This window comes from Lycorma delicatula, chromosome 1 (genome assembly GCF_047948215.1).
Source record: "Lycorma delicatula isolate Av1 chromosome 1, ASM4794821v1, whole genome shotgun sequence".
Classification (NCBI taxonomy): domain Eukaryota; kingdom Metazoa; phylum Arthropoda; class Insecta; order Hemiptera; family Fulgoridae; genus Lycorma; species Lycorma delicatula.
In genome coordinates, this window is record NC_134455.1 from 67,284,461 (window position 1) to 67,419,222 (window position 134,762).

Here is a 134,762-nt window from a genome sequence, read left to right on the forward strand (position 1 = left end):
TAACCAGTCTGTTCAAATTTCTTTTAACCCTGACTGAGTGCCACCACACTGGTACTGCATATAACATCATGGATGTCACTGTGGACGCTATCGCCCTTCGCTTAGTGGGTCTTGGAGCTCTCTGCGAAGACATTATTATATTCAAATTCTTAGTCATCTGTTCACCTTTGGCACATATGTCTATTATATGCTGGGTGAACCGGCAATTCCTCTCATAAGTCACACCCAGGTATTTAATCTTTTCGACCTCTGTTATTTGTTGGTTTCCAATTTGGATGGCCGGACGGTCTAAAATCCTCTTCCCTGTGAACATAATATATTTACATTTTTCTATTGCCAGCTGGAGTCTCCTTTCTTTCAACCAATTATCTATCGTCCGTAACGTGTTGTTAGCACTCTCTTGTACATCGACAGTTGTTTTACCCTTGATGAGTATCGCCACGTCATCGGCATAGGCAATTACTTGTACCCCATCCTGATAGTCTAGTCTTAATATCCCATCAAAGGCCAGTATTCAGAGTAAGGGTCCCAGTACAGACCCCTGTGGCACACCGCCATAAATATTGAAACGTAGGCACTCACTCTGCGTCTCCACCAAGCATTCTCTATTTGAGAGGAATTCCCCTATCTGCCTTCTTAAATAAGGACTGATACCTTTTTCCACTAATGCCCTATTTATTGATTCCCACTTAATAGAACCGAATGCATATTTTACATCTAAAGCTATGAATAGGGGAATACGCCTCGTTCTCCATGTGCCTCTCCTAGTATCCTTAGCCCAGTCGATCACCTTTGTCGCCGCCTGTATCGTCGAACGACCCTTCATGAATCCAAACTGATTTCCACTAATGTCTATTCCTTCCTCAAGTTCCTTAAAGATTCGGCCAGCGAGCATCTTCTCCACTACCTTCGCCATGGTATTTAAAAGACTCAATGGTCTGTATAAAGGTTCTCCATTCTCATTTGTGCCTTTTGGGATAAACACCACCCTAGATTCCTGGAAATGTCTTGTTTTCTAATCCATGGCTGGCAACATCAAGCATTTCATAAGGAATTCTCTTTATCAGCCCTTTAAGGAGTGCCGCTGGAATTCCGTCTGGACCCGGGCTCTTCCTATTACCCAGTTGTGCTACAGCCAAGTGCAGTTCAGAGAACGTGAAGCGTCTGGGTTCGCAATCTATAACATTTCCTGCAGTTTCTACTCTACCGGGGAAAAGCTCATTAAATTGTTGTTCTACCTGCTCATTATTTAATACGGACAGACGCCTTCCAAATCGCTTAGTAATTATTTTGTATGCCTGTCCCCAGGGGTCTCCGTCTAACTCCTCGCAGATTCTGTGCCATTGTTTTTTCTTAGACATACGAATAGCTTTGTTTAAGGCCCGTCTGGTCTTTTTATAAGCCAGAGATGCCTCCTCGTACTCCTGTCCGCCTCGCATTCTGAGTCTCTGCTTCCTTCTTCTGCGCGATTGTAGGAGCCCTCTCAGTGTTTCAATCCCCATATTCCACCAATACACTGAGTGTCTATTGGCTCTTCTGTGAGCTACTCTGCCCATTTCTTGTCTTATAACGTTAGTCAGGGCAACTGGTGTCAGATTCTCTATGTTGATAATCCTTTCGGCCGTTCTATCGATTATGATCTCGATCTGTTCCTTTGTAAAACTACTATAGGGCATTTTCTCTCTAGTCACATAGTCTGAGCCTTTTATGGTAATCATAGTGGCATGATGGTCACTCGCCACATCATGTGGTAACACTCGCCAGTCCCAGTGTTCCCTACTCCATCTATCATCTATGATTGTTAAGTCCAAGACTGACAAGTGTCCTCTCGCCTCATTTGTAGGGGTGCCATCATTTACACAATGACAGCTAATTGCCCTCATCATATCCGTAAGGATCTCATCTCTGTGATTGGTGTATGCGCTCCCTGCTGCAATCGCTTTACTATTGAAAGCACCTAGAATAATGACTTTCTTCCTAGCGTTATTTACTACACCTTGTATTATGTCTAGTCTTCTAGTAAATTCATGTATGTCACAGTTTGGAGATCCATAGGCACCAATCGCTAGTGTTGAATCCGACTCCACCGCCAACATGCCTCCAGATCTGGACGTCAATCTCCATGCTATCCTGCCACTAACATCCATAATTGCCACGTCACCATTTGTATCCACCATCCAGCCTGATCTAGCAACAAGGTACTTGTTCGGCTCCGTGATTATCGTAAATCAGCCCTCTGCTCTATGACCAGTTCACTAACCAAATCATGAGACATGGTGCTTCTGTTTGCGTTAACCATTATCACCCTAAGCATTTAAATGTTTTGAGCACCCCCAGCCTCCGGTGCGGTGTTCTTGGCTCCCACAATCCCGGCAGCTACTATGCTCCCGGCATTCAGCAATCTTGTGGTCTCTGCCTCCACAATTGAAGCAGAGATCCATTCTGTCAGGGCCCTTGCACTCATGTTTACGATGTTCAGTATTCCAGCATCTGAAGCACTTTTCCTCTGATTCCCTAATATATGCCCGACAATTTACCCAGCCAATCCTCAACCTTTGTTCCACCAGCTTACAGGCAGCCCTATACGAGGTGATAACTGTAACATTTTGGGTCTCGGCGTACCCTTTTCTAATTGACGATATCTTGATGTCCTCATCAGTACCTACTCTTGCAGTAATTGCAGCAAAAATTTCTGTCTCAGTGGTGTCATATTCTACATCCCTGATGTGAACTATTGTGCGCCTTCCCGCTCTTGTACGCAGGTCAACATGCAGATCTGCCGCCTTATCTCGTAGGTTACTTGTAAACTCAGCAGCTTTCTGCGCTCCCTGAATTCTCACGTGGAGTTCTTCATTCCTGCCCTTACGTAAGGAGATGACCTCTTTTGCATCTTCGCTACTTACTGCAGACTTCATCGTTTTAAGTAAATCAGAATAGGATTTTCCAGCTGCTTTGATAACCACAGTACGACTGTCAACTGCCGGTGGTGTCGACTTTTTAATATGGGCTTGTCCAGACTTGCCTTGTATAGCTTTACCTTCAACTGAGATCGTAAGCACTTTAACCGCTACTTCCTCGTCTCTCCGCAAATAAGATATTAATTTCTTCATATAGTTTCCAATATTATTATTGGGGACGACAAAAACTAAATTACCAGCCTGAGGAATAATCTTTCTTAAAGCCCTCAATATAGCTCCCACTGCGCTCTTCTCAGTAGCATTACCATCGTAGTAGATTTTGTATTTACTTTTCTTAATGTCGTCACAGTCTCCAAGAATTGATTGTACATCTTTACGAATGCCGCCTACTTTGTATTTGGTACTAATACCTTCTTTTTCACCCCCTTGACTTGATTTACTTAAATCACTAACAGTACAAGAGTCCACCACCTCAGAAGGCAACTCGTTAATCGAACTAATTTTGTTCCGCAAACTATTTGGCCACCTTTTGGGCAGTAGATCTATTATTTGCTCATCTGTCAGCTCCTTAGTAAGAATTTGCTCCATCTCATATTCCATAACTATAGGGTCCGTCTGAGTAGCCTGCGTAACAACTGATAAAGGGGACGAGACTTGCGTCAAAGCATTAAGCCCATCATATATGCCTTTGAGCTCCTGCTCATGTGTACGTATGTATTTTGAGAGACCCGGTCCCATATGCTGTCTCAACGCCACCATAGTTAATCCCAATTGGTAAACCAGATTGCTAAGGCTCTCCGGCGGTCCTTCTTCTTCTTCTGAGGACCCATGTCGGGGTCTCTTTTTACATTTACCCTCCGTTTTCTTAGTAATGGTAACCTTTTGTGAGCTAGAAGATCCCTGCGATGATCCCTCTAAGGGGAGTGATCCTCTTCGTCTCATATTAGCGCTGTTGGTCTATGGGGACGATCCCGAGTCCAACGAGTACCCACTCGGGGATGGGAGCCCCAAAAGAAATTTGGGGGGTTGGTAAAATGTATCAACCCAAAAATAGGGTCCAAAATTTTTGGGGGGGTTGGGGGGGTCAGTGGGTAGGAAACTTTTTGGGATGGATTTATAACTTGGGATGAGGGATGTAGGACGAGTGGTTCAGAAATTATTAAGGAACAAAGAATTTCCTAATAAAAACTAGTCTAAGGACTTAGAAAAATTTCACTCATATAACTACTAATACACGAAAAAATTTCCTAATTCCTTGTTTACAGTTAATTTCAGACTGGTATTAGCCTGTCGAATAACTTAGAATAATTTGCTATTATAAGCTCTATTATAACCTCACAAAACTGTTAAAAAGTTATTGTACAATAAGTTTACTCACTTTTTATACACACTAGTAGTCTTTTCGTTATTGATAAAAGTCACCAACACTTTAACACACTATAATATCTAATATTTAGCGAGTAAAAAACACAAAAATATTGATCTCACTAATGAGAACAAAAAACTATAAAAAACTTGATAAATCTGTAACCAAATGACTCAAAAATGATAGTCCGTATTCCTTGTCCAATCCATTTAAAGTTCCAGTCCACCAAATCAATGTAAAAACCAAAAAACCAATGGAAAACAACAAAAAACGCGGAGCTCTAGAAAGACACGTCTACACACCGTGCAGTCCACAACTCGACTACGTACACACCGCCTACACACACACACACACACACGTACTCACCCTCACTCATACATACATACACCCACCCCCACACACTCACTCACACATACGTACACCCCCTCACATACATACGCACACAATACATACAACCCACACACATTCATCCTGAAGTGACTCGTACGTGTCTGTTCCTACTGTGCCTGGAGTAGCTGTTATGACTCGGTTCCTCTCTGTCCTGGAGTACTCGGGTGGGTCGATTCTCTCTGTAATTGCGCTGGCTCTCTTCATGGCTTCAGGGGCTGATTCGTATCCGCTGAAAAAGCCTTCTGAAAATAAACTACATTAAAAAATGAAAGCTAAAGTTCCGTAACTTTTATTACATATTAAACTATTAATAATATAAGAATGAAAATATAATAAGTTATAATTTATATTATACAATTAAAAACCATTTACTTTTAATTTTATATTAAATTAAATAACACATTATATGTAATAAATACTGATAACTACCAAATAGTCATGACTGCTTAATCAATTTAATTTTTTGAGTTTATAATATTTTTTGTCTGACGATAGTTTAAGGAAGGACTGAAAGATCTAGAGAGAAATGTAATTTGCTGATAAGATGGATTTTCACTTTTTTAGTAATTTATTAAACATATCAGCGGTAATCATGTTTGAGAAATTGATAAAATAAGTAGCCTGATTCAATTAAATTTAAAAAAACCTTTTATTTCAATGTGAAGTATCTATTTTTAGTTTTGCTGAAATATCAATAAAAAAAGTTACATAAAATATAATTTGAATTTTATTTTAATTTATAGCCTGAGAAAATAAAATTGTTATACAATGACAGGAAAATATTGGATATGAAAATGAAAAAAAAACACAATATAAATCGAATTACTGCTAGCAAAATATTTCCCTCTGTGAAATGAGGTCATATGATGATGATTTTACGGCGTTATAAATGGGTTAAAAATTGGTAATTTCTTATGTTTAATAAACTGAAAAATTGAATAAAACAGATCCCAGAACTTAATCTGTCGTAGTTTTTATGATATCCGAAGTAAAACATAAAAACTGGTAACGAATAACACTTTTTTAGTTTTTGTACAATAAATTTTATAAATGAAATTCATAAATTTTATTATCAAAACTTGTAGAAAGTTTAATTGTGAGAAAGCTGATGAACAAAACGTTTTTCCTAATATTTACGTTGCAACGTAAATATTAGAAAAAAAGTTTAAAGTCGGTTCTTGTATTCGTGTTCTGTATTTTATTCTAGTGCTAACCATTCTTACTATTTTAGTTTTCATCTTTTTGTTATCCGAAAAGGGGCGCCGTCTACACTTCTCTCAGACTTCATTAAATTTTATTTATGTTTATTTTCATTTTATTATTTTTTATCTCTCTCTATGAATCATGAGATCTTGCCGTTGGTGAGGGAGCCGTTGGTGAGTGCTCAGTGATACAGAGTAACTGGACCGAAGGTGCAACCATATCGGAGAGGTTATCTGTTGAGAGTCAGACTAAGGAATGATTCCTGAAAGAGGGCAGCAGCTCTTTCAGTAGTTGTTAAGGACGTAGTTCAGGATGACTTAAACGGCCATATCAACATCACTCAGTCCTCTGAGTGCTGCGCAGCTGAAAGCAATGGAAAACTACAGCTGCTTTTTTCCCAAGAAAATGAAGGTCTCTGCATTTTCATATAACAATGCTGGAGGGGCCTTCCTTCGTAAAATATTTCGGAGGTAAATTAGTCCCCAGTTCGGATCTCCGGATGGGGACTACTAAGGAAGGGGTCACCAGAAAATTAAAAAGTAACATTCTACGAGTCGGAGCGTGGAATGTTAGAATTCTAAAAAAGGTTGGTAGGTTAGAAAATTTAAAGAGGGAAATGGGTAGGATAAATTTAGATGCAGTAGGAATTAACGAGTTTTGGTGGGAAGAGGAAAACGACTTTTGGTCAGGTGATTTTAGAATAATTAATTCAGGTTTAAATAAGGGCAGGCAGGAGTAGGTTTCGTAATGAACAAGAAGATAGGGAAGAGAGTAGAGTATTTCAAAATGCATAGCGATAAAATCATTGTAATAAGGATAAAATCGAAACTTAAACTGACAACCATTGTTAAGTCTATACGCTTACAAGCGCCCATGATGATGATGATGGTATGTATACGAAAAAATTGACGAAGCAGTTAAACACATAAAAGGATATGAAAATTTAATAATAATTGCAGATTGAAATGCAAGCATTGGAAAAGGCAAGGAAGGAAATATAGTGGGTGAATACGGACTGGGCAAAAGGAATGAAAGAGGGGACTGACTTATAATAGAAGAATCTACACATGGAAAAAGCCAGGTGATACTGCAAGGTATCAGATAGATACCTTGGTATCAGATAGATCATGATTAAGCAAAGATTTAGAAATCAACTCGTCGACAACAAAACTTACCCTGGAGCAGATATTGACAGCGACCATAATTTAGTGAAAATGAAATGTAGATTGGGGTTTAAAACCTGAAGAAAAGGAGATACAGAAGATTTTTGAGGAGGACATCGCAAGAGGTCTGAGTAAAAAAGATAAAGTAGAAAATGTAGAAGAGTGAGAGAATGTTAAAAAGGAAATTCTTGAATCAGCAGAAGCGAGCTTAGGCGGAACAAAGAGACCTGGTAGAAAACCTTTGATTTCAGACGATATATTGCAGCTGATGGATGAACGTAGAAAATATAAGAATGCTAGTGATGTAGAAAGTAAAAGGAACTATAGACAATTAAGAAATACTATAAATAGGAAGTGCAAACTAGCGAAAGAATAGTGGATTTAAGAAAAGTGTTCAGAAGTGGAAAGAGAAAATGAACATTGGTAAAATAGACGGAGCATACAGGAAAGTTAAGGAAAATTTCGGGGTACGTAAATTAAAATCTAATGTGTTAAACAAACATGGTACACCGATTTATAATACGAAAGGCGGTAGATAGGTGGGTGGAATATATTGAAGAGTTATACGGAGGAAATGAATTAGAAAATGGTGTTAGAGGAAGAAGAGGAAGTCGAAGAGGATGAAAGGAACAAAACAATTGAGATCTAAATTTAAGAGATCATTAAAAGATTTGAATGGCAGAAAGGCTCCTGGATTAGACGGAATACCTGTACAATTACTGCGCAGTGCAGGTGAGGAAGCGAATGATAGATTATACAAACTGGTGTGTAATGTTTATGAAAAAGGAGAAGTTCCATCAGATTTCAAAAAGAGTGTTATAGCCATGATACCAAAGAGAGCAGGAGCAAATAAATGTGAAGAATACAGAACAATTAGCTTAATTAGCCATGCATCAAAAATCTTAACTAAAATTCTGTACAGAAGAGTTGAGAGGAGAGTGGAAGAAATGTTAGAAGAAGAACAATTTGGTTTCAGAAAAAGTATAGTGATAAGGGAAGCAATTTTAGGCCTCAGATTAATATTAGAAGGAAGATTAAAGAAAAACAAACCAACATACTTGGCATTTATAGACCTAGAAAAGGCATTCGATAACGTAGACTGGAATAAAATGTTCAGCATTTTAAAAAACAATTGGGATTCAAATATAAAGATGGAAGAACAATTGCTAACATTTACAGAAACCAAGCAGCAACAGTAATAATTGAAGAACATAAGAAAGAAGCCGTAATAAGAAAGGGAGTCCGACAAGGATGTTCCCAATCCCCGTTACTTTTTAAGCTTTACATAGAACTAGCAGTTAATTATGTTAAAGAACAATTTAGATCCGTAGTAACAGTACAAGGTGAAAAGATAAAGATTCTACTATTTGCTGATGATATTGTAATTCTAGCTGAGAGTAAAAAGGATCTAGAAGAAACAACGAACAGCGTGGATGAAGTCCTACGCAAGAACTACTACGAAAATAAACTACTATGAAAATAAACAAGAACAAAACGAAAGTAATGAAATGTAGTAGAAATAATGAAGATGAACCACTAAATGTAAAATTAGGAAGAGAAAAGATTATGGAGGTAGAAGAATTTTGTTATTTGGCAAGTAGAATTACTAAAGATGGACGAAGTAGGAGCGATATAAAATGCCGAATAGCACAGGCAAAACGAGCTTTCAGTCAGAAATATAATTTGTTTACATCAAAATTAATTTTAATGTCAGGAAAAGATTTTTGAAAGTCATTGTTCTTAAGAATGGAAAAATAAATTTATACTAATTAATTTTAACTGCACAACATTTACAATATCTAAGCAACATTTAAATATGTTATATATTCATGTAATGTGTCGTCTTATTTATTATTATAAACTGTGTTAGTTTTTTTAACCTTACTTTTTAGGTTTCCATTCTTATTTATTTTTAAATGTATCTTCAAGATTTATTCTTTACCAAATGTACTGATTTCCATTATCGTTTTTTAGAGGAAGTTCTTTTAGTTATCTCCAAAATTTCCTCTTATAGTTAAACACAATTTAAGCAGCAGTTTTAATTTGATAAAAGATTAAATTATCTACAAAGATGATTTTAAGATTTTTCTATTTTAGATGTCATTGTTGTAGTTATAACGAGTAATGTCCCTTTTAATATTTAAAGCATTGTAGAGATGGAATTGCTGGACTAGCGGGAAGACACATAGAATGTCAGTACAAAGATAGGTTATTTGCTAGCACGCATGTACGTGAGCGCGCTGTATTAATAATAACAGTGTCTGTTTCTGCGTATTAACTAGAGTGCAACAAAGCTTCTTGCTCTTTACGACTTCCTTTCACGCTGCATTATTGTATTCTATTGTACATATTCATTACTATATTCTATTGTATCAAGCAACAAGAAAATTATATACATTCCCGCGTTTCAGTGGTACTTAACTCAGTACTTCTGTAGTAAGTCGTTTCTCTATACCCTATCTTTTAATTAAGTCTTTTCATGTTCCAAATAAAAATAAAATTTATAAATTTTAAGTAAAATGAACAATAATCGACTCGGAATTACGAGTCCAACTGTTACGAGTAACAGTTGGACTTTTTTAATCTTTGGTTGAATTTTGAGGCTTTGAATTTGACAACAAATTAAGCTTTAGTCAGTGTAGTGCCAGTTAATTTGATGCCAATCTCTGAAGAAAAAAATTTACGAAAAAGTTTTCTCTTTTTCAGTTGGTTTTAATAATTATCTTTTATGACCCCATAGGATCACTTTAGTCAATCCATTATCCAAGTCTCTTCGATGGGACTTGTTTGGTCTTTTTTTGGTCTTGTTTGGGACATGTTTGGTCTTGCGGTCTTCCCAGTACTTTTTCATACATTCTGATCTTTGTGCCCATTCTAGTTTGAAAATGTTCGTGTTGTGAGTTTTTCCTTGTGAGTGTGAAGCGAATGTTTTTTCTTCTTAATTTTTCTGTGGTGTCTTCTGGTGCAAGGTCAATATCCTTCAAATCCTTTCTTATTTCTCTGAACCATCTGCATCTTGTCTTGGTGTTTTTTGAGTTGAAATTGTACTGTACTAGTTGTTTCAGAAGTTCCTTTTAAATGAATTAGAAATGTTTCACGACACGTCCAAAGAATCCTAGTCTCATTTTACGCATGGTATCAGTGATGGGTTCTAACACTTCGTATATGAGTTTGTTGGGCACAATCTGTTACTGTTCTTCTTTCTGGTACTTTTTATTGATGTTGTTTCTTCCAATTCTTCTTTTGACTCTAACTGTCTTTGATTGTTCGTTCAGGTGGAAGAGTGTTTCTGGTGCATAAGTAGCTTCTGGTTTTATAACTGTGTGTAGTCTTTTATTTTTGTGTTTACTGATAGGCATTTTTTTTATTCTAAGTGTACAAAGTTAATTTTTGATAGTTTATTTCTTCTTATTTAGATAGAGGTTTTTCGTTTAGGTTTGTTATTATTTCTCCGAGGTATTTAAATTGGGTTATTATTTGATTTTATTACCGTTTATGTTTACTTCTTTCAATCGAGTTGATTTTGGGGACGTTATTTCTGTCTTTTCCCAATGATATTTTGAGGCCAATTTTATTTGCACTGTTTTGAAGTTTTAATATCTGTGATTCAGCTTCGTCAATGTCGTTTGCTACCAGTACCAAGTCGTCCGCAAAACCAAGACTGTCTGTTTTGGGCTTTCGGCTTATTTTTACTTTTGAGGGCATTTTTTGAGCCATTCCCTCATTAATATTTCAAGAGCACAGCTGAATAATAGCGGTGAGAGCCCATCGTCTGGGCGCAGTCCTGTTTTCATTTCAGATGGTTCTGAGAGCTCGCCTCTGAATTTTACCTTCGACTTAGTGGTTGTGAGGGTCAGTTTGATTATCTTTATTAATTTGAAATTAGTCCGAGGCGTCTTAGAATTTTATGTAGTGATTCTCTACTGAAAATGTAATGAGAAGCTTGTTTCTTTTCCTGCTGTAATCTATTATTTTCTTGAGATTCATGATCTGGTCTGGACAGCTCTCCCAGGGTCTAAAACCTCACTCCTAGTTCTTCTCGAATTGTGAATTGATCCTGTTGAGGATGATTCTTGAAATAATTTTGTACTTTGTATCTAGGAGTGAGATTTTTCTGTAATTGTTAGGGTCTGTTTTGTCCCCTTTTTTTGTGTAGCGGATGGATGAGGGCTGTCTTCCAGTGTTCTAAGAGTTCTAGTTTGATCCAGATATTTACAAGCTGTTTATGAAGGGCAATTTTTCCAGATTTCTACAAACCTCTGATCTCCCGTTTTTTTGTAATTCTTCATCTCACCCAATGCTTGGTAGACTTCTTTTCTTGTCGGAGGGTTGATGTTTTCTGGTGGTGTTATTTTTGTGGTGTTGGTGTTGTAGTTTAGGGGTTCTGTTGGTTTTTCGCAATATAGGAGTTTGTTTAAATATTTAGCTAGGATTTCCGCGTTGTCTTTATTGTTATGGGCCAGTTTACCGTTTTCATTATTTATTACTAGGGGTTGGGGGTTCGTTTTTTTTTTTGGAGCTGATTTTTAAGGTTTTGTATTAGTTTGTTGACTGTGTTTTACTGAATTCTTCTTCTGTTGACTACAGTGTCTTTTTATTCTTCTTAGGGTTCGGATGGTTTCTTTCCTTTGTTTTACTAGATTTTGGAAGGATTTTTCTGATTTTTGGGATTGGTGAAATAGCCACGCTTGATGTCTTTTCCCTACTGTTTCGTCACATTCACTGTTCCAGCATTGATATTTTTTTACTGGATTTTATTGGGACTAATTCTACGATTTGTTTAAGGTTGTTGACTAGATCTTCGAGTTTATCCGTGATTGTTATGTTTTAGGTTGCTTTATGGTAAGTTTAATTTTTGATTTGTTGGGTAGGGTCCATTTTTCGTTTAGTTTTAGGGGCTTGTTTTTGTCGCTTTCTTTGCGAAGTAAATTTAACTTTAATTTTGACTACATAAATATCTGTGCCTAACTTTTACGTTTCGGAGTTCTGTCAGTTGGTTTTATTAATATTATTCAAAATGATTTTATTAATTGTTTAATATACGAGTAACACATATTATTTATAAATTTTTGATATGAAAAAGAACTTGTTACATAAGGTAATCAAGTAATAAAATAAGATAAAGGGAAAAATACACTAAGTATACGGCATAAAGAATATGCTTCTTTCTTTGCTAAATAGTTGTTGAAATAAATTTCTGAAGTTTAAACTCTCATGAACTGTTTACAAAAAAAAAAATCTGAAATCAATGCTTAAATTGTCAAACAATTATCATCCGAACATACAGAGAAATTTTTCATAATAAATATAAATTTAAAATAAATAAATAATTGTAAAAATAAGTTTCAAAAAATTAAAAGGGTAATGTAAAAAGTTAATAAATAAAGCTTATTTAAAAAATTAACTATTGTAAGGAGATAAAGTTTATTGGAAAGATTTGTTTATTGAAGGGTTTAATTAAGGAACATTTCACTTTATTTGTAGAAATCAATCTAGCAAAAATCAATAAATGTAGCAAAAACTACTGTAGATAATTAATGAAAATTTATACACATGAGCTTACGATGCAAGTGGGCAGTAAGAAAGGAGTTTCTGAAATTTCAAGTTTAAAGGATTAAAATGGAGTAACAGTGAAATGTTCTATTTACTTCTTTTTTTTTCAGTAACAAATGTAAATATCAATTGATTTTTTGTGCGTGTAATTTTCATTTGTACTACTAAAAACCAATTTCTAGGTTTTTCTAAATTCCCAATTTAAAGGATTAAGATGGGGTAACATTAAACTTTACTACTTTTTGAACTATTTTCTGGTTTTTTTTTTATTTTTCGGTTATAAATGAAAAAATCAACTCGAGTTTTTTATGTGAATATCTAAAAACCAATTTCGAGATTTCCTCGAGAAAAAATGACTTTTTTGTAACAGATCACATAAAAATCATTAATAATTTTTCTAATTAATACATAAAATTATACCATAAACGGCTTGCGCGTTAAATTCTTTTTTAAAAAGAGTAATTAGAAAGATTAAAATCTATATTACAATTCCCTGCAATTCAAATACCTAAGTATTATAAGCATATAATAATATTTATTATTAACCTCCCCGTCAGGGATGTTTAGGCAGTCAGGACTATGCCCCCTGAACCCTTTAGTGTTCATTATACTCATGTTTGTGAAAATAATAATGATAAATAAGAATTAAAGACTTTTCGAGAAAAAATGTAAAAATATTTCGAACAATGATTGCAAGTTTTCCCCATTTTCGACTACATTAAACGAGATATTCACTCGAATTGTACTAGAAAATACTCTTCAGATAAATATGCCAAAACCACTTTCCGATTTTTTCAATTTTATTTTTTTAAGGGTTTAAAAAACGTAAGATTTTTTGTTTACATTTTTGTCGTTTTATACTAGCGCTATTGAATCCATTTTTATGAGATTTGGTAACATTGTGATGGTAATTTGTGTTTGTAACTGATAATGAATTTCGCGAGCGAAGCCCGCGCGGGGAAATCTAAAAACCATTTATTGGGTCCTATACTCACCAGACTATTGCTCTTAAGAAATTACAATACACTGATAGTTTTTATAAATTGAACAGACTTTAATTCTTATTTATCATTATTATTTTCACAAACATAAGTATAATGAACACTGGAGGGTTCAGGGGGCAGAGTCCTGACTGCCTAAACATCCACGACGGCGAGGTATATAATAATATGTATTATATATAATAACATGTATTATATATAATAATATATAAATATTATTATATGCTCATAATACTTAGGTATTTGAATTGCAGGTAATTGTAATACAGATTTCAATCTTTCTAATTACTCTTTTTAAAAAAGAATTTATCGCGCGAGCCGTTTTTGGTATACTTTTATGTATTAATTTAAAAAATTACTAATGATTTTTATGTGATCTGTTACAAAAAAAGTCATTTATGGATGTTTTTAACTCTTCATTTGGTATTATATTTTAATTAAAAGAATTTGTTCAATACTTATTTATTTTTTTAATTAAACTTTGCTTCTTTAGGTTGTTAGCAATTTTTGCATTTATTAGCAAAGTAATAAAGAGTAAAGCAACACCATTCAGGAAAAGTTATCTGATCTATTAAGTCAGCGATTAAATAAAAGGCTATAACACAGAATTCTAGATTCTTGAAATTATTCATCTTTGCAAATGTTATCCATTTACAATGATTTGAATTCCGTGAAAAAAAAAAATGAAATCAATTAATGAGTTTACTGGTTTTAATGATAATCATCAGAAAATCTATTTTTTGATCTTGGCTTGGATAATAAATGAAACTGTTCCGATATCATATCAATTAAAATTATCTACTTTGAAGCCATTCTGGATTACATCGTCTCTTCTTCGTTATATTTTTAGCGTTCTTCGACAATTGCTGATAAAATATAATTTCTAAAACTTCATTTTAATTGTCTCTATTTCATTTTCATATATTAATTTCTACAGTACTTTATTTCCATAATGCTACACTGTGTAACCGGAAAAAACTCTTCCAGGCTTTGTAAATTCTATTTGAGCGACTTTAAAATTTTTCTTTCATCTTGGTGACATAACCAAGATGAAAGAAAAAATTTTTAAAAAGCATAAAATGTTTTTAAAAAATTGAATTCAAAATAATTTTTTTTTTGTAAATTTCGTTAGGTGTATCCTGACAAATTTTTAAAATTTAAATTAACATCATCGACAATCGTCATTAAGAAACCTAGAAATTTCTTAATTTCGTATTTTTATTTGTCTTGTGACTTAATACTCCTTACTGCGCTATATATGATGTTAATCTCAAAGTTTTTTATTTGAATTAGTAACAATGAAATTATCATTAATATCTTGACTAAGAGAGAATTAACAAAACTTCTTAAAATCGGTGTAAGTTTTTTTAATAAGTTTTCTGAAGTTGGCATTTGTGTCATCAATTATGACTTGTCTAACCTGTCCAGTGCTACTAAAATATAGTTAAAATTGCACTGGAGAGGTAGGTACCGTTGAATAGTAGTTATCTAAGGGTAAGCAACAATTCCTAAAAGTAATGGGTGTGGCAATGGAATGTGATGTGATGGTGTTGAATGAGCTTTGAGCTTGAATGAGCTTTGAGCTTTGTTGAATGAGTTGGGAGCCAACTCTAGAGTGCTGGGGGAAATGAGCAGTTTACTCATACCACGTTACTTGACTGAACCTACCGGTCATGATTTGCGCTCAATATTATACGGTAAATAATATAGACAACTGATTTTTCAATGTTGGAACGCGTATTCGCAGCGAATGCGTTGAATTAAAATCAGTAACCAAAGTGCAATGAAAATTTATGCGTGAATTTAAAACGAGTAGACAGGGAAGAAATTTTTCACGACATGCTACTTTAAAGTAGGTTTAAATGTGAAACAACACGGGAAAAGTTTATATCAATCTGTTGTAAATCACGACAGCAGAGAGTTAGAGCAGCTACTATTAAAAGTTCAAATCGTTCTTTTAGGTATCAGTCTGTTCTTTAAACATATCAGAGAGAAGTGTTTGATATACGCGTATATTACTCTGTTCCTTAAGTTTCACCCGGATAAAATAAAATTTGTTAATAGACTTATCGGTACCGAGAAAGAAGAAAGATTAGAACTTTTACTTGGATTAACTGATATTCTGTATACGAATCCTGATTTAAAAAAAATATATATATACTAATGGTGTGTGTATATATATGGGTCACATTTTTATCTTAGTTGTAATGTTAAACAAAATAACCTTATTGGAGTGACGGAAATTCATTGCAAGTTTCCACACAATCTCGGCAAAGTTTTTGCATAACGTGATTTATCGCATTTGGAATTATCAGTCCATACTTGAAGCAAATGCTCGTACAGTAACCGTAATTTTCGAGATACCGAGAAGTGATTTCAACGATAGAGGTGCCTTGAGATTCACGGTTAAATTTAGTTCTAACAGGAACCAAATACACTGAGGTACAGGATGGTACCACAATGGATATTGCTCTAGTGACAACAATGAACGTTATGAGAGGTATTTCTCAGACACTTCATTTCACAATTCAGAAATATAATAAAGCGATCAATTTACCATCTGGAATGACCAATTAACCGTGAATTAAAATTTGGTACGTGAGCTTGTAACAATATGAGTGTGCATTTTTGAGCGCTGTAAAACCAGTCGTTTGCAATCAAAAAGGGAGGTGCACAACTAGATGCTATAACAGTCCTAAATCCAAAATTTATTCAATTTTATAGTCACTGACTATAAAATCCATTTTAATTGCAAATTTTATACACTGACCAATTTCCAACTTTAAGACCGGCAAACTAACTTTTAACCATCATCGACTTACGTGGTCCTGCGGTTACCAATTCAAATTCTTGACCCTCGAGATACAATGGACAGAAGCCTTTCCAGCTACATCTGCAGTGGTAGCTGTTACCTACATTCCTGTTGACATCACACCAGTCTCCGGCAGAATTTAAGAACCTACCTGTAACTTCTGAAGTGCGTAAAGTGAAGTATTTAAATAGGGAAACCTCTATTGGTTTCCGCTGACCGTTTGTTACAAACAGTGCACAAATAACTAACGTTAACAGTGAACAATTTATGCTTGTGGGGGTAGAATACGGCCTGGGTAATTAATGTCAAGGTGAAATTCTACTTATAATTTTTCATCTGATAATCCTATGTTGCCCACAGAATTACATTTACATAATCTGTGCGATGAAGTTCGTAATTGACATGGACGAACCGCTATGAGTAGTATCATTAATTATTCAGATATTTCTTGTTTATTTGGTAATCAAATACCATTGTAGCAATATTATGTACAACATTATTATAATTAATCAGGTCAGGATATATTACCTGAAATAATGAAGGATTTACAGGTATTCCCATTGACCAATAACGTGGCACCACCGCCTATAGTTTATGAACGTAGACCGCAAGTGTATGCTGAAACCTTTGAAATCGAATCTAGCGCTGAAATCTAACACTAAACTTGGATTCATTATTAAAAAATTTTGTTTTTCTAAAATTCAATTCCAGACCAGCGTTAAAACAACTATAAAACTGAATTCTGTACGGCCCTCCCACGCTGGAAAGATGGAAGTGCCGAATGAATATTATATATAATAGGGCTGATTTATGTCCCAAGGGTTGTATGCGTATAGTGATAGTACCACCTACTATGCACTTTGGTATTTTACCTAATAATAGTCACATTAATGACATGCAAGATACTCATATTCAGTCATCGGTTTGAATTTGGAAACTCGATACTGAAGTAGATGTTGAATATAGTTTTGATTTGTTGTATAACAATAATACTTACAGTACACCACAGTCGTCAGTGCCTTGGAGATAAACCATTCATTAAAACTTCATGTGACATCACAAACGCTTTTGGTTATAAGGCTAAATTTGATGGTAATAATTTATTTACTGAAGATATGAAAATTACTAGTTGACTAGAAAGACAGGGTACAAGTTCAATCGTTTCTAGTATAATCTATGACTATACGGACAAACAAAATGTTATACATAAACTGATATATTTATTAACTAATTCATTTCATTTATCAACTAAAGTGAAAGGTCAAATAAATATATTACACGAGTCTGATAATGTAAACTTCGATACTATTTTAAAGTCAACGAACAAAGTAAATGATATGACGTCTAATTTACGAGTAGCTTTTTATCTTTCAACTGCACACAAACTGTACATAGATTAGAAAATTTTTAATTTGTAAAGTAATACAGGCATGTGCATTAAAATAATATTTGTTTTTTGTTCAATATGTTATATTAGATTACAGTCTCTTCATCCTTAAGTGTCGAATATTTGACGAAAAAATTAATCACATCGTCTAATTGTGCTTTTATTTTTCAGAGTGTTTGTTGTCCATATTTATTTTTTGAATGACCTTATACACAAGATTCATTAGGATGGTCAACGCCTGGCTGGGTTCGTCCAAAACCACTTCATCCCGGATTGTGGCAGTCCGCCCCCCATTCCCACGTCCTTGGATATAAGTCTAATTTGACTGTCTAATTTGGTGCGTGCCATTCTTCCCCTCCGAACTCCAGAAGTATGACTGACCGCCCTTCTGAATAAAAATTAATACTGGACAATATTAATCCAGTTTTGAGCTGCCAGTTAGCTGGCAGCCATGTCTGATATTTGTTCTGTAATATTTTCGACGACCACACTAGCACGTCGATCTTTGAAAGCTGCATGTGTGTAAGATGTACAAGTGCACCCACTCTGGCTCTAGCGCGACGTGTCGGCAGATGAACATGAAGCTGTAGTCTCCTGGTTATTTTCTGACGGTGACAAGCAATGAACAAATTCCTGAAGAATTCGTTCACATTCAGCATCTCCTCGAACCGGAATAATTTTCGAGACGAGAAATTCTCAGGGTGGCCGTTTGGTAAGTCTCTCAATAATTGAGTATCAAGGGGTACAGGTCTGAGTGACTCTGGTGTAGTCTGATAGATCAGCTGTGCTGTTTCGATCGGAAAGGACTTCATACGGGCTACGTAACTGGTTTTTATTCTGGGCATTTGGTTAATAATAGTCGAGGCATTAATTTGATTTTACTAACTAATAAAAGAAGATCACGTAATGGTCCTCCTCCACCTGCGGTTGTGATCCCTTCCATTTTTTCGACTGGAAAACGGCGGCCTGATTCAACGATGAAGGTTTTGTACATGTCGTCAATTTCTTCTTCAGAAGGATAATCCTCTTCTTCGATTCAGCCATCTATCATTCGTTCTATCCGGACCTTCGAGATAGTATACTATATAGGCTGGAACTTCGCTATCACCAGTTCCGGTTTGTTTTCGTCCTCCGAAGATGACAGCTTCACTTCCTAACAATTTAGAAGAGTTTCTAAATGATTATCGGGCAGTGGTCCATCCTCGACGCTGCCGATGATTTCTGACGTGGTTTCTGGACTAGTTACCGATTCAAACAACTCCTGCCTAGCTTCCGGATCGTATTCGTATGTTTCGTTCTTTCCTCAGAAATTGTTACTCTTAGTTTTCCATTAGAATTAGTTTTTAACGTTTTTGTTGTTTCTGTCGTCTATCTGCTAGACTATGAGTAAGCTATCGATGTTATGCATTTTATATAAATACAAGTTTTAGACAAAATTAATTTACTACCAACTACACGAACTTGTATACACAATTGTATCATTAACAATAAAAACGTTCATACGAACGGCTACTATTTACGTATAATATAAATGGGATAGGTTATCGATAGAGAGTAAAGAGATAAAGAGTATAAAATATTTTTAGCGGGAGACTGCAACGGCGAGAAAGCAACAAAGGTGTTCATCTTCCCGCCACATTCGTAAATAACGGGAACTGAAAATACCACAAACTGGTCAATCGTACGGATCTTCCGCTGAAAGGGGGAAAGATCCAGCCTAGCACCGAGCACACGAGCCGGCATAAGCGGTATCGGAGTTTCCAGAGTAGACTTTAGAACTCCCAAAAGAAAATTCTTTTTGATGGGAATCCTATTAAGCATAAAGCTCTCAAAATTTATGTACATTTAAAAAGACTACGTCAGGATCCTTCAGCGAAAACCTCTCTGTTTTTTCTATTTAGCCTCCAGAACACTGTAAGGTATTACTTCAGAGGATGATATCTGTTAATGTATATGAAGTGTAGTCTTGTACAGTCTCAGGTCGACCATTCGTCATATGTGTGGGTAATAGAAACCCAGCCACTAAAGAACACCAGTATCCACGATCTAGTATTCAAAATCCATATAAAAGTAACTGCCTTTAGTAGGATTTAAACCTTAGAACTCTGAACTTCAAAATCAACTGATTTGCGATAACGAGTTAACTACTAGATCAGCCCAGAAAGCTAGGGGAAACCTCACAGCATGTTTTTAGTGCCGTTAAAGGGTTGGTTCAAAAACATAAAAAAAACTATGGTTTTTGCATAATAAGCTGCTGTGTTTAAAGCTTCCACCGGTAGAATTACTTTAATCTTTTGCAATAATGCATCAGGTGATTATAAGGGAAAATCCCATTTACTGGCAGGCCAACAAAAAGGGCATGGGTTGCAACTAATGATCTTGGAAACTGTTTTCTAGCTACTTTGCTTAGGAAAGGGTAATATTGAAGACCTTGTGAAAACAGCTAACCATGGAGTGCTATTAATGCTACTGCTTCAGCAAACAACAGATTTTTTTTTAAATCGAAAGATGGGAATAACAATAACATTAATCTGGAGTGTGATGCTAAAGAATCATACCACACTGCTAGACACGAACTCAGTTTCAAAACATCATCAGACTGCACATATGAACTGGTTAATATGATAAGTTATATGACCCAACATTTTCATCAGCTAAAACCAAAACCGAGGCAAATATTGTTAATGTTATTTCACCAATTATATTTGACAATGTGTTGCATTCTTTGGAAAACATTAATTATGTAACAGTAACAATGAATACCTCAAACAGAAGTGAAATAAAACTTCTTCCAATTGTTGTAAGATATTACAGTCTGAAGGAAGGAATTCAAGTTAAACTTTTAAATTTCGATGAAGAGTCAGGTGAAACTGCTCAAATTTTGACTCGGTATCTTTTGCAGTGTGTGAAAAAATACAAAACTTGAAGAAAAGTTGGTTTGTTATACTGCTGATAACATTAACAGTAATTTTGGTTGTGTGAAGAGAAAGGGGAATGAAAATGTGTTCAGAAAAGTTCAAAGTGATTTACATAGACCTATTTTAGGAATTGGTTGTTCAGCCCACATTGTACACAATTCAGTACAAACAGCATGTGATTCCCCCCTTGGATATAGAAGTTACTGTTATAAAAATTTATAAATATTTTCACATGTATACAGTAAGAGTAACAAAACTTCGAGTTCTGTGAATTTGTGGAAACAGATTACAAAAAAGTGTTATCTCATAGTAACACAAAGTTCCTTAGTTTCTTACCTGCAATAGAAAGAATTCTTTCTAAATTGATGGCCTAAAATCATACTTCTTATTTTGTGACAAATATCCAAAATTATTATTTAATTTTTTTGAAAATCTAGAAAGTGAACTGTTTTTTAACATTTTTCTACGGTACTCTACAGTTATTTAATAATGTAATTCTAAACTTGGAACCCAATTCTTTCACAGCAATAGAAGCATTTCAGACATATTCTGAAGTAATTTGTCAACTTCAGGAAAGAAAAACCCACAAATTTATACCATCTTCTGCCAAAAAATTGCTATGCACTCTAAAAGAAAATAATGATGTTCAGGAACAAAAGTTCTTTTCAAGCGTGGACAATCTTTATAATTCTAGTACTCAATACTTAGAGTTGTGGAGAACCATTCAAAAGACTGATATTTCATGTTTCAATATTTCAAAAATGTTTAGAGTTTCCAATGTTTTTGCCTGAGTCATCTTCTCCAGTTGATAGAGTTCTTTCAATTACGCAGAACATTTGGTCTGCAAAAAGAGGTAGACTTGCAGTATCTACTGTTAAAAATCTGCTAAATGTTAAAATTAATTCAGAAGTTTCTTGTTGTGAACTTTATGATGTAATTAAAACAAACAAACCATTTCTGAATAAAGTCATGTCTAGTGAAAAATACAACTGAATAAATAAAGTTCAATGTTTCAGTAAACTGTTAAGACTTTTAAGTAATTTCAAAAATATGTCGTGGGTTGGACCCAAAGAAATATGGTAAGCCTACCTACTTATTCAACCTCTCAGTGAAGAAATAATAAAAACATTTAAATCATATCACACTCGCAAACATTTGATATGATTTTGGAAAAATTGGAATTTAATCCAAACACAACTCTTCATTAAACCTGGAAAGAATTTTTTCAGTATTAAATTATGTAAATATTGTTGATCCATCCATAAAGAATTAAAGACTACACTAAATGCCTGTTGCAGGAAAATACTGCCTGAAGGCATTCTTAATCAAAATTAGTCATATGATAAATATTGCACATACTTTTGATGCAGAGGGGTTTAGTGATATGATTGAAGATTTAATTGTTGAATTAACTGGAAAGGAAACTGATTTAAATGAGGAGGAATTGGTTCCATTATTAGATGACAATGAACCAATTGCAAATGGTGATGATAATGTCAAATGTTCTCATTGTAATGAGACTATTAGAAAATTTGGTTGCAAAATTTTAAGTTTAACAAGAAAAATAGCAATTTTTTTTCATAGAAAATAATTAATCAATAGAACCCTCTGGAAAATGTCCAAAGCAATTGAATAATTATCACCATATTATGAATTTAATCAAAAATTGCAGCATAGCAGTAAGCAAAGACTTATTTCTGATTTCTTGCTAACTAAACCAGCAAAAATAAGTCAAGATAGTCCTACAAGTGCTGACCAAGGGTTTTTAAGTGACGAAGACATCCAGCCACCACTAAATAAAAACTACCTACGAAACTTCATTCTCAAAGACAGCAATGATTACTAAAAATTCTTTTTTATTTTATCTGTAGCATGTATATGTAATGAAATGCAAGAGCAATTTATAATTTCAGATTAAGCTTTTTAAGTGTTTTCTTAGGTTACATGAACTATCTGATTTAAATAAATAATTTTCTTCCTGCATATTTTATTTTGTTGTAATTAAAATTTAAAAAAGGCTTCAGAGCCTAGCCCCTTTTTTGTATACAATGAAAGTTCCATTTAACAAATTTTGTTTAACGCAAAGTTTTTGTTGAACCAGTTAACTTCATTAAACGAGGGATTAATGTACTATACTTTTTAATATTTTAATAAACAGTAAACACCCCTATACCTATTTACAATCTAGTACGAGCTATATTCACAACACAGTCATATTTAAATGTTTTCTTACGAAGTTTTTTTAGAGTAATAGACAGCCCATCTTTCAATAGCCGTAAATAGATCTACTTCACTCACATTAAATTCAGCTTGATTGACTATGTTATTAAGAATGTTTAAATCACAATTCAATGATTTGGATGACATCAGTATTTACTTTTATTATTTTAATTTTTACTGCTTATAGTTTCATCTTTATAAAGCAATGAAAAGTCTAATATAGTACAGACATTGCCAGGTACCACTTTTGATGAAATAAACATTGCTGATACTTTCTTCAGATGAACCACCTTTCTTTTTTTTCTGTTTAGCCTCTGGAACTACTGTAAGGTTACTCCAGAGGATGAATGAGAATGACATGTATGAATGTAAATGAAGTGTAGTCTTGTACAGTTTCAGGTCAACCATTCCTGAGATGTGTAGTTAATTGAAACTCAGCCACAAATAACACTGTTATCCATAATCTAATATTGAAATCTGTATAAAAGTAACTGCCTTTACTAGGATATGAACCTTTGAACTCACGACAGTCTAAATTACTAAAATAAGTTTAATTTCTAAAACAATACATTTTTTGGAAGACCTGAGAGGTTCCAACAGAATTGTTGCACTTAACAGAAAAATGCCACATCTTTTAGGCACTTGATTACTCTTACATATCATGTTACGTGTATGTTTATAAGTTAAAAAAATAATTACTTTCAGTCAAAATCCTTCCTTAAGTAACCGTAACCAATTAAAGAAAGATGAAGAAGTCCTTCAAACACTATGTAATGGTTTATCAAATTGAAATTTTGTTTATACTCATACATGTAATATCTTTCTGATATGTTTAATTTTATGTTATATTTATTAACTTCTAATATTTCTAAATGTATTAATATAAAAAATGTTTATTGTTTATGTATTTTTGTTTTTTAAATATTTTATCATGTGGTTATTAAGTTTGTTATGTTAGTTTAAATATTTCTTTATTATAAGTTTTAATAATAATATTTCAATAATATCATTAGTGTGTAAATACAATATGTGTATTTTATACGTTTCATTTTTATATATAATCTGGAAATAAACAATGAACATCTAATAATATTAAATAAATTAAATTTTTATAATGTGTATGAATAGCAGAAAAACATTACAATAATTTAAATATTTGAGAATAAATGAATGGCCCTAAGAAACCGTAAAACATAAAATAAAAATATTTCATTCTCACCTACAATAGTTCACATGTTAGTCCTTAGTTTAAATATGCAATGTAGTGCCGATTAACGGATACATTCCACAAGGAAGTGGTAAACTGTCAATCGGCAGTCGCAGCAAGCACAAAGTGGTGAATCTCTTTGAGTCATCAGATATCCATGAATGACCCTAGTGTGCTCTAATCACAAATGGCAGGTAATAACCTCCTCCTGATAGCTATTTCTGCATGAGAAGCTCCATGGTGAAACAATGTTCTTAATCGGGTGAAGTTTATTGTTTACGGTATCAGCCACTCAGTTTGCCACTCATCATATTACCCTCTACAGGAAACAGACAAGATCATTAGAAGCAACACAAGTGGTAAAGGGAGGTTGAAAACAAGCCTCCTTTGCTCCTTTGAGGTTGAAAAGAGGCCTCTTTTGCCTCTTTTGCTGTTTGCGCAGAAATTGCCTGAAATTCCTATATGGTTTGGAATCCAGCAGAAGCTCACTGTTGTATTATGTCTATTAATTTGCGATTTAACACACTGAATCTCACAAACAACAGGGTGTCTGGAGTATAAGTCATTAATTGACTGTAATGCACTCATGGAATCTGAGCAAATAAGAACATATAAAAATTTTGGGCTAACCATATGTAAAGCCTTATTAATAGCATACAGTTATGCGACGAAAATACTGGTGATGCTGGGGAAGTCCAAACAATTATGTTCTGTTGCCAACCACAAAACCACAGCCAACAGAAATAACGTTTCTAGAGCCGTCCGTATAAACTGTAACATTAGGATTCAGGCTATTCATAATACTACAGAATTCCTTTTGCAAGATAACCGGATTTATGTTCTTTTTATTTTCCCGACAAAGATCAAAGCAGTAATTAACGTGAGAAGGCTGCCAAAGAGGGTAATAACAAAGAGCAACAGGAAGAACTGAAGGTAATTGTATACTTAAAGTTGAGAAAAGGCAGTAAGCAATGCTGCCTAGTAGAGCAGTAAATCTCGGCTGTTCTTGGTATCGAATCAGATATTGGTTAGAGAGCGCCCCATCAAACATTGAATGATTTCGTTGCGCTTTAATACGAGCTACGTAAGTGCAAATCATTAGATTCCAACAATTCGAAAGGGATTGCTCATCAATTTCCACCAGTAGACTTACTACACAGCTTGAACGAAAAGCAACTGTAGCAACACAGAAGAACGAGTGATGGTCGAAATCTAGCATCTTAAGAGCGGGTGACCGTGCCGATGAACAGGCCACACAGCCGTATTTCAAGCGGGAACGGACTAGAGCTCAGCAGAAGTGTTATCATCATACATACTCGATCAGCTCCGCTCGAGTATTAGATAAAACCCACAGCATGTCATACATTTTTAAACATTTTACCTTCAGTTCCTTTAAATGTGTTACCCACGTTAGTCGTTTGTCAAACCACATTCCTAACCCGTGTCAAATCTAACCCGTGTACATGATTCAACTGGTTCACCATGTAAAAACACTTGAGGGTCAGTATCTTCCCTCAAGTGTGTAAAACAGATCATTTTGTTTTCTCCGGGAAAAACATGAATCCAGTCGCTTTACACCACGATTCTAAACGGGTTATTGTATTTTAGAGCAGCCTCTTGTTAGCAGCTAAATTTCTAGACGTAACGTAAATTGAGAAATCATCAACAAATAAAAACATATAACGGGTTTTCGCACGCAGTTTGTTATACTATTTATAGCTACTGCAAGTAAGATAACGCTTAGGCAGTGGCGTAAGCATAATTTTGTTAAGGGGAGGTCATTATTAAAATTGTTCACAATTGATAACGGTATTTTAAATTCTGTGTGTTATTTTATTATTATTATATAATGTTACGATATATTTATTTTACAATGTTCGTATAACACATCCATAAATACCGTAATAAAATCTTCTATAACGTATTTTTTTTACAGCCTAAGGCTACAATTTTTTTTCAACAACTTTTAACATCTATTTCATTTTGTATAATAAAAATGCTTGTGCCAGTATCACATGCTATTATTACACTTAGGCTACACAATAATCATACATTTTAGTCAACGGTTATTTGTATACGATAGGTAAGACACTTTACATAACATAAAATCCATAGAAGCAGTCAAATATAATGAAATAAATTTAATTAAACACAACATGTCAATATGGAATTCACGGAGGTTGAAGAATGAAACTGGCACTGATGAATTCACATTCTATGAAGGAATTTGAAATAAAGAATTAAATGGATTTATTCAAATCAGTACTCTACTGTATGTATTATTGTTTTGAAAAATCACTGTTTAAATAGAGTACTGGTAGTTAAATTAATATAGTATTTATTATGTACGTAGTCTACGGTATATTATGTTATTACATTCGGAAATTTCAGCATTCACAATACAATGTCCAAACGACGTTTTTTTTTCATTAATTCAATTAACACATCTGCAGTTGGAGTGTAGTTTCTATGTATTTTGAGGAGTGCTTATTCATTCAAACGTGTATTTCCAGTAGAATTACGCAAATATGTTTTTAGACGGCAAATGTTGAGAAACATCGATCATTTGTACATGTGGACACTGGGAGTGCAGCTAGTATTTCTAATAAACTGAATACATTTGGCATTATGTTGGGATTGCACATAGTTAACCCATCTACGGCCGTTTTCGGTTGGTCTCCCTTCTCAAGACGTGCAATTTTCCTGCACCATAATTTTAATTCATTATTCAGGTCTCTCTGGTAACTGCTTCTTATGTCACTGGCATAGAATTATGTGAGCGAAGTGAAAGCATAAACTTGAAACGGCAGGTGCAGAAGGTCTGGGTTCATAGGTAAAAGGCACTGAAAGCCTTTCAATATTCCTTGTGTTTCAAGAAACGCGAATCTAGTTGGACATGAAGGCATCCAGAAATGGAATAAAATTAGAGACACGGAAGTAAAGTTCTGGCGTTAAGTTAAGTTCTGGCGTCTGATGATAAGTTCAAGTTTACACGGTTTTTTGCTCGCGCTACCATGCGAGGGATTTTAATGGAAGACCCCAACCTATTCAAGGCTTTAGAAGCACAAATGAAAATTTTATAAGATTGTTCAACATTTTTGCGTATACATTTCATTTCATTGTTAATATCTTCAGCAAGGTTTACTGCTTCCGCAAGAACAATAGTTGAATTCAGCAGGAATTTACACAATGGTAGACTTAAAGAAAACAGTATCTGAATACAAAACAGCGATATCACAAATTGACAGTCAGTCAAAACACATAAAAGTGAATTTGCTTGTGAGGACGAGTCTTTGTCATTCCATTCTGATATGCTTTGAAGGATTGCAATGAGAGGGTCATACATTTCCACCACCGCGGCCATGGAATTATACCTTTACAACCAACGTGTTCGGCAAAGTTGAACGAGTTTTTCACGGCATGAAGTTGAAGTTTCCATCTCACCTACGGCCGATTTTAAAACATGTTGCCTTTTAGGGGTATTAAGAAATTCGTACAGACTCGATATTGTACCCATACAGTTTCTAATGGCAGTTACTTCACAAGTACTGGATACAGCTAGTGTTCAGGCTGTGTGCTGAGCAGTAGACAAATAAAGCTGACGGAATTATTTGCTTTACGTGTGACTGGACTCCGTTTACTTTTCCTGACATGGACATAACTCCGTCATACCCTTAACCACGAGTCTTATTTGTTTACATTTAATGAACACAACTTGTCCAATATCGCCGTTGCGATTCATTTTCCGGTCACATCATATAATGGTACGAATTCTAGAAAGTTTTCCTTCACAGTGAAATTTTCTGTATCAAAATAACGAACAGCTAATGATAATTGTTCTAAGGCTGATATGTCAGACGTCTCATCAACGACAATAGAGAAGCAACTAGAGGCATTATGTTCTTTCACGAGATTTCGAACAATCAGGTCGTTGCACACTTCAATTATTTAATTCTGTATTCCAGGACTGGATGCCTATGTAGTCCAAGTCGAGCTAGGTGAAGTCGTCGAAAAACGGAGCCTCGATGTTGTTCTTCTACAACACCCGTACGCGGTCAAGGGTGATCTGACAAGTTTCCCTGATTGGAGAAAGTGTTTCGTTGGTGACAGCAACTCCGCCATACCGTGCAGGAAGTCTTTAGATAGTGTCTTCATACGGCAAGCCTCTGACACACATCAAGTTGTTGTCAAGCTTGTCGTGGATGGTCTGAACCTAATTGTTGTTAATTCATACTTTCAGTTCAGGGATTCCACTGCACAGCATTTGGAAAAATGGGATAGGATTGTTAGGCTGGTAGCGGGTTGTCCAATTCTTATAGGTGTTAATGTGAGTACCAAATTGCCTCTTTGGAACAGTGGCATCACGCATTATGGCAGCTAATTAATCGAAGGTTTCATCGCGCAGCATCAATTTGATGTTTTCAATGTAGCCGGCGAATTGTCTACTTTCGTTGGTGCAGTTGAGTTGCGGAGGGCCTTCCATGGTACCAACATCGATGTTACCATTGGTAAGGATATACCTGTATTCTGAACTGATCAGTAGTCGATGATTGCGTGAGTGATCATCGGCTAATAGTTTTTGAGTTGGTAGGCGGGCTGCGCGATGTCTATAGGAAGAACGTCCCTGTTCAGCAGGGGCGTTTCCTGCACAGGCGGGCGGATTGGCCTAGGTTTTCAAATGTTCTAGCGGCCAGGCTCCGAGTTTTTGCTCGAAGTCTGGACGAGTTCCCATTAGACGACCAGGCAGAGGATTTTTCTTCTGCGGTAGTTGAAGCTGCTGAGCAGTCTATTCCCAGAGGCACGGGTCAAGAGAGAGTAGCTGGATGGTGGACTCGGGACTTTACCGCAATGAAGCGGACTGTGGACCGGCTCAGGAGAGCCGCAAAGCGTGAGGGTGATCCTTATCGGCGTACAGTTTTGCCTGCAGACTACCGTCGGAAAAGGACCAAGTATTTTCATAGGGTTAGGTTTTCTAAGCGTGATTCCTGGCGCTCTTTTGTACAACAGCAGGGAAACAAAAACCCATGTGGTGTCTATAGAGTACTTGGTCATAATAAGAAAAAAGGCATTCTTCTGTCGGCTCTCTCGCCCCAGGATGGAATTGTTATAGACAAAGATCCGTGTCCTCACTGTTCTGATGAACGATCTGCTTCCAGATGATGCAGAGGTTGGTGAAACCTCTTATCATCGACGTATTTGCAGGGAAGTCGTAGGTTTTTGCTCTGAGAATTTGTCTTCTGAGATTACTGAAGCGGAAGTCCGCCAAATAATTTGTAGCCTGATTAGGAATAAAGCCCCCGAAGATGATGATGAGTGGAGCTCCTTGTTCGCATGTTGCCAGTAATTCTTAGTCCATTGACTAGGGTTTTTAATACGATGCTCTTTGTTGGACATTTTCCAGCGTGTTGGAAACGTGATGAGTTGAAACTGCTCTTCAAAGGTGGCGGCAAGGACCCCACTGTAAGTTCTTCTTATCGTCCCCTGACGCTCTTGCCTGTAGTTGGTAAGGTTTTCGAGAAAGCCTCGAAAACCTAAAGGTTTTCTACCTCCGCATTAATAATAGGTTGACTTCTAACCATATTCTGATAGACGTACGGTTTCCGCCCCGGCAAGGGCACAGAGGACGCAATTCTTAGGGTAACGGATTTGGCTTCGCCTAACGAGTGCAAATATCTACTCGACGTCTTTTTGGACATATCCGGAGCCTTCGTTAACTTGTGGTGGCCCTCTGCCTTGTTTCAACTTCAGCAGCGTGGGTGCACGCTGAATGAGATTAGAACTCTCTCAACCTACTTCAGCGATAGAACCGTTGTCCTTCGCGACGGCGACTCGGAAGTAGGAAAGACCCTGTCTAAAGATTGTCCACAGGGCAGTGTATTAGGTCCACTCATCTAGGTCGTTGAGTTTGACTCTCTCATGCGGTTGCGGATGCCCAGTGGCTGCCTCATCGTTGCTTATGCCGAGGGTAACTCGCGTGTCGAGATAGAGCTCAGAGCAAAAGAGGCTTGAAAGGTTCTCAGGTTGTGGATTCTACAGCATAAGATGATTTTCAGTGCGGAAAAAACCACTATTACGTTTCTTAAAGGTCGTCTAGCTGCAATCCGTCACCCGCGGGTCGTGATATGGATTCCCATTCAGCCGTGAGGTGTAGCGGCATCTCGACGATAGTTGTAAGTGACGTAAATGTCATGCGGGACTCTGCGATGGAGCTGAGTGGGAGTAGGAGGTCTGTCCGCCTCTCCCTTGTAGACCAGACCGGAGTCCGTAGTTAACCAAGTCAGGGGTATGAACTGAAGTTTTGAGTTCACTAAAGGAATTAAAAATAAATTTCGTTGTTGCAAAAAAAAAAACATTTTTGGTGGTATGTTGTTATGTAATTTGCCTCGAATTTATGAGAAATTTACTAGAAAGTGGCTCAGTATAAGTAGAACTAGGCGCGGGGTTCGAGCTTCCACGAACTCGGTTAGCTAGTTCAGAGGGCAACAATGTAGGACATTCAAGATGTCGGGACGAGTCCTACAGCGAAGGCAGAAGCTGAGTTTAAAAATCACCGATGTAAATGCCTCGGTAGACATTTACATCGGTGGCATCCCAACGAGAACTGACTTATTACTATGAGATGTAAAAAGTTAGAGGGCGAAAGACGACTCCTGTTAAAGCCCAACAGGGCTATGATTAGCGGGGTTGGCGACCGAAAGCGTTACAAGGCGGTTGTCTCCCCCTACGGGGTTGGGATGTATTCCAGGACTGGTGTACTGCTCATTTCCAACACTACAAGTCAACATATTTTTAATATAGTGTCAGTCTTTCTTCGAAAGCGAAGAAATACCCTGAAATTGCCATCGTTTTCTTCTAGTTCTTGGTCAACCCGACCTCTATTCATTCCGAATCCCTGTGACCTCGCAGAGCAATACATTGCTTCCCATAAAACAAAATACTCTCAATAACAGGAATAAGTAATATTTTCCTGTTCCCCAGTTTCTTTTGATTTGTTGCAGTGTCTATTAGCACATCTATAGACTTTATCTTTCCTCATGAAATTTCAGTCAAAGTACCGGCAACCTCCTAACTTTCTTTGTGATCACTTCTCATGATCTGAAAATCGCTCAACGGCATCCTTCCAGTTGTCAAATTTCTCACTACAAAGTTGACCAAAGGGTTCCTTACCAGATCCAAGACCATTTCTTGGAGCAAAAAGTGCACAAATTTACAAAAATTCCCTCCCTTAAATTCAGAATATGTAAGCCACTTCCAGCGGTAAAGCCATTTAAACTGAAATCCCAGATTTCTTTCTTTTTGTTGGAAAAAAACAACCCTCGATTTGGTTCCCAGATATTGTTCAAGACATCCAGTTCTTTTCCTACGTAAATACTAATATCATAAGCGTGTGGTTCACTGTAACTTGAAGATGTTGAAGCTTCCGGAACTAGAGCAATATACTTATCATTTCTAAATGATTCAGCGGGCACGTCAACATTATACGTCAACGTTCAACACCGGCGGAGTTTTCACAGGAGCGTGTAAAACTAGTTTTGGGAAGAACGTTTGCGACAGCATCGTCACGTTGCGGCAGCGAAAAAATATTTGACAATGTGAAATTTTAACTAACTTTACAAGAATCACTACCGGCACGCGACGTTTAGCTAAAAAATTATAAAATTGAACTTTGAAGGGTCGCTTAGACATGTTAAAGAACACGGAACGATAATGTGAAGTTTCTATTTAAAAATATGAACTGCAAAATGTACAAAACGTTAAACGAACGTTCCACAACAAAATCTGAACTCAGACTAACGAGTGAATGTACCGCTCGACAATTTACAATACTTCATATATGCACTGCTGCCACTGCAGAACTATTCCGACAATATGTATGTTTCACAAGTAAGTTTATATGGTGTCGACCTTACTTTATTACAAGGTCGGCATTATTATTGTACCTTCTTAATAAGCGGCACAACTTTGATGGTCGTCCCTCTCTTTAAGTAGATGAGGAGGGGTATATGCTTTGACACCCACCGCACCAGTGAGAGCACTGTCGCCTTCTCAGAATGCTGAATGACGGCTACTCTGTCGCACGTTGAGTGATGTACTGTATGTGCCGCAGCTCCAAATACGAAGATTAAATTATTGAAGAAGGTAGGGCGGCGGACCGTATCTTATGTCGATAGATTTTGTTACTCTGACAGAGAGAAATTAGAGGAGAGAATTCGATGGATTTTTAAAAAAATACTAATATATATTTTTGTAAATTTATAATGTTTATTTTATACAGGCCTAAAATTAAAAAGTACTTAAAACTTCAAGAGGGGGGTTCAAACCCGGTAACCCCCTTGCGTGCGCCCCTGCGCTTAGGACATTTCCCTGTGATATTCCCTTCTCTGGTGTGAAACGTTTGAATGTCGTCGTTCCAACTCGAAAGGACCGACTGCTGAAGTAACCCTTGATAAAAGCAAGGAAATCTCCTTTTATACCCCATTCATGCAGTTTATGTAGGATTTCTCTTATCCAAGCTGTGTCGTACGCCTTTTGCATATCTGATGTGGACACTACATGACTTCCTTGTGCACCTATTAAATTACATATACAAATTTTTTTCTGCACTTCATTTAAACTTATTTCATTTGAAAGTGAGATACGATCCTCCAATTCTTTAATAAAGTGGGCAGTTACACAATTGCTAAACTATTAGTTTTAAGGCACCTAAAATCCTTGTTATTGTAGCTAACAAGGGGAAGGCACGGGCTTCGGGACAACGATTTGAACCATATTGCGAATAGTTGCGAATAACACTATTTACGTGTCTTCATCACAAAATAATAACACGCAATATTCAATTATACTCAAAAGAAATGGCCCTAAAAATTTCCTTAGTATTTTATAATAGTTTATATTAATTTTGTTTCATGTCACTCAATAGATATGTGGTGTGAGAATTGTCGGATCCGTAACCATGCATTCATCGGTTCGAATCCGACTTTTAACTTGTTTAACTTTTAACTTTGACTTTTTTTTTAATTTAAATATATTAATAATTATTAACCTCTGATTGTAAAAATTTTTGAATTACAATGAAAAATACGTAAAATTTTATTTCACTAATAACTTCTGATTTTTTTTCCACATTTGTTTTGTGTTGTTATTGAATTATTATTTATTGTTAATTTGTTTTTATAATTAGAGGTTAATAATTATTAATAAATCAATATATTTAAATTTTAAAAAAAGTTAATAAAAATATATGTATATGAAGTCAGATGCGAGCCGAATGCCTTCCCCTTGTAAGATCGAAATATTTCCATTAATTAAAACTTTATTTGACTATAACTCTGGAACCAATGAAAATAAGTTCCACTTGATATATCGTTGAAAAGCTCTCAACGAGGGCTTATTACTGCAGTTAAGAAAAAGTCCAAAATCCAAATTTTTCAAAATTGAAATCCCGCTTTATTTAGAGGTCTCACTATAAACATTTTTGGCCCGGTCGATTGTAATCAAAAGGGAAGGTGCACAATTAGATGTTACAACAGTCCTAAATACAAAATTTCAACATTCTGCGAATAACCGTTTTTGATTTATGCGAGAACATACGTACGTTCACGCTGAAACTAGCCAAAATTGATTCAGGAATGGTCAAAATGGATATTTCCGTTGAAATCTGAAAACTGAAATTTTTTCGCAATTACAATACTTCCTTTACTTCATACAAGGAAGTAAAAATACATTGACGAAGTAGGAAGGCGTTTTAAATTATAGATTCTAGAGCTACTACAGTTCGAAAACCGATCTACCTTGGCGGAACCGCATTGGTCGGTGTTAATTAGGGCGTTTTTATCAAGGTATCGAACTAGGCAATGGTTTACCACATGTTCCATCAACTTGCACAGGCTACTACTGGTCAAGGATATAGGACGATAACTGGATGGGCATGATTTATATTTACCAGGTTTCAGTACGGGGATGACCAATGCTTCTGACCAGAAATCTGGAAACACCTGGCCAGAGAATATTTTATTTTAATAAACAAAAGATGTCGTAATGCATATTCGGAAGGTGAGATAGTGAGATAGCAAACTGAACCTGATATCATTTCCAGGGAAAATGTCACGGGAATTTTTCAATGCATACCTTAGTTCATTAAGAGAAAAAGGAATGTTTAATTCATTTTGCGAATCTCCGATAATAAAAGGCACACTTTCTACCTGCAACTTATACCTCATAAACTTAAGACAGTAGGATGATGTTTGTGAAACTGACCTAAACGAGTAACCAAAAGTGTTCGCCATGTCAAGTAGCGTGGTAACGAGGAAGCCGTTGGTTTTTAGTCCAATCGACGATGGAGATTGTCCTTATCCTTACATGGCCCGTACCTACCTCCAAAAAACCGATGATGGAGTTGTCCGAGAAATGGTACCTACATAATTTAACCATGATTTCCGTAGCACACCGAAGCACTCGACAGCAGACAACCCTAGCATTGCAGTAAGCGCAGAGCTTTTCTGTCGTAGGCCTACGATTGAAATTATGCAATGCCCTCCTACATTCATTATTCCACCAAGGAGCAAAAGGCCGTCTAGAATTTTCAGATTTTAAGGGAATGTATTCAGCTGCACTATCGAGTTTTAGATGTGTAAACATTGAAAGTTGGTGGTTCGCGTCACAACTTTCATCGTACTGACTAAATGAATCTTCGTACCTGATTCTGTCCACTTCCTAACCACCCATCTTCGTAACTGACTCTGAGGCAAATCACTACCATCGACCAAGGTAATAACCGGTCTGTGCTTCCAAAAAGGTGTATAGGAACGCGCCAGTGAATAGGTGGAAATAGTGATGCTGAACACAACGACAGATCAATACACGAAGATGTACCTGAAAAAGATGATACAAACGTGCACGATCCATCGTTTAATAAGCAGAGATCTAAGTTCTGTTCAATTGTTAAAACTATCCTTTCCCAATGACGATGAGTCCCAAAGAATGATGGTGGGGGGTTGAAATCGCCAGTGCCAATATTAGACAGCGTACAGGAATCTGGGAAATCAGACTAGACAGATCATTCTCACTGATACCAGAATTAGGAGGCAGGTATAAGTTGTAGATATTCATTTTAAATGGCGCCATTATCTTCAACGAGATTGCAGGGATGTTTGTATGCAGTGGTAAGCGCGTGGCTAATACTACTTCCTTTAAGAAAACAGCCACACCTTCTCGTCCTCTGCCTTCAGTTTGATAGCTACATCTTTCACAAACGTATCCGTGAAAGGACACATCATCCTGGGGATGGTTTGCATGGCATCTCTTCCACCACCACCCCATTCGTTTGTCCTAAAGCATAAGACCAAATGTCTGTGCCACAAACGGCTACTGAGCCCGAATCAGTTTAGCGACCAATGTCCTAACTAAGTCCTAGAGCTAATCTAATTCCGTGAGCGAACTAATCGTGGTACCACATATCACTTGCTTCGAGTCCCACCGCTCACTTTTCATATATTCTAAAATGGACGCACCCCGTCAACTACCAAAATATATATGACATTCAATTAAATAAATTTATCTCCTCAAGACAGTAATTCGCTGCCACACCTACGTCGCTGAATGCCAGCAAATACCTATCCACCAATATTAAAACGCTTGGAGCTTTAATTGGCTGAAAGGCCAGCCATCAACACTCTGGTAGCTTCCCACAGCAGCGAGGAAGGAGTCCTTCCTTAAATAAACTACTGATGCCGATTGAACAAAGCAACGGCATCAAGAAACGCCAACACGGCCCGACAATGCGGCTCACGCCACATTGACTCGCCGCTAATGAGTGGACTATTTTCCCCTTGACTTCTAAGTTCCAGGGTGGCCTGAGTTCTGGCCCCTCCAAGAATTGAGCATTGGAACATCATGTATTCGCTCGACTGGACTTCCCCTCAGACGTACAGTTCATCAGCTGCCAGGCGGAACCGAAACAAAATTGGTTCGAGTGGTTGGAGAGCACCCGGGCACCCGCTGCCCTTAAAAACAAAGGAGAGGCATACCATCCCCCCCCCCCCCAAGTCCTGTATAAATCTATACAAGGACATTCCCTTAGTCGTGGCGTGCCATACTTACTGCCATGCATCCATCGCGAGACTGTAGAGCCTCCTCTGCAGGCGGGAGATGGGCGGGCAACTTAACGAAATTTAGAACCGGTACATTGTGATCACCGTTCTGCTCCGGTACATTCCCGGCTCGAAACCGCAAAACAAATACCTCGGCCTCCCTCTTCGCAACTTCCACATAGCCGCCCGAACTTTCACCACCAAATTTATTGGGAGAAACTTTCCCAGTACGGTGGTAGCCCCGTAGGAGGTTCTTTTAAACACACCATTGCATACTATTAAGGCTCTGCGCTGGGCACTCCTAAAATTCTGAATGTGCTCTATTTCTGTCCAACATATGTGCCCAAACTAACTAAGCATAAGAGACCATACTTTCAAAGACACTTCGGTACACCATGTAGAAATGACAGCCCGACAACCCGTAATCCTGAGCAATCCTCCTAAGCTTGTGCATCACAGAGACGGCATCCGCCGCTACTTGCCTAACGTAGTTGCTAAACAGCAACTTCTCACCAAACAAAACACCTAGGTACTTATGAACTTTAACTCAGCTGATCACACAGCCTTTGTACTTCATGTGGGGGGTTACAACTGTACAATAATTTGTTTGCACTGTTGAGAAGCATATACTTCGTCTTAGGCACAGAAATCTTTAAATTTTGCATCCAGCCCTCCGCGGTCGACAAAGCCGCCTGCGCCCGAACTTCTCGCTGTGGTCGTGAATCACCACAAACTAAGAGAAAACAGTCATTGGCAAAAGCCTGGGCCGTGACCGCTTCTGGGAATGTCTGTATCTGAATTCCATCAAATACAAAGTTCCACAGCAGAGGAAGTTTTTTATAATGAAAGAAGATGAGTCTTCTTCATATATGTAGATTTTCCTTAGCAATCTTTATCTGAATATTTTCTGACATGATTGTAAAATATTTTCTGACTATTGTAAAAGAAGCAAGGCGCAAGTCGAAGAGGAGAGAGGAAGGCATACAACCATTAAATGTCTAGGAAACTCCTACGGCTTGGTAAGACACGAAGTATAGTTATTTCCTATGCTTTCATCTAATTACTCACAGAAAAATAATAGGAATCTACTTGTTTTTCAAAGTTGAAAAAATGTAAGACAAACAACAAGTAAGATTATAAAATGAGAAAAATAGACATAAGAATGTTCAGGTAACTGAAATATAGTGGTTAGAGACATTTTTAACAATACAGAATTTAACTGAAGCACGCATACATAAAAAAAAATGAAGTGTTGAGCTTAAGAACAATAACTGAGCATAAAGATCTCCCAAGAAAATTAAAAAATGCATGCAAATAAAGTGCATCAAAAGAATAGTGCTCTCTTGTTAATTTTACCTCCAAGCAGTATGTATTACTACTGTCCTAAAAAAACTCATGAGTCTTGAATCACAAAAATAAATGATTCATTATTATTTTACAATTCATATTAACCAAAAATTTACTCACTGCTTCATGTAGGTTGAATCTAAAGGCCAGATTCTACAGAAATAACCAATTTTATTTTAAATTCAGACAATAAAAAACAATCTTTCCCCCTGATTCTTGTAGTGGTCAGTATATAAATATTTCAACTATGCTTCTACACACTAATAGTACAAAATTCACAGAACAAACCACTTGCATTTTGATGTTAGCATACATAATTATAGATAGTGTAAGAGTGTTCACACTAACTTTGTGGTGAATGATCCTTTTGTAGATATACTGCAATTTATATAGCTCATCAAAACAATGATCCACAAAATGACTGATTCTATTACATTACGAAAAAAATTATTAAGACTGGAAGTTATGAGAGTGATAGGAATAATATTTGTTAAATGGATGAAAATTAAATAATTTTTGTACAGAAAAGCTCTAAAACACACAATTTACCTATGATTACAATAACAAACAATTTTTAAAGATTGAAATTAAAATGATATTCCTCTATATCAGCTAAAATTTTATTTTGAAAAAAAATAAATCAATTCAAATAAACCAAACAAATTAAGGAATTTACTCGTGTTATGTGAAATGAACATTAACACTGTAAGAGAATTCCAACAATCAATCACTTAACAAATTCTTAGAAGAAAATGAACTATAATCTGATGAAAACATTTCAAATGATGAAACTGGTAATTACATTTTTAGGAAATTTTTAATTCTTTGTTGCATATTTAAAAAAAAATTATTTTGGATTATTTGCAAACCAAAACAACATTAAGCCTATTACTGAAATAAATTAAAGATTTATTTAATTGACAGATATATTTTTAATTTTAAAGAACCCTTATTTAAATAAAGCTATATCTCAAGAAAAAACCTTCCTTTTATTATTAAAAAAAAAATAATAAAATAGTTAAGTATGTTATTTTTATTTTTAAGTCCATTTTCCCCCTGTTTTTTTTTTTTTGGTTTAGGTATGTTGGATTTGGCATGATTTTTATGACCAAAAGCCATTGAAAAGGGATCAGAAATACATCTTTCAGATGAATGTCACATATCAATCAACCAACAATCCACCCCACCATTTATAGTTCAATGTTATTAAAAGTAACTTGATGAACCCAAAGATGACAATTTTCTTTATAAACTAAATGTAAGGAGAGCACTGAAAATTAGTAATGATAATTAAACATAAGGTTAGGAGTACGTGGATGTTACAGATTCTTAGGGGCTAATCATAAAGAATAAAACTATTACATATTTATTAAAAAAATATTTATTAAGTAGCTTTAATTAATATGAATTAATACCCATAATTCATATGAATAATTATATAAAATATAATGATAATAATAAATGATTTGAAGTAAGCTCTCTCTCTCTCACTCTCTCTCCCCCTCACTTAGATTTTATAGCTGAAGCTGTTAGTTATACTCTTCGTCAGTGGCACAAAAATATTCAGGTTGGTTATAATATTCAGGTTGGGTATAATATCCAGGTTGATTAAAACCAATTTGGATATTAGATTGTACAGGTTGCTTATCTGTAACAAAAAATAAAGATAAAATAAAACAAAAAAGAAACAAATTCTTTCACGATATCACAATTACAATTACTATTTGCAACAAGAACTCAATTTTTATGAATAAATATACTTCTTGAACTTAGTCTCTATAAAGTACAATTTTAATTTCAAATTTTTAATAAAATAAAGGTATATCTATTAACAAATTCAACAGCAATTATTCTGTAGATAAATCAAATAATTATTTATCTCTGAGAGATCTGACATCATTTGATAATGAATACAACTGAATAATTTAAATCAGAATTTCACAACCTGGGTATCACAAAATTAGTCTACAACTTACACGTAAACAATAATGAAATCATTTTATGAGAAAAAAAAATTTATTATAAAAATGTTACTTGCACTTATAAGTAACGTACAAAGAAAATAAATTAATGAGATCGTTGCATTTGTTTGTCATTTAAAAGTTTTTCCATATGTGGATCTAACTTAGAAACACACAAAACCAAATTATTTTCAAGGGATAAAAGAGGATTCCTACATTTCGTTTTTAGCATATAAAAACCTTTTCCACAGAGGTAAGACGTGGCATGAAAGGGATTAATATTTTCAATGCTTATGTGACTTGCCGCCGAATGGTTTCGACAGCACGTGGCACTTACTAACCTTATGGTAGCCCTGAAAAGGGCCGTTTTTCTTGTCAATTGGCTTCAACAGCTTGTTGTAATTGCTAAACTTATGGTAGCCCTGAGAAGGGCTGTTGTAGTCAAATGGCTTCGACGGTTTGTAATTCATAACCTTGTGGTGGCCCTCAAAAGGGCAGTTTTTGCCTTAGTTCTGAGAAGAGCTGTTGGGTCCGGAAGCTGGTCTCTGGCAAAGTCGGAGAGTTGCGGCACGTCCATTGAAGTCCGACCGGGCTTTCCTTCAGCGGCAGTTGGGTCTCCCACTACAGCATGGCAGTAGTGGCCCCCAGTGTCAGCGGAGATCCTTCACCGGCGCGGCCGAGGCGGTTCTCCCCGAGCAATCCCACGCCGTGGGAGGTCCCACGTTGGGACCTCCCACTTTCCCAATTTCCCTGGTCTGCCAGGGAAATTCTTCTGTCTTCTTCCATCTTCTTCTTCTTGGTCTTCTCTCCAGGCGGTGGTCAACAATGAATTGAAAATTCACTGTCATGCAGGCTCTTTTACTGGAGCCTGAGAGTGGTGGGGGCTATAGGACCACAATGATGGGAAAACTGCGCGGCTGTAGCGATGCTTGTATCAGCGCGTCTGTATACTGAGCGCCAATTTGCATGAGCTGCTATACCGTGTTCGGCCGCCGATAGTAGGTATATATGTGGTAACAGACTAAATTTCCATATTCACTTCGATGAGCATGCCAAAATGTATTTAAATCTTCAGATGTGAATTGTACTAGTAAAATTTTATGGGACGACAGACATTTCGATGAGCTGGTTGTAGATCTCAACTGGTAACTTAGCAGCTGCTACAGTTTCACTAGATAGATTCAATGCCCATCTCTTCATGAAATCATTTTTTTTATTTTCAAGGTAATAGTCTGCCAATTGAATTTTTGGCTCTAAAATGCATATTCATGCTATCCAAACTGTGGTGAATAATAATAATACCTCTTCATCCATATTTTTCTCAATATAATCGGAAGCAAGTGGAAACATCAAAATGTTTTCTTTGGAGCATAATCTAGATATCAAGCTTCTTAATGAAAGCATGAACTTTGTCTGTCATAAATAAAATGTTTTTATCACGACCTTGTAAATTCACATTAAAATCAATTAAATGCAAAAATACATCAAATAAATAAGCCAACAGCAACATACGCTCATTATTCTGTAAAAACATTGAGAATGGCATTTGTTTTTCCTGGAAAAATGCCATTAATTCAACTCGCAATTCCAAAAACTGGGTTAACACTTTCCCCCATGATAACCATCTGACTTCTGTACGGAAAAGATTTTTTTCTTTTCACCCATTTCAAAGCATAATTTAACAAACGGCCTATTCTGTAATGGTTGACTTTTACAAAAATTAACCATTTTTACAGGTTTACAAAGAATTTGTTTGAGATTTTCTGGCATAATTTTAGTGGCAAGAGCATGTCTCAGCAAGAAGCAGTATGTCCATTCCACCCTTGGTATAAGACGATCTTTTAATTTTTTCAGAAATCCAATGTTCTCTCCTGTTATCGCCTTTGCACCATCACAACATATTGCAACACATTTTGTTCACTCTACATTATAGTTTTTAGTACCTTCATTAAAGACATCAAAAAGACATTGTCCTGTTGCATGAGCAGGTACTGATCTGCAAAACAACATATTTTCTTTGATTGATCTGTCCTTATCACATTCATATCTCACAAAACATAAAAACTGACCAATGTTTACAAATTCTGTTGATTCATCAAATTGAATACAAAAAAATTAACTTAACCTCACTAGTTGAATTATCTGATCATGAACATCACCAGCCATATCATTTATTCGCCTTCATACTGTGTTGTTAGAAAGCAGAATTTTTTCAGTGTTTTTTTCATCTTTTTTTTTTATTAAAAAACTGACCGATCAATTTTAACAAGCAATATGAGCTTTGCTGCGATAGTATGGGGTTTGGACATCTTGGCTATTCTTAATGCTACAAGATAAATTACTTCAAATGTGGTTTTATCAGTATGGCTTGATTTACTAACAGAAGCTTATTGATTTCTCCAAGTATGTAATTTTCCAAGAGTTTGCTTTTATGATTCAGCTGTTTAGTTTCCAAGTGCCGAATTAATTTTGATGGCTTCATGCTTTCATTGGAGACAACTTGAAAGCAAACAACGCACTGCGACTTTCCAACCAATTAAGTAAAACCATAATTTAAATAATTTCATTGTAAAATCTTGTATTTTTATCCAATTAATTCATTGGATACAGGTAGCTCACCTTTTTTCACAAATTTATCCTTTTTGCAAAAGAATTTAATTGAAGAAAAAAACAGTTACACCGTTTGACTGCACACTAAAAAACCAAAACCTCAATTATTATTTTTAATGATACTACACTTTTAAAAATTTTAATTAAACCACCAGACACAAGCTTTACATTTGAACCTAAACGGATGTTCTACAATTTCTATGCCTCTTTTATATTGCTGAGAGCATGACATGTTCAAATGTACCATATACATGTTCAACCATGACAATCTCTCGGTGAATATTATGCAAGAACAAATTACAAGGAGCACGTGCACATCAAGTTGGAATCTGTTGTTCATGTTTGTACACTTCATACATGGGTGTTCATACTCATTGCAACCAATGCAACTAAATACTTTAGACTAGGTTTCATTGGGTTGGGAGTGATGGGAAATATTCATTGATTTTTTTTTCTTTTCTTTTTTCTTTTGACAAATAAAATTTTCTTCTTTTTTCTTTTTTTTGATTAATGGAACTAGAAAGGTTGAGAATCACTTCTGCAAAGATTATGCATGCATAGTCATTTCCTTCAACTTTTCACTTCTTCTTCGGTCCATCCACTGAGTGTCCTTGTATGTTTCTCAAGAAATTTAAATTCATCCACTAGCTTTCTGAAATACTGACTGTCAATAATTATTTTTATGTTTATAGATACATCATGAATGTTACAGATATCAAGGTCAAGATCAGAATAAATAACAACAAAATTACTGATAAGTAATAATATTTTTTACAACAAATTTTTCTTCATCTTTAATTCACCAAATAAGTTTAAGCTGAAAGGTGAAAATGTGATGGAAATTTTGTAGTGTGGAAAATACATACCTGATTCGAACCGGAACCTTCCATATATCCTTTTTAAATATATATACAAGATCTGTAATAAAGTAATGAGACTAGTTCAGAAAAACTTTTTATTTACAATCCAATTATACATGGACTCTATCACCTTCAAAATAGTTCCCTTGGGAAGCCGTGCAACACTTCAAATGGTTTTCCCACTCTTCATAACAGTGTTGGAACTCAGAAATCGGAATAGCCTTAAGATGGTCGGTTACATTTTTTAATGTTTTTACTGTTCCAAAATGGTGTCCTTTGAAGTGTTTTTTTTAAAGTCGATAACAGTAAAAAGTTGCAGGGACTCAAGTCAGGTGAATACAATGGTTGAAGAACTACAGTAATGCTTTTCTTTGCCAAAAACTAATTAATTGAGAGTTCAGTGTGACGAGGTGCATTGTCAAGATGCAGCATCATGAAACAAATCAAAATTATGCCAATTTGTTTCTTCAATAGAATGACATTGTCCATAAGAAGTTTTTGCCTACAAGAAAAGAAATCAATATGTTTACAGAGAAATTCTTGAAAGACTGCAGAAAATAGTTGCCCGTGTGAGACCAGCCATCAAAGAAAACTAGAAGCTACATCATGACAATGCACCTTGTCACATTGCACTCTCAGTTAATGAGTTTTTGGCAGAGAAAAACATTTTCCTGTAGTTCTTCAACCACTTTATTTATCTGAATTGAGTCCCTGCGATTTTTTCTTGTTCCCAACTTTAAAAATACACCTCACAGGACACCATTTTGGAACAGTAGAAAACATTTTTAAAAATGTAACTATCTAAAGGATATTCTGTTTTCTGAGTCCAACACTGCTATGAAGAGTGGGAAAACCGTTTGAAGCGTATATAAGGAAGTCCATGTATAACTGGATTGTAAATAAAAAGTTATTCTGAACCAGTCTCATTACTTTATTTACAGATCTTGTGTGAATGTATGTATATATATATACTCTCAGCAAGAACACATGTTCTTCTTATGGTGAAAGTGTGCACTAAGAAAGGATGTTTTGAAATTCAGAGTTTACAGGATTAAAATGGGTTTGAATTTTTTTTTAAACCAGTCTATTTTTTTTATTTCTCTGTAACAAATGAAAATATAAACTTGATTTTTAGTGTGTGTGTAATTTTCATGTAAATAACTGAAAACCAAATTCTAGATTTTTTAAAATTTGACCTTGAAAGAGATGAAGAAAGGTAAAAAATTTTAAAATGACTGCAAATTTTCACCATTTTCGACTACACTAAACAAGATATTCACTAGATTGGGGCTTGCAATTACCCTTCAGATAAATATATAAAAACAATTTTCAAATTTTTTTAAATTTTGATTTTATAAAAAGTGCAAAGATGTATGGTGCGGCGGCTCAACCAACACAGCCACAGTTACTGTTATGTGTACGTAACTGGCTGCACCTGCCACTGATTACTTGACTAAAAAACATAGAAGAAAATTAATTAAAAGATTTTTTTTTAAATAAGAAATGAAGTACAGTCCCCTCATAATGATGTTTGTCGGGTAACGCTAAGAACCAGGCAAAATACATTTTTGCCTATACAAAGTACAAGTAACCAGTTATATTTTTAAGATGGAGGCTCACTGTTTTGAAACCCACATTCTTAGATCAGTCAAAGTTTCGGGTCCTGCATTGCCAAATTGTTGATCTGAAGAAATTACAATAGATTTTTTTATAAATTGAACAGGCTTTAATTTTTATTTGTCATTATTATTATTTTCAAAAACATAAGTTTAATTAACACAACGGGGTCCAAGGGGTAGATCCCTTTGGTTGTTAGATGTAAAGGGCAAGCGAAGAGAGCCATGACTGCCTAAACATCTCCCGACCACAACAGGAAAAATAAGTAATCATAATGCATATGTGTATATATATATATGTATATATAGTATCATATATACATATACATCCTTAAGAAATAAACACAACACATATTTTATAGAAAACCTTTATATAATTGGCAAATGCTATGTATAAGAAAAATTATACTTTTTACTTTTATTCTTCGATATTTTTACATTACATCTGGTATACCACACAAGCACATGTAGAATCAGTAGAAAGGATTAAACATGGAAAATATATTACAAACAATTGCATTTATTAATGGGAACTGAACTGGCTTGCAATAGCATCATTCATACAAATGGTTTATAATGTTGTACTGAGCAGACTTGTTCTTCTTCAATAGAAAGTTGCTCAATAAACGAATAGTAAGAAATTTATTGTAAAATAATTTACTACTGGCCTCAACTTGAACAATTTATCATAGTTAGGACAGTCAGATTCCATTTGTTCTGAATTATTGTTAAAATTGAAAAAACATTAATTTTTTTTTAATTTGTCATTGTTGTTTCACAATATCTAACCCTACTGTATCATCCTAAAAGGTTTGTCTGAGAATAAACTAAACTTAAAATACAAATACCAATAAATTTTTGAAAATCACCAATAGACAGATAAATTATTTTTTCAATATCAGTTTGACAATTATATAAATTTTATATGGTTTGATAAATTATATAAAGGAACCAGATGTAAAGAAAATGACATATTTGGATAGATAATTCTGGGTCTCATGGGTTATACGACCACCATATAAATATCTATCCATGTTCGGTTATCTGTCTTTGTATATATATATATATATAAAATAAATAATAAATCTGAAAGTATAAATATAATCTAATGAAACTTAAACTACACTTGCTTCGCTTGCTAGTGAAGGTTAGCAAGCATAGTTTAAGTTTGGTGGATAAATCTAAAAGTATAAATATAATCTAACCAAACTTAATCTATGATCGCTTTGCTTGCTAGTCAACATTAAAAAGCGTAGGTTAAGTTTGGTGGGTCTTATAATATATATATATATATTTATTTGGTATCTCATAACCAAACATGGGCAGATATTTATTGGATATTTATAGTGGTGGTCGTATAACCCATGAGACCCATAATTCTTTTTTTTTCTTCAAATTGAAACCATGAACACCTGTCAAACAAAAGTAACAATCATTGGTATGATTTCATGGCTCTCACCAGACCACTGGAACTCCAAATCTGAGCGCTTCTTGTTCACCCTTTAATTACCATGTTTAAGTCCTTCAACACATGTGTAGCAAACATAGTGGTGTGCCCAAGTTTTGTCTTGATCTCCTATTTTCACTCCGAAATATGTGAGACACATTCATTGAACAAAACTTCTATTTCTTTTTTACCTTTCCACCATTAACTCACCCCAAACATAACAAAAAAAATCTGCAGAATTTTTGACAAAAACAAGTTTGATCATGAAGGACGGAAAAAATGCAATTTACGCATGCTGATGGTAGAAACAGCACAGATAGTAGTTGCACAGTGCATAAGTGGCACGGATAGCTGCCAATAAACATGTTACATATAATTAACTCTTGTCACAACCTGACTGCCAAACTCTCTTTCCGTTTCGTCACCTTCAACCCAAATCCCCCCCCCCCCCACCACAGTTTGCTGATGATTTAGCAGTTCTGTTTGGCGACAGGACAGAGGCCAAACTTGAGGTAAAAGGAAATACAGCCTTGGAGAAAATCGATGAATGGATACCTGATAATGGATTAGAGTTAGCTCCACACAAGAACAAGTACACTACACTCATAGGCAGACGTAATATAGGCAAAATAAATCTCTGAGTGGGAAAGGGTCAATTGCTCCAAAATAAAAGGAACTTCAAATATCTGGGTGTGATTATTGACCGTGTATGTAGATTTACACAGCATATAGTTGAGAAATGCAAAAAAGCCAAGAGGACTCTGAAGATAATTAATTTGATTGTGACAACTCACGCAGCTTCACAGGCATCAAAAAGAAGGGTGATAATGTCCGTGGTCACCTCAGCACTGTTATATGCCATTCCAGTTTGGGGGGGCAGCAGTCAAGATTAAGAAGAACCTAAACAAATTACAGTGTTCACAGATGGGCTCTCATTGGAGTGATTTTGGCTTATAGAATTATTTTGTATTATTCAGCATGCATGCTGGTCGCTGTTCTTCCAGTGGACCTGCAGGTGAAATGCGTATTCTCAGACATGAGGGTGTCAGTAATACAAGAGGCAGAGGCGACTGCCATTGAAATCTGGAAGGTGAGGTGGTCTGAAGGTGATGGCTCTATATGGAATAGGAGGTTAATACTTAATCTGGAGATGTGGTAAGGAAGGAACAGTGGTGAAGTATTTTTATATAACCCAGATGTTTACAGGACACGGTGCATTTGAAAAATATTTACATCAAATTGGTAGAACAGGTTCTCCTCACTGTATGTTTTGCAGTGGGGAGGACACAGCTGGGCATACAATGTTCCTACTCGGAATGGAGTGTCTTATGAATGACATATGGGATACAATGCTTGTGACTAGACAATCTAGTGGAGCATATAGTGGCTTCTGAAACTAACTGGAGAGCATTTAGTGTGTTTGCTACATTGGTGATTCAGACAAAGGAAGATGACAGGGATATTAGTTATAGGGCTAGGGGCAGACAGCCCCGGCCATGAGGGTCAACATGCTCAGATGTGTTGGTTCTGATGATCGTTCGGGGACTCCTGGGGAGAATTAGGAATGGTGATAGGAAACAAAAGACAGAAAAAATCAGAAGAGACATAAGATTAGATCAGAAAAGACATAAAAGATGGATAAGGCACTAAAGGTTCTGGTACAAGAATTGATGCAAAAGTCCAGCAACATCAGATGAATTGACTGGAGAGTGAGGGAGTGAAGGACAGCCCTCTGTGGAACCATCGTTCATCTGCGCTTGCGTGGATGGGTGATGGTGATGAGACACAGGGACTGTTGAGCCTCTGAATTTAAGGCACCCCCAGGGGTTGTGTAATACTTAACTGTTGAACCAACACAAATGGAGAGGAACAGTGAAATAGGAGTTTTAGAAGTAAGGTGTGGGCACACATAGGTTCTTAATAACAGCATCTAGCCGAACCCGTGCGAGTCCAACACTACCCCACTTGTGGGAGGGGTACATAAATGGTATTTCTTCGCAACACCGATAACATAAAGAAAAAGTCTTATCTCAATAATCTGTACTATTACTCATTACCATTAATATCAGCGGGTTGCACGCACAGCATAAGTCCCCGCCGTAGGATCTCAGTTCATACATGGATATGCTCTCTTTACACAGGCTGTTTAAAACAGTAAGCAGTGTTTTGCACACTGTGTAATTTCTGTACAGTTCATAGCATAATAATTGAACACATACCTTACTCGTAGAATAAAATAATCTAATCTATATCATAATCTTCATCTTCGTAATAATAATTTCCAATGCTGGCAGTTTTGTTAGTTTACAGATCCACCGAGCAAGAATACTGCCTCATTATTTATGATGAGGCAACTCTTGATGTCGTCATAAATTCAATACTACTGCATCACCTGTAGCAACAATGGATAAGCAATGCTTTGTAACAGCAATTAAATGGCTGGAGATTTGCATTTTATATGAGTGAAAATGCAATTCACCATGTAACATCTCTTGCACACATCTATCCAGTTTATTCAATTCTTGGGAATGCCACCGCATTAATCAAATGTGGATTCCTCTCCAAAACTGTTACAACACAAATTTTTAAGGTAACCGAATGATGTTTTGATAAGTATGGGCTTTATCCTGAATAGATACAGTTGTAATACTACTGATACACCTAGTTACTTGAAGGTGCAGCTCCATGTTTTGCCAATTATCACCCAAATCTATGAGGAAACAAATGTATGAGAAAGTTTCCTCATACAATCAACTTGTTTATAAATAACTATTTCACACAATATATGCACTCCTGCATAGACCAACATAAATAACTGTTATAAATTTAGTAAACTGACCACGAAAAAAAGGTTTTTTTTATATTGGGAAACTTTTGGATATTTTTAATGTAAATCTTTTGAACTGTGAAGTTGATCAGTCACACTTATCCACTGAAAGGTAGATACATAAATGGTCACTTAAATATAATATGAATGGAGATATACAGTTGTCAAACGGCACTGTATATTAAAAAAAGAAAAAAAGAAACATACTTTTAACTTTACCATAAAATTTTCATGAAATATACAAATTAAGTTTATTTTATAACCTTAAAATAAAAAAAGTAAGTTACTCAAACAAATCATCAGGTTCAATGTCGTTGTCATCACGGAGATTTATAATAAAAAGATTTAAATTAATTTTATTAAAAAAGAAAAATAAATCACCAAATATTGTAACATAACTGATTAAAAATAAAAAATTACCATAAACTGTAAAATAAATTGACCTACCCAAAATGAACAAATGAACTGTAAAATAATTCTTCATAAATGTAACATAAGTTTATATGACTTACATCTCAAGCAGTTTGAATTTGGCAGATTAAATCTTTCAGGTAATGGGATTGAATTTCGATTTATAATATTCATTAGCAAACTAAATCGTTCTTCTATAGTAAGCAACTCTGAAACTCCAGGACCTTTTGAAAATTCACGGACTGTCATTGACAGATATCGCACATTACTTGTAGCAAAAGTCAAATCCTTAACAACATTACCAAGAGAACATCCTATAAAAAAAGAGGTAAAATTTTAGAATTTGGTATTTCAATACTCCTAAAAGCTATTAAAAAATTATCAATTTTCCCACATTTGAATTTATATTACAATTATAAAACATTGTAATATAAGCAATAAGGACTTTCTTTAAAGCAACATATTAGTCAGAGAACACTTTTATATTAATAAATAAAGAGAATGCATTTTTAAAAATACTAAATGTTACATAAATACCGACCCAAGATAGTCATCATTCAATTAGCTTGTAAGGAATATAATAAACTAAGCAGTTTGGTATGGTCAAGCACACAAGCTTAATTAGATCGGTAAATTTGAATCATGATAAATTGATCAATCTATTCATCAACCAGTTCAATATCTGGACGATCTGAACCTACCTTAAAAAATAAAACAAAAAGAGCAGAAAGAAGATCACTCTTACAGCCAAAAGATTAGACAGCATCACAGGTTTAAAAAACACAATAATTAATCCCATTACGACAATACGCTTTGTCAATGAGTTCCTTAGCAGAAAACTTCTAACAATCATATCGTGCACAAATAAAGAATGATAAGCACTATTATGGGAGTGATGAATGTCAATGAATCAACAATTATTTCATGAATGGAATAAAAAAATCCCTTTCGACAAACCAGAAGGCAGAGGTAGATTTCAACGGTGCTAAGTAGGGGATAAGAAAGATTTCCACCTTAAGTTAAGGTGGAAATCTTTTTACTTCAAATTTACTTAATATGACAATGGTTGCATATGAAAAAAGTTTCAAATGTTTAGCATACAAGCCCCATCCATATTCTTACAATTCCTGCAACATTTTGGTCATTCCTTGCCATAGTTGGTCATATAAAAAGTTTTTTCAGACAAAAGTTTTAGATAATGTTTAGAGGACTAATGACCACTTTAAACCGATTCGACTTTTTGTCTTCAAAACCCCATTTTTTACACCCCCTGGGCCAATGAATGGTAATATCAAAAAACTTTACTTAGATAAGTTATAGGCTCTTATCCAAAGAATAGTAGAAACTTTAAACAAATTCAATAGTTTTCTTAGTTATAACAATATTTTTTTTTCGAAAAATCCCTGCATTCAACCCCATGGTCTGATTTTGTCCAATAATGAACTTGACTGAGATTTTGGGTCGTTATATTTTATGTATCAATTTGAAAGTGATTGGTGCAAAATTATGGCAGTTATCATGTCCACAAGAAAGTGAAATATATATATATATAAACTTTTGAATTGACGGTGGTTTTGGGGTCTGGGGAATCTGAAACATGAAGATATGTTGAGATTTTTTGGAAGTCAAATCATGGTAACTATTACAATAGGTAGGTAGGCTTTCTTATGAAATCTATGTAAAATCATAACAAACAATATGGACTAAAAAAAGGCATAGTAAAATGTTTACTCAGGTTATAGACTAGCAATAAAGCTTGAACCAAGATTATTTACATTTTACAGCATTATTTTTCATTGAGTAATAATACTGTGAGTTACTAAATTACGTTCAGTTTGAGAAGCTGTACAGTTCCAAAAAATGAAATTTTCAGTTTTCCAACAGAAAATTGTATCGTTTCACAACTTTCAATCATAGATGTAGATAAGCATTTTATCACAATAAATCCAAGAGAAGAGAAACTGTTGTACATCATTACAATAATATAATACAATTTATATGTTAATAAAGTATAATAGCCTTTGTAGAAGATGTTTAAAGTGTGCATCATCAGTGATAATGATAGTAAATTTGAACTACTGATCTTATAAAAATTGTAGAAGAAAATAAAAAAACATCATCAAATAATAAAATATTTTTTTTAAAACTGTTGTAGTAACATTGATCACCTTTAATTCAATTGTTCCTGGTGTGGAAAGATAACAATTTTTTTTTTTTTTTTTTTTGTTAAGTAGATGGGTAGAGATCAAACTTTATTATGATCTTGTTTGTCAAAGTCTACTTTGACATGGTGAAGTTTCAAATGGATAACAAAATTTTTAAATCAAAAAATTTTTTTTAATAAACATGCATTTTATATAGAAATATGTATTTCTCAGAGAATAGCATCACTTTTAATTCTTAAAACAACATGAATTTGTTTATGATTTTTTAAAAAAATAAATTAAAATTCTGGAAGCATGATCGAGTTATAATGAAAATAAAAATTAAAATAACAAAGGTAATTAGATCACCACTAAGTAATCAGTATTATGAGAGACTGTACTTGTGTGGCTGCTACAGATAACCGTGTTATTCCAAAAATATAACCATATACAAAAAACATACTTCCCTTGATTAAAAATAAAATATAGAGACCACATGGACGATGGACAGTGATCACAATAAAATATAAAGAAGAAATTCTGTTATCACCAGTGGAGTTTGATAGAACAGTGGTCACCAATAAGTAATTGTAATGAAATTATTAAACATAACTGCTGCTGGATGATAAGACAAATATGAGGAAGATCAATGAGTGCATAAGACTCATTGAGTACAGGAATTCATCAAGCAATGTATGACAGGAAATAACTAAGTGAGCTAATCTCTACGATGGTATGGTAACAACTCTGTTTTTCTACAGGAAGTTCTGAATTTTCAGGAGAAGGTTCTGAATTTGAGTTCCCTGTTAGGCATGGTATTTTTCACACGATACAAAATTCATTATTATCCATCCATAACTGTTATTGAGCGTCAATCTGTTGTTGCTGTATAAATAAACAACAAAAGTTGAAGTAAAAGCTGCAGTGGAATCATTTAAAATACAAAAATCATTTGGTTTTGACAGTGTCATGAGCTTAAAGGGTACTCCTGGACTGCAAACAGTTAATAGTATTACATATCTTATTTGAGAAAGTATTTTTGGCTGGACAAAGATTTTGCAATAAAATAAGGTGTTTCAACTTTTAGAATAAGTCTGCATGCTAGAAAGCCAGGAGGACTGAGTGTGTTGAGAAATTTTAGTGGGTACTGCACTACAGTATCTACTTACAATACTGAATTGACAGATCTGCCTCTATCCTTTCTCCTTGTCAGAATTCAATAAATTATCATTCATCTCAGCAGATGTTCATTTTTTTATGTTAAAATTGCTCTACTGCATAGCCAACCCATAGATTTTACCTTAAATTGACAATGTCAGGGTAAATTTTGACAATGAGAGATCTTTTAAAGATAGTATTGTACCTAATGTCAGTTGTAGTATTCTTTTCTCAAATTCAGTGTACTTTTCATTTCCTATTTGTAAAAGTAGGTCAGAAAACTCAATTGTGTTACAATTTGTTCCATAAAAATTCAAAAAAAGGCAAAATTCACATAATAAATCATATTGATTTTAGAAGATATCAAAGATGGTTTTAAAATTTCCATTCCAATCACATTTCACCCCCTTTCCACCCTCATACAAAAAAAAAGAAAAACACAGAAATAAGTTTTTGGAAATTTGTACAAGAAATATTTTAAAATAAAGATCAAGTCTATATCCCTTTTAGAAGCTGAGAAAAAACACACAAAGGACTCCCTTAAAGGGTCAAATAAAAAAGTTTAACACCATTCCTTAATATGCAGTACAAAATTTGATTAATGCACTTCAACAATTGAGAATTTTTTTTCACACCCTCTGAAGCATTGAGAGCTGAATCTCTGGGATTTTAATCACCATAATTAGAGGCCTGCAATAAATTTATTTTTTATTCAGGTAATATTTTGATAAATAATTCTTTATTTATTAATAAATTTTAATTTGAATAATAATTTATTTAATAATAACTACCTAATAAGTAATATTTATTACAATATTACATGTATAATTTGATTATTAAATAATAGGGAACTTAGCTTATGCCAGCTACTTTTACAGGAGCAACCAATAATTTATCTGATTTATTTTTAATATTTTACTTTATTTTTTAAATATACAGGAATGCATCAGAAAGTTTTGCCGAGACTTTCATAACCTATTCTACTCATGAAAATAATAGAAAAAGTTCACATAAACATATGTCCTAACATGCTTTGTTTGCGAGTTACAGTTAGTGAAAGATTTCGCTTGGATTTCAGCAACCTCGGTGAGATCGTACTGAAATTTTTAGGATGATAATTAAGAGGAACTGGTAATCTCTTACGGTTTTTGACTTGAGAAATCAAATAAAATAAATCCCAGAACCATAGCTCAATAGTTTTTGATAAAAATGGGGTGAAAACCAATAAACTGAGGATAAAAAACCCTGTTTTTTATGTTTGACATAAAATAACTTTGTTAAATCAGTAATTTAAAAAAAAAAAAACTTGTAGAGAATTTAATTATGAACCGTTGCCACATACATATCGAGCTTCATATCAATGAATACAATGTTAGCTGCTCAGATGTCAGCAGGAGTACATAATATGTATGCACCTGCACAAGCATCACTCCCACCCAGTAGCTGACCATGCAGCTTTCCCACCACAGTGGCACTGTGGCCCCACCACTCGCAGGCACCTATAAAAGGAGCGAACAACAGAAGTTTACATTACAGCACTGTCCTGGTCAGGAGAATGAACTACCAGATATGTTGTCAAGAGAACTGATGGAAGAAGAAAATACTAAAATGGTGCAAGATGAAAATAGACTACAACCAACTGAATGCAGCCAAGAAGAGAGTGAAGCAGTAACACCCTGACTGCAAGAAGTTGTTGCCACTTCTCTGTTCCAGCAGGTGCAGGAGGCACAAGAAGCTGATCGAGAATACTAATGATTACACCAGTTTTCAAATTCAGTCTCATGCACCACCTCAAAGTGTACAAAGACGGCATGGACAGGAGGATGTAGCACTAGAGCAGGACCCCAACCAGTGGGAGTGTATGTCCCATCTGCTAACCGCTCGGTTGTCACACAACACTTATCACAACACATCAGAAGCACTGGAGTGGAGCAGAGACCTGGTGGACAATCCACCAATACTATGATTGGCAGGGCCTTACAAGGACGTTCAGCAGTACACCCACAGGTGCCACACATGCAATTGCTACAAATGAGTGCCAAACCCTGCACCAGGCAATCAGCAACCTTGTAGGCCTACAACTTGTTGGAATCATGTAGGTAATTGACTTAATGGATCCACATCCAGAAATGGAATGTGGCAACAGGTTCCTAGTGGTGGCAACTGACTTTTTTCCACTGGGAAAAGCAGTTGTCACATACATACCAAGCTTCATATCGGCGAACACAATGCACAAGCATCATTACCACAAAGTAGCTAACTGCATAGCTTTCCCACCACCTGCAAGTGGTGAGGAGCAGCTTTCTAAAAAGTTGTGATCAGAACGAATTTTCAATTTGTTGTCAACCACCACCTGGAAAAGATGATGGAAAAAGAAAAAAGAAGTTTCATGGCCGGCTCAACGTGGGACATCCTGGCCAATGCAACATCCCCACCAGAGCAGCAGGCCTGGCTAGCCTGCCAAGGGAGCTGCTGAGCGCATATGCTACAGTTTTTCATGCTTCCATTACACTGGCTGGCAAGCCCAGCAGCAGGAGCCACCCCAGTCTGTGCACTTGAGGAGAACCACCTCGGTCGCACCAATGGAAGACGACTGACATCAATCTGACACTGTGGGGCTTTGGGGACCACCACTGCCACACTGTAGTGGGACCCAACTGTCACTTTGGGGAAGCTCGGTCTGATTCCAATGGATAAGCCGCAATTCCCCCTCAATTACAGCCAAGCCGACATCACCAGAGACCAGCTTCAGGACCCAACAACTTCTTAGAGCTACCTCACAAAATGCACCAATGGCCCTTTTCGAGGCCACCACACCAAAAACCTCAGCATCCCTTTTCAGGACTACTACAAGGAAAGTGCCACATGGCGTCGAAGCCATTCAGCGATGGCTGAAATGGCTTTTCTTTGGTTCTGCAAAGAAAAGATACTTTTTAGATTTATTATCAGAATACATGTCATTTGTTTCTGTTTCTTTCTAAATCTGTTTTGGTATAGTCAAAAAGTAATTATTAAAATTTTCTAATTCTATGTACTAGATTAACATTTATCCATGGCTTTATGGTATTATATTTAGTTTTACATGTATACGCCTTTACCAGATTTAAAATGTCAGAAAAAACATAAAACAATAAGTTAAATGAATCATCCACACCTTCTGATTTGAAGAATCTGAAGTTAAAAACAATACATTTTTCTTATTAAAATACTATCATAAAACAAATTTTTTTTGACACTTTTCTTTTAAATTTTCATAACTATTTTTTATTTATAGTTATTTTTTTATTATACATATAGCCAGCCATGTCTATAGTTTCTATCCGGTACTCATGTCAACAGGCATATGTAACTCTTCCTTCTGCTTAACAATTCGTCAATAAATTTTCTATTTAAGAATTATTCTTTAAAGAAATGGACAAGAAAAAGAGTAATAAATGAAAACTCATCATCACCTTTGATACAAACTTTGAAATTTTTTAGTGATTTGATAATGGGAAATGAAAAGCACTAAATGGGAAAGAGGAATGAATATGTAGAGCACCAGGCTTCGTTGGTTCTACAATATGCAGTTTTAAACAGAGCTAGTGATTACAAAGAAAAAGACAGAACTGCATTTTCATCTTTAGATATGTAATCCACTAAAAACAGAAGCCATGAATGACTGAAATGGAAGATTTGCTGCTTATTTAGTTGAAAGATTGTAATCAAAAGTTTGTTGCTGCTGATGTAAACAATATCAAGATCCAAGTTTTGAGCATTTTTTTTTCACTTTAAGAAAATAAATATCAGGAAGATAACACTTAATGCAAGTAAGGGCTGGTTAGAAAATTTCAAAGCTCTATCAAGCTTAAAAAATGTTAACTTACAAGCAAAGTGGCAAGTGTTCATAAATATACAACTGCCAAATATGCTAAAAAGTTAAAGAAAATTATTTAACAAAATGGGTATGATTATCATTAAACATTCTACGTCAATGAAATCCTACTAATCTAGCAAAAAAAGCAAACAAGAAAATGTCTGGCAAGAAAAGCAACGACTCCAGGTTACAAAGCATCTAAGGATAAATTAACACTTCTACTTGGAGGTAATGCTGAAGGCAAGTTGAAATTATCACTGATACTAATTTATCAGATAAGGAACCCAAGGACATTTAAAGGCTGTAACAAGCATCTCTTCCAGTAATTTGGAAATCAAACACAAAAGCTTGGGTAACTAAGCAGTTGTTTGAAGAATGATTCAATATGCATTTTTGTCCACAGATGAGAAATACTGCTAGGAAGATAATTTACACATTAAAGCCTTTTTGAAACTACATAATGTTCCTGTTCATTATCTACATAATGCCACTTCACTTAATAATTTATATAGTTATATAAATATTATATTTCTACCACCAAATTTGAGTGCTTTATTACTACCAGTAAACCAAGGAGTTACTTCTACATTTAAAACATTTTATACGCCAAGAACTTTCGCCCAACTTTAAAAGAATTTTGTAAAAATTATGATATTAAATAAAGAGTTAAATACATTCACGAGTCTTTGAGTGAAGTAACAGACAGGTGCATGAGAGCAGTTTGGCAGAATCTTTTGCCTGAATGAACAAACAATTTTGGTGGTTTCAGCATTCCAGTCAGTGACATTACTGATGAAATTGCTAAATCAGGAAGAAACCTCGGCTTTAAAGAAAATATAAAAAAATTATTGGAATTACAATCAAAAGAACTAAGTGCAGACAATCTATTTTTAATTAAGCATCAACAGACATATTAGGAAGACAGAAAAGAAACAGAAACTACACCCAAAGAAATTTCAGTCAAAAACTTGAGGAATTGTTCAAATCAGTTGAAGAAGCAAAAGATCTCATTTTGAAGGCTGATCCAAATAAAGAGAGAAGCATGAATTATCGCCAAGGGCTAGCTAAATAAATTAATTATTGTCATAAAGTCATGAAAGGTAGGAGAAGCTACCACTGTTCAATTGAATCTAAAAAGATTTTTTTGAATTTTAAGTTGTTTTGTAAAAAATAAATGTATGTATTCTATACATAAAATATATGTAATTTTGTAAAAATTAAATTTTAATTTTTACTATAATTTGATATTCTTAAATAATAATTTTAATATTATCAAGGATTCATTATTTGTATTCCCTTTACTTTTTTTAGTTTAATTAGTACTGTTTTGGTATATGCAATGTGTTGCAAGAATACATTAATCACATTAATCTAATCAAGGGTTTCCTCTGTAAATTATGCACATGCACATGCTTAGAGAAACATATCATATCCCTACAGGGACAAGTAGCTACTTCATATCGACACCAGAAGCTACTTCAGCAGTTTATTGTGAAACTTTGAAAAAACTTCTATTTTTTTTTCATAACAATACTTGTCCTCACAGTGCTTGAAGAACTCGAGAACTTCTGAATCAATTCCAATGAGACATTTTTGATCATCCCCTTATTACTCCCCGGACATAGCACAGAGTGATTTTCAAATCTTCATTCACATGAAGAAATAAGTGGCTTGCATCTCAGCACTTCAATGACGACAGGAAAAACTTGAAAATGCCATGATAGGTTTGCTAGGTCCCCAGACGAGCGAATTTTATGAAGAAAGTATTTGTAAATTAATTAGTGAAACACTATGACAAATGCTTGAATTTAAATGGCAACTATGTTGAAAAATAGTTAAATGCTGTAGTTTAGTCATATGAAATTAAATATTTTTGTCTATGCAAATTTTTTATTTATAGTCAATCGGAGGTTACTTTCAGAATTGCCCTCTTATGTACAAATACTTTTTTTTTAAATTATTGTTGCATACTTATACATAAGTATTAAATAGACTCAGCTTATAACTTGAATATAAAACAAAAAAGGAATAGCAGAAAGTGCGGGAAAAGTCGGCAATTTTCATTATGTAATGGAATGAATCTTTGTTTGCTCTATTTGAGCAATGTAAAATATGGGGAAGGAAACATAATTCTTTTCTCCATGGCTCCCTCGCCACCATCCTGTGTGTTTTTTGCTTCCCGTTATATTTTCATCTCTTTACTTGGCCAGTTCCTCGGCCAAAGCAGAGCTAAAAGTTATATCTACACAGTGTTAATATGTTGTATCTATTCCTTTTCGTTATTCCTCTTAAATTTGTTTTAACTTCCTTCTGACAAGTTACATGCATAATTAATAGGGCAATGATTTAGTATAGGTAGCAATGAACAATAAAATCACCACAAAAAGCAAGAAACCAAGATAGAAAAGGAGAGTAATTCCTTAAGAACGGCATTTCTCAACCTGTGAGTCACGACCCCTGTGGAGGCCACTGTGATATGAAGAAAGTTGTGACCAGAGACTAAGAAACCGAAACCTCAATTATTATTTTCAGTCAAACTATACTTTAAAAAATTTAAATAAAGGCACCAAATGCATGCTTTGCATTCAAACTAAACTGATGTTCTGCAATCCCATTTATACTACTGACAGCACAACATGTTCAAACATATCATATGCATGTTCAAACATGACACTCTTACAGTGAATATTATGCAAGCAGATCAAATTACAAGGAGCACTAACATGTCATGTTGGAACTATAAATTACTCTTTTTTTTTTAAAGGGGTGAAAAAAAGGGATTTTTGCGTTATCACTGCCCAGAATAAAAATATAAGAAAAAAGAAATTAACAACTAAACTAAAAAATTAAAGCAACAAAAACTTAATATCACAGATAAAATATCACTTAAAACTAATATCACAGTCATAAACTTAAAATAAAAAAAATTGTTTATTTTAAAACAGGGTAAACATAAAAATATAAAATTTAACTAAACATACATAAAATTTAACAGTCTCAGAAAAGTGTAAAGGGTGGCTTCTCAAGTAACGGAAATATTAAAGAACAAAAACATACAAAAACATAGCAAAAATACTGCTCCATCAGAGAAATAACAACACTTCATCTAATAGTTTATTCATTACTGAATATGGTGAAAGTTCTTTAGTAATTAAATTTAAGACCTAAAGCTGCATAACATATGTAGTCCACAAGGATGTGGCACACAGTCAAGCGGCAGTTGCATCTTACACAGTGGTGCATTTTCTGCAGCTTATCAGATATTTATGAGTGACTGTGGTATGTCCTAACCACAATCGACAAAGAACCACTTCTTCTCGATGAATTTTTCTTTATGAGTCCCATGGTAACACAGTATCTTTAATGTACCAGACTTTGTTATCTACTGTAGCAGTCCAGTCACCTTGCCACTTAATGTCACCTTGCTGAAAGTGTGTATTTTACGCAATGAATAAAGTCGGAAGTAGCAACACAGGTGGAGAAGGATGGTTGACTACATGCGTCTTTAGCCGCAGAATCTGCACATTCATTAACCAGAATTCCCACATGGCTAGGAGGAATCCAGCAGCAACTCACTTGTGTGTTTTGATGTTCAACTCAGTGATTGCATTATACATTTTGGTAACAATAGGATGTCTAGAACACAAAAGCTTCTAAAGCTTGGAGTGCACTAAACGAGTCAGTACAAGTAAGGATATGACAGCATTTTGGCTTCATGATATTCAAAGCCTTATTGATAACGTACAGTTCAGCAGTAAAGACAAATACCAGATAGACCAAACACATAGATTCTGTCAACTACAAATGTGCATCCTACGGTATCATTCTGTTTCAATCCATCTGTGCACACTACTGCATCTGGATTTGTCTTACAGAGAAAATTGTAAAACATTTGCTTAAAGACAAAAGGAGCTGTAGATTTTTTATTGCATATAGTAAGGTCAAAATTAAATTTTATAGGGTTGATTTTCCACAGATTATATGAACAGGAATACATTGTATTCAAGTAGAAAATGTGTCAAAATTTAAAAGGTGTAGTAAACGCAAAGTATGAACACCCATTGGTGCTGTATAATGTGGATGGTCCTCATATCTTTGTAAATAAGGATTTGCAAGGAGTATATTAAAAATGATCGGCTGTTCTTTAAGACAGTTAATATAAGATGTTAAAAGTTGGTTCTATCTACCCCACAGTAATGGCTCACCGCTGTCAACAACAATGCTTGCAATAAGGCTTGATCAAAAGGCACCTTAGCAAGATGAAGGAAAGCATGATGTACTGTATCTAGTGAACTAATGAATAATAATATCACAACATACACGACCGACCCAATCCCAATAGGTGCTGCTAAGAAAGAACGCGCAGCATATCTTAAAGTTTGGAACATTTTGTTTTTAATTGTTTAATGTGTTTGACCACGTAAAAAGCAATATAAACCTAAAAACTTGATGTGTGTGAGAGCGAGAGAGTGGATGGGTGAGGGAGGGAGGGAGGGAGAGAGAATAAAAGGGTCTCGCAGGCAAAAAGGACTACACATCTTGTTTTTTCAGGTGAAAAGTGAAGCTAGTAAACTTAGACCAACCTTCATGGCGAGATAGTGTTCTGTAGTAGTTTCTCTGCTGTGGCTGTTGAACAGGACGTAACACATATACCAAAATCAACAAATAAAGAACATGAAACAGGTGGCTGCACACATTTATTAATAGTGTTCGTGGGTATAACACTTTTTAAGGTGGCACTTAATTACAATTCCTTGAGGCACTCCAATCTCCAAGGCAACACTACTCGATAAAAAATCACCAACATGAACACGGAGAGATTGGTTCTTTAAGAAGCCCATAATAAAAGCAAGCATATTGCCATCAACTCCCAATTCTTTAAGGGTGTTTAGAATACCATGACGCCAGGCAGTGTCATACGCCTTTCTGATATCAAAGAAGACAGCAAAAAGTCCTGGTGGACCAAGAAAGAATTTTGGATAGCTGTTTCCAGTGACACTAAATGTTCAATGAAAGATCTTCCTTGGTGGAAACAGCACTGTTCAGGAGACAAAAGGCCATGTAACTCTAAATACCATAAGCCTGTCAAGAAGATAGAGCAGTAGGTTGAGGGGCATGCTTTGTCTTTACTAGGTTAAAGTATTGGTTCAACAATGGTTTCTGACCAGACAATTGGGAAGACTTGTGCAGAGAATAAACCATTATAAATACACAATAGATGTTGTAGCGCCAAATTGGGAAGGTGTGAGAATGTACAGAGACAAATGTTGTCAAGTCCAGGGAAGATATAGTGTGAGTTTTTTAGTGTGTGCGACAACTCATTGGAAAGCAAATGGAGCATTTAATTCACCGACCGAATCACCAACATTTAACAATAAAACTTCCATCTGTATTTTATACCTCTGAAATTGATTAGAGTATGAAGAAGTGAGAGATACTGAATGGAAACAATCTGTGAAGTTAGTTGCTTCTGCAGAAAATGATGAAACAAGTTCTCCTTCATGAATGAATCCAAGAATATATTGTTTCGGTGATACACATATTGCATGAAGCTTCTTCCACACAACAGATGTGGGAGTAGTGTGCAAGTGTGAGATGTTATCCACATATTTCATCCACGACTTACTCTTAGCATCTAAGAATACCCGACAACATACCACTCTAGCCTTAAGGTACAAATTTAGCTGTTCACGCCTGCTGTTAAATTTGCACACTGCTTGTTGTCATTTCCTAATCACATTTTGGTTATTATTCCACCAAGGAACGGATGGATGTCTATGATCTCCAATGTTAAAATGCTAATAGAATATATCTATTAGCATTCTCAGGTACAGGGACATAAAAGAGGTAAGTTGATCAAGGGTGTTTGCACCATCATCATTCTGTGAGCGGAAAGCTTTGTGGTAAATGATCCAATCTGCTTTTTCAATAATACATCTCAGTGGCATTTTGTTAACCTCACAGTGACTCCAAAAATTTCAACTATATTTTGAAAAATGAATAATCAGCTCCTCTGTTTAAACCTTCCGCAGGTAGAAATACTTTAATCTTTTGCAGTAATTCATCAGGTGATTTGGAGTAATGCATCAGACCAACAAAAAGGCATGGATTGCTATTAATGAACTTGAAAACTGTTTTTTAGCTGCTTTGCTTTAGAAGTAGAAAGTTTAAAGAAAAAAAAAATCGCTTCAAAATTCTACTATTACTGATAATGCTCCAGGTCATCTAAAAAATTTAAACCATCCAGATATTAAAACTACCATATTACACCTAATACTACATCACTTATTCAACCTCTCAGTCAAGGAATAAAAACATTTATATCATATTAAGTTTGCAAATATTTGACATGATTTTGGAAAAATTGGAATTCAATCCAAACATAACTAACTCTTCTTCAGACCTGGAAAGAATTTTTTCAAGATTGAATTATGTATATATCATTGATCCATCCATTAAAGAATTAAAATATCTACACTAAATGCTTGTTGGAAGAAAATACTGCCTGAAGGCATTCTTAATCAAAATTAGTCATATGATAAATTTTACACACACTTTGGATGGAGAGGGCTTTAGTGATATGATTGGAGATTAAATTGTTGAATTAATTGAAAGAAAACTGATTTAAATGAGAAAGAATTGATTCCATTAGATGACAATGAACCATATTCAAAAGACGACGATAATGTCAAACATTCTGATTATAATGAGACTTTTAAGTTTAGCAAGAAAAATAGCAATTTTTTATAGAAAATAATTCATCAATACAATGTTCTGGAAATTTTGCAAATTGGATATTTATTACCATATTATGAATTTAATCAAAAATTGCAGCACGCAATAATCAAAGACTTAATTCTGATTTCTTGTTAACTAAACCAGCCAAGCCAAAATACACCAAGATAATCCTACAAGTGCTGACCAAGGGATTACAAGTAATGAAGACATCCAGCCGCTGCTAAATAAAAACTACCAGTCTTTGAGAATTCTATTCTCAAGGGCAGCAATGAGGATGTTAGATATTATTATTGTGTGTGTGTGTGTTAGTTGTTGTGTGGAAAGTATGATTGCTGTGGTGGGAGCCTGGCGTATGGTCTCAGTGTGCATTGTGATTTCATGAGACGGAGGTGTGCCATCATAGTGCAATATTGTCATTCAGTCATTTCATTGTATGCAGTCCATTTGTTCTTTATTTAATATTTTGAAATAAATGTTTACGTCCATGTACAATAATTCAGTTTTTTTGTCTGTGAATAATCCCAAACATTATTTGGTCCTCTGGGCCGGATCGTGGGGATTTAGCATGTATATGTGGGTGATCTCCAAGAAATTAAACAGTTCAGTATAACTATAAAAATTTGTTTCAGAATTTGTTGCGAACTTAAGCATAAGAGTAGTATGGTATTTACCTTAGGTTATTCGTTTTTTTTTAACTCTGATATACTTTCATTACATGTGAACTATGAAATTTGTGAACAGTGAATTTATTAAATGTAAAACAGTACAAGAAATATTTTAAGTATAAAATGTATAAGAAAGAGTATTATCAGCATGGTCAGATTGGCATTACGTCACCCGATAATGATGTCAGCATCGCCAGCTCAGAGTAATTAGGTAGATATGCATGTTGTTTACTTAAATAATCAAATAATGTCACATCACCAATCAATCCAAAAATTTTATTCCGTATTGCTATGAAGTCCTATTCAAACATTCCTTAAAACCAATTAATTATCTGATAAGCAAATTATCTTAATGTTAGGGCTCAGTATCAATAAAATTATTCCAGTATTATTTTCATATGATATTGTTAACCATTCATTTCGTATACTCCTAAATACGTACTATTATTATTGTGTATTCCTTGTTTATCGTCATGTGTATAGTTCTATAAAAATATGTCAGAATCAAGAACGGAATTAGTCAAACAATGTGATATTATTAAACAAAAAATAAGTAGATTTAAGAAGTATTTTGAAACTAAAAATAATGCTGGTGAGATAGGTCAGTTAAAATTACATTTTGAAGCGTTAAAAAATTGTTTGTCAGAATTCAATGATGTGCAAACCCAAATTGAGTGCATTGATGGTGTAGGTGGAGATGAGGAACGTGATAGCTTTGAAGATACATATTTTAGATTAGTGGAAGATTTGCAATCATTTATTAAAAGAAATACAATTCAATTGGAGAAAAAAGAGGTTGACAACCTCACAGATGTTCCCATAAAGTTGCCAGCCATTAACCTACCCACTTTTTACAGAAATTACGATGAATGGTCATCATTTTATAACACATTTAAATCTGTTATAGATGAAAATATTAACAATTCCAAAATTCAAAAATTCCATTATTTAAGGTCGGCACCAAAAGGTGAAGCTGCCACTGTGCTCCAGTCGTTAGAAGGCTCTGCACAAAATTATACCATAGCTTGGCAGTTATTGAAGTCAAGGTATAATAATAAACAATATATTATTAACAAACATGTCAATGCCTTATTCCCTCTAAATAAATTAGATAAAGAGGCAGCAAAACTGACTCGTAATCTGACTGATACTGTTCAAAACATTTACATGCACTGGAGGCAATAGGTCAACCCACGGAGAGTTGGGACACATTAATTATTCATTTAATCACCCGGCAGCTTGAGAATAATACATTTTTTGAATGGGAAGCCAGTATAAAAAGCAATGAAATCCCTTCACTTAAAGAATTAGTTAGTTTTTTAGAACAGTGTTATCAAACATTAGAAGCGGTTGAGGAACGAAATATTAAAAACAAACCCAATTTGCAAATAACGGTACGGGTGATACAAAACCAAAGTCCGTTAATAAAAATCATATGTCAATCATTTATGTGGCTTCTATAAATAACTGTAATTTATGTGAAGACAATCACCCAATTTTTGCATATAAAACATTCAAATCTTTATCTGTTAAAGACAGAGAGAAAGAAGTGAAAAAACAAGGCTTATGCTTCAACTGCTTGACAGAGAAGCACAAAAGTGACGAGTGTTCCTCAAGCTCATGTAGAGTGTGTGGGAAAAAACATACTACTCTGCTGCATTTCCATTCACCCCCGAAATGGGCGGAAAATATAAAAGAAGGGGAAGGCAGTCCAGTGTCACCTCACACTCCAGTTCAACTCATTCATAGGATGGTGTGCTATTATCAACAGCAGTTGTGTCAATTGTATTTCGCCATAGTGTTCCACAATTGTGTAGGGTATTACTGGATTCAGGCTCTCAATCTGATTTTATCAGTGAAGGCCTAACTTGAAGGTTAGGGTTAGTGACAAAACAAAGCCAAGTTGATATTTGTAGTATTGGCACATCTGTGACTCAAACAACAAAGTGTACACAATGTACTGTTAGGTCTAGAATTAATTAATTTTCAATCACTATAGATTGTATTGTTATCAACAATTACACAACGGTTACAAAGATTCATATTGGGCAAAGATGATGTGTGAAAGTGCTACCAAACCTACAATTAGCAGATCCAGAATTTTCTAGAAAATGAGATGTTGATTTGCTCATTAGTGCTGAGTATTTCTTTGAGTTGTGTGACTGAAAGATAAACCTTAGCAACTTTTTAACTGCCCTTCATAATAAAAGGTTAGGATGGGTCATAACAAGAAGGTTTAAATCTAGTGCAATAACCAGACCGGTTCTAAGCTGTAATCTATCTGTAGAGGAAGGATTGGATGAAAGGTTACAAAGGTTTTAGGAAACAAAGCAACTGCATACAGTTGATAATCTCTTATAAAGTTCAGAGCTTGAAAGTGAAAAGAACTTCAAAGACACGTTGTCTAGAGACAACGAAGGGAGATTTGTGGTTCATCTGCCCACCAAGGGGATCGAAGAGTTAGGGACATCAAGAGATGCAGCATTCAGACGGCTAGCTTTTCAAGAAAGAAGATGGGCAAGAAATCCATGTCTTACGGAGCAATATGATGCTTTTATGAGGGAGTATTTAGACTTAAGTCATATGGAACCAGTCTTGGGTGGTGACGAGCAGCAACAAGTAGTTTACTACTTACCTCATCATGCAGTACTAAATGAGAAGAGTCTAACCATGAAGTTGAGAGTGGTATTCGATGGTTCCTGTAAAACAGCAAGTGGTGTCTCATTGAATGATTGTCTATTGGTTGGTCCAGTTGTGCAAGATGAGTTGTTGAACATCTTATTGAGGTTCAGGAAACATCAATTTGTAATTACCGCAGACATAGAGAAGATGTACTGACAAATTAAGGTACACCCCAATGATCATGATGTGCAACGGATTCTGTGGCGTAAAGACCCAAATGAGCCAGTTAAGGAATATAGATTATCAGCTGTAGCTTATGGAACATCTTCAGCCCCATATCTAGCCAGTAGATGCCTGAAGCAGTTAGCATTCAATGTAAAGAAGAAATTTCCCAGAGCATCAAAAGTAATAGAAGGTGATTTTTATGTGGATGATTTGATTACAGGTGCAAATACGGTATGTGAGGTGAAGAATATTCAAACGGACATGACACCCACTCTAAGCAGTGCAGGTTTCCATCTTAGGAAATGGTGTTCAAGCGACAAAAGGATTTTGGAAGATCTGCCTGCCAGTGAAACTAACCAGTATGAACCAGAAAATGTAAAGATGTTAGGAATCAAGTGGGATTCTCTGAAAGACGTGTTTATGTTTACAATCAAGCTTCAAGCAGACAATCTAGTTACCAGAAGATCGGTACTGTCCCAGATTGCATCGTTGTTCGATCCATTGGGATTGTTGGGAACAATTGGGCTAAAAGCTATAATTTTTATGCAGCGACTGTGGGAGTTAAAAATAGGCTGGGATGATCAATTACCTGACCATTTCCAGAAGTCGTCGAAGAGTTTTTTTAAATGAATTACCAATGGTTGAATTGCTTCAAATTCAGTAAAACATTTTCCTGGTGAATCCTACAGAGATCCAAATACACAGTTTCTGTGATGCTTCAACTCTAGCATACGGTGCTTGTATGTATGTGAGGTGAAACCACAATAAGATAGTCTGTGCAAGATTTAGAGTATCAGCGATAAAAGCAGTGTCATTACCGCGATTAGAATTATGCGCCACACTACTTCTGGCACAATTAGTCAAGAAAGTACTCTCAACCTTGAAATTAGAAATGATGTCTAAAATAGTTCTCTGGTCAGATTCTACTGTAGTGTTGTCATGGATAACATCTTGTTCCTCTCAGTGGAAAACCTTTGTGGCCAACAGGGTTGCACAGATTCATGAGCTATCAAGCACATGTGAGTGGCGGCATGTTAGTGGGGAGGACAATCCAGCAGATTATATCTCAAGAAAATTGATGCCAAATCAAATTGGAGATTGGAGAATTAACCAGATGGTGGAAAGGTCCCGAGTGGTTAGCACAAGGCAAGAGTAAATGGTCAAAAAGATCTTACACAAATGAAACAGAATTGGAAATCAAGAAGAGAGTTCTTGTGATGAAGTCATTGAACAATGTGACCTGTGGACATGATATTCAGAACTCAATCATCTCCAAAGAATGACAGCTCTCTGTATGAGGTTTATTAGAAATTGCAATCACCAATGGGTAGGAGACTTTTGACAGTAAATGAGCTAAACGTGGCACTTGAAACATTAATTAGAAGAGCACAGTTAGAGAGATTTGAGAAGGAGCTTCTATCCCTTCAATGAAGTTCATTGGTTCATAATAAAAGTTGTTTAAAAACCTTGCATCCATTTGTAGACAAAAAAATATCATTCAGTTGGGTGGAAGACTCATTAATTCAAAGCTGGACAACGAGCAAAAGCATCCAATTAAGTTACCATCAAAATATCCTCTCACTAATCTAATAATGCAAAATGAACATGTGAGATTACTACACGCTGGACAATAGCTACTGCTAGCATCAGTGCGATCGAAGTTTTGGCCTTTAAATGGTAAAGGTACAGCAAAAAAGATTATTCACTAATGTGTTATGTGCTTTAAGGTTAAGCCAAAATCATATGACCAACTTATGGGCAATTTACCAAAGGAAAGAGTCCAACTTGCACAACCATTTTTAAATTCTGGGGTTGATTACTGTGGTCCTGAATCAGATCGCCCAAGCCATGAACGAGGAGTTGCTCCTGTGAAGGCCTACATTGCTATATTTGTGTGTCTTGCAACAAAAGCAGTCCATATTGAGTTAGTCAGCGCTCTTACTACAGAAGCTTTTCTTGGTGCATTAAAGCGGTTCATGTCACGACATGGAAAATGTGCACACATATTTTCAGACAACGCAACCAACTTCACAGGTGCAAATCATGAATTAGAATTCTTAAGGGATCTATTACTTAGTAAGGAGCATCAAGAATCTGTGGGTAATTGGCTGGAACAGATAATATTCAGTGGCACTTCATTCCACCAAGGTCACCTCATTTTGGGAGCCTTTGGGAGGCAGGAGTTAAGTCTCTCAAGCATCATCTAAGGAGAACAGATAAGAATGCAATATTTACATATCAAGAATGATACACTATATTAACATTAATTGACGCCTGTTTAAACTCCCGACCTCTCACTCCCATGACCAATGACCCCAAAATGATTTGTTACATTTAACTCACTGGTGATGTGATTACAGCATCGGTTGAATCTGATCTGCAAGAGGTATCAATGAATCGTCTATCACAATGACAACTTGTCCAACAACTGCAAGGATTCTGGTTTCGATGGTCAAATAAATACCTCTCCAGTTTACAACAAAGACTTAAGTGGCAGCAACCATCATTTAAACCTACCGTTTGTGATTTGGTGATCATCAAGGACAACAACCTACCCCCTATGAAATGGAGACTGGGACGTATTACCGAACTTCACCCTGGAAAGGACGGCTTAGTCAGTCATCAGTGTTAAAACTGGTAGTGGAGTTCTCAAAAGAGCTTTAAACCAACTGTGTCTACTTCCAGCAAAGTAGTGTTGTGGAGTTATTTTCATATTTTTGGAAGGTGGGTGGATCGCCCTTCCACAAGTTTTTAGTGTAAAATTCATTTTGAAATTTATTTTCTGTTTTCCTCTGTAGTCATTTCAGACGTATGTTTATTCATTTTTTTTTTTATGCAAGTATGTGCTCATTTGTGATGATCTATGTTTGAAGGTGACCCTTCAAACATAGATCATCACAAATGAGCTATGTGCGGGGTATGTGGTGGGTGGGGGGTATGTTAGATATTATTATTGTGTGTGTGTGATAACTATTATTGTTGTGGTGAGGGCCCAGCATACGATCTCAGTGTGCGTTGTGATTTCATGAGAGACAGAGGTGTGCCGTCGTAGTGCAATATTGTCATTGTCATTTCATTGTATACAGTGCATTTGTTCTTTATTCAATGTTTTGAAATAAATATTTTTTACTTCCATGTACAATAATTCAGTTTTTTGTGTCTGCGAACAATCCCAGAGGATTAAAAATTCTTTCTATTCTACCTGTAGCATGTATCTGCAATGAAATGCAAGTGTAAGTTTTAATTTTTATAAATTTAGATTAAGTTTTTCATATGTTTTCATTTTGTTTAACACAAAGTTTTTGTGGAACGAGTAAACTGCATTAAACAAGGGATTACTGTACTATACTTTTTAGTATTTTAATAGTAAATATTAATTATTTTAACAGTAAACACCTTTTTTATACTTAATGGCAATATAATAAGAGCAACAAGGTCGTATTAAATGAATTATCTTACCAAGTTTTTCAGAAAAACTGCGAGCCCATTTTTCAATAGCCTTAAATAAATGCAGTTCACTCACATTAAATTCAGACTGGGTGACTATGTTATTAAGAATTTTTAAACTACAACTCAAAAAGTCGGATGTTTCAAGCACGGCATCAGTCTTTGTTTTTATTATATTGAAGCATTTACTGGTTACAGTTTCATCTTTATAAAACAATGCAAAGTCTAATATACTGCAGACATTGGCAGGTACAAGTTTTGATGAAATAAACACTGCTGATACTTTCTTCAGATGTACCAGATCATATTTCTCGCATGCCTCATATATTGAAATTGCTGTTGCCACTGAATCAAATGAGATTTCATCAGTGTAAATATACCTACACAAAATTGAAATACACATAAACAATATATCTAACATAGCATCAATGTTGATTTCAATTTCAAATGCACATGTTCAAAATAAAAATAAAACTGAAATAATTTATTATAATAGCTAAACAGTGGTTACCAAATTCAGCTGTTTTAAGATTTTTTGGTAAGAGAGCAAAATAATATTTTTCAATGCTATAAGAAATACTAAAATTAGTGTTATCAAACTGTTACGTTCATCTCAAAAATATCATACACAATAATTTCTAAACAGTAACTACAAGAAATACCCAGAAAAAATTTATAGACTTAAATTTTTACTTGCTCAATTACTGCACATTCCTAAAAAAAAAACTAAATGTTAAAATTTATTTTGAAAATTGTATTCAACTGTTTCATTGCTACATTAACAAAAAGTAGATAAAAATATATACAATAAAAAAGTAAAAAAAAGTATATTGGAGAATCAATGTTCATGTGTATTCGTTTGTAAAAATAAACAAAGGTTTGCAAAAATAACATTTTGTTGGAAAACATTAAAAGTAAAGAAAAACTTATTGATAAGCATCATAGCAATAGAATTATTACAAATACCAATCCAATAAAGAAAGAAAAAGCCTTCTATCTTCCTTTTTTTAAATTCACAAACATTTTCGCAGTGCACACTGCTTCATTAGGTGAAAACATTGTCACTGAATGGCTTTGATGGCACCTTTAGACTTTAATGCTAGCACGTTGCATCCATAGACATTACGTTAGGCACACATGTGTAACAAAAACTGTAAATTAGTCAACTGTTAAAAATTCTGTAGAGAAATATTCTTTCAATGAACAATTTACAAACCATCAATCATTTACAAGACCAGTACTATTGCCATCTGGTGGTAATATAATATTACCACTATTGCTGCCATTTTATTTTAAAGGATGAAAGCTGTTTTTAATTATATTATATATAGTTTAATTATATGTCATGGATAAGTAGTTTGAGTCATTTTTTGATTGTTTCAATGTAGTAATTTTATTTTGTGTTTTTATGTTTAAAAGTGAGATTTTGAATCAGGTCACAGATTGTTTTTTTCAATAAAGCCATTATTAATAACAAAACATTATTTAATAGAATTCTCTGTTTAATTATCTCTACTGTCTGAATATTTTAAAGCCCTGTGAATCACAACCCTATTAAGTTGAAATTTTTTGGTGATGTGGATGTATGGATTTATTATTTATAGTTGTTGAGTATTATGGGTTTTTTACATGTTCTCATTTAGAATACATAAATTATATCTAAAATATAATTAATATTAAAATACATTATGATTAATATAATTACATCTAAATTAATAATTATTTAATAATTTATATCTAAATTCTCTTTTGTATTTATATTTCGAAAATTTATGGTGTTATTATTTTCTATTTATAGTATATGTGCAATATCTCTATGGAATCAATTTAATTTTTACAGAATTATATCGTACTTTACTTATACTCTGCTTTAGCAGAGGTCTTACAAACCATTGATTTGTAAATTACTCACAAACTGAGAGTAATCTCTCTAAAAAAAATTTAAACAATTAATTAATTTACAATTTTACATTTATTCACCTGATGAATCAGCATGCAATGCGAAAATGTTTTTGAAACTTACTAAATGAAAAAAGCAGCAAGTGCTGTTCTTCATTATTTAACTGATAGTGATTTTAGTCGTTAATTTTTTTATAACATTTTTTATAAATTTTCAGTGATATTAACAATTAAAGGTTCCCAAGAAAATAAGATGTTTCTATTTTGTTGTCATGGTCGTACCTTCATTTCAATTTAGCATTTGTAACTGAATTTGCTTGTTCTTCAATTAATGCAAAAGCATCGCCTAATTTTACATTTTTTGCGACATACTCTTTTAAAATCACCAAAATTTGTTCAATCAGATTTGATGTCAGAAAAAAGGAGGGAATCTAAAACCAGTGTGACCTTTCTTGGTTAAAACTGAATCAATTTTAAATAATGTATCACACAGCTTATGCAGTTTTCTTAAACTGTACAGTTCTGAATTCAACATTGTACAGATAAATGACAAATTATTTTGTATAAGCCAAAATCAATCATGTCTGCTATTCACATGTTTGAATTCAGAGCGCAGTTTAAATGCACATTATGGTATGAAGGACTATCTGTGATGATAACAGTTAGAGGGAAAATTAGAAATTGTTTTACTAACCACTTAATAGAACTCATATTGTCTTAGTAATTTCCTGTTTTAGTACTAGATTTAAATATAAGAAGCATATTCTTCAGAAATCCATTTTCAAAACCTGTATGAACAATGCAATGAAACCTGAACAATGCTAGCACACTTGCCTTTAGAAATAGCAGCAGCAAGGTTGTGGTCGGAGCATACACTCCATGATATTGGTTTGGTATGACTGGCATTTACATATGACTCATCCATGTAAATTACAGGACTGTTTCGTACAGTACTCTTTAATAGCTCAGTAACATAGACTAGGTTCCTGATTGTCTAATCTTTCTATTATCTCTAGCTTTTTTCCATTTGAACCCAATGTCTTTGATAATGAACCATAAAGACCAAAGGCTTCCATGAGAACTGACTTTCTCTTTTACAACCAGTAGTAGCAATCAACGAGTAATGCATTCACTTTTATCAATGGATCACTGAGTGTCAATCAACAAAGTAGAGGATAGTCATTCACAGCCCAACCAACTGGGATTTTCACGAAATTTGTTATCAATTAACTGTTATGAAAAAAAAACTCAATTACAGATCTCTATCACTAACTGTTTTGTTTTTAGAACTGTTCAAATTTACTGAAATGGCAAATTTTGACTTGTGGCATGAGTGTTAGGTCAACATAACATTCTTATTTATTAAAGGCATCCATGGACGTTTTAGTTTTTTTATAGTTATGATATTTTTTTGTGCTAATGCCTTTATTGGGTTTAGTATTTGCCTTATTTAAATTTTTTTGGACACTACTGAGTGAAATTCTCATAGCTTAGACATCACGTTTCTGAACTTGTTTATAAAGGATCAGTCCACCATGTGACTCCTTTGTCATAAAGTTGAAGACATTAAATACTACTTCTCTAGTAAAGCTATGGAAAAGTTTACACCTCCGAAATTTTTTTTCTTGTACATCCCACTCACTACTTTCACCTTCCAATATAATGTGTATTTATAATACTATCATACATTAAATTATTACAAACTAAAGAAACTGATTCTGTTAACAAAAGAAAATTAAGAGACTATAATTATGCCGATAATTTTCATAATCGAAACAGCATGATGTTTTCATGAAATGAATTTAATGTGCACACACTCATACGGATATAATACAATCACACTACAACAGCAAAGAAGCAAGGAGAAACTTATTATGATATATGCAACAAGCTATAACAATTTACCAATTAAAACTCTTAACAATTAACAAAATACTAACAACCTAACAAGAAATATTAACCAAATTTCTTTACTTCATTAATGCCTTAAATGTTGATGGATTAACATCTTCAATCTTAACTTGATTTTTTTCAGCCCAATTCCCTGAAAGCATCACTTTGAAGACTGGACTGGCAGTCTCAAACAATAACTTATGACCCTTAATCTGAAAGAAAATAAATTGTATTAAACAATCTTAAAAAAAAGTCAGAATATCTGATTGGGAAAAACGTTAGATTAACCATTTCTTTCTAAACTTGTATAAAATAATAATTTACAGTAATTGTGAGCATTACTAAGGGAGTCCTATGTCTTTTTATTTATTTATACATCAACTACAATCTGATGTTTAAAGTTGGTAATGGATGATAAATTTTGTAACTTGTGAAAAAAAATACCATCTCTGATGGGGGCGAACCTAGAATCTCCAAACAAAAAACTGCCAAAATAGATCAAGAAAATTATTTGTTTAATCAAAGGAATCTCAAAAACTCAAAATTGGAAAATACACAAATGTTGTCTACTCAAACTTCAAGCTTGGAAACATTGTTTTACTGTCATATTTTAAAGGAGTAGCATAAGTCTAAATTATACTAAAATAAGTTTAATTTCTAAAATAATACATTTTCCTGGAAGACCTAAGAGGTTCCAACAGAATTGTTGCACTTGACATTAAAAAGTACATCTTTTAGGTACTTGATTACTTTTATATTATGTTACGTGTATATTTAAGTGTTAAAGAAATTAATTACCTTCAATCAAAATCCTTGTAGGTAAGAATGATCCATACCTATCACAGTTAATTCACTGATCCCATAACAGATGCACACATACACACACCCAAAATAAGGTTGTGGATGAAGTACATGATAATGAGCTCTAATACAGTATCTGTAGAAATCATTTTCATGGTCATTTAACTGAATTTATTTTTAAATACAGCTATCACTCAAGGAAATTCCAAATTCATATTTTTTCACTACAATCAATGAATTTTATGACTCAACACTACCAGCAAAGTCACAGGAAGCAGTTGGCGAAGTGAAGCTTTAGGGAGATTGTCAGAAGATAAATTAGTAAGTATTTGGAATATTTTATTGTTTTCAATATGAAATTAAATTCCAAAAATCAAACAACAATTAAGAAAAACTACTGAGAAAATTTAAGAATTACATATTAATAGTGAATAAATACCAAGATTAGTTTAAGAAAATGAGCCTCATTTTTGTAATATTAAAATATTATATAAAAGTACACAAGCACATGTTTCAGCTGCTAAAGACTGTTTTAAAATGTTAAAGGGACTAAAGAGATTGGAATAACAGGGTGAATTTCCAGCTTTTTTTATATTCAGAGACAATATCTACAGGAAATTCCAAAAAGTCAGGCAAATTGGTAACACATTTTTTAAGTGCAATTACATGGATTTGTACTAGATAGCTGAAAGATTGCTTCATAAAAAATGAGCATGTCAAGTAAAAATAATGTATTTTATTTAAATATGATAGTTCTAATAAAAAAAAGTAATTCAATTTTTCAAAAACAATAATATAGGTCAAAAATGTTATATGGAGCTGAAGAAAAATGGCTTTTCAAAACAACAAAGACTTATAAATTTATTTATTATTTTTTTTTTTTTTTTTTTTTTATGAATCTCATTAAACTGGTAATAGGCCTGTAATACATTTTTTCAATTCAAGCAATTACTTGTTGATTTTTGAATGGAATGACCTTATATAAAAAAAATCACTGTGGCTGAATAGAGCAGTGTCTTCATTAAATAACCCTAAGAATCTGCATCCAGAAATAAGATTATTTGTATTTACAACAATATCAAAAGAAAAATATTGCTAAAGTACTTAAGAATAAAAGACTCATTCAGTGCAATCTTTTATACAAATGTATATAAGATCTGGTTTTATACAAATGTATATGTAAACCAGATCTGGTTTTCATTTTTTTTAAAAACCAGAACTTCTAATGTATTTAATTAGAAGAATTAATATAGCAATTTTCCAGTATAGCAACAGACAGATACGGTACAATAACTTTCAGGGGAGCAAAACATCCTAAAATGAGTATATTTTCTAAACTGACTAAATCCAGCCTTGGAGTTTTAAAATATTTTTGGAAAAATAATAATTCTGATGATTTAAGAAACATCTGTTTAACTAATATATATTTTTGGGCTAATTATGCAAGAACACAGCAATTTTCATAGTTACATTAGCAGATAAATTATCACTACACATAAATAAATTGCCTAACAATACTGTAATTCTGACGTTTGTAACCAATTTGTACCTTTTCTGCTATTAAGACATCTAATGCATTACCAAATCATTTGAGACATTAAACGATAATAATAGGGCCAGAAACAACTTTAAAATAATGCATAATCCATTTTTCATATTGCTGTACACAATTTTTAATATACTTCATCAAACACCTTTAATAAAATAACTATAATTTTGGTATAAGCTACCTAAAGATTATATGAATATAAACTTTTCTATTACTTTAGCTTTACTCAACTTCTGTACCAAAACAAAAGTTTGTTTTCTGTTTAAATTTGGGCATTGTAAACTCACCTGTGAACAGGCATGAAGCGTCGCCACTGTATTCATTTCACATATGGAGGTACTGTACTCTATTAATTGGCAGAAAATATTCTGTAATAATCACTAGTATCATATTCTGTAAAGTGAAACATTTAGCATTTTATGGTAATATGTACATGTTCAATCTCATCTTACCAAGCAAATCGAAAAATTATAACTGATAGCGTTAAAATTGTTTAAACTTACATAAAAAAATAATAATCCCTTTGCAAACAATCAAACAAAATAAAAATTGTTCAGTAGTGCCTAATTTAACATTTGTAGCGAGAATTGCTATAAAATTACGAAATGGTCAGTAACCGTTTTTGAAATACACGCTCAACTAACTTCTACTGGTAAAAAAAAATAATAATAATAATTCAAACTACATTCATATAAAATTAAAAATCATTGTTAGCCAAATAGACACATCGAACTAACTTCACCTTTTCAGACACCTGTCCATCTCCTACACAGAACTCTAAATCGCTGCATTCGCCGGTCTTCAATAAATATTTTAAACGATCAATTACTGACGAATTGCACGCAACTTGACTTTGAACAGACATACTGATATACTGTGTAGGACACAAAATAACAAAAAAAAATAAATGATGATATCCAGCAACTTATTAAAAAGCAACTGCACTAGCCTAATCTAGCAACCATGACAGTTCTCCAGTTGATAAGGCGAGAATGTTAACAATGTATTTTGGGAAGAATCGTGACGAGCGTCCCTTCGATTCGTTTCTTTTTGCTGAACGAAAGAATCGAGAATCGGTTTACAGAAGTAATCGATTCTTTTTTCGATTCTTAACAATAAATTGGATAGGCGGACAGGAAACCAAATCTTTCTCAATTACGATTCGATTCGACTCATAGCATTCTTTCTTATGCATAGCTTATAGTGCAGGATCCTCCTACCATACCAATATTCTAGCTTGCGTTTGTTTTCTTTATACCCACACGTGACGCAAAACTTATTACATCATCATCACTAATGTTTATTGAACATTCGACAAGTTTATTACTTCTGATTATAAAATATTTTCATTAACTGTGCTATTTAACTGAGTTAATCTTAAACAATTAAATTTTATCTGTAAGCCCCATAACAAATTTTTTATGTTTCATCACCAACTACACAGCGAAATGAGAGCCAATTTTTTTTTTTAATTTCAACTCATTAAAAGTATTTATATTTTTTATTTTCTTTTTAACCTCCGGAAGAACCGTCAGGAATTACTTCAGAAGGTGAATAAGGGTGATATGTATGAGTGTAAAAGAAGTGTAGTCTTGTACAGTCTCAAGTCGACCAGTTCTGTAACGTGTGGTTAATTGAAACCCAACCACCAAAGAACATCAGTATCCACGATCTAGTATTCAAATCCCCATAAAAGGATTCAAAATCCGCCTTTACTAGGACCAGAACCTTAGAACTCTCGACTTCGAAATCAGCTGATTTGTGTAAACGCGTTCACCACTAGACCAACCCGGTGAATAAAAATACTTATAACTAGAAAATTTATCTTAAAGTAATTTCTCTAAAGTTATAAATGACAAAATGAATAAGTTAAAATAATATAGCTTGAACCGTACTTATTTTTGAGCGAGCCATTGTTCCGTCTTTGTTTTTTTATCACATCGATGTTATGATTTTATATTTACTTTGATGTTTTTACTAATACACGCGTTCAGTTACTTATACAGACACACAAACATTTTCTTTTTAAAAATGTTTGGTTCTATTATCACAAAAAAAATAATACAAAATTAAGCAGAATAAATAATTAGTTAATACCTTTCAAATAAACTTTACAGTATTTTACATATTTACATGTAGAAATATAATTTTTTAAATTCTTTGATGTAAATCTATTTCACCTTTCTGTTATTAACTGTCCCGCTTTTGAAAAAATTCGTTCACAGGGAATAGAGGTTGCAGGAACGCAAAGTCTAGTTTGCATTATTTTTAATAATCTTGGATAAATTAACCGCCTTTCTTTCCACCAAGAGAGAGGATTTTGTGTTCTTGAGATGAGCGGTTCATTTATATATTTATCTAGTTCTAAAATTCCTGCTACTGTTGGGTTTGAATTAGTTAAAATTGGCGTTACTTTTTTATTAAAATCTTCCCGTGCAGTTGAAATGTAGAGTTCAGTGATGTTTTTTCGGTTTCAAACCTATCGCCTCGTTCGATCTAACTACTTCGAACTTTCTGGGAAAGTTTTGTGTAAGCATTTTGGTAAGATGCTTCATGTTTAAAGTCTTGTTTTTTAAAGCGAGGATCTAATAGCATGCTTTCAAGCAAGATATTATTGTTTTCAACATCCTTAAATCTATGTTGCAGTTGGTCTAACATCTTGTTACATGCTTTAACGATTTCAGAATTTTGAGTAGAAGATTTAATCTTAAGTACATGGCTTGTCATCGCTCGCGCCAATAAACAGATTTTTGAAATAGTGACAGTTTTTTGAGAATTCATTTCAATAGTTATCTCTTCAAACATTTTCAATAGTTTGCACATTTCAACTATAACTGTCCACTCATCAAATGTTATATTATTTAGAATAGGATTTACCAAAGCGATAGTCTCCAGCTGTTAATTTTAATTCCTGTTTTAATTTTAATTCTTTAAAATTCATTTGTCCCTGCGTGTTTTGCAGTTTGGTGGCGGCATGAGAACTTGGTTACAAAATTCGACAATTGCCTTCGATTTTACCACAATTATTTTTACTTCTGACATTGCTGCTCGGACAATGCGCTAAGCAAGAAATATGGCGTAGCTGACAATTGCGAATAGCAGCTTTTAAATTTGCTGCATTGTCACTAACAACTGCTCCTATTTTGTTCGTAATAGTCCATTCATAGAATTTACCTTGTAATTTAATGGCAATGTTTTCAGCAGTATGTTGACTACAGATTTCCATACAAGTAAGTAATTGGGTTTTTAAATTACAATTATGGTCAATGAAATGGATAGTTATGGCCATATAATTATTATCTGAAACCGATATCCAACTGTCAATGGTTATGGCGCATGCTTCTATATTATATAATGACTTAAGAATCTCACAAGAAATTCTATCATACAATTGTGTTAAACTAGTTGTAATTGTTTTCCGACAAGGAAGCGAATACCAAGGGTTTAACATGTGAACAAACTTCTTGAATTCTTCATCCTCAACGAGTGAAATAGGTTGATATTCTTTAGTTATTAACATAATTAATTGAATATATAACGCTCGGCTTTTACTTTGAGGGACAGGTTTTGTAACAAAGGAAGTAAGGGACAACTGTTGTGTTTTTTTTAGGGAAAAAATGTTATTGAATGCACAGAAGAAGGATTAGGCGATTCAACGTTTGTTAATTTAAGGGCTAATTGCTGCGATTCATTTGGTTCAGTCGCAATAGACGTAGTAGGATTTAAATTGTAATGCATTTCTGAAACATGATAATCAGAAGGACAAGGATTTTTTTGTCTTGAAAAGTCAACTCCTGGGTGTTTGACTAGTATGACGAGATAGATAACTAGTCGTCCCACCAGCATAGAATACTGAACTACTGCAAAGATTACACAAGGCTTTTCCAGGGCTTTCTTCGGAAAAGCAAGTCCATATGTGACTTCTTTTTCTGCAGCTGATGTTTATAATTTTAAAAACAAAATATTCTTTTATAAAAGTGCTTATAAAATTTCTACTAATGTAAAAACTAATGATTTAAAAAAAATAATACCGATAAACACTTTTAAAAAAATCGCCTTCTGATTATGTAAAGTAAAAAAATCTTACGAAATTGTGTAGGCCCGAATAAAAAAATATAAAGAAACTAAAAACACAACTCTAAATAGAACACGCAAAGATTATGCACCATGAAAACAGAATCGATTTTCGTCTTTTGTCCCTCTACTAAGAATAATTGTAAAATATATTTTGAGTATGGCAGTATGCGCTATAAACGACAGTAATTAATATTGTGCAACATAGCTTCCCGCCCGAATGCAATTAAAAGAATAATGATGTCATACAGAATTTGTGCGTAACAGTTTAAATTTTTCCTTCTCTGTTTAGCCATGAGGTTTGTTTAAACGGTAGCTTCTTTATTTTTGTATTTAGAGCATTATTATTAATCAATATTATTTATCCTCGGTGACCACGTTGAGTTTCAATTTTTCTTCTGTTTAAAATGTAAGTACCTTTTCTTTGCTTTAAATTAAATTATTTTTCTTACCTATCTATTTACTTGATAAGTGAGCATTCTTGGCAACAGATCTCTAAACTGTGGTCATTACACTGAGATAAAAACAAAGGACAGCATTACAAATATATTAGGAATAACAATAATTCTATTTAAATTAAGATGTCAGTATTGTAAACCGTAATAAATATATTGTAACTTTAACATATATTTCTGGTAAATTTGAATATATCTATATTAGATTTTAATATACTTTTATTGCTGTCCCCGATCGTAATATGCAGTATTGTTATTATTTCTCTCAATCTAACGGAGATAATTGCCGCAGTTCATGAGTTTTTGAATTTTCTAGGAAATATTTAATTCAATATTTATTCTTTAAATTGTCATATTTCTTTGCATTAGTATACCCATGGACATGAGTAGTAAACCGAAAAAATCGAAAACTTATCACTTCAATGAAGAATGGAAACTCGATTACTTTTTTACAATGGTGAATGATAAATGTTGTTGTTTAATATGCCTCATCTCGGTAGCCGTAGCTAAAAAGGGTAATCTGGAGAGACTTTTTTAGCTTTACATAACAAGTATGAAACAGATTATCCACCAAATTTTTAACTGAGAAAACATAAAGTTCGGGATCTTAAAACTCAATTAACAAAACGTTTTTAAAAAGCCAAGGTTGAAGTCACAAGCAGTAACTACTGCATCATTCAAAGTAAGCTATCTCTTAGCAAAAAAATGTAAACCATTTTCCAACGGTGAATTTGTAAAGGAATTTTTTTTGGAAATGTCAGATTCACTTTTTAACGATTTTAAGAACAAGGGTGAAATTGTTGCTGCAATTCAATATCTACAATTGTCTCGAAACACAGGGATGCGACGAATTGAAAGGATGAGTGGGAATGTAAAAAGAGCAGTTATATATGATATTAATAGATGTTTTTGTTTTTCCCTTCCGTGTGATGAATCGACAGATATAAGTGATACAGCACAATTACTTGTTTTCGTTCGTATGATTTTTAAGGATTTTACATCTAAAGAAGAATTGTTGGGCATGATTTCTTTGAAGGAAATGACTAGAGGTGTAGACATATTCAAAGCCTTTAAGAACTTGCTCAACGATTTGAAAGTACCGCTTTTTAAATTAGTCTCAATAACAACGGATGGCGCAGCTGCAATGATAAGTTGCAGAAATGGATTTATGTCAAAATGAAGATGAATTCCCAGCCTTTTTGAGCTATCACTGCATAATTCACCAGCAAGTGTTAGCTAGCAAGAGGCTAAACACAAAATAGGTAATGGACATAGCATTTAAAATTGTTAATTCAATTCGAGGAAGTTCCCTCAAACGGCGTCTCTTCCAACTGCAGCTCGATAAAGGGCAGCCTGAATTATTACTACATACCGATGTCAGATGGCTAAGCAGGGGTAAATTTCTGCAGCGATTTCGTGATTTATTGTCTGAAATTATAGATTTTCTTCACGAACAGATGGAAACTGTGAAAATTTAAATGATGAAACTTGGCATTTTTTACTGATTTTACTTCAATATTAAGTCATTTAAATTTAGAATTACAAGGTAAAAATAAAACAGTAATTGATATGATCAGCTGCATAGACGCATAAAAAACAAAATTTATTTTGCTAATAGAAGATCTGCAACAAAATCTAAATCATTTTCCAAATACGGCAGATGACTTACAAAAACATAAAAATATTAATTATAAGATCGACAAATACGTCGCGGAAATCCAAAAAGTAATTGAAGATTTTGAGGTAAGATTCCAGGATTTTGAAAAAATTAAAGAAATTGTGGAATTTATATCTTTTCCATTCAAAAAAAGATTTAAGTGTGAAACGCATTAGCAAAAAAATGTCAGACATATTTCATGTGGATCAAAGGGCATTAGAAAATGAAATTATAATTTTACAAACTGACTTAATCTTACAAGCCAGAAAATTTGAAGAAGATTTTTGGGAATATGTCAACCGAGAAAAATATCCCAGTATCACAAAATGTAGCGAATATATCTATTCTTGTTTCGGATCTACATACCTATGTGAATCGGCATTTTCATACTTGAAGTTAACGAAGACTAAACAACGTTCTGTCCTGACTGATTCCCACACTGAAGACTCATTATTATTATCTTTGTCAGGATATACACCTAATTATGATTCCTTGGTTAGAGACATGCAAACTCAGTCTTCCCATTAATGTTAAGGCAACAAAGTAAATTCTAAATCTGTCTTTATCTGTAGCTACTGTGAATTAATAAATATTGTTAATAATTATCCATGTTTTTTTAATTCCCTCGGACATGAGTTTTTTGGCCCTTTAAATAATTATTGTTGTGTTTTACGTAGATAGATAACCGTATATCTGTATTTCAGTACTAGGTGTATTCAGCGAGCTATTGATAGATTAGCAAAAAGTAAGTCATATTGTTCTTTCATTATAAATTTTCCTCCTGGCCCAAAAAAAAGCGAAAGTGAAATATTGAAATCAAATTATCAGCATACTGCGCATTTTTATAACATTTTTTTCATATTTACGAACAAATAGTATAACTTATACATTGCAGTTGATAAAAAAAATTAAATACCATTTTAAGTTAGTAAAAATCTATCTTGGAAAAGAGTCGGAAAATCGAATTTTTTAGGTACCGCATGTACGGAATGCTACTATCAAAAGTAGGGACTGAAAATTTATTTTCTTCATGAGCCTATCTCTCGAAAACTTAATAAGTGATTTAAAAAATAATGTATTTTACTTATCTACCCATACCTCGCTGGAATGCACCTTATACTGAAACACAGTGTATAAACATAGTAAGCATTTCACACCCCTTCTTCACCCTTAGACTACGCCTATGACAAGTCGATCGCGACACACTTTTACGATAAAAAGTAGATTTTATATAAAGAAAACTTGGTCACCCCTGGTTTAAACCATTCCCTGGGATAAAACAAATCTATCCTGGAAATTTGAAAGCAATCTGTCAGTTGGTTTGCTCATGATGCTGTTACAGACAGAACCCGCCACAAACTTTCACATTTATATATTAGATTAGAAAGGGTATTGCATTCAATAATACTAAAAACAATTAAACCTCAGTTTTTAATCGTTTACCCAAAAAACTTTTCTGGATGATCTAAATATATAACTGTCTAGCAGTAGTATTGGGTATAATAATGGTAATTGCTATAAAGTGAAGCATATAATTTCATTAACTAGTCAAAAGTATTTATATGTAGTATTTGTTCATTTAATACATACTTTGACTTAGATTTAATTAGTAAAATTCAACATTCTCTATTACAAAGGCTATTAAATTGCTTTTAAACTGCAAATTAAATATATAACAATCTCTATTACAAAGTTAAAAAAAAAACACGAACACTGACAAACAGAAACCAGAAATATACAAATAGAACTACAATGACCATACTAACCACTGGATCACATTAACTGGATGCGCATTCTCCACAAATACAAAGAATATACACAGGCACTAAAAACAACAATGAATTATTAATCACCTGATAGAAACAGGAGCCACTGCAACAGTTTAGAGAAGCGAAGTCAGAAGAGAAGAATGAATAAAGGATAATGAGAAAGGGATAAGAAGAGAGGACTTCTAGACTTCTGATAGGTTTATCATTTATATTAATAAAACCTGTTTTCCAAGTATTTTTATTGAATAATATAATTTAAACTATCTACTTTCCTCAGAACATTTCCATTGGTTTATAGAGATTTTTAAGTTAATAATTGTTATATTCAAATAAAACAATAGTTAGCAAATATAAAAATTTTTATTTTTTTTCTAGAAACTTATAAAATGTTATTATAAAAAAATTATCTGCAAATGATATAATTGTTAACTGCCCTTCTAGATTTAAAGGAAAGCCTCCCTTTCCGACAATCCTGCGAAAGGGCGTCAATAAACTCTATTGTAAGCCAATCACCTGCCCTTGTTCGCTCAAAGATAGACTGAAAAAATAATAAGTTGAATTATATAAAGAATATCATGCAAAGGAAACTAAAAGGAAATTGTAATTTTCTGGAATCTAATATTGATTGATATATTCCATGCACAACTTTAACATATTTATTACTTGTTAAAGTTGATTGTGAACATTCAGTTTTAAGTTAAGTACATGTAAGTAAGTTTGTGGTATCAATTAGTATGTAATCAGGTCTGCATGTCTGCACACAGGTAAATAATACCTCCTGCAAAATTATTCTTAATAAGAATAACTGACTAGATATTTGTATAAACCTGACAAATAAATAAATAATATTACAAATCACAAAACATATTATTCTTTAATAATAATGTACTTGATTTCTTCAATCAAATTCAACTTGCATAAATATCATCATATTTAAAAAATACTTCTATTGAATATGGTACTAATATGAAATTTGCAGTCCTTTGCGAATGAAATGTTTAGATAATGTCCCAATAACAAATAAATAAAAATGATAATAGAATCATTAAAAAATTAATGAAACCTTCAATTTTAATATTCTGTATTAGTAATTGCTCATGTTTAAACATCTGGTTACTTGTACAACATTGCATGGTGTCACTGCCTGTAATCAGTCTGTGTCTGGTTACTGAGCTGTGAAGATGTCGTTTCGTTTAGTTAAAGAACTCGCTAACCTTGACTAGCGAGCGAGGCGAGCATAGGTTAAGTTAGATTAGATTGTACATATAATTTCTCTGCAAATATCTTCAAATATTCACTGTTTTGCAAGAAAAACTGAAAAAAGTGTCTGTCGGATTCCTAAAAAATACCCATTTTTGAGCCTGTAGAGCTCAAAATACATTTATAGATGAAATACTAATACGTAACGTAAAAAAAACCATTGCGGGAGAAAAACAGAAAAGATCCCATAAATTATTCATGGATTAATAAAAAAAATGAACAAGGCAATGTAGTAAGTGTTGATTTTTTTCAAACATTAATACAGGTACTTGTTACTGATGACCTTGAATGTGACATGCCGGCGCCATTAATGACAGGGGAAGCGTCAGTTGAGCAATGTGCATACTATGGTTTTTGAAAACGGTTAATATTGTTCGTAGAATTTCATTTAGAATATGGCATGATCCTCCAAATAAAGACTCTTAAACATTGGTAACAGCAGCTTAAGAATTCAGTAAGTGTAGCACACAAAAAAGGAACTGGCAGATCTCCCGTCTCCATGGATGTTGTGGATCGAATAAGTGAAACTTTTCAGAGAAGCCTGTAAGATCGACTCAACTTGATTTTCTATGATGGTTTGAAGCTTATTTGCGGGCGGTCGACAACCGTGAAGCATACGACGACGCGCTACAGTACTAGTGCAAATCCAATCACGCGGTCGGTCCGCTGTTTTGTCATCGCTATTTATTGGGCAATTTCCCACTAAAAAATCTGAAATACACATCCTTCCTTTTTCCTGTTTGGCCTCCGGGAATCACAATCAGGTATTACTTCAGAGGATGAATTAGGATGATATGTCCGAGTGTGAGTATAATCTTGTACAGTCTCAGGTTGACTATTTCTGAGATGTATGTAAACAACCACCAAAGAACAACGGTATCACAATCTAGTAATCAAATACATATAAAAGTGACTGTCTTTACTAGGACTTGAACGCTGGAACTTTCGACTTCGAAATCAGCGTATTTGCGAAGACGCGTAGACCACTAGACCAACCCGGCGAGTTGAAATACACATCCAGTCAGTGTTTAAACACTTATTAATCACCCCTCAAAATTTCAGACCTTAATGATAATTAACTTCGGAGATATGAATTTTTCAATAAGAAAATATATATATGCAACTACTGAACCGATTAAAGTTTTTAAGGCTTAAATTAAAAGTAAAAAAAGTACTTTCAGATGCATTTGGTTTCATTTGAATGCATGTATTTTTCGCCGAAATATTCTATTGTAGAATACTGCAAAATTTTATAAACATTAATAAAAAATAGAAAAATGAGCTGAAAATAATTTTTTTTGATTTAAAAAAGTCACATTCTGTATCTTCTTTCGATTTAGCCCAAGCAGACTCAGAAATGTCTGTATGCCTAAAAGTTATGGAGATTTCAAGTTTTTTTTTGCAAAATAACAATTTATTATTTTATAATAACAAATTAATTTACAGCATCCATCTCGGGGATACGTTATGGAAAACATTACAGCTCTCTTTCCCCAAAATTTGAAGTGTTTTGAGAAAAAATAAAAGCCGAGTCAAACGTCAGGTTCATTTTTTCGCTTATTGCAGTGACCTAATTTGAAATCGTTATCTACGTCTCAATTTATAGGTTAATCGATTATGTAAACTCTTCCTCTTGCTTTTTTCTAAAGTGAATACCGGCGAGCACTGCGCAATTTTCGCCAGTCACTCGGGCCGTTTTTTTCATTTTCCCCTTGCGAAACCTGATTCATGTTAATTTTTTGTTAGAGAGCATTAGTTTTCATCGGTTACATCATCATGCCATGTTATGGAATGGTACGAATTTTTCCGAAAAGTCCCCTGTAATGTTCATGGCAGAATATTCTTCGTAATGTGTGGCGTGAAATCGAATATCGTTTATTTTCTGTCTACTTTACGTTGAGGCCTGGGCCTGAAGTAAACAATCTGCATGTATGTGGTGCTTGTGAATCACAAACACATATATATGACAACCTTCAACCGTTTATGCAATCTACCGGGAGGACAAAAATGACACTTCACTTACAAAAATAGCTACCACACGATAAGAACTTTATCATTACTTACGCCTGTTATTAATCTCAGATTATCACATTATCAGTTATTATAACGTAATTACAAATATTTTAAGTCTACAGCAATGTAAACAATGCATTATTATTGAAAAATTTATGTAAATTTCAGTTTCCCAATCTATATCTGTACTAACTATCATATAAATAAAAAGGGGGTTTTTGTTTGTTCGGGATAAACAAAAAATATGATGTGGACATCACATGACTTCCTTGTACGACTGTTAAATTACATATACACATTTAAAAAAAATGAAATTACATAAAATTTTATTTCATTAATAACTTCTGATATTTTTTTTTATTGTGATTGAATTCTTATTTATAGTAATTTTTTTTTTACAATCAGAGATAAATAATTATTAATAAATCAAACATGAACTTTATTTATACAATTATGATAACTGGTATACATTAACTCCAAATAATAAACTTTGAACATCATTTTGCATATATGTTAATGAAAAATTAAGTAAGACGATGAAGTACATCGAAGAGTACTGCAATAGAACTTTACTCGACGAGAGTCTGTTCAGAACTGAATAATTATTCTGTACACTTGGTACATAATGTAGTTGCATTGCATTCCATCATACGATAGATTTCTAAATATTCTTCTTTCTTTTTCCTGTTTGGCCTCTGGTTTACCTCTGGTATTACAGGTAATACTTCAGTATTACCGCCGCGGACAACATTGTCATCTGTAATGTCCTGAACCATAGTTAGTTTGTATGGCTTCAAATGCAAACAACTACATAATATGCAACAGCCATTTGTAGAATACCAGTCTTACACGACACATCGAGTTGATTTCTTCGGACTATATGCAAAGCTTTCTCTGAGTTGTTCCACAGCAGCTTCAGGGATGAGTGGACATTCTGTTGAGTTTATGTTTATCAGAACAATCTGTGTCAACGAAAGTTTGGTGCCAATAATAAATTATATATCTACTAGGAAGCTCCCTACCGTACTCTCGATAAAAATTACTTGAACTGCTATTGCTAACTGCAAATCATGAAATCAAAACACACAGCAAGCATATACAGAACCATTAAATGTATCCATTTTCAACAACACTGGTGGTAACCCACCAGGTTGGTCTAGTGGGGAACACGTCTACCCAAATCAGCTGATTTGAAAGTCGAGAGTTCCAGCGTTCAAGTCCTAGTAAAGGCAGTTACTTTTATACGGATTTGAATACTAGATCATGGATACCAGCATTCTTTGGTGGTTGGGTTTCAATTAACCACACATCTCAGGAATGGTTGAAATGAGACTGTACAAGAATACACTTCATTTACACTCATACATATTATCCTCTGAAATAATACCTGAACTGTAACTCCTGGAGGCAACAGGAAAAAACAACACTGGTGGCAGCCCTGGTGATCGAATTTAATACTAATGAACTACAAGAGTCAAACCTTTATGTTTTTCTATGAAATGAGACCTCAACCAAACCTGTAAGTTATCTAAATAAATTTTTGTATGCTTTTAAATTTGTCCTTTTTTAAAAGTCCTTTTTGAATCACTCTGTATTAAATAAAACTGAATTTTCATTTGAAATACAATAACGTTAAAAATATGAAGTAACAGCGGCAGAATCCTTTCTAAAATAACACAAAATCATTGTTTCTAATATTAGTCGTTGTACTCTGTTTCATAGACAGATTTAATAATTAGTTATTAAATACCTTTCTTTATAACTTACTACTACAAACAATTTTAGTGGCAGAAAAATCCCAATTTTCAAAATTAATTTTTAATTTATAGATTACTAAATTTTCTTGTTTTGAGGAAATTAGATTTTTTGGCAAAAAAAATTGAAAACTGGTAATCCAACTTTTATCATCAATGGAGGCATATTGCTCTAACTGACAATATGAAATAAGTGAATTGGAGAGAAATAATTTAAAAAGCCTGAAGAGCCAATCTCCACAGATGAGTAGGTAGCATCTTGGCAATTTGTGTGGAGGTCCCAGGTTCGAATCCTGGTCAGACATGGCCAATGACCATATCTGTTAATGCCCGCTTTCATAAAAAAAAATGAGACTAAAGTATATGGTGGGTATAAAAAAAACAAACAAAACTTATTTTCTTTAGGCAAGTGGGTTCCCATCTTCCACTGGGTATGTTTACAAAACAACCTCCCTCCCAAGATGGACCAGGTAGCATTCATGAGTAACCATCACACCAGACAGAGTAATTGTTTTCTTGAGCTCCTCCCAATACTCTTGGGGATCTTATGATGACAAACTTTAAAGAGCAACACTACAACATCAAATTCTGTTTCCTATAAAAGAAAACAGCAGCAAAAACAATTTCAATGCTTTGGAAAACTAACGGGAAGGAACTGTTAGCCAGGTAAGAATCTACAACCCAACAGGTTGGTCTAGTGGTGAATTTGTCATTGCAAATCAACTGATTTAGAAGTTGAGAGTTCTAAGGGTCAAATCCTAGTAAAGGCAGTGACTTTTATATGGATTTGAATACTAAATCATGGATACTGGTGCTCTTTGGTGGTTGGGTTTCAATTAACCACAAATCTCGGGAATGGTAGACCTGAGACTGTACAACATTACACTTTACATTCATCCTCTAAAGTAATACCATATGGTGGTTCAGGAGAATAAACAGGAAAAATAAGGTATGAATTTACGAGTGGTTTGTCCAGTTCAGAAGTGGCCAAATGTCACTTTGAAGATAAACCTTGTTTGGGTCACCCCACAATGTCCAGAACAGATGCAAATGTTCAAAAAGTGTGGGATGCCATCACATTTAATCATCACAGAAAAATCGATGAACTGGAGAGAATAGCTGGAATTTCATGGAGTTTATGCCAAAGAATCCTAACTGAAGATTTTAAGTGAGATGCGTTGAAACAAAGTTTGTTCCATGACAGCTTTCGAATGACCAGAAGCAGAACCGTCTGAGACTGTGCCAGGAATTGAAAGATCGGGCACAGACTGATCCAAATTTTTTGTAGTCACAACAGGGGAAGAATCTTGATGTTATGGCTATGACCCTAAAACAAAATAACAGTCCAACCTGTGGAAGACAGCTTCATCGTCCAAATCAAAAAAAATCAAAAAAAGTCCATAACAGTTTGTTTTTTTTTGATTTGACATCAGAGTCCTTCACCTTAAATTTGCTCCTCAGGGCACCATAGTAAACCAACATTACAATCTGCCAAGTACTGAAGCTCAATTGCATAAGATATTAAGAAAAACAACCTAAACTATGAGTGGTTGGAACAAAAATCACTAGAAGCACTTAACAGCATTAGTTCAGAAGAATATAAAAAATGTTTTGAACAGTGAAAAAACCATTGAGACAAGTCCATATCATCTAATGGACAGTATTTTGAAGGCGATTTGAATGAATATGTTATTTTAAATAAAAAAAATAAAAATTAATGATTCTCGTTTTTTGGGGTACTACCTCATATATTAATGGTTGCATCATATACTTTCATTGCATATACTTAATTTTAATAGAAAATGTTATGGGTAAATAAATTTGCCTAAGATGGTAACTGTAATAAGCCAAGAAATTTATATTTTCAAAGTGTCTTTCAACAAACCAATAATGAAGTCACTACTTATTATATTTTTTGGGGCATTTTTTATAGTTGAGGTGTTCTGTGACGTCTACTTGTAAATTTATAAAAAAATACTTCCTGTATGCTAATAAAATTTATTAAAAAACTTAACTTTTTTAGAAATTTACTCTAAATTTAATTATGGGATCTGTTGTATTAGTGTATTTATGGGAATAATATTTATAACTATAAGTAGGTAGTGCATGACCACTGACCTGGGTGAATCATAAACTCATGTTAGTAAATTTCATACATATTAGTGGATTTATATTTTTATTTCCTTTTTGTAGTACAACAAAGAGAAAATTTTTCTTCTGCAAATAAAAGGGTCTGCTCCACCAGATATTTTTCCTCAATGTTTTGAATTCTCAGTCAAAATGTAAAAAAACCCTTGCAAAGTGTACATATGAGGAGTGTGAGAAAAGTAATGAGATTGGTAACACTGCGAGCGATCTGGCAACGCTGTGTCTACTGGTCTGTGCTAGACTGGTTTGTTCATCCCTTCCACATGCTCAGTACGAGTTTCAACTCCGTTCAGCCAACACAATATTTTTGACAGTGCCATCAGTGAAGTTGTGTTACGAAAATGGAGGATCGGAATTTAGAGCAACATTGTGCAATACAGTTTTGTGTTAAACTTGGGGAATCCATGAGTGTGACCTTTGAAAAGTTGAAAAAGGCAGATGGCTAACATTGCTTATCAAGAGCACAAGTTTTCCGCTGGCACAAATACTCTTTGGAAGGCCGAGAACACATTGAAGATCAACCTCGCTCAGGGAGACCTTCAACTTAAAAATCTGACAAAAACATTGAGCGTGTGAGGGTTCTTGTGAGATCAGACCGTCGTTTAATAATAAGGATGATGAGTGAACAGTTAAATTTAAACACTTTCACCATACATCAAATTTTGACAGATGATTTGGACATGTGAAAGGTTTGTGCAAAATTGGTGCCGAAAAACCTCACAACGGAACAGAAGGACAATCAAAGAAACATGTGCGTCGATCTTCTTGAGGCGATTGACAATGACCAAGAATTCTTCAATCATGTGATCACAGGTGATGAATCCTGGATATTTGAGTACGATCCTGAAACAAAGCGGCAAAGCAAAGAGTGGCACACCCCGTCATCTTCTCAACCGAAAAAATGTAGAATGAGCAAATCAAATTTGACAGAAGGGGTATCAGCATAAAGAATTTGTTCCTCCAGGACAAACTCTCAACCAAGTGTTTTACAAAGGTGTCCTTGAAAGGCTCAGGAAAAGAGTGATTCACGTGAGACCAGACATTGCAAACAAGTGGATGCTTCATCATGACAATGCCCCGTGTCATACGGCCATTTCATCAAGGAATTTTGAACTAAAACTACATTCCTACAGTTCCTCAACCCCCCTTCTATTCACCTGATTTGAGTCCTTGTGACTTCTTCCTTTTCCCTAAATTGAAACATACCTTAATAGGACATCATTTTGGAACTCTGGAGAACATTCAAAAGACTGTGACCAACCAGTTGAAATCTTCCAGCGCTGCTACCAGGGGTGGGAACAACAACTCGGCCGGTGTATAGCTGCCCAAGGGAACTACTTTGAAGGGGAAATATTGTTGCTTGAAAAAAATGAAAACTTTGGTAAAAGTCAGTCACATTACTTTTCTCACACACCTCGTATACAGACAAGTATTTACTTGAAGGTATTTTGCTTTTGTCAGAAACAGTTTAAAGTAACTAATACAAAAAAGAGAGATTAGAAGAAACCAATTCATCCAGTGATTTGGACTTTCAAATTTCATGCATGAAGTTTGAAGGCCACTTCTCTTAATTTTTAACCTTTTTATAAAAAAATATTCACTTTTCACAGAGCTCATAAAATAATTTTTACTCTCTGAACAGATTAATTGAGAAACTCTATTACACATCTTGAAAAAATGAGATAACAGGATTGGAATATTTTTGAACGCTTATCAAACAGCTAAGCGAATTATTTAATATAAAAATGCCTTGATCAAGTAACCCAGCATACTGTCCTTCATGTAGAGTAATAGCAAATTCAGTTTGTACCTTTTTTTTCCCCTTCTCTCCCCAACCGGATATCCAATTAAATATACTCAGTTGGGGGAGAGTGTCCATATACTCTAAGGAGGCGTCCCCCGCCCACCGGTTGTACACCCGGCACGGCAGGTTAGACTCCCCGGTCTTGGATCTTTATTTCGTTTCAGTGCCTGCCTCTAATCCCCCATTTTGAAGGCAAGGTCCGGCTATGCCATCCCTCCCCACTTCCACGAGGAACCGGGTCTCGGTCATGATGCCTGCCTCTAACAGACGATGCCGACCCCAGAAACTACGAAGAGCCCCATTGCCAACACCCGGTCTTTTCTTTTATTTTCCCCCACTTACAGTATCCCCAGGAGTTCCATCCCCATCACAGGAACCCGCACACCTCAGCATACGGGCCCTCCGAGGATGAACTATCCTCCCTTCCCTACACCATGCCTAAAGTCCTTGGCGCCTCGCGTCTTCTTTCATTCTGAGAACCACTGCAGGGAAGTTTGAGAACCAATCCCAATTATTATTGTTACTAGTTAGCCAACTCACTAGATTTTCCACAGTAAATTGTTTATTATTATTTCGTATCTTAAGTTCTCCCATCTCTGGTACGTGAAAACCGTGTGTTCCACCGTATCTACCTCTTGGCAATAGATACATTGAGAGCTTGTATGCTTACCAAATCTGTATAGATACTGGCCGAAGGACCCGTGACCGGTCATTATCTGCATCATGTAAAAGTTCATGTTACCTTTTTCCTTGTTTAGCCAGTTATCTAAATTAGGTATCAATTGTCTAGTCCATGTCCCCGTTTGCGATCCAGCCCATTCGTTCTGCCATTCACTCACAATGATGGTTTCCACCTCACTATTTAGCATTCCTGCTATTCTCAGTCTTCGCTTTTTAATTAATAATTCTATGGGTGGCACCTCCGCCAAAACGCACAACGCCCCATATGAAATTGTTCGATACCCCACTACTGTTTTTATTAGTGCTAGACAGTGTATACTCCTTAGTTTTCACATGTTCCTCTGTACGTTTATTGCCTCCCCCCATATTGGGGCAGCATACAGCATCGATGACATTACCGCAGAGGTTATCAACCTCCTGACCGACGTTTTGGGTGCGTTATTGTTATTGAACAATCCCCTCAGTGCTCTGGTGGTGGGAGCAATCCTTTTGCATATCATTTCTACATGTGCACTAAACCTGAGGCTTTTGTCCAACACAACCCCCAAGTATTTCGTGTTATTAACTTCTTGTATACGCTCTCCTCTTATTTCTACATTGATATTCCTAATTCTTCTCCGGCCCGAACATAATGCATTGGGATTTTGCCATAGATATCTGCAGCTGATTGTCCCTTAACCATTCATCAATCTGGATCAAGGCTCTATTGGCTTTATTCACTAGATTGTTTATATACCCGTCTTCTACCAGGATTGCCACGCCATCTGCATATCCGACTATAGTTACACCCTCTGGATAATGTAACCTAAAGACTTGGTTGTAGAATATGTTCCAAAGCAGGAGACTGAGCACGGGGACCCCTATGGAACACCCCCGAACATCCGATAGGAAACCAAGACTTCAACTGTATTGACTTCAATATACCTCTCGTGCAGGTATTGTCTGATCTGATTTATTATATAGCTAGTAATCTCCATTCTCATCAATGCTTCAACTATAGCAGACCATGGCACCGTCCCAAAAGCATTTTTGATATCTAACTGTCTCATTAGGGGTGATGTTCTTCATCACAAGGGGTCTTGTTCTCCACGTGCCTCTTCTGACTGATTTTGCCCAGTTTGTTACTCTGCTTAGTGTATCTGTTGTGGAAAAACCTTTTCTAAATCCATACTGATATGTAAACAGTTTTTCGCATAAAGTTCTTCCTGCAGTCTGGTGGCTATCATACGTTCGACTGCTTTGCCCATATTATTGATTAAACTGATGGGCCGGAAACTTTCCTGTCCGTTATTCACCCCTGGCTTAGGTACAAACACTGTCCTTGCAGTCTTCCAACATTTTGGGAACGTACGATGCTGTAGCCCATAACTAGCTACGTCCACAACTTCCCATGGTACGACCTTTGCCAGCCCCTTGATAACCGCCGCTGGTATTCCATCTAGCCCCGGACTCTTTTTGTTCTTTAGTTTCTCTATTGCATTCATAACTTCTAATTGGGTGAATCTGGCCCTTTCGCAGATGATTGTCTGATGGTTATCCCTCTCTTGTCTCGGAAACAGGACTCTCATTTGTTGTATAGCCTTTTCGGTATTAAGGACTGGTAGATGTCTACCTAACCGTTTCATTATGATCTGGAATGCCTTCCCCCACGGGTCGGCATCCAGCTCTGCACACAACTCTAGCCACTTATTGCGTTTAGACATTTTGATCATGTAGTTGAGTTTTTCCTGGCTGTCCTGTATCATTCTAACGCAAGATTACTTTCCTCTGTCATTCCTGTACGCACTCGTAGTCTTTGGGCTCTTCTCTTACTAATTTGCGTCAAGGCACGTTGTTCTGCAATCTCGTTAGTCCACCAGTATACCGGGTGGTATCTAGTTGTATACTGGGGGATTTTAGATATTTCATAGACAATTATGCCCTGAAATATATCAGGATCCATAAGTGTACTTGTCATCATTTTATTAGCTGATCTCCTTATTACCCGTTGTACTTGATTATTTGTTAGTCTAGGGCTTATGCGTGATTGTAATGATCTTGCATGTTGATCTCTGATGATGATAGAGACTGCTCTATGGTCACTTCCAGCTTCATCGTTGATTACCGAACATTCAACTGTGTTTGGATGAATTCTTTTATCGATTATCACCAAGTCTATAATAGATTCGTGTCCTCGGGCACTGTAAGTGGGCGTTCCGTCATTTGTGCATATAAATCCTGTGGTCTCCAAGAATTCCTCAATGATTCTACCTCTTGCGTTAGAGGATTCTGAGCCTGCTAACATGGTTTTGCTGTTAAAATCCCCTAGGATTAGCACTCACTTACGTGACTGAGTGACGACCCGTTGTAAACAGTACATTCTATATTGAAAATCCTCTATTGTGATGTTTGGGCTAATATATACCCCGACTATCATCATTTCGGCCAGCTCGACAGCTATAATGCCCTCATCGCATGAATGAAGATTATAATCTTTGTTACCAGTTGTTCTCCTAATCGCCACATCTCCATTTCTATCTGTAACCCATTGTTTCCTGGCTACTAAGAGTCTATTTGGCTCAGTAGCCACCACAAAGTCATAGTTTCCCCTATTGGCTATTACTTCAGTTAGATCATGTGGTAATCTACTCTATTATTGTTTATTAACAATACTTTAATCATGGGTCTTATCACAAACCGCACTACCAGTCCTATGTGTGTGGCTTCTACAGTCCAGACACTTAGAGGCTTCACGGCAATCCCTTATCATATGTCCGGATCCACCGCAATTGAAACAAAGATTAGACCTGTCTGGGCCCCGGCAATCTCTTCTGCCGTGTCCTATCGCCCAACATCTATAATATTTTTTGTTTTCTGTTCTTATATAAACTCTACAATTGATCCAACCAACTTTCAGTCTTGAAGCTATCAGTTTAATCGCACCTCTGTGGGTGGTAACCACCGTGCCATTTTTTGTCTCTCCATATGCTTCTCTAATTGAGGTAACCCTACAGCTCTCATCAGTGCCAAGCACCCTCTCTATCGCCTCATTCAGCTCTTGTTCCGATGTATCACCCAATAAGTCTTTTACATGCACAACAGTTCTTCGGTCTCCTCTGGTTTTAACGTCTATTTGCAGGTCCGTCGTTCTGTCTTTCAGCAATGAGGAAAATTACCCCGCCCGCTGGGTCCCCTTAACTCTCACTTCCATTTCTTGGTTCTTGCCTCTTCTTATCAACAGTACATCACCGGCCTCATCCGCAGTGACGTTATCCTTCATAGTCTTGAGTAAGTCCGCATAGGACTTGCCTGGGGCTTTTACTACTATGGTCATACTATCATTAACTGGCGGTGTACCCCTTCTTGCGGACGCCGACCTTGATCTGGCTCTCATTTGTTCTGTCAAGTTGGGTAGAACCATTCTGGGAAGAGTTTTCCCTTTCCTCATTAAATAAATAACAATTTTTTTAATTAATGTGCCTGTCGGACCAGAAGGGATTACGAATACTGAGGATTCCAGCTTGCCAACTGTTTTTCTGAGCGCCTTGATAACATAGACCGCCATGGTCCTATCGCCTTTACTAGAGTCGTACTACACTATACACCTTGTGCCTCTTGTAGTGATTCTGTCCTCTTCTAATATCGTGGAATCTTGGAGCACCACTGCTCCAGGACTCGCACCAGCGTATTGGCTATTGGATTTCACCGTAGTTAGATCAATAAAATGACAGCTGTCATCCCCCGGTCTCAAGGCGCACACCTGGGTCAGTCGATTCATCACCCAGGTGGACCACCTGGATGACAATCTGTCCATAAGCTGTTCATCGGACAAATCGGTATCTAAGATGTCCGACATTTCATTTTTGGATAGCCCCTCAGTCTGTGTACTCTGATTAACTGTATCCACCGATTCCTCGTTTATCCTAAGTAGCTTTTTATATATTTCAGTCAGATCGCGTTCATGGGCTTTCATTACTGTCATGCTTGTTTTACCGAAGTTCTATCTCATTTGACTTAACACATTGCCTAATTTATGCGTTACCTCTTTCAGTGTTAGAGGAGCCTCCTCCTCCTCCGATGAGCCAGCTCTAGCTCTTTTGGCCCCTCTGCCTTCAACACCTTTCCAATTCTTTTTATTCTGAGTGGTAATCGTCCTGCCGGTGCCAGTATCCATTACTTCAGACTCCCTTGTTACATGTTCTTTCCTTCAGCCAGTCCCTCTTGAGGGTCCGGCACCTTGTAAGGTCGTATCCTCAATAGGAAGGGACCAACATCGACGCATGTCGTGTCGCTGGACTTAGGAGTCAATTCCGCGTCCAACAACACCCCCCACACGGGCGGGTGCCCCCAAAAATTTTGGGGGGTTAGGTAAAATGTATCATGGTTGGGAAAAATGGGTGGGGGGGGGGGTTTTGGGGGTCAAAAGATGGGAAAAGTTCTGTTTCGGATAGATCCGTTGGAATTTTGGAAATATTGTATCTGGTATTGAAGATATAAAGGAAAAAGGAAATGGCCTTATAATTGTGGGTCTATAACTTAGAAAAATTCTGTCATAAATTTGTTGAAATAAAAACTAAGTCCTTGTTTACAGTTAATAATTATTACGTCATCGGCAAGCTTTTGCCTGTCGATCGACTTAGGAAATTTTCTTTCTATAATACGTTATTAGTATAACCTTAAAATAATAAAAAATAAGTCAAAAAGTACTTACCTCACTCTATGACTGTAATAGGTTCAGTTCAAACACCAATTATTGAATGTCACTCTCACAGATCACTTTCAACGGCCCAAAGGTCGGAGAAATGATAAAAAAATAACTCACTAAACTCAAAATTGTTAGTTTTCAGAAAAACGTTAATAACTTTAACAATCCACAACCAAAATTCACAAAATTTAGTACATAAGTCCGTTATCCATGCCACAATAAATACCAATGTCCAAAAAATAAAAAAAAATCACCAAAAAACTTTACACATTTTATACATCTTCAAATTTATATGTATGAAAAACTGACTATATTATAAAAGTTACTTGTATGTTACATAACTAATTCTGAATGACATCCATGCATCTTCATCAAGGCTGTGCACATGAACAGGATTATGAAAATGGAGTAATATGTTTAAGATGCTGGTTAGACAAAATTTAAGAAGTACATTTAATTGATTTAACTTCAGCAAATGAAACTAATAAATACACAAAAAATGTTTCAGCTTCAGATGTTAGAAGTGCATTGGCCAATTTAATTTATGAGTGATGGAGCTGTGCCTTGCCAATTTAAAATGATAAATCATAATTAAAAGTTATTTTAAGATAATGTTTTATTATTATTAAGTTCTACAGTTAAAATTATGATTTTTTTTAAAGAAGCTCAAAGCTTACCGTAGAAATATGAAATGTAATTTTTGTAGCATATATGTAAAATGCCATCCTGACCAGGATTTGAACCCAGGACCACCAGATGAAAGGCCAAGACATTACCACTCACGCCACCAAGTCCAGCAATAATATTTTTAATAATTCATTGCTGTGTTTAAAATGAACCTGACAAATTTTTATCTCTATTTTCTACAAATGAAAAACTGATATCTTCACGACTTCAATTTATAGAATCATGGGACAAATTTCTACCTTTGTGTCTCATTACAAATCAGTGTTATAACTTAAACAATTAAGTTTTGATGAATAGACTTTTTTTTTTTATTATAACTTTTTTAATCTATTTAATATATGGTAGATGTGGAAAGGAAAGTGTTCAAAACTGTCACAGACTGATAATCCTGAGTTTTTAAGTATGTAACAAAAAAACTATCACTAGGAATAATAGTTTACTCATATGATGTAATAATATTTAAACAATACAATTTTTCATCTATGTTCTTTATTTCAATTTTTTATTTTTTTATTATGCTATATGTATTATTTTATTTAAAGATCAGTTCTTTTTTATGAAAATTAAGTAATGCTAGCAACTTAGGTACACACTTGAATTTAATGATTTGATAAAAATGACAAACACTGTACATTTAACATTTTTTTTTATCTTAAAAGTCTATATCAAGTAGCTCGTGTTTGAGAATTCATTTTTGTGAAATGAATTCTCAAATGCTTTCAACTTTGTCATTTCACCAATTCTCAGTAACAAGCAAAGAGAAAATTTAATTAAAATATTAATGCTGATTAAAGAATCTCTTTTATTTCATGAGAACTTCTTAAATTGTTTCCATCCATATCAATATCTACAATCAACGTTCACTATTCAAACATGTTTGCACAGATTATTTTAAACTGAAGTCTAAATAAAAGAAAACAGAGAAAATTAAACAACATATCAAAACGCATCTGCAATGCCAAAACTATTTCCAAAGAAACAGTTAAACTAAAGTTAAAAAATAAATATTCATCTACAAAAAGAGATTTTTTCACAAATGAATTTCTTGATGAAAATTTCTTAATTCTTGTCAAATATAATATATTAATCTAAGATTACATATACATTAAAAGTAACTGGACAACTTTAATACAATTTAAAGATTATATATATAGTTCACATATTAGCATATTCATTTTTATACAGATTAACAAAGTCCAAAACATGACCAGTTTCATCTTTTAAATTATCAATTAAATCTGAATAAATATGTTAAAGAAATAAAAATATGTTAATTTCAAAATTATCTACAAAAAAATAAACAATTCAATAAAGATTATAAAATAACCAATAAAAATCTTTGGTACACTGCATTTAATATTAATCATGCCTATAAAAATTTGAGTAACTATTAATATCTTCTTTTAACTCTTCAAACTTCTTTTCCAGAGATTCCCAACTTCTTGTCATCCAGTATATGGTTACCATCCCCACAATCAGCTGTACATATCTGACAGAAATCTTGAGTTATTTTATCACGTCCTACCATCTACACTTTTTGCTCTGAAATTACAAAAACAATGACTTTTTTGTTTTAACATCTCAATCGCCAATTAATGTTGTGGTTAACATTATGGGGGAACTTCTAGAGCATCAGTTGTGAAGTTCCCACCAAGAATCTTATTTTTTTTTTGCCTATCATTTCATCCATATCTCATCCTTCTTAAAGTATGCGGGTAGCGCACATTTAACACCTTCCACACACTGCTCTATTTTTTATTCACTCTATTTTTAATTTTACACTTTCATTTTCAACCATTTTTTCTAAAAGTTTGTATTTCACTTCATCCTTTAATAAAGCTGTTCTCTTAAGAGAGATTGTACTAAGAATGCTCTCTTCAGGTTTTAATTCTTTCATGTTCATCATTGCTGAACCAACAGAATAAGAGTAATGGGTTACACAAGATATATATATTATATCTATATATATAGTGAAATTTCCCTAAATGGACACTTCCCAACAATGGACACTTCTTAATACTGGACAATTTTAAATTCCACAACAGTTTTATACTGGCATTAATGGATAAAATTTGTCTGTTGTGAAACATGCCTGGACGCAATGTTATGATTTTAAACAATTCATTATCCAGCGTGATTTGTCATTAGTTGCTGTGCAAGTGTATACTATACATTAAACACGTCATATTTTTGCTATGGTATAGTACTGTATTTTTTATTGCAGTAAATTTTTTATTCATACATTTACTTTACATTCAATTTTCTGTATTTTATAAAAATTGTTATAACCACTTTTAACGCAATGAAGTAGTGCTTCAAAAATATAAATGCTTGACATTAAAAGAAAAAGTAGCTGTTATAAATGTCTACAAAAAAGAAAAACTCAGTGTGAATGATATGGCAAAACATTCTGATGTTGGGAAAACTCAGATAAGCTATATTTTAAGAAGGCATAAAGTCATAGACTGGAAATTAAATCAATTAAGCAAAGGACCATTTCATACAATGCCACCAAAATTTGACTTATGAGTGGTTTTGCAGGGCTCATGCTAATAGCATTCTGGTCCCTGGAACTTTGATATGTGAAAAAGCCCTAGAAATTGCTGAAGAACTCTGTTATAATGACTTTAAAGCATAAGGGGGTTATTAGTTAGATAAATTCCAAATTAGACATAACATTTCAATTAAAAATGTTTGTGGTGAATTTGTGGGCTGTAGAAGTGAATTTGGTGTCTGAGTGGAAGGAAAAGTTGAATTAAATATGTGTGAGTTATAATGAAAGAAACATTTTTAATTGTGAGGAGACTGGTCTTTTTTCCGAGCTTTGCCCAGTAAAACAAAATGTTTGAAAAAGGATAATATACAGGAAGGAAGAAATCAAAAGAAAGACTGATGACTGTTATGTTGGCTGTGAATATGTCAGGTGATTTTGAAAAACCTTCCCCCAAATACTACTGTAGCATGTCAACTGCTTTAAAATTCAGTACAGAAAAATGGTGTTACAGTACTTGTATGTATCCCTATTTATTTTTTAAATTATTTTTTGTACGTTTGAGTAATATTTTTGTAACATAAATTTTTTTTATTACATTTTAATACAGAACAGTAATTTTATTCTCTTATTTTACTGGTCAATCACAGTAGTAGAGTATTATTGTTTTTATTCAAGTATGAACTATAGGACAGCGTTTTATTTTCAGAAAAACAATTTTAAAAAATTTGAATTTTACAATCGTTTTAATTAGCAACTAATTTTACTTTAATTTACGTAAAATAAATACACAATACTGTTATTCTATTCAGAGTGGTTTTTTTCTTTACAATAACCATACATAATGTATTCACATATTTCTGAATAGCGGACGCCTCAACACCTCTAAATAAGACTGATTGTTGTTCCTGACCGATGTCCGATAATGGAAGTTTTACTGTGTGTATATAAATATTCACACACACGCACGCACTCTCATGCGCATGAGTATGTAGGAATACCTCTATTAATAGACAATCCCTTATTGTGAACTGAATTTTAAACAATAGACAGATTTATAATTCCTTGACAACACAATCCCTAAAAGTAGTTTCTTTACAAAATATGTTTTAGTTAAAATTTATTAGTTAACTTTTTTACAGGTATTTTTAAAAAAATACTTTATTGCAATAGAATTACTTTTCTTGTTCATGTATTTTTTTTATCTATTTGGAAGCATTCTCTGTTCTTTATCAATAAAAAACTGAAAATGCATGAGTCATCAGTTTTATGAGGCTTCATGCAACAAGTCATCAAATGCATACCACAGAAGATATTTGTTTATTCAACAAGTGTTAATTTTATTTACAGCAAAAAAAAACTGCATTAATTTAAAATTAACATTTTTTCATAATGCAGGGTTCCTTACAAGAAGTATGATTTCTTGTGTAAGATTTCTTGAATAAGATAAATGATACTGATATTTGAAAATTTAATAACACATTAACTGATAGCCTCTAAGTTGTAATTTAAAGCATATAAGTTTGTTAACAATAATAGAAATATACCTACGAAAAAATGTAATTATTTTAAGTTTATACTTGACACTTCATTAAAAACAATGAAAAAATAGTAATGAGAAGGATGTGAACAAAATAATCAAAATGGAGTTAGACCAAACAGTATAGCGTGTATTGAATTGATTAAACAGGACTTCGCTGAAAAAGTTATAACAATCAAATACAAAAAAAACAGTATTGATCTGCTACAATATTAAATTTTAATTTAGGAAAAGCAATCTTATCTACAAAAAATGTTACTAAAACACATTACAGATTTCTTTCAGTTAATTTATTTTTAAAATTTTTCAATTTATTTTAAATTTTTTATTTACATTGATGTGTTTCAAATGTGTGAAATGCAATTTTTACGTTGAATTACAATTATAATGCTGACTGAATACTAAATATCATACAAGTATTTTTTATAGACAGTATTCTATTATCATTCTAAAGTAATGCAGCTGAAGATGAAATTCATAAGTAACATTAGTAAATGAATGAGTTTGTTGCACTGTACTTAATATCGAATAAATTGTACACCTGACATACTGGTTAATTAATTTTATCATATTCATTTGTTTACAGAACATATGTAATGATGAAAATGATACAGATCAAACGTTTTCATTAACAGGGACTATAGCAAAATGTTTATCTCAGGCCCCTATGGATGGTGGACATTTTTCTGTTCCCAGTACAATATACTATTTCAAGGTTTAGTTTCCCTTTTGTCAACTGAAGTAATATACTTCTTTTTAAACATTCTTCAGTGCCCTTATAAGAGATGCAACAATAAAGTAATGAGACTGATGTGAAAAAAAATGTTGCTTACCGTCTTAGTCAGGTTTAGTGTTGTCTCCTTCAAAGTAGTTCCCCTCTGATTGCACACACTTATTCCAGCGCTTCTGCCATTGATGGTAACATTTCTGGAACTCATCTTCTGTAATATCCTCCAAGACCCTCATTACAGCTTTTTGGACATCTTGTGTTGTTTGAAAATGGTGTCCCTTGACCGCCATTTTGACTCTTGGAAATAGAAAAAAGTCGCACGGAGCGATATCTGGTGGCTGTGGTAGTACTGACATTTGTTTTGAGGTTAAAAATTGCTGTACTAACAGAGCAGTATGGGATGGCGCATTATCGTGATGCAAAATCAAATTATCAACAATGTTGGCATGGACACGAAGAACTCTTTTACGAAGTCTTTCTAAAATTTCTTTGTAGAAATATTGGTTAACTGTTTGTCCAGGAGGCACCCACTCTTTATGAACAATTCCCTTGGAATCAAAGAAGCACACAAGCATGCATTTCACTTTTGACTTTGACAAGCGAGCTTTTTTTGGTCTGGGTGATCCCTTTGAGCACCATTGCGAACTTTGGCGTTTTGTCTCTGGATCGTATTGAAAAAACCAACCTTCATCACCAGTGATAACACGGCTCAACAAATCTGGATTGATTTCCGTTTGCTCTAACAGATCGGCTGCCACATTTTTCCGTGTTTCTCGCTGTTGTGTGAGATTTTTAGGGACCATTTTTGCACAAATCTTTCTCATACCAAGATCTTCAGTTAATATTAGACGAACCGTTTCTTGATTGATGTTGAGTTCTTCTGCAATCATTTTCACTATAATCTTCGATCAGATCATACGATTTCACGCACCCTGGTCAAGTTGACATCTGTCCGTGAGGTTGATGGTCGTCCACTGCATTCTTCATCTTCAACATTCGTTCTGCCTTCACTAAAAATTTTATGCCACCGAAAAACTTGAGCTCTTGACATAACCTCCTCTCCAAAAGCCTTCTGAAGCTTACCATAAGTTGTCGTCGCGTTTTCAGCGACGCAATTTAACGCAAAAAGAAATGGCATACCGTTGCACAATATTTTGCGGTTTCATTTTTGTGACGAGAGACACAAAAACGTGTTCACTTATTACAGCACAACTCACGATTGAGCAGTTGCATCAATGTACCGCTTGGACTAGAAGTAGCTTATAGACCAAGGTCAAAGATGGTGTGCCTACGCAAGCTGCAGGGTTGCCACATCTTGCAAAGAAAAATCAGTCTCATTACTTTATTGTCGCACCTCGTATACCAGTACTAAGTGGTGATCACTTAAATAGATTAAACATGTTATCTTTTTTATTATTCTTGTATGACAATTTTTGACGAGACAATTAAAACAAAATAGAATTCATCTGTACAAATAACTGATAATTTATTAATCCATTTAATATTAAAAAAATTAAAATTATTTATTAAAGATATTAAAAATTGAAATTTAGAATTTATTAAAAATTACAAATATAAAAATGCATATATAACCATAGAATAGTCATATGATGAATTAAACGTAAAACAAAATACTGTAGTAGACAATGTAAGGCTAACAATTGGTTGCTGATACAGAACACCAAAATAATATTCAAATAAAAAAAACAACATTTAGAAAGATAAATGATGAATTATGAGGAAAAAAAGTATATTCTGAAAGCATTAAATACAGAACTTGCTGAGAGTAATAAGCATCTCAAAGACAAATAACAAACATGAAGCAACAATACCACATACATTGCACAGGTATGCTCCGAAGTATGAACCTAAAAAGTAAACACCAACTTTGATATTGAAATCTATGCATTCATCAAACGATAAAGAAACATGTATATGAAGGGGCAAAGGTAATATTGAGCGAAGCTTCAGAAATTCAAATAAACAATATCTTTACTGCAAGAGAAAAGCTTACTTTTAAATGCAATAGATATTATAATTTTAAATATAGATATTTAACTTCAATGCTACTGATATTATAAAAGTGCAGAGTATCTTAAGTAATGATGCAGTAGGATTAAATCCTGAAATTGAACCATTAAAAAAACCTAAATTAAAAATATAAATATTAACTTGAATTTAACTAATAAAAATAAAGAAGGCATTGAAAAAGATATTATCAATGTTAATTTTTTGTTCATCCTTTGCCATTTTACTGGTAGATCATGAAAAAGTAAAAGTGCTGCACAAATATTATAGTAAAAAATAAAATTGTTGGAATGTCACATTAGAAAGTAATAATAAAGTATACCAAAGATAATGAATGAAAAAGGAATATTTATGTGATATAATAGGTGTTGAGTTGGTGAAATATTTCAATTTAAACACATGCTACAAATGTGGTATGTATAGACAAGGAGGCAGTAAATGTATGCCCACAATTAGATGTCGCATTTGTTTAATGAATCGACTTGATAGAGAATGTAAAATAAATCTAGTCCCACGTGTGTAAATTGTTTACACTCTAATAAAATATTTAACACCAAAAGGAATGAACATGCTGCTACAAATTACAAAATCTGTGTAACCTATGAATATTTATTTCACACAGTAATCCAAAGGACTGATTACTCATTTAACCGGTTAAAAAATGGAAAGTAAAAAACACAGGAGAATGGAATATAAGAAGATGTATTACCATTGGCTAATACTTATGAAATATTCACTGATTCACAAGAAAAATTACAAAATATAGATATAAGAGGAAATTTATTGCAATTAATAAAAGATTATTTGTATATCAGGAAACAAATCGTGAAAATAAATAATATTATAAGTAATTCTATAACATTACATACTGGAGTACAAGGTTCAGTACTTAGGCAGTTGTTATTAATATTATATGTAAGTTATATTTTTATAATAAACTCTGATACTGATATGAAGATGATATGATTTTGTTATGAACAGCTAACAATTGGGATAAAACTAAGCGAAAGGCAGAACATTTATTAAAGAATATAAAAAATGATGTACATGTAAAAAATATCATTAAATATTAACAAAACAATTTGCATGAGATTTTCAAATCAGATTCATTTATAACCCAATAAATTTAATTTGTGTATTGAAAGGAAAGTTATTAAAAACGTACAGCAAAAAAAGTATTTAGGTCTCATTGATCCAACACTTGTGCTGGAATTACCAAAAGGCTAGTATTGTGAAAAGACCAAATATATGATTTACGTTTTATACGGGCTTAATAACTTAGTTGCTGCCAAAAAATCTCTTCACGATTACGTTATAGTATACTTACTTATAGTATTATTTCATGGGATGTTAACAAATAAAACTATGAAAATATTCATATTCATATTATTCAAATATTCATATTCAAGAAAAGCAATGCTTAGTTACTCCATAACTTGCACAAAAAGTACATATTAGAAATAATTACATTTCATTATAAAGAACTATCACACATAAATATGTTAATAACAGTTCCATTACATAAAAAAAAAACAATAATTCTGTTTAAAGCCGACAATGAAAAACCAAAAAAAAAAAAAAAGTATATATATATATATATATATATCAGTATTTTATTTCAACCTGTTACCACCTGAACTCAAAAATATAAGCTTCAAAACTAAACTGGAAAATTGGGTTAGAACACTAAATGAAAAAAGGTGTATTTGAATTATAAAGTATAAGTGTTAGGGAAAATGTAATGAATAAATTATTTTAATTATTAAGTTTAGTAAGATAAGTGATTAAAATTTATTATGTATTGGCTGTTAAGTTTTCCAGGCTGTGTACAGAGGCTGAAACATCTCCACAGGGTTCTGATGTAATGTTAATGTTATTGTTTATGTAATGTTTTAATTAATTTATTTTATGTAACCTGGTTATGATTAATAAATTTAAATAAAATAACATGTATCAAGCAATTTTGATACATTTCAAATATAACAAGAGAATCCCAATGATTGATGGCATGCATAACAAATTAGTTACACTTCAAAATTACGATTTATCATTTTGAACACTATCGATTTATAAAAACAGTCAGAAGTAAAAAAACACATTTTAAGAATAACAGTTTCAGTTACAAACTGTAATATTTGCCCCTGGAAGTGTAAAACAATTTCTGAAAAGTTTTTTTAAAAAGACCACAACTAAAGTTACCTATTTTAGATAAATTTATCTTTAAATCAGATTTTTCATATTTAAAACTCAATGAAAACTTTTCTCATTAATTTTTCTTAGTGATTTAATATTTCACACAGTTTAATTACACAAAAAATAGAGGTACAAAGAATAATACTCTGGCCAAGGTAAAAAGTATCATAGAGGATCTAACTATTCTTTCATGTGCTGATGATATGGTTTTGGTAAGTCATGAGTTACCAAATGAAAGGTTATTTAGAAAAAGTTAGAGAATGGTTAACTATCTTTGAATATTGATAAAAATTACATAACTTTTGGTAAATAAGAAACAGTAATCCAGTCAACTTACATGTACATAAAAAAATGAAAAGAATGCAAAAGATAATTAGGTTTTAAATATTTAGAATTGATTATAGATTGTAATACGAGGTGGAATAGTAAAAAAATAATGTAATAAAGAAAATAAAATACTTTTAATCTCTTGAAAAATTAAAAAACCTATGTCTGCACGTTCATTATTAATGACAAAGCATACTCTTTTTCATAGCATAGCTATGATAATTTCTTGAGGAGCATATGAAATTGTTTTGTCTTCTTTATTGAACTTGTGAAAAAGGTACTTAAATTCGTTTCATCTAAAATTGAAGTAGAATTACTTTTAAATATTAAAAAAAAAAAATTTGAATAGAATCTTTAATGTACCATTTTAATGAGTTTAAGCAAAAATACCTTGAGTCAAGTAGTATTACTAGAAACAAACTAACAAGTCTTCCACTACTTAATAGAAGTGTTTATTTTAAGAGAAACTACATTAACTCAGTAACTTATTCAATCAACTTTCAGCAAACCTTAAAAAATCTACGTATACAAGAAAAACAATGATCAGAAGATTAAAGAATTAAATTTTATTTTTGTCATCAGTTACTTGTCTAGTTTGATGCAGCTCTCCAAGATTCCCAACATAGTGCCAGTTGTTTCATTTCGGTATATCCCTTACATCCTAAATCCCTAACAATTTGTTTTACATATTCCAAATGTTGCCTACCTGCACAATTTTTATCATGTCCCTACAATATTAAAGCGACTACTCCAGGATGCCTTAAGATGTGGCCTATAAACCTGTCTCTTTTTTTAATTATATTTTTCCAAATGCTTCTCTCTTCATCAATTTGCCGCAACACCTCTTCTTTTAACTACATTTTTCAAAATGCTTCTCCATCAATTTGCCGCAACACCTCTTCACTTGTCTTCACTTGTCACTTTATCCACCCATCTGATTTTTAACATTCTATTATAGCACCACATTTTAAAAGCTTCTAATCTTTTCTTCTCAAATACTCCAATTGTCTTAATTTTCACTTCCATATAAAGATACTCTCCAAACATATACTTTCAAAAATGTTTTCTTGATGTTTAAATTAATTTTTGATATAAGCAAATTATATATTTGACTGAATGCTCATTTTGCCTGTGTTATTTAGCATTTTATATCATTCTTACTTTGTCCATCGTTAGCAATTCTACTTAAAAAATTCATCTACCTTCATAATCATTTTTCTTCCTATTTTTATATTCAGTGGTCCATCTATATTATTTCTACTACATTTCATTACTTTCATTTTGTTCTTGTTTATTTTCATGCGATAGTTCTTGTGCAGGACTTTATCAATGCCATTCACCGTTTCTTCTAAATCTTTTTTACCCTTTAACATCATTAACTGCTAGCTCTGTATAAAGATTAAAAAGTAACGGGAATAGGGAACAACCTTGTCGAACTCCCTTTTTTATTACATCTTCTTTCTTATGTACTTCGATTATTACTGTTGCAATATGGTTCCTGTAAATGTTAGCAACTGTCCTTCTATCTTTATAATTGAACCCTAAATTTTTTAAAATACTGTATATTTTATTCCAGTCTATGTTATCAAATGCCTTTTCTAAGTCTATAAATGCCAAGTATTTCAGTTTGTTTTACTTTAATCTTCCTTCTACTATTAATCTGAGTCATAAAATTGCTTCCCTTGTCCCTATACTTTCCTGAAACCAAATTGGTCTTCTCCTAACATGTCTTCCACTCTCCTCTCAATTGTTCTGTACAGAATTCTAGTTAAGATATTTAATGCACGAGTAGTTAAGCTAATTTTTCTGCATTCTTCACATTTATTTGCTGCTGCTTTCTTTGGTATCATTTCAATAACACTCTTTTTGAACAAACAAAGGAGAACTTCCCCTTTTTCATAAATATTACACACAAGTTTATATAATCTATCTGTCTCTTCCTCACCTGCATTGCTCAGTAATTCTGCATGTATCCCATCTATCCCAGGAGCCTTTTTGCCATTCAAATCTTTTAATGCTCTCTTAAATTCAGATCTCAGAACTGTATCTCCCTTTTCATCCTCTTCGACCTCCTCTTCTTCCTCTATAACTCTTCAATATATTTCACCCACCTACTGACCTTTTCTTTCGTATTATAAATCGGTGTACCATGTTTGTTTAACACATCATTAGATTTTAATTTATGTACCACAAAATTCTCCTTAACTTTCTTGTATGCTCAGTCTATTTTACAAATTATCATTTCTCTTTCCACTTCTGGACACTTTTCTTTAATCCACTCTTCTTTCACTAATTTGCACTTCCTGTTTATAGTATTTAATTTACAACAGTTTACTATTATGTATATAATTTACAGTTTTTATTTACAACCAACCACCACCTACCCGGACCTCACTAATTAATAACAAAGATATCGATTAAGAATACAAGTAAAATTTGTAACTAATTTTAGAACATTAAGAATTTAGTATCAAAGGATACGCAACTGATATATTTGTATTTCTCGTTGTCCAAAGAATTCATTTACTCTTCCTTTAGCGCATATTGTATCACCTAACTGAAAAACAGTTTTTCTTTTTCTTTCATATTCATAAACCTCCTTTGACAACCAATTTATACTCTAGAAACAGAAAAAAAATGTAATAACATCTCATCTTAACACGTAAACTTTAACAAAGATAAATATCTTTAACAAAGATAAATATATTTAACATAGATAAATAAATTATTTTTCTCGGTTTTGTGGCTTGTAGTGGGGTGAGGAGGCATGATTGTAACCTGTTATTGCTAATGTTGGGTAGAGTGTGGTTGGATAATGCTTAACCCTCCTCCTGATGGTGGAAACTGGGATGGGAGTGAGCTGATGTGAACTTGCGCTGATCAGCTTAAGTCAGTCACTTTAGTCCTTGGCAGGGATTGTCCCATGGATAATAGTATCAGAGCCCTTATTACTATGTGTGAGCCTTCGGATATAACAGGTGAGGCAAAACCTGACTCCCCAGCCCAGGTTAAATCTGCGAGAGGTGGCTGAATGGAGAACCCAGGCAGTATGGGGCATACCTAAATGGCTCTCTGCCCACACCTTGTGTCTTCACAAGTGAAGCAAAAATGTAAAAAAAGACAGATTAAACCAAGTTTCTACTTAAAGGCAGTGCAACGATACCAAAATATTTGGTAATTAAAAGGAAAGAAGATTTTGGAAAAATTAATCCATTCATGATAGCTCAAGGCACCATGGAAGCTACTGGAAGACTGGTAATGGTTAAATGATGGCTTTTGGACTGTTTGTTGACTTTAAATGATTTACCATCATCACAGTTATTCAAAGCAAAGAAAATTGGAATGTTGGACATTGAGGTTACACCACAAAGTATGATTAATATCTCAAAGAGTGTTGTGTGCAGGATCTTGCTGAACAGCTTCAAAGAGAAAACTGTCAAAGAGCTACATGAACAAGGAGTTGTTGCGCGTTGATTACACACAATGAAACAAACTGAGATGTTGTACCCTCTATGTCACATGTCCTGACGTTCAACAAACTGAAGTGTCCAACAAAGAAAATAAATTACTTACAATGGACATATTTCCATTTATCTTAACTCCATTGCAGTGCTTTGAGTGTCAAAGATTTGAACATACAGTGACACATTGTAAAAGAAACAGAGCTGTGCTTGTGGTGACCCCTGCATCCAGAGGATCTGTATAGAGATCCACCAGTTTCTGTAAAAATTGGTCATGGCCATCACCTAGCAAGACTGTGGAACTGTCCAGCATATATAAGGAAGAACTAGCAATTCATAAGGTAAAGCACATTCGAAAGATCAGCTAATTTGATGCAAAGAAAATTATTCAAAATAGATCATCAAAGATAATGTCTTACAAACAGATGCTGGATCCTGCAACAACTTTTAAACCGAAAGATGTAATCTCAGAACTAGTACCAGCTTTAGCCAGTATAGTTGGGCCTATTATTGATGGGAAATTTAATAAATAACCACCAGAGAAGACAGCCCAAAACTGATAAAGAAGACAATAAATGTGAACAGAGTTCTTCTCCCCAAAGGAGTAAGGTAAAGTGAAGCAAAAATAGTTGTAATTGTACTTTCACTCAACTGAGGAGTGAAAGGAACTCCGAAGCAAGAGATAAAAATATTAGAAAAAAAAGGATAATGAACAACCAATAAATAATGAAGCCCCCAAAAGCACAGAGACCTTTAAATGAGAGAATAAGCGTTTTAGCTTCCCCACACACCTTAGTGAGGAGTGCATCAAACCTAGACTCTAATGCAATGCTTACCATCAGCTTACTGGCCATCATCAGTTGATTGCCAGTACCATCTGATACCAACAGCAAAACATCCTCCATGATTTACTGCAGAGAATTAGGACATTGCATCTCCTATGCCTCAAATATCCTGGAATTCAAGGGGAAGGCTGTCAGAAAAATGGAATAAAGAAGAAAAAGGATGTTCTAAGGGTAATCCTGGCAATAAGTAATATGAATGTAATTTTATAAGTTATTTGCCAAATTTTCATTAAGGATGAGTTTTAACTTTGGGATAATTACACCTATGTTGACAGATATGACATTTCTTAAAATGGAAGTATGTTTGTGAGTGCCAGAGCACCTAAAAAAATACATCCTTATCATCTTGTGTTTTTTGGGGGTTTTAATGTCCTATAACAAGTCTTTTTCTGGATGATCTGTCTGACTAGAGTAGTTTTCTGACTAGGTTGCTAGTTATTTTACCCAGGAAAGATATATTTTTTTTTTTTTTGGAAAGGGCTAATGAACACAGTAGTCGATGCTTGTAACCCACCCAAAAAAATAAAAATAAAAATAAAGAAAATAATTAAAACTTACTTATAATACAAAAAATCAATGTTAAAATTCAACAATGCTATAACCCCACTAATGACAGGTCTTTTATATTTAATTTAGCCAAGATAAAGGATTAAGATATCATGGGATATAATTTCATCTTCAGAAATTATTTTATAATAAATAATTAAAAATAAACTTTTACAACAAAAAAAATACTTACTATAACAAGCAAATTACAGTAGTTAAAACTGAAATTAGTGAAGATACAGCTACAAAAAAAATTTGTATAAAATAGTAGCAAAATTAATCATCTTTGTTATAAAATCAGAACAAATAAACACATAAAAACATACTTTAAAATTAAAAAAATAACAGTAAAAAAAGGAAAAACCATGAATTGGGTAGTACACAGATTTTTCAGTGCTAAAAAATTGTTCAAAAATGAGTAATATTCTTTGTGAATTGATCTGATTGACAAAGACTAGGGGATTTATAAGAAATATAACTAAAAACCATGTTACTTAAAGTATAAAATAATTACATTATTTAAATAAATTTAATTTACTACAAAATATTTGAAAATTTAATCTGATTCAGAAAGGTAAAGTTACTGACACCTCCATTAATGACTAAAAACAGTGATATGATAAAATTTACTTATGATATTATGAAAATATTAACATAATACAGTATTATGACAACTACAACATTAATTCTATTATGATATACTTTTAATTTATATGAAAAATAATAACAATGACTAACAAAAATATACTTTAATCTTTTTATCTAATTTAAACATTTTTGATCATATTATAAAATCTTAAAAAAGATTGAACTCATGCAGAAAAATCAAATTAGTTCTTAGAAAATTCTAAAATAGAAAAATTTGAAAAACTGGAATCTTACTGATAGTTTACATTGAAAATCTTACCTGGAATCTTAAATGAGATTTTGAAGTGGTAAAATATAAAATCATATGCCAGCATTTTTTTATTAAGTGGAAAAATAGCAATTAAATGGATTTCTTTATTTAGTAAAGAACATTGAAAATCATCAAAAATGAGAAAAACTGGTAATTTAACCACATAATACAAAACAAATGTCAATTTTGAAAATGAGTCCCCGAAAAATAAAAAATTATGATTAGAAAATTTAAAAATTGTAATAGAAATAAAGGATAATTTTATCATTTTTATTGAAGAAAAAGTATTCATCTTTATACTTCATAACTGAAGATTCAAAATTCACTGAAATAAAATCAAAGCTGAAATAAAACATTTTTTTTCAAAAAAACAATAAAAAAAAATAAAGGAAAGGCAACCAAAAACGACATTACATTTTGTTTCGGAACACAGGATTCAAAATCTATTATTTCGTAATTCAACATTTTTGAATTAATGTTCAGTTAAAAGTTTTCTTTAAAATAAAATTGAAATACAAAACAATAATACATGAAAGTGGGAAAACGAACAAACAATATTTATTTTTGGCTAAGAAACAAAAGATATTTATTTTTGACTACTTGCAAATTCAATATTTTAAAAACCTCTAAGAAATCACAAGCTAAACTCTTCTTTATTCCATTTACATAAGTTTTCAATTTCATACCATGACACTATTTTGCTTCTATATAATTATTTTACTTCCATATAGTAATTATGCTTACTGTCGTAAAACTTCACAATATCATCTTAAAAAAAAATTGGTACTTTCTGATTAAACAGAGGCCACCTGTATTCAGAAGGAATAATGATGTTTTTAAAAAAAACTCTTTATATAATAAATAAATATAATCTAACCAAACTTAAGCTTCGCTTGCTAACATTGACTAGTGAGCAAAGCGAGTGTAAGTTAAGTTTGGTTTCATTATATTTATACTTTTAGATTTATTTATTATACATATATTTATTTAGTTAAAACATCACTCTTCCTTCTGAAAATAGGTGGCCTCCGTTTAATCATAAAGTACCAAAATATTTGTTTTAATCTCCAGTTGTTTGACCAAACTGATTAACTTCTTCATTCTCCCAATTCTTTGTTAATCAACATACCTCTTGCAGACAACCTCTTCAATAAATTAACTAATACATTTTAATTGCTACTTTTCCTTTACATTTTTACTCCCCACACTTCCTTCTACAAACATATTTACCATCTCTGGTAGCACATTATTTGACTGTTTGACCTACCAGCCTCCAATCCTCAAAATTAAAATTTCACAAGATTAACAATTTTAAATTTATGCCTTTCCTCCAGCAATTAAAAAACCACCAAAGAACAAGATCGGCGACCTAAAGAAATCTTTCTCATCCCTGAAACTTTATGGTATGTATTGTCCTATTAAACTATTAAGCCAAATTCTCTCACTTATTTAAGAAGAAATAACTTTTTCTTACAAAAAAAACGAAAAAATTACTTTTATCTTACATGAAGGTAATGGTAGTGACAAAATAAATGTTAGTAATAAAACAGAGAAATAATGTAAAACATTTAAGATAAAATATAAACATTTTATACTTGCAGTAGTGATTGCAGAAGACAATTCATCCTCCTCACATTTCATGTTATTTTTATTATCTATCTCATTGTAATTACATACATTAATTCTGCTAAGATTGAACTCTTCCATGAACTTATTTGTTTTATGGTCCAACATTAAACTCTGATTGAAGATACAGTTTATATTGCCAGTACCGTCATCAACTGTTATCAAAAACATAATCAACAATGACATAAACATAATCTTATTTAAAAAAGACATTAAGGAAAATTAACAATTTTTATAAAACAAGATTGATACCATGCTTATTGAATAATGCAAAATTCTTACAATTAAAATACATAATATGACATCATTATTAAATGCTTATGTATTTTTATACCTATAAGTAGAGCATTGTCTGAAAACAAACTTATTTCATTGGGCTCCTTCAAAAATCAGTGCAAATTTGTATTTATACCCGATATAATTAACTAACACCTAATTACATTATACAAAGGATATGTAGACAATATATTAATTACTTATAATCAACAACTTAATAATGAAGAGGATGCAATAATTAGAGAAATGAACTCTTTATAGATGACAATATTAAATGTATGTTAAACAGAGAAAATAACAATAGTATTAATTACTGTGAAATAAAAATTTTAATAGTAATAAATTTGATATAGAAATATACAGAAACCAACTAAACAAGCTACTATTATACAATTTAATTCTTTTCATCCTTGAAATCAAAAAATAGCAACTTTTAATTCTTTAATTTATAGAGCAATAAAATATTTAAAACACAGTATAAAATCAAATAATGAATTAAATAACATTAAATAAATTGCTCTAACAAATGGATATAATGCAAATTTAGCAAACAAATTAAACAAACTAAAAAATGAAATTGCATAAAAGATAAAATAAAACTAACAAGTAATATTACTGGAAAATAATATGTTAAAATTAAATATAATATAAATTATAAAAAATTTAATAAAATATTTAAATCATTTGAATTAAAAACAGCATATATAACTTGAAAAAAATAATAAATTATATATATAAAATACAGAACCATCTAAAACAATAAAATATAATAACAAATATAATCTAGACAAACAAGGAGTATATAGCTTAAAATGCAAAAACTGTGATTTAAACTAATTGGAATGTCTAATCAATCATTTTCAGTTAGAATCAAACATATTAACTGTATAAATAAACAAAATAAAAATGTTTGGTTGGCCAAATTGTTTTCATTTCAAATTACCATAACAATTGAGATTTTTTTACTGACAGGACATATTTTTACTTAACGCACAACTACTATACTTTTAATACAATAACTATCAATTGTTATGTGAATATAAAATTTTGGTTTGTTTTATTTCATTTTATTCTATTTTAAGTGAATAGTTGTAAAATTTTTATACTAATTATATGGATATTCCTGAGGAGGGATGAAGGTCCAAAAGCACTAGAATATATTTAAACATTTTATAATTGTTGGTAAGCTGAACTTTCATTATTTATAAAATACCAATGGTACCATGTTACGAAAATTTAATCTATACTTGATTTGTTCCCCTTCCAAGTTGGGACACAATTCTTAAAAAATTAATGTTCATAAAAAAAATCTGCAACAGTACTGCTAAACATTCTTGGAAAATAATCTAGAACATAACTTCTGAACCCCCTTTACCTTAACACCTCTTTCAGATTCAGAATCCTAATTCTAATAGCATCAATGTTCTATATGCTTCCCATTTTATCATTTCTTGACCCCTCCCTAGGTATAGAAAACCAGAAATGGAAAAAGGTGGTTTAAAAAAATATCCAAACTACATTACTGATTTCCAAAGTATATCTCTCATCGTTGTGGAGAGTCATGACTTCCTCACATGAGCGCCATGAAATATATCACAATTTTCAAAATCTGATCTATATTTTCAATGCAATGTCACCACAGGACGCAATATGCCACAGCTGGTGCAAACCACTTAGTTACTATTCACTGAAGTCTTTGTAAATAATTACCAGATTACATAACACTAGTGTCTCAATTGGTTTAATAGTTTCTCAAATTTTCTGGAACTCTGTGTAGGCATATAAATAAATGTTGGTTCAAGTGTTGCATTAGTTTTCGGGGACTGCATCAACTGAGTATGTTGTGATCAAGCCAAGTGAAGTTTTTGAAGGATTTTTTCTCACACTGATTTTTAAAAATGGATCAGTCTTTACTAAACAGCAGCAAGCATTGCAGGAGTGAAAACAAAGAGAGCACATTGTCAACCAGTGGCACTAATGAGAAGCATAAAAGTAAAAAATATGACAGCTAATTGGAACTTCGTTTAACATTGACAGAAGTCAATAGCAAAGAGAGGCCACAATGTGTTCTATGTATGAAAGTCTTGGCACCAAAGTACAAGCTACCAAGAAAGTTCAAATGCTATTTAGAAACCACTCGTTCCAGATATATAGTAAATCAATTTCATGACTACTTTAGCAGGAAACTAAAGAGGAATTGAAAGGATATACAAAAGGGTATAGTATAAGTAGGCATCAGTACCAAGCAGTGCATTAATAGCACCTTACAAGGTATCAAATAATCACAAAATGTAAGAAGCCCCAAATAATCACAGAACTCATTCTAATGGTTGCTAATAGATTAGGTGAACATTAAGATCAGTTAAATCTACAGGAAAATACTCTCAAAAGTGCCTTTGATCAATAACACTATCTGCCAATCATCAGCAGGGCCTTCAATGATCAATCAATTGAAAAATTAAAAGGGAAAGAATCTGACTGCAGTTGGATGAGGCCCAAATAATGATGCTCACTTGATCTGTTATCTACAGTTTGTAGATGTCAATAACATTGTAGCACACCTACTCTTCTGTAAAATTATCGCTGCTAATACAAAGACTCAAAACATTTTCAAGACTTGAAACTTCTATATCCAAGAACAGTTTGGAGTGAACTGAGTAGGTTGGTGTCTACAATGATGATGCTTGTTCTATGTCCGACTGTTTATGTAGGATTGCGGGCTTTTATTTGAAGCACAGCCCCTGAAGCACTGTGGTCTCACTGCACTATTCACAGGGAACCACTTGCGTAAAAATATCAGTCCTTCATTAAACCAAGTCTTAGAATAACACCTAAATAAATGTTTGGTGCAGACTTTGCAGGTTACCAGTTAGTAATATGTATTGATTTGTTGACAATGAAAAATTATTTACTTTTAAATAATTCAATTTAATAAGCTAATAATGCTTAGAGTAGGCTAATCAATAAGCCATCCAAAAAATATATTCAGTAACTGCCATTTTCATGTAACATCAATTATATATAATTAGAGAATCAACTCCAATTTTTATGAAATTTGTTACAACTTATTTAGGACCTATGCTATACTCTACAAACAAAATTATTCTTCTGAATCGTCCCTCATGTTACACAGAACCCTCAGAAAAATGTAATTCAATATTGTAAAAGTGTAATATACATTATCTTCGGACTAAATAATTTGGTTAAATTTGTTAATTAAGTTAAGAATGAGACTACTTTCACTTAAGACTAAATTATGTTAGATTAATTTAATACATTGTTTACAAAGTAAATAATTTTGTTTAAGTGAAATTTGAGTAAAATTAGGTTAAGGTGAGATTATGCAACAATTCCGCGTACTGAACTTAGTACGATACCAGCACAGCACGATACCTAACGCTAGCTTCGCTCGAACCTTGTCTATTTAATCTTAAATATTAAAATGGTAGATTGTTATGCTGAATCCATAATTACATAAAACACTTTTACAACTATTAATACATTATTAGAAATTAAATTACTAACTCAATAATCATCATAATAATAAATTTTATTCACATATACCTTCATATAGCAATTTCGTCCCAAGTTCCTTTACTTTCGTCACTGCACCAAACACAATAACGTGTTCCACAGTCCTACCTTTGAATAAATAGGCTTTCTTCTGAATTGGCGAGGGTAGCATCACATGGATATCACTGATCCATAGTTTAAAAAACATTCTATCTACTATAACTTTCTTACACCCCCAAAAGATTTCTCTTCATGTTATTACAATCGTAACCCTTTTCATTATATGTTTCAAAAAACAAATTACTCAATACTTGATAAATAATAATTTTGAAAATTAATTATTTGCTGTATCACACCGACATAAATAATTATCTTACAATAAGGCAATAAAAACAATATTTTTAATGACCAAATTACAAATCTAGTTAACTAAAATATAATAACCTGGTGCATCATAACCTCTTCACAAATCTCCGACAATCATTCAACAACTTGTTGCCATTATTGGAAGAAGCATCATTTGGTGTACCTTTTAGATTAGCTGGGACAACTAAATATGTCCTTCAACGGTTTATTTATCGCTTTTACAAAGTACCAAATTTACATGAATTTCAAAACACTTTAATGATATCTTAACATCTGACTAAATAATTTTCCTAGTTCTGAGTTTATAAACGCGTTTATTTTAATTTGTATATGATTATACCATCAGCATTGACATTGAATGTACAGTAAATATCGCACAAATTTAATTGTAAATATTAATATCTTTAAAAGAAGTCTAAAGAAAACATTTTTTATTGCGTATTTTTTATATAGTGTTAAAATTACGATACATATACCCTATATTATACTTAACCCGTTTTAATTACTTGGAATGAAATTTATTCATGCCTAATATCCAACAAATGAAGATGATATAAAATTAAATATTACAAACAACTCAGAAAAAATTAAATCTTGTTTTTTGGCAGCAAAAGCCTACAAAGTTTTGAAGACTGAACATTATCTCATACCACACAACGGCACCATCACTTACCCTTTCTCTTTCTGTTTAGTCTCGAGAACCACCATAAAGTATTACTTCAGAGAATGAATGAGGTAGATATGTATGAATGTAAATGAAGTGTCGTATTGTACAGTCTTAGGTCGACCATTCCTGAGATGTGTGGTTAATTGAAACCCAACCATCAAAGAACACCGGTGACCACGATCTAGTATTCAAATCCGAATAAAAGTAACTGCCTTTACTAGGATCTGAATCATAGAACTTTTAACTTCGAAAACGAATTATCCGTTTAATTACTCATCTAGAACGCTCTCCTCGTCCTCATCACTATTTTCAGTGTAATTGTCACTACTATCACTGCCACTACATAGAGACAATGAAAGATTCTGTCAGAGAATTTATTAACGATTCTTGGTACCAACATTCACCCTCGATTTTTTTAACTTTTCACACTTTCCAGTGTTCGTCAGTCATCAGATTCATTTTATCTTCACACAGTTTCTGTACTTCTGACATCTTACGTTGATTTGTGGTTCACAACATGTCGTTTTACCTCTGACCATACCATCTCAATTGTTTTTTCTGGGCGCAAAACGCTTCAGCTTTATCATCGCCTGGACACAACATATTTGTTGTAATAGACAAACATATATCACATTTTATGTCTCAATAAGAATACAAAAATTTCAAAGTACTGTACGGCAGTTGGCATGAATAGCTGTTACACACTACAGGAATTTAAATTATTGGTATAAACGGACGGTCTAAGAAACCGTAAAACATAAGATAAAAACATTTCATTAACCCCCAGAATAGTTAAAATGTTAGCCCGCGGATAAACTTCCGACACAATGCCGCGTAACAGGTACAATCTACAAGGATTTGGTGCACTGTCAGTCGGCAGTCTCAGCGATTACAAACTGGTGGATCTGTTTGAGTCATCAGATATCCATGATTGAGCCTAGTGTGCCTATCCACAAATGGCGGATAATAACCTCGTCGCGATGGTTATTTCTGCATGAGGAGCTCCACGGTGTTATAGTGTTCTTAACTGGGTGAGGTTTATTGTTCATTGTAGCATTCCAATCACTTTGTCACTCATCATGAACCACACTCTTCAGGAAAGAGACAAGATCATTAGAAGCGACGCGATCGGTGAAAGGAGGCTGGAAACAAGCCTACTTTACCGCACTATCTGCGCGCTCATTGCCTGAAATTCCTATATGGCTGGGGATCCAACTGAAGCTCACTATTGTATTACGTCTAATCATCTGCGAAATGACATAATGAATCTCACAAACATCAGGGCGTCTAGAGTACAAGTCATTAATCGTCTGTGGGGTACCCATGGTACCTGAACAAACAAGCAAATGTCGATATTTTGGGCTAATTATATGTAAGGCCTTATTAATTGCGTACAGTTCCGCAACGAAAATACTGGTGACGCTGTAAAAGTCCAAACATGTATGTTCTGTTGTCAACCACAACCAACAGAAATAATGTTTCTAAAGCCGTCCGTATAAACTGTAATATTAGGATTCATGCTATTTATAATACTATAAAATTCGTTTTGTAAAATAACCGGATTTGTGTCCTTTTTATTATACTGACAAAGATCAAAGCAGTAATTAACAAGAGAAGGCTGCAAAATGAAGGAGGTAGTAACATGGAGCAACAGTAAGGACTGGAGGTAATTGTATATTTTGAGTTGAAAAAAGGCATTGAGTTCTGATGATTAGCGGAGCATTAGATCTCAGCTGTACCTGGTATTGATTAACATGCTGATTCGAATATACTACATCAAAAGTTGGATGAGTTCATTGCGCTTAAATTCGAGCCACGTAGGAGCATATCATTTTATTTCGTCTATAACAAACAGGTGGCTCACCGCTGTCCATCAGCCAACTTACCGCGGGGCTTGAGCGAAAAGCATCCGTGGCAAGACGGATGAATGAATGATGGACTGATCGTGCATCTTTAGTGCGGTGGGCCGCGCCGACGAATAAGCCACGCAGCCCTTGTCTAATCGGGAACGGACTAGAGTTCGGTAGAAGCGCAACATGCATATACTGATTCACCATGTAAATACAGTTTGGAGGGTCAACATGTTCCCTCAACCGGGAAAAGCAAATACACTTATTTTTTTTCTGGGGAAAACATGAACTCAGTAGATTTACACCACGATTCTAAGCGAGTTGTGTTTTGAAGCAGCCTCTCACCAATAGCTAACGTTTTTGCTACGTAAATAGAAAAATCATCCATAAATAAAAAAACACATAACCGGCTTTCACACGCAGATTGTTATACTATTTATAGCTACGGCAAACAAAATAACACTTAGAACACTTCCCTGGGGTATTCCGTTTTCTAGTGTGAAACTGTCAGATACCATCTCATACCAACTAGAACTCAGAAGGACCGACTACGGAGGAAACTCCTGATAAATGCGAGGAGATTACCTTTTACAATCCACTCATGAAGTGTATTTAGGATTCCTATCCTTCATGCCGTGTCGTACGCCTTCTGCAAATCAAAAAATACAGTAACCAGGCATAGGAGAAGTAAAAAGGCTTTTGAATTGCAACTTCCAGGGCAACTACGTGATCAATAGATGACCTGCCCTGACGGAAGCCACATTGTTCTGGGACAATCAGAAAATTTCTCTCAAGATACCACACTAAATAACAGTTTACTATTCGTTCTATTACCTTGCACAGAGTACTGGTCAAGAAGATAGGGCGATAACTTGTGTGGCATGATTTATCCTTACCAGGTTTCAGTATGGGGATTACTAGTGCCTCTGTTCAAGAATCTGGAAACACTTGGTCAGAGAATACTCTAATATAGATACACAGAAGATGTCGTAGTGCACTATCTAGGAAGTAAGATAACATACTGAGCCTGATATTATATAATTTCAGGAGGAAGTGACACGAGAATTATTCAAGGCAAATCTTACTTCACTATAAGAAAATGGAATGTTTAAATCATTTTGCGAGTCTTCAATCACCAAAGGGATATTTTCTACCTGCAACTTATACCTCAAAAACTCAGGGCTGTACGATGATGCAAGTGAAACTGCCCTTAACGACCTTCCAAATGTGTATGCCCAACGTTTGCAGTAACAAGGTCCTAGCCAGTCCAAACAGCAGTCCAATCGGCTGCGGTGAATATACCGCTCCACACATGGTTCGAACCTTCCTCCAACTTTTCACAACAAAAAATGGTGTTGTCCGAGAAATGGATTCGATGTAATTCAGTCAATATTTTCGTTTAACACATCCCAACCTCGTAGGGGAAGACACCCATCTTGTGACGTTAGCGGTCGCCACCCCCCCTCTGTTCGGAGCCCTGAGGGACTTTACTGGAGGTCGTCTTTAGACCCCTCTAACTGATTACATCTCACAGTCATCAGCCAGGCCTCGGTCAGGATGCCACCGTTGTAAATGCCTCGGCAGACATTTACTTCAGTAAAATACAAATCAAATTTTGCCTTCACGTAGGCCTCAAACGGACATATTCATATCCAACCTAGCATGATTCTCTCAAACTAACTAACCGAGATCGCAGAAGGGCGGACTACTCTAAATTTGACAACACCGTTCGTGACTGCGAATCGCAGAAAACGAACAAGTTGTAAGTCAAATCAGTGATATATCACTCATACCAATCAAAATTATGCTTCACGCAACATAGAAATTCAGACCTACACCCACCCAATAAGTCGACCAAATTAGGTCACCTAACAAGGGGAACTTAACTTCAATCCTCCAGGTAGGAGCCGAGGACAAAACTCGTACTCTCACCCGGTCCCATCATGGAGTCTCGCTCGGCATTACCAAGTCACAATCAGGGACTGCCACTGGTGGGATGAAGCCATGCCCCTAGTCGCACGGGCTACCATACACCGGCAGCGCGGCCACCTCTGCCAGTAGAAGCCCAAAATCGAATCACAGATGATACCAATATAACCATGGCATGATGCCAATGCGCCTACCAATCCATGCATAGGTTGGAACCCTAGCCACCCGGGATCCTACCATGATCAAATACCTCGATTTAACTCCCTCTGCAGACCTACACACTGCAAGGGTGTGAAGAAAACAAGCCACTATAGACCTCCTCGCAGATCATCCAGTTAATACGGAGATCCAGAAAGGAATGTATTCTCTGAAGTTCCATAACTGCTTCCTTTAGTTAGGGTCTTACGAACCTCCAAGCCGCCATCACGCAGGGAAACAGTCCGATGGCTGAAATAATTTGAGAGCACTTCCAATTCATTTCGTGTACATTTACGCTTCTGCATCTGAAAAAGGGCAGAGGGCCACCATAAGTTATTAAATGCTCCGGATATGTCCAGAAAAATCCCTAATACATATTTGCATGAACTAGAGGAAGCTATATCCATCACCTTTAGTATGTCATCCTCAGTGCTCTTGCCCGGTCGGAAACCATACTAGTTCTCCATTAGCAAATGATCAGTTATAAGGTTTATATACTGGTTTAAATGTCTTTTACTGTTTAAATGTCTTTTGGTAATGTTTTCAGTGATATTATTAGTGAATGAATACTTATGTGTTCACTGTTTTGTGTCATGAATTTATTGTGAGGCAGTTATTTTGTTTTTAAAGTTGTTTTTTATAAATATTATTAAAGTAGTATCATATTCATTTTCAACAGCTATATGTTTTATGATGTTTATTTCGTTATTTAACATTTCTTTTTTACTATATTTCATTACTCTATTAATCATATTTGTATAAGTATTAATTTTATGAAACCAGGGGCGATTTAATTTTTTGTGATTGATGTATCATTAGGTAGAGGTTTTCTATACACTTATGTTTCAATTTGGTTGCCCTTGTTTATTTCAATATTGACATTTAAATAATTTAACATTATTATCATCTATTTAAAATCTGAATTTTAAATTTTAATTGTAATATTATTAGATATGTTCATTGATTATTACTGGCTTATATATAATGAGAATATCATTAACATATTGTATCCATATTAAAACTTTGTGTTTGAGTGATGCCATCAACTAATTTATTCTCAAACTCGTTTAAATTTTCAATATTTTGTTATTTACACCAGCCAGTTAGTAGTTATTTTGAGAGGGCCTCAAATTTACCAGACATTCCATAATTTTAGTATACTATCAGATTAGAACAACAGAAATCTTGCTTTTACCATAAAATTTCATGAAATTCCTGCTGTTGGACCATTTCTATCACCATTTAATTAATCCATGTTCATATAAGATTTTTTAAAGTTATTTAGGACAGTAATTAAATAGTTTAACTAATAACTACCACAATTAAAAGGATTTTGATTATGGCAGCGTTTTACTTGAAACCATGAGAAGCTAAACTGTTTAACATAGTATTTTATTACTTGCAGATTGTAAATACATAAAAATATATATAAGCAAATATCAATCTCTACTTAATAACACATTTTCAGCACAGACTATGAAAGATATCAAATTTTCCTTAGGTTGGTCAAGTGACACGCAAGTTTGACTGTATTTGATCGATTACATTGACATAAGTTTTTCCTTTTTTTTCTGTGTAACAGAAAGTATGAAACTTACAAGTTTTTCAAAGTCCTAGTTTAGCACTCCTTACATTTGCCAAGTGCAGAGCAAGTCTTAAGTTTCATAAACTTATTTTTCATGCAGGTTGGAAGGGGTATTTTAGATAGATATGGATAAGAAAACTATACTTTTGCAGTATCCGAGGTGGGCAAAACACACATCAGCTCCCCCTAAGTAAGCGAGTGCAGACACATGAAATGTGTCCTTCTGCAGGTAGCAGAAACATGTAAAGTTATTGATGACTGAACAGTGTCTTATACCACATATCTTGTACTTCATTCTCCTCCCCATTCTATACCACCTATACTATTACATTACATGAGCATAGTTGCTCATAACAAACTAAAACTTAGATTGCGATCCATACTTCTCCAAAAAAGTATAATGGCTTTGAAAAGACTTAAATTCCTGGCAGACTTGAGTTTTCAATTTCAATTCGTCATCATTCTTCTTTCAATTCATCATTATTCACAACTATCTTTCCATCCAAAATCTTTTTTTATCTTTTGATAATCAACCTATGTCTATGACACTGCACCATAATGGTAGGAAAGCCTTCCCAATAGTCTTGGCCTCCTATTTTTTTGTCTGCAATAGAAAGGTATTAGAAAACCCAATTCTAATATACTTTTGGGGATTTTCTTTCATACAGATTTAATCATTCACTAAACTATATAAACTTACCTTTCATTTGACTGCGAACAAATTTGCAAAGTAATTCATCTTCTTAGTTAAAGGATCCATTATTTATCATTGGAAGCTTAAACTTCAGATGGTGAATCACTCATAAATTTAAAGAATAATTTCTGGATAGAAATTTGGTAATTACTGCTAGTTCATTCAATTAAACAAGATAATACATCTAGCATAATAATAAAATTTCTATTTTATTTTGAGATTTTATTAATTCATATCAGGTGCAAGGCCAATCATAGCATGGCAATTGCTAATAAGATATTCTTCGTACACTGTTAACTTATCTACTCAAATTCAACATACAAATCAGATTAAATTAATTATCTTTAATGGAAATTTAACATCAGGATTCTGGTATTTTCAAATAATCAAACCAAACGATGCAATGTGCAAATTTTAATTAATATCAAATTTAAGATTATAATATAACATAATTATTTAATACTAATAAAAATATTCAGCAACAATATTTTTTTGGAATGCTGATCAGCATGCAAAAAACATCTTTGTTCAAAAAACCGTGCTTGCTCTAGATTATCCATGTCACTAGGTTATTCATTGTCAAAATTTAAAAAAAGAAACTCTGTACCAGGGTTGTTTGGAAAGTTCTCAGCCTGACCCAGAGATGGCTCAAGTATGATCAAAGGACTATGATGATATTTGTTAAGTATTGTCTTTAAATGGTGTGCCGCAAATTTTCAGATGCAGCATCTAGTTGCTTGTTTGTGGCAATCAAAGTGAAAAACTTTTGATATTTTTTGAAAATGGATAAAATTGAAGTTCAAGCTGTTTAAGCTTTAATTCCAATAGACTACAAAAAGGGTTTGAATCCGCTTTACAGGATTCTTCCCTTTTTCTTCGATTGTAAAACAAAACGTGAACACACTCCCCAGTGGTCTTCAGTTCAGGACACTTAAACACTAATAAATCATCACTGTTCCACAAAGTTTCTTTGATGTTTTAAAACAATAGAAACAAGAATTCACCATTACAAGCCAGAGACCAAACAATGAGTGGGAGCAGGTGAGCGTGCCAAAAAAGCAAGAACAGTTCTATCTGCAGGAAACGTCACAGCTATGGTTTTTTGAAATGCTTGGTTCAAACATCCAGATCTGGTTCACAAGAAAGTGCTATTTAACACTTTGAGTGCCGCCTATACAGGAAGTAAAATGATTTTTACGACAATAAAGTTGTTCCTAAATGTATTGAATTGCAAGACTATATTGAAAATAAAAAAAATTGTTAATTTTCTTTGTCAAGCCGAGACCTTTCTGAACAACCTTTTTATCTGAATAAAATACAAAGTAAATTTTTAAAAGATTAGATTTAAATGAATTTATGTAAAGTAGAGCTGTGCAATGAAGGAAAATGTGTTAAAAATAATTTTAAATAACAAAAAATTGTCATTTCCAGTTTTTATGGCATTTTATAAAATTTAATTGTTCATTACATTTTTCATATATTCTACATAAAATTAAAGGCTAGCATATGCAAAGCGACTGCACCTCATCTAGGTTGGTCAGTTTGTATAATAGTTATAGTTCTGGCTTCTAGGTCAGCTTATCTTTGGTTCAATTTCTGGAAAGAGAAAGGTATTTTTCCAGCTATCACTTTATTTCAATTTCCTCAGTGAAATGCATATACAGTAAGTCTTATATTAAAAAATTAATCTGTATTGCACTCGACAATTATTCAGAGGTGCTGCCTTCTCACAACTATTCCTTCGTTTGGCCTTTCCAAAAATATCTATTGGGAAGTATTTCCTATTGAACAATACTTCACATTTCCTTCAGAGAGAGAAATTAAAGTATAGTAAAGATTTTTAAAAAATTTAAAGGTTCTGAAATATCTCAATATAATAGCATTTCTTTTACAAAGATTAATAACATAAATATTCAATGTTTTTATTTTAGGATTTAAATCTTCAATTTAGCAATTCATAACCATCCCTTAGAATAATGATAATTACTGTATTCAATTTAATTTTGTCACAAAGATACATTTAACTTAGATCAGCTATATGCAATCTGTCGCAGCTTTTTTTTTTGTCTGTGATGTACGTTATAGCCAGTAATAATTACTGCACATCAGGCCCTTTGTGATCTTTGACTTCACCTATATGGACTCTGTTAGTAATCTTAAGGATACAGGAAAAGTTACTTGAAGTCTGTGCAATCATAAATTGTCCATTCACCACATCCACATAAGCTTAAGGCTTGTGTAGCAATTTGAAAATTAAAATGAAAAAGAAGAAAAATCTTTAATATACAAAAAAAATATAAAATATATATTAAAAAAATGCCAAACTGAGATTTAATCCCAGAACTTTCTAGATGAAAGTAAGTGAAGTTACCTACCACTCCCTCATATAGATCAACCCGTTATTAGTGAAAACTTCAGAGGGAAATTTTTATCTGGGTATAAATTCTTATTTAGACAAATTTTCATAGTATTATAAAATCTATTATGTTTGCAAGATCAAACAATTGTCTCGCTTTGAAGCATCTTTATTAATTGCTGAGCTTATTAAAAATAAATTATGTGGGAAAATATATCACATCCTATAGCTTAAAAAGTCAGAATGAGTTTTCAGGATATACAAAAGAGGGGCTGCCAGATCTTTGTTGGAAAATATGAGAATACCTATTTTCAGTAAATTAAAAATTAACATTTCTATGCTTCTGTATACTTAAACATGTTCTACACAAATAATAATATTCATGGTATCAAAACAAACAGAACTATTTTTAAATTACAGATAATACGTACTTTGATTTGTAAGATTATGCTTCATTTTTAATAAATTATCTATTGCTGCATCTTGCAGCAATGATTTCAATTTAAATCAGAATCGCAATTCCTCCACCTCAGTGGAGGAATGTCAATATGATATTTGGACAACATTTCAGGTCTAACCTTCCCTTCTTTTTAAGTAACTTATTCTACCTTATTACTCGCCACCTCAACAAAGTACCTCATAAAGTAGACACATTTTCTTGTTGTCTTCTGTTTCTTAAGTTGGAAAAATGTGTATTTTTCTACACTCTTTCACTTAAAAATTATTTTTATTCTATTTTAAATGTAATTATTCATTTATGTAAATAAATCTTAACAATGAACCATGGAAAAATTAATTATCCTTTTGGAATCTGGATGTCACAACACTTTAGCATCTCAATGTCACAAACTCTCAAGACTTAGAAAACTTTAATTTTATATTTTAAAAACTTAAGACACTATATTTTACTTTTATACAGTAAGAGTGATTTTTTATTAAAAAAGATCAGTATAATGTGAAAACAAGTTAACTGATGAAACAAATTTTTTTTTAATATTTTAATATTTTAAAATAATACTTTCTTAAAAATCTATTTATATATAATATATAAAATGACGAATTAACTTAGTAAACAAAATTAACTAGACCATTTAAATATTTTTATTATTATAATTTCAGAAACTCTAACATACTAATTGCAGAAGACTTCTGAGAATAGCTATAAAAGTCCTCTTACAATGTATGTGGGGGTTTTAATTTTTTTTAGAGCACATACTAATCAGTGTGATTAGCTATACTTTTAAACATGTACGGTTTTAAAGGTTATAAGTAGCCTGCTATTTTGTATCTCATCTTTAGTTTACTAACTATTAAAAAAAAAGGGCTTTCTCGAAAAAGAAGTATTTTCATTTTATTATTAATAAAATTTAACATTATGTTTGTTATTATTACCTTCATTCAATATCATCTGGCAAATAATTATAGTGGAAAAATACTTATATATGGGGCAAAATATGGCCCATGACATTAATTTGGAGTGCTAAAAACTATTTGAGTTAAGGACAGTGCTTCCCACCACTTTCCGACATGATAACAATATAATCAACAATATAATATAACAATCTTAATTTTCTATCAATTCTTGATTTCAAGAGAACTATGGAAGCAGTAAATGTGGAAGATAGTTCATGGCCCAGAACGTGTAAAATAACACTGGACTGGATTCAATTATTGATGTTGAACAACTTTGTTTATCATAGACATAATACGGTTTCATAATAAGGAGAAAAACTGAAGAAAATTTATATATATATATATATAATATCAGAAATAATAAATAAAATCAATTTAGAAAAATTAAATGTCATGTTCAATTAGTTACTTGTCCATTTATGATCATTCTACTACACTATATGCAATGTAAAACTTATTCCAGCACTTACAACTTTAACAAAGAATAAAGTACCATAGTTTCAGTCAATTATATATGTATGCTTTTTTTAAGAATACGTGTGTAGAAATTAAAAAATCCTATTCAAAGTCAAATATATTCTCTCTAATATTTTTTCTGTAATTAGCTATTCTCTACAGTTCAGAAACATCATTTTCGACCCAAAAGATGCAGAGTAAAATAGATGCTCATATTTACTGTAATAGAAGTCAAGGATTTTTTGTAATCATATGAAAGAAATACAAAAAGTTTAAAAGCAAGATACAATTTCCTGTCCACTGGTTCATTTCATAGAAAACAAAGACCGAATAAGTAATTCTTGGTGGTGAGATAACTTAAGATAACTTAAATCTGGTAATCACAGTGGTACATAATCAAGTAATTCAATGCCCTGTAATCAGAATAAGCGACAGGTCTCATCCCTACTAAAATTAGTTTTTGTTTTCAATAATTATCTTCAAATAATGAAATGAAATTTATTCTTCAGGTTTCATGTAATTTTTATAATTTGTCAACAGTGTAACTTAGGGATATCCTCAACGTACATTCAGTAAGTTCACCAATATTTAGAAAATATTAAATATTTTCTTCTAATTTTTACAACAAAATGAAACAAATGATAATAATTTTGCAAAAAGATATCCAATTTGTGTATGCCGTTATTACTAGTGAATTTTATTCTTTTTACTTTTGCTTTCTCCATTTTAGTAAACAATTTAAATTTATATAAATTTTAGGAGAAAATATATTAGGAAAATGTATTGAAGGGAATAATGTATTTTTAAAAATACATAATATGATTTACTATACTGTAAAAAAATTATAATTCCAGAGTTCACTTTGCTGTTAATGCTTACTACTTACAAGTTATTCATTGCAGGAGTAATTATTTATTTTTTGAAATATAAAACATAATTAAGACATAAATGTAAATGGAGACCAATACTATAAGTTTTTCTCTTCAGTCTTAAACATTATACTTAAACTCTCTTCATACTTAAACATTTTTTGTGTTCAGTCACTAAAAACATATCTGAAAATTAAAAGAAAATTTATGTACTTTAATAAAGTATGTGAAACTGTTTTATAATTATTGCAAAACCTTTACTTTTTTTACTTTATAAAATATGACTTGATATCAACTTTTGGGTTTAAATTAACATAATTGTTTATTACTAGCTTCCTTGAAATGTATAGAAGTAATAAAGAATAAATATATTTAAATCACTTTTATTTTATGAAAAGTTATTTTTCTGTTCTTATGTGTATGCAATCTGTTCCAACTTTGAGCAATAAACAATAGCATGGTCCAGTGAGATGAGAATGATGTGTGAAATGCAAATGAGATGTAGTCTTGTACAGACTTAGGCTAATCTCATCCATCCCCGAGTACAGATCCACCGGTATACGGCAATCTAGTATTTAAATCCTTATAAAAAAGTATCTTAACTTTAATAGGATTTAAATCTCAGAACCTTTGACTTCAAAAATCAGCTGTTAAACAGCATGTTTGTGAAGATAATTTTATTACCAAACCACCCCCATAGGTTTAATAAAAAAGAAATAGTAATAAAAATTAATCCAGGCAGATCATGTGATTGAAGATGAACAAGAGCATTTTAAATCAACCAAGTCTATCATAACAAAATAAAAGCAGGTAAATATTTTTTTTCATTAGAAGAATGTAAAAAAATTACAATAGTTTAGTTAAGTAAAAATTCAAAACACTCCTTTGACATGCAAATTGGAAAATATTTGTATTGAAAACTCATTGATCATAATCAAATGAACAAAAAATAAGGTTAAATTACATTAAATGTCTGCTAATTTTTAAACATTTTCTATATACTTATATCAGTGTAAATATTTTATTTATATTTAGGGTAGGATAAAAACAAATAAATATAAATTGTTTCACTTTATTATTATTCATTTTAATGAAATTGAACATTATATTGTTATTAAATTAACAAACTTGCAAGTATTTTATTGTGAGGGCCAATAAGTACTGATATCTTCCAGTGTATGGATTGGATAGGAGTGTATGGAGTGTATGGATATCTTAAATGGATTGGCATCTGCCAACAGGCCTTTTCTCCACATAGACAGATAATTATTTATAGTTTGCGAGCGATTCCCATAACGCTACCTAAAAGAAGATTCACAATGCCCCGCATTCTTTTAACAGCATTAGTGTGCCCACCTGATACTGTTAACAGACTGTTTGGTATGAATGAATGACAGAAACATATTTGTAATATCTACTCATGTTCTTCATACCACTGAATGATGACCACTGTTATGAAATTATTTGAGTTCCAGGTGAAATGTGATTAACATTAATAGGCTGCAACAAATAATCTAAATAATCTGCTGTTCTATTTTCAAAAAACACCTACCGCCTATTTCTCAGGAAATGCCTCCAAAAACCCATTGTTGAACCTGGCCAACATTATATTTATGTTTTGCAAATAGGAATTTGTTGATTTCAACAGTTAACTCTCTAATTACTTTGGATATTTCTAAACATTTAGCAGCACACACCTTTCACAAATAGTTAAACTAATCGACAGCTGTGTTGTGGGTCATTTGTAGTTCACTCATGTAAAACTTCACCATCTCACAGCTCCAATTGCCAATAAATAATAATAATTTCCCATAATGTAACCTTCAGTTGTGTAACCAGGAATTAGATAGTAATTGAACATCTTGTCTACAGAAGTATTGCAATGCTGCCTTTCTCAACTTTCAGTTGTATTTAATGTCACAGTGCGTCCATTGTTATAAGTTTCCTCCTTTAACAAGATATTACAAGTTTGAAAGAAAGAAAGAAATATACCATTCTGATGGAAAGATCTCCCTAGGCCTTTGCATTGGTGACATCCTGACAGAGGTTAAACTGATGACTGTGTTATGTTAATCAGGTTTAGAGGGTTTAAAAGACAACCTCTGGTAAAGCCCATCAGGGCTAGGAATGAAGGGAGTGATGTGACAACCAGGATTGCCACAAGGCAGCTGTCTTCTTCTGTGGGGGTCAGGATGTGCTCTGTTGGTTCACCCAAATGCATATGGACACACTCAATGTGTTGTAAAATTAATCTTCACACTCCTTTTTCAGCTAAACATTATAAATCCTTCACATGCATTAAAATCTCTTGCAGCTTCTCTTTACATCTTTATCAAATATTTATTGTGTCTGCTTCAATGTGTATCTGGAAATTTTCTTTTTAACAACTGAGATTTCTAGTCAGCATGACAAGGCAAAAACTTTGGTGATGTAATGAAAGAATATCAATTTTTTATGTTGTACATTGCAACTACATGCTTTTTTTTAAAGATAACCAATTGAAAATAACTAAAATTAGATAATTTTCTTTTATTATTAGTTACATGGTACCAAAGTAATTTTTGTAATGGATGCTGTATTTGATTAAATTCAGAAAAGAACAGGCCTTAAAATGAC

General features: G+C 33.6%; 3 protein-coding genes across 6 annotated transcripts in view; all 3 read right to left on the reverse strand.

The window, feature by feature from the left end:
• Window positions 1–2,177, reverse strand: part of LOC142317528 (uncharacterized) — a 6,805-nt gene extending 4,628 nt beyond the window's left edge. Inside the window, exon 1 of the mRNA XM_075354089.1 lies at window positions 1,121–2,177. Coding sequence (XP_075210204.1) covers window positions 1,121–2,177 — 1,057 coding nt within the window. The remainder of the gene's footprint in view (window positions 1–1,120) is intronic.
• A 36,762-nt stretch (window positions 2,178–38,939) lies between these two features.
• On the reverse strand, window positions 38,940–99,707 carry LOC142319146 (BTB/POZ domain-containing protein 3-like). 4 transcript variants are annotated; one of them, XM_075356129.1, is made up of 5 exons: window positions 98,609–99,707; window positions 74,035–74,165; window positions 70,174–70,541; window positions 49,408–49,620; window positions 38,940–39,222 (listed from the first exon to the last, which is right to left on the reverse strand). In XM_075356129.1, the coding sequence occupies exons 2-5, from the start codon at window positions 74,112–74,114 to the stop codon at window positions 39,104–39,106; spliced, it is 780 nt and encodes a 259-aa protein (XP_075212244.1). In that variant the 5' UTR covers window positions 74,115–74,165; window positions 98,609–99,707; the 3' UTR covers window positions 38,940–39,103. The 4 variants fall into 4 exon arrangements, with proteins under 4 accessions (XP_075212244.1, XP_075212228.1, XP_075212237.1 ...); XM_075356113.1 differs by lacking the exon at window positions 98,609–99,707 and adding an exon at window positions 77,046–77,354; XM_075356122.1 differs by lacking the exon at window positions 98,609–99,707 and adding an exon at window positions 76,591–77,039.
• Window positions 99,708–100,071: 364 nt separating this feature from the next.
• On the reverse strand, window positions 100,072–120,201 carry LOC142319164 (CST complex subunit STN1-like). Its single transcript, XM_075356150.1, has 4 exons — window positions 119,815–120,201; window positions 115,948–116,129; window positions 111,080–111,218; window positions 100,072–100,527 (listed from the first exon to the last, which is right to left on the reverse strand). The coding sequence occupies exons 1-4, from the start codon at window positions 119,969–119,971 to the stop codon at window positions 100,445–100,447; spliced, it is 561 nt and encodes a 186-aa protein (XP_075212265.1). The 5' UTR covers window positions 119,972–120,201; the 3' UTR covers window positions 100,072–100,444.
• Between the last annotated feature and the right edge of the window lie 14,561 nt (window positions 120,202–134,762).

What these genes read in the sequence shown, in the direction of transcription:
- LOC142319146 (XM_075356113.1), bottom strand. Translation starts at nt 77,168, where the DNA reads ATGTCTGTTCAAAGTCAAGTTGCGTGCAATTCGTCAGTAATTGATCGT. An exon ending in ACATTTAAGGCATTAATGAA is followed by an intron (nt 70,542 to 74,034) that starts GTAAAGAAATTT and finishes AATTTTGTGTAG; the next exon opens with GTATATTTACACTGATGAAA. An exon ending in AAATTCAAACTGCTTGAGAT is followed by an intron (nt 39,223 to 49,407) that starts GTAAGTCATATA and finishes TTTTTGTTACAG; the next exon opens with ATAAGCAACCTGTACAATCT.
- LOC142319164 (XM_075356150.1), bottom strand. Translation starts at nt 119,971, where the DNA reads ATGTTTTTTAAACTATGGATCAGTGATATCCATGTGATGCTACCCTCG. An exon ending in GACGAAATTGCTATATGAAG is followed by an intron (nt 116,130 to 119,814) that starts GTATATGTGAAT and finishes TTTTGATAACAG; the next exon opens with TTGATGACGGTACTGGCAAT. An exon ending in TGTCTTCTGCAATCACTACT is followed by an intron (nt 111,219 to 115,947) that starts GCAAGTATAAAA and finishes TTCTGTTTCTAG; the next exon opens with AGTATAAATTGGTTGTCAAA.